Raw genomic sequence first — 113,063 nt, 5'->3', positions numbered from 1 at the left:
ACGTTTTGGTATATTTAACACAGTTTTTGACGTATATAACACGTTAACACGTTTTTGACAAGTTTAACATGATTTTCACGTTTTTGGCACGTTTAACACGTTTTTGACATTTTAACATGGTTTTCACGTTTTTGACACGTTTTTGACACGTTTAACATGTTTTTGATATGTTTCACACGTTTAACACGTTTTCATAAGTTTAACATATTTTCACGTTTTTTCACACATTAAACACGTTTTTCATTGATTTAACATGTTTTCACGTTTTTTTGCATGTTTAACATATTTTTGACATATTTGACAAGTTTTTCACACGTTAACACGTTTTTTCACATTTTTGCCAAGTTTAACACGTTCTTGATCTGTTGAACTCGTTTTGACATGTTGAACACGTTTAACACATTTTTGGCTCATTTAACACATTTTTAGCACATTTAACATGTTTTGATACGTTTAACATGTTTTTCACATTTTTGGCACGTTTTAGGCACGTTTTTGGAATATCTAACACATTTTTGCACATTTAACATATTTTTGACATGTTTAAATTTTTTTGCACGTTAACACATCTTGATAACTTTTAACACGTTTTGGCACGTTTTTGATATATTTAACACGTTTTTTTACATGTTTAACATGTTTTTTACATGTTTAACACGTTTTCATATTTTTGGCACGTTTAACACATTTTTCACATTTTGGCACGTTAAATGTTTGAAAAACATATTAAATGTGTCAAAAATATGTGAAACATGTTAAATGTGTCAAAAACATGTTATACGTGTCAAAACGTGCTAGAAGTATGGAAAACGTGTCAAAACGTGTTAATCGTGCCAAAAACGTAAAAAACGTGTGAAAACGTGTTAAACGTGTCAAAACGTATTAAACGTGTCAAAAACGTAAAAAAAACATGTGAAAATGTGTTAAACATGTTAAAAATGTGTTAAACGTGTCAAAAATGTGAAAAACTTGAAAACATATTAAATGTGTCAAAACGTGTTAAACGTGTCAAAAACATAAAAAAACATATCAAATTGTGTCATAATCGTGAAAAACGTGTTAAAAACATGTTAAACATGCCAAAAACATGAAAAACATGAAAATGTGTTCAACGTGTCAAAAATGTGTTAAACGTGCCAAAAACGTGTTTAACGTGACAAAAACATGTTCAACGTGTCAAAACGTGTTCAACATGTCAAAAATGTAAAAAAAAACGTGTTAAACGTGCCAAAAATATGAAAAACGTGTCAAAATGTGTCATATTCGTGAAAAACGTGTCAAATGTGTTCAACATGTCAAGAACGTGTTAAACGTATCAAAACGTGTTCAACGTGTCAAAAATGTGTTAAACGTGCCATAAACGTGTTCAACGTGTTAAACATGTGAAAAACGTATTAAACGTGTCAAAAATGTGAAAAACGTGTCAAAACGTGAAAAATGTGGAAAACATAAAAAAACGTGTTAAATAGATAAAAATGTGTTAAATGAGTCAAAATACATGTTAGATGAAAAAATAAAAAAAATAATTTGGGTTACTCAACCCATACCTAACCCAACCCATATTAATAAATAATATGGGTTGGGTTAGGGACGAATCTATGTAGGGGCTCCCACCCCCAAAAAAAAGTTTATTTATTTATTTATTTATTTTTACGGTAGAAATTGACATTACCCTTAATTTCTTAAAAAAATTTAATATAACTCATTGTTTTTTTATTCAATTATTAAAAAAATGGTAAAACTTTACTTTTATATACTTGTTTTTTTCCAAAATTTTCTCGTTATTATTTTAAGCACACCTTAAATTTTTTTCAAGCCCACCCCAGTTTGAAATCCTGAGTCCGTCCCTGGTTACGTGTTGAGTAAATTTAATTTGGATTAAATATGAATTGGGTAATACGGGTTGAATTTACCCGTTTTTCACCTATACATAAAATGATAGTCATATAAAATCCCATAGTTTAGTACGTGCGACAATATGGACTGGAGTGACTCAATAAATTAACCTCAGTTTGCATGCATGTTGACATTGTTTTAAAATAAAAGATTATTTTAATTTTTTTTATAATACTTTCACAACCTTTAAAAGTAATTGTGTAAAAACAATTAAATTTTGTCATAAATTAATAATCTAGACGATAATATAATTTTTATTTGAAACTAGAGTTGTCAATTGATTTTAATGTATATCGGGTAAGATTATTTTAAATTATTTTTATAATACTTTGACAGCTTTTTAAAAGTAATTGTGTAAAAACAATTAAATTTTGTCATGAATTAATAATCTAAACGATAATATAATTTTTATTTGAAACTAGAGTTATCAATTGATTTAAAAAAAAATCAATAAAAATGTATATCCCATCTTCTAACTTCTACCTTCAGTCAAATAACTGTTACAGCCTAAGGAAAGACTGACCCTGAAACAGCCGAGAGAATTTATGGAATTCCTAATGTTCATTATTTTGAAAATGAATAAGGATTTATCAAAAAAAAAAAATTATAAATTATAATCCTTTGATTCATGATTTGATCCATTGCAAATATACCTAATTACTTTATGGTATTGTTTTAAGGTGTTTTACCTTTTCAAGTGGTCATCTCATTATTTTTCTTCCAATTCTTTAATGTATATTCAGTCTTCATTGCTTTTATGATCATTATTGTCATTTTTTTTAGAAGGGAAATTCATTTAATTATAATAGAAGATGTAAACATTAATAACTTTTGTCTCACAAATAAAAATGTCACACTCAATAATAAAAAAATTAAAAAATTACAAAAATAATTAGATAATTTAGAATTTTAACAATAGTGAATATTGCGACTAAACATTTAAGTTTTGAAAGAGCATAATGATCTTTTGCAAAAATCAGGTGAAAATTCTATGTAAATAAAAAATATTCACAATTTGTTTTTACTAATTTTAACAATTTTGGCAATAGTTCTTTTTATTTATTTATTTTGTAATATTCTAAATGAAAATTTATTAATTATTTTTATTTTCTTAACTAAGTTTAAGAGTTATCTTTTTTTTAGTAACATTCAGTTAAAAACAAATACAACAATTCACTATTCTTAACCTTCCACTTTAAGAGCATATTTTAAATTTTCTTTTAAAATGTTACGTTTATCTTTTTGTCACAACTACTATTAATACATAAATTTATAGAGATTGTATATTATATTTTTACTTACATTATTCAATGTAATATATATATATATATATATATATATATATATATATATATATATATATATATTGCCATGTTTAAAATTAATATAACCTTTTTATTTTTACTTTTTTAAATTTGAATTCTTAAAATAAATTTATTTATTAGTGACTTTTTATCCTGTATTTATAGGTATATATACTATTTAAAAGTATATATATATATATATATATATATATATATATATATATATATATATATATATATATATATATATATATATATATATATATATATTTAATATTATAGGCATATAAAATATTTATATATTTTACTTTTTTTTAATATGCGTGTCTGACTATATATATCTACTATTTACTCATTTAAATAAACATGTTTTTGACTATTTATATTTTACAATTCAGTCAAATAGTTCTATATCAACTTATCAAGGTTTTACCATTAGTAATCAAGTAAATTAAATTCCTGTTTAACCCTTGTGTAATGTTTCAGGCTAAATTCACCATATTCTAAACATGAACTTCATAATATATATATACTTTATCAACAACTTATATATGATCCTATATACAGAGTCGATCCCGATTTTTAAACTGCCCCTAAAAAACGTGAATTTTGACCGCTAAAAAAATAATAAAAAAGTAAGTTTTGGTAAGGTTGGAACTCATGACCTGAGGATAAACTTAAAATTTCACCCAAAATCACTAAACTAAACCATTTTATGATTACAAAATACTAAACATCTCTTCTTTATTTTATTAAATGGCTACCCTAGCCCTCGGACTTACCCTAGGGCCGGCCCTGCCTGCCGGGCTTACCCCAGGGTCGGCTCTGCCTATTATCAATATTCTAGCTATATTCAGCCATATATGAGGCATATGAGATTTGATTCAATTTAAATGGTCAACTATACTTCAAATATAAAATAGGTTGAAAATTGATAAGATTAGTCAAATTTACTAATATATAATTTAATTTTTTGTTCAATGAAAAATAAAGAAAATATTATTTTTTAAATATAGACACAATCTAGTTATAGATTCATTGAGAATATACTCCAAATATATTATTTTTTTAATTGTTGACCTACACTTGATCAAGTTATATATATATATAATATAATATGGTCTAGTTTTTATTCAAAATAATTTTTTTAATCTCCCTTCTTCAAATGAAGAATCCATGCACATGGAGGCTGATAATTCTTGCCCAATTGTTCTTCATCATCCATGGTGGTTCTTTATCTAATTACACTCGGTAATTCATTAGTAAATTCTATCATTTTTTGAGTGCTTATTATGATAAATGTTTAATGATTGAAACTTGGAGAATTTATTTTAGTAATTAATAACCTATTAATTAAATTGGGTTATTATTCTTATTTATGAAATTAAATATTTGCAGAGGAATTTTGCGGAATGAAACTGAAGCTCTTGCTGTCTCACCCGTGAAGTTACTAGTATATCCTAATGAGGTTGCTATTGATGAACACAAATATTTTCTTTTATTGTTTTAAGCTTAACTTATGATCCTTAATTGAAATAATACATAATTAAATATAATTTTCAGGTGATAATGTCTAACGGTATAGTGAGCGTCACATTTTCAAACCCTCAAGGCGATGTTACAGCCATTAGATATGGTAGAATCGAAAATATACTAGATACTCTTAACAAAGAGGACAATAGAGGGTATTACTAATTATTTTTAATCTTATTATTAATAAATTAATACATTTTTATCCTACATTTTCTAAGTACAGATACATATAATTCTTAATTGTTAGATATTGGGATGTTGTTTGGAATGGTGACGGTGATGAGAAATCTATGTTTTATGATACTGAAGAATCAAATATTGACATTGAAGCAACACATTCAGTACCAATTGATAGGTTATTATTATTATTATTATTATTATTATTTATAGGCAGTTAGTTACATTTGAATTGAACCATTTAATCAAATTAAATTTCAGGGCTGATGGTACACATTTTAAGGTCATTGTGCAAAATGAAAACCAAGTAGAGATTTCATTTAGTAGGACATGGAAATGGAGCGGAGCTCCTTTAAACATCGATAAGAGATTTATTATGCATAGAGGAAGTTCTGGATTCTATGCCTACGGAATATTCGAGCGCAAAAACTATTTCCCTGCGTCAAGGATTGACCAGATTAGGATCGTATTTAAGCTCCGGGAAGACTTGTAAGTTGTGGCCTTAAATTTTATTTTATTTTAAATCAAATTAAGGGAACAATTTTGTTAAGATCGACATATATTTGTAACAAATTTCTAGATTTGATTACATGGCCATTTCGGATGAAATACAAAAGGTAATGCCGAGTAATAAGGACCGAGCAAATGGTGAGACTCTTGACTACCCAGAAGCTGTTCGCTTAGAAAATGGAGAGGTAAGTGGAATGGATAATTTACTTTTAATATGTTTTAATATGTTGTTCTTAGTTGGATTTGTCTAAATATATATTATAACTTAATTATAGGTCGATGACAAGTATCAATACGCTTCCGACAATAAAGATATAAAGGTTCATGGATGGATAAGTAGAAAGAAAATATAGGGTTTTGGATAATCACCCGAGTGACGAGTTTTCGAACTGGGAGGGCCTCTAAGAGAGACCTCACATCCCATTGTGGCCCTACATCGCTCTCTGTGAGTTTAATCGAGTCTTTGATTTCTCGTGTTATCCATCGTAAAATAAGTTTTGGAGCTGAATTTTGAGTCCGAATAGAAATAATTATTAAATTTACAGTACGTGTTCAATTAAATTATATGTTTAGGTTTAAATTAACATCCCAAAAGAAAAAAAGTTTTCCCAAAAACATTTACAAATCGTTATGGTTTCAAACTTAAATTCTTTTCAGAAGTGTTTCCAAAGTTAAATAATATAATTATTGTGTAGTTATAATTTAGTATGTATTTTGCTTTTGTTTAGATGTTTGTAAGCACTCATTCTGCTGGATTGCCTCTAGCCCTGTACTTTGAAAACAAGAACCATGGAAAAAGGGTTTTTGGTCCTGTTTTTATCTATCTTAACTCCAATAAGAAAACATGGCCAATGTGGGAGATGCAAAGTTACAGGTATATTATTATTAATTCATTTTCACATTTTTACCATTTTATTGCCTCACTTTTGAATTTTAAAAATTATTTTTCTTAGCTGTAATAAAGAAACCTAAGTTGGCCATGACAACTTCCACTTTCGTTCGGATTTCCCTCGCTCGAAATCACGAGGAGTTTTAATCGGAAAAATTAAATGTTTCAAGACGGGTAGGATCAATTATAAAATTTAATTTATAGGTTATAAATAGATACATTATAAAAGATGTGCTAAACATTATTATATTCTTGAACATATTATTAGTTTAAAAATTTCTACAAGGGTGCCTAGGCTTATGTGGGGATTGGCTGCACCAGGGAAAGGGCTGGTTCATGGCAATATGAAAGCAAGGTTTTATTATAAACTAATATTCTTATTTAATTTGAATTAATTGTTCATTTTATTTAATTTTTAATTACTTTTCTTGCAGTGGTATCAATTTTGGACAAAAGCAGATAATAAAGGGAATTTTGTTATTAAAGGTGTTAGACCTGGAAATTACAACTTATTTGCTTGGGTCCCTGGATTGATTGGGGATTACAAATATGATTATATTGTTACCATTTCACCAGGTAATATATGTTTGTCAATATTGTTTTTGTGGCTGTTTAGATTTAACATATGTTTGATTATAGGATTTACCACACGGTTGAACCCCTTTGTTCAAGCCTCCAAGAGTCGGAGTGACTTTATGGGAGATTGGTTATCCAGATCGTAGTCTCAGAATTTTACATACCTAATTCTGATCCGTACTATTCTAGACTACATCTTCAAAGTTTCGAAGAAGTGAGGCCTCTATCCTTTTATTTTAATTCCATACTTTTATAAACATTGTTAAAGATAATACTTGGATCTATAGATGATTTGTGAATGATAAAAAAAGATAAATTTATGTAGAAAAACTTCTTTTGTCAAGAATGTTGATCTAGATGAGTTCATCTTTTTAAAACTAATATAATTATACATGTATTTTATTGGGATTTTTTTGTTATTTCCATCTAAACTCATCTCCAACTCCAATTTCAAATGTTAGAAAACATGATTATTTATAAGCAAATTGGCTTGTTTGTTTTATATGCAGATTTAGACAATACGGGCCTGGTACCGATATAGGTCAAATGTATCCTCGTCGAGATCTTGTCTATATTGTCGGATTGAGTAACCACACGAAACATTGTTATTTGCTCAAGTTACAAGGTGCTATATTGTATATCTAGCTTTCATTTCACACCTAAATTATGAGTTACAATTACCACAAAGTAATTTTTTTTGTTCTTTTACAAAGAAATTCACAGAAAAATGTGTTTGAAGGCACCACGTGGCAAATTGTTTTTCGACTAGAACACATCGAGAAGAACGGGATGTACACTCTTCAATTGGCAATAGCTGGGCATCTGGGGCTGAGTTGCAGGTGCGATAGTGAATAGATATGGAAAAGCTACCACTTTTCACAACCGGTTTAATTGGAACAGAAAATATGATTGCAAGACATAGTGATCATGGACTATATAGGCTCTATAGTGTTTCCTTTCGGGGAAGTCAATTATACATGGGAAAAAAATGTTATTTATCTACACAAACTAGAGGAAGAACCCATTCAATGGGCTTAGTACGATTATATTCGTCTCGAAGCCCCTTCCAGGCGATGAAGAACACCATAATTGTAGAGATTATTGAAATTTATAAATTATTTTGTTTAACTTAATTAGCTTCTACTAAATTGTCATATAACTTACTCATAGCTTAACCCTAAATCATAACTTAAGATATATTTACTTCTTATTATATTTACTTCTTATTCTATTTAATTTCATCTTGCTAACATGAAAGTAATGGGCAAGTGGTTCGATATAGTCAATATTGAAAAAAATGTACAGTTTAATCGTTGCAAGTATGATCAGTTTAATCATTTCGATTAAATGACACATTTGTTAAAATAATTGAAGTATATATATATATATATATATATATATATATATATATAGATATAGATATATATATATATATATATATAAATAATAACAACTAGTATCTATTGTAATGTATATGAACACATAACAATATTATGAATAAGGTCCTAACACATTTCATGAACAAAAATATAATACTAATGTCATTAATAAGTTACACTAGGCCTAATTTATGAAAAATGTATAGATAAGGTTATACTTTTATATGAATAATATAATGAATTATAAGATCTACTCAATTAAAAAAAATGTTTCCCTAAAACATAACTTCATTATACTAAGAATTTTTTTTATTAAACATTACATTAAGAATCAATTAGAACAATTTTGAGATTAAATTTTTATTATACTAATACTATATAACAATTTATGTACAGTTCATATTTTACTTTAAAAGTGTGAACTAATAATTATAATAAATTAATTATCAAGTTCTATTTTCGCTCTTAGTATTATTTAAACACTACTTTTTAAATTTTGGGTGTTTATGCGGTTTGAATGACGCTTATTTAACTAACTAAATAGTTTAAAATCAATTTAATAAAATAAAATTATAATAAATTCGATTTGTCCAAAGTTTGATATTAAATTTGGTTTGAAAAGTCACGTCTTTATATGAAAGTCTTAACCAATCCCTTCGAATTCCACAAAATTCCTTCCTCCTCAACTTCTGAAACCCTAAACTCTCACATATTTAAACTAAACAAATCCAAACCAAAACAAACAAAACAGGACAAACCAAACAATGGATGAAGAACGGGCATTTTCCAACAACCAGAGCGCCGACGAACTAATCCAGCTCCGCCGTCAAATCGACTATCTCCTAAAGTCCAAAGCTTCTCTGGAATCAAATAACGCCACCCTTGTGTCCGAATTGATCAGGCTTCACGTTGTTCTTTCTCGTTTGGAATTGCAAAAGTGTTTTTCGGCTGAGATTGATTTAGAAAAGATGAAGAAATTTGAGGAGTTGGAGCTGAAAATTGATCGTTTTTTCGGCTGAGATTGATGAGAAAATTGAAGATTTGAAATGGGTTTATGATCAAGTTGAAGAGAAGAAGAAGGAAAAAATGGATCAAGAGGTTAGAAATGCGGGATTTAGAAAGAACAATGAATTTCAGAACACTATGGATGAGATGAATGTTAAGATAGAAATTGCTGTTTTGCTTTTCCTTTTCTATTTTTGTATACCATCTTTTCTAACTGTTTTGTGTAACAACATAAATATAATTGAATATCTTATTTAAGATTTCTCAAGTTTTTATTCTATTTTGATTGAGTAATAAACTACTTAGTTTAACTAATAAAATATAATCATGTTATGAATATGAGGAGAGCCTATAAACTTATATTTTCAATATTATGAATGTAAGTCTTTTTTTGCACAGAAATTATTAAAAAAAAGATATCATCCCAAATAAAATCAAATATAAATGACATTGGTGAAAAAGGGGTCAAAACCGAGAGAAAAACTCTCGGTTTTGACCTTATAACTTTCGTTATAGACACATTATCGAAGGTTTTGGTAACTCTCGCCATCCCTCGGTATTGATTCTTTCGTTAAAAACAATTGGGCATTTACCGAGAGATATCGTAGAGTTTTCGCTTTAGATACCCTAGAGTAAAACCGAAAGGTAATTGAAAAACTTTCGGTTTTTCCACAAAGGGGAAAACCGAGAGTTTACAAATAACTCTCGGTTTTACACCTTATGGAAGAACCGAAAGTCTTCTATTTACTTTCGGTTTTTCCATTTGAAGAAACGAGAGTTATTAGAAAACTCTCGGTTTTTCCACAAAGACAAAAACCGAAAATTTTCATATAACTCTCGGTTTTTCCATTTGAAGAAAACCGAGAGTTATTAGAAAACTCTCGGTTTTTTCCATTTGAAGAAAAACCGAGAGATATGTAAAACTTTCGGTTTTTCCATTTGAAGAAAACCGAGAGTTATATGAAAAATTTCGGGTTTTTCTCTTTGTGGAAAAACCGAGAGTTTTCTAATAACTCTCGGTTTTCTTCAAATGGAAAAACCGAAAGTAAATAGAAGACTTTCGGTTCTTCCATAAGGTGTAAAACCGAGAGTTATTTGTAAATTCAAATTCGATTACATATTTGGACATTCTTCTAAGATCTTCAGGTCTCTTGATATGTCGTTAAATTCTGCTAAATGGGGCGACCTATATATGTATCCGAAATGAAGTTGTTAAAATGAATAAAAGAGTTTGGATATATGGTTTATAATTTACTTACTCGATGCTTGAAATAGGCGGCAAACGTTTCTCCCACTGGACTCGTTGTTATTGCAATACTGCATATAATCTCTGCAAATATATCGAATATTAAATAACACACTCTTTAATGCTAATAGTAACTGCAACATAGAATCTTACATTTAAAAAGGTTCTGCTTCGGGACAATTTTTCAAAATGTAAGAATGAGCTGTCACTCGATCGATATAATCCAAGTTGTATACTTTTCAGTTAGATAGGTCTTCCAACGATGCAAATATTGAAATGCTCGAGATTTCAGGTTGTGCATTTTCTTGCTCTTCTTCCTCCATATATCTGGCACATAAACTAATACTCTCATTAACAAGATAGCTCTCGCTTATAGAGGCTTCGGGGTGGTTATTATTCCGCAAATATCTTTTCATTGTACCCATGTAATGTTCAAACAGATACATTCATCGATACTGAACAGGTCCTCCAAGCAAAGCCTCAAATGACAAGTGAACCGGGAGATGCATCATGATGTCGAAGATTGACGGCGGAAAAATCATTTCAAATTTGCAAAGTGTCAATGTAATATCCATGTACAATTGTTCGAGGTCCTCTTGAATCAACTCTTTGAAGCACAACAACTGAAAGAAACGAGACAAATTTACTAACGCACCATACACATTATCTGGAAGTAATCCACGAGTTGCTAAAGGAATAAGATATTCCAATAAAATGTGACAATCATGACTCTTTAATCCCGAAATATTTTTCTCTTCCAAATTTACACAACCGCCGATATTTGAGCAAAAAAATCAGGCAACTTGAGATCTTTCAAGAAGTTACAAAGACGTTTTTTATTTTCGGATGTCAAAGTGAAAGACGCTTCTGGATAATGAACAACTCCTTCATCATTTATAAGATGTAACCATGATTTTATGCCTAAGAGTTGTAAGTCTTTACGGGCTTTAGGACCATCCTTAGTCTTATCTTTCACATTCATTATTGTTCCCAACACGCTATCACAAATATTTTTCTCAATATGCATCACATCCAAATTATGTCTCAATAATAGTGATTTCCAATAAGGCAAACGGAAGAAAATGCTAAGTTTGTTCCAATTGTCTCCCCGCGTTTCATGATATATCTTGGTTTTCTTGCTCAGATCCGTACTAAGAATTATGTCTTCTAGGTCTCGTGCTTGCTCGTAACTTTCTTGCCCCGTTAACAATCTAGGGGGCTCTCTATAATCAGTTCGACCATCAAACGACTCTTTATCCCTTATATATTTGTGCTTTGGTGGAAGGAAGCGTCTATGACCCAAGTAATATTGTTTGGAACCATGAACCAATCGAAGAGATACCGTGTCGTTGTTACAACAAGGACAGGCGAATTTACCTTTCGTACTCCAGCCTGATAAATTCGCGTAGGCCGGAAAGTCGTTAATGGTCCACAACAACGTCGCTCGCATGTTAAAGTATTACGAGGTGTGTATCAAACGTTTTCACACCAGTTTGCCACAGTTCATTCAACTCTTCGATCAATGGCTGGAGAAATATGTCAATTGCATCTCCCGGACTCTTTGAACCCGGAATTAACATAGATAAAATGAAATTGCTAGAATCCATGCAAGTCGTGGGTGACACATTATAAGGAATGAGAATAACCGGCCAAACACTGTATGATTTTTTTCCATTAGCAAATGGTTGAAACCCATCTCTTGATAAACTCAGTCTTACGTTTCGAGATTCCGACGCAAAATCTGTATAATTTTCATCAAATGTTTTCCAAGTTAAGGAATCAGCGGGATGTCTCAACGTATCACTATCAACTCTTCCTTCTTTATGCCATCTCATCATTGGAGCCGGTTTTGAGGACATGTATAGTCTTTGTAGTCTTGGTATTAAAGGAAAATATCTCAACACCTTTTTTGGAATGAATTTCCCATTTTGCTTCTCTCGAACAGTCCTACTTGTTTGGTCGACTTTCCATCTTGAAAGACCGCAAACTCTACAAGAATCTACATTTTTGTCGTCCTTCCAAAATATCATACAGTTGTTCTTATATGCGTCTATCTTCTCATACTTAAGTCCGATATTAGTAATGAATTTTTTACTCTCGTAGTATGAGTTTGGCAATTGAGCGTCAATCGGTAATATGTAGTCTTTAAGCAAACGCAGCAACATATCGAACGAAGAATTTGTCCATTGACAAACATTCTTTATGTGAAGTAGTTTCAGTAGTGCTGATGATTTCGTCATTTGAGCACCTTCATACAATGGTCGTTGCAATCATCAAGCAATTTATAAAATCTATGCGCATCTTCGACTGATTCATCGTTGTTCGGGACATCATTAACGTTGGGGAACATATCATTTATAAATTCGTGCATATAACGTTCTTCATTGACCTCTTCATTAACTGTATTATTCATCTCCGGTCTTGCATCGTTGAATTCTGACACGACATCCTCCGACTAATCATCATCATCATCATCATCATCGAAGTCATCGGCATCTTCATCGACATCGTCATTAACCACTTGAGTAGTATGTCTCTTTTCTACATAAAAATACTAATACTCATAATGAACATTTATTCCATAAATGATGAGGTGAGTATTCACTTCGTCTATTTCCATAAACGGCGTGTTCAAGCATTTCACGCAGGGACATTTCACGGTTTGTCGGGATGTATTCCTAACCGCATACTCGAGGAATTTGTCAACACCTTCCTCGTAATCTGGATGATCTCGACGTAAGTCATCCAACTTTTATCGGGTACTTCCATATTTCTAATAAAATGGAAAAGAACCCGCATTATTATTTACATAATTAGACTTCCATTTATCTTACAATAAATCTAACCTAAAATCAAATATAATCCAACACTATTTCAATCATACATAATTCGAACAATTCAATTCATACCTAAAATCCAATATAATCAAAACAATGCAATTATAACCTAAAATATAATTTATTCATACATAAACCAAATCTAACATGAAAATCAAATTTATTCCAACACTATTTCAATCATACACAATTCAAACAATTCAATTCATACCTAAAATCCAATCTAATTCAAACAATTCAATTCCAACCTAAAATCTAATCATTCACACATAAACCAAACTAAACCTAACCTAATCAAATCTAATTCAACATAATCAACATGATTCTTCAATTCATAACTATAATCCAATATTATAATCCTAACAACATAATAATATAATTCTAATATTATTAAAAACATTTAAAACTTACCTTATTAAGCAGTTGTGCCGGCGGCGACGGTGGAGGAGGCGCCCGAAGGTGGAGGAAGCTCGACGATCTTCAATAGACGGTAGATCAAACCTAATAACAACAAATATCATCAAAATTAAACCTCAATAAAACTTAAATCAAACCAAATCAAACCATAATCCTAAATCAAACAATTTCAAACCAAATCTAATCCAAACAATTCAATTCTAACATAATCTCAATAATCATCAATCAAACCTAACCTAAATCAAAATCAATATAAACCAATTTTTAACATTAATCAAACCTAACCTAAATCAAAATCAATATAAACTAATTTATAACCTTAATCAAACCTAACCTAAATCAAACTCAATCAAACCTAATAACCAAACCTAAATCAAAATCTATAATCATCAATCAAACCTAATATAACTTAAAATCAAATTCAATAACAATCAATCAAACTAAATAACAAAAAAAAACCTAAATCAAAATCAATCAAACTAAATAACAAAAATAACACCTAAATCAAAATCAATATAAACCAATTTATAACCTTAATTAAACCTAACATAAATCAAACTCAATCAAACCTAATAACCAAACCTAAATCAAAATCTATGATCATCAATAAAACCTAATATAACTTAAAATCAAATTCAATAACAAACAATCAAACTAAATAACAAAAATAAAAACTAACCAGATAACACAATTCATACCTAAAATCAAACAGCGGCGTCTTCAATCGGGCGGCGCGGGCGGAACGACTGAAGGATCGGGGAGAGAGAGAGGAGCGGAAAGAAATGGGAGAGAAAGAAGGGTTTTTTTTGTTAATTAAACAGGTTAATTCCGAGAGTTTTCATTTAACTCTCGGTTTTTATATTAATGAATTCCGAGAGTTTTCATATAACTCTTGGTTTTTATATTAATGAATTCCGAGAGTTTTCATATAACTCTCGGTTTTTATATTAATGAATTCCGAGAGTTATATGAAAACTCTCGGTTTTGATTATATAAATTCCGAGAGATGTATCTGAATCTCTCGGTTTTGACATATATTACAATTAAATTTAAATACAAAAACCGAGAGGTTTTGGTGTATCTGTCGTTTTTGATGCATAATCCCGAAAGTTATATAATTAACTTTCGGTTTTACAACATGACAGATTGTTAAATTATTTGGTTTCTCACTTTCTAATAACGTTGAACAACATTAATTTAACACATTTGATATCCTTAAAACATTTCCAAATCCATATGATCAAACATTACACAAATACATAGGATAATCCTATATAAACATTCATATACACTTCTCTTTATCATCAAACACATTCTTCAACATTTTAACATTAAACACAATCTAAAATTTTCAAATAAAACACACACTTGATAATATTAGTTAGGAGTCTAGATTATAACAAAAAAAACCAATTAATTTAACAATTGGTGTAATAGTAATTCCGAGAGTTAATAGTAAACTTTCGGTTTTTATGGGTATTTCCGAAAGTTTTACTCTAAACTCTCGGAATTACCATTTCACAAATGTTAAATTAATTGGTTTTTAATCTTCTAATGACTTTGAACATTATTAATTTAACACATTTAATAACCTTAACACATTACATAAGCCATATGATCAAACTTTATACACATTCATGTCATCATCAAACACAAACATATAAATACACTTCTTTATATAATCAAACACAATCATAAACAATTTAACATTAAACACAATCTTAATTTTTAAAAAACAACACACACTTGATTAGATTTTTTAAGAATCTAGATTGGAATGTAGAAAACCAATTAATTTTCCAAATTATGATTTGGTAACACCGAAAGTTAATAACATAACTTTCGGTTTTGATGGTTTTCACCGAAAGTTTTGAATAAACCTCTCGGTCCTGACCTTAAATAGAATATTTTTGGGAAGGATCAAAGCCGAAGGTTTATTTGAAAACCTTTGGTTTTTACCCTTCCCAACACTTAGAAAATTTTCATATTTTTTTAAACATGGGTTAAAACCGAAGGTTTATTTGAAAACCTTTGGTTTTTACCCTTCCCAACACTTATAAATTTTTCAGATTTTTTAAAACATGGGTCAAAACCGAAGGTTTTCAAATAAACTTTCGGTTTTTACCCTTCCCCATACTTAGAAAATTTTCAGATTTTTTAAAACATTGGTCAAAACTGAAGGTTTTCAAATAAACCTTCGGTTTTTACCCTTCCCCATACTTAAAATTTTTTCAGATTTTTTAAAACATGGGTCAAAACCGAAGGTTTTCAAATAAACCTTCGGTTTTTACCCTTCCCCATACTTAGAAAATTTTCGGATTTTTTAAACCAAGGGTCAAAACCGAAGGATTTCAAATAAACCTTCGGTTTTTACCCTTCCCCATACTTAGAAAATTTTCAAATATTTTAAAACATGGGTCAAAACCGAAGGATTTCAAATAAACCTACGGTTTTTACCCTTCCCCATACTTAGAAAATTTTCAGATTTTTTAAAACATGGGTCAAAACCGAAGGTTTTTAAACAAACCTTCGGTTTTTACCCTTCCCCATACTTAGAAAATTTTCAGATTTTTTAAAACATGGGTCAAAACCGAAGGTTTTCAAAAAAACCTTTGGTTTTTACCCTTCCCCATACTTAGAAAATTTTCGGATTTTTTTAACGAAAGGTCAAAACCGAAGGATTTCAAATAAACCTTCGATTTTGGCCATGCTGTTTTTTTTTTAACAAAAAGTGAAAAGCAAACAAAAATAAAATAATTCATGAACAAATATATTAAAACCAAACCAAAGATAATAATAATAATTCATGAATATTAAAAAAAACACATAAAAACCTCATCGTTCGGACGAAAACCTAATAAACACATAATTAATCTAGAAATTATTAGAGGGGGTGGGAGGAGCAGGGGGTGGTTGATTCAGTCGACTCCTCAACAATACAAGCTCTTGTTCGAGATTCTCTAATCTCTGGGCCATTTCAGCCCTGTCCGCTTTAATTTAACTCAACAATCGGCCTCTTTCCGCATCCCTCAATCGGATTTGCTCCATTTCCAGCGTCATCTGTCTCACCTCTTCCTCACGTGCCGCAATTTCTGTTTGTGTTAGCAAATTCTGGTAACACGGAGGCAATTTCTCCGGTGTACGCCGAAGACTATTCCATGAATCACCCATTCTAAATGCATTTCAGATATATGTATATATATATTAATCAAACAAAATAACCGTAACCTAAATCTAATATATATAACTTTAATCAAACAAAATAACAAATCTAACAAAATCATATATATTTAACAAACTAACCTAAATCTAATCTAAACAATAACGTATAGACAAATCTAAATCAATGAAACAAACAAATAATTTAAACTAGCCTAAATCTAGATAATATATATAAACTTAAGAAATCTAAATTTAATAATAAACAACAACAAAAAACAAATGAAACAAACCTGAACGCGAGAAGAGAAAGGAGAGAGTGAAATGAGAGAGTGGAATGAAAAAGAGAAGGGTTAGGGTTTGTATTTATAGAGGTAGATACCGAAGGTTTTCATATTACTTTCGGTTTTGATATCAGTCAAAATCGAAGGTTTATTAAAAACCCTTCGGAAATAACCATTACCAAACTTAGAATTATTTTTAATTGAGTCAAAACCGAAGGTTTTTGAGAAACCTTCGCAAAATAGAATTTCAAAAAAGGTAAAACCGAAGGTTCTTTGAATAACCTTTGCAATTAAAAATCTCAGGGATTGCAAAACCGAAGGTTTTTGTAAAACCCTTCGCAATTAACCCACATTCAACACTTAGAATTATTTTTGGTTTTTTGGGAAGGTAAAAACCGAAAGTTTTACAAAGAACTTTCGATAATAATTAATAAAACAGAAGGTTTTACACCCCTCTCAGAATTTATTTTTAATACCGAAAAATTTACTCCTCTCGGGAATATTTATTAAAATGAAAATTTTTTTGGGAAGTATTTTCACTATTAAAATGATAAAAATTTAAAAAAATTATATTTGGATTTAATTTTAATATTTATTTAGATAAAAAATTAAACTAAAAAATTGTTTCAAGTATTCAAATTTTCTTTATTAGGTTGAAATTAATTTTATATTGAACAACTTGATTAATAAAAGACTATTACTTATAATGTTTTAAATTGAAGTAGAAACCATGACTATCTCCTATACTTAAGTTGAAATTTAAAGTTTTTTTTTCAAACATCTCAATAGGTTATTACTTAATTTATTCGTTCTTCTTTTTATTCTTACGATATATTTGAAATTATTTGTAAATAATATTTTTATATAATAAGTCATTATTATTTATAATTAGACTATTAAAGTAATCAAATAAAATAATAAAATATTAATAAATATTTTTTTTTATAATTTTATTTAATAATATATAATTAAAATCATTCAATTTTACATTAAAAACAATAAAAAAAATCTTCAAATAAGGCCCAAGTTTATCCTCTTTGACTTTTTTTTTTAATAAGAAAAGATAATCATCCTATGTAACTTTTTCTTTTATCTAAATAGATAATCATATATTAACTTTTTTTTTATTCAATAGATATTACTTATTAAATAAAGCTCATACACTTTTATAAAAAAAAGTGGTGGTTGGTATAGTATAAATTAAAAAGTAAAAGTAAAAAATAAAAAGTAAAAATTGATGTGAAAATTGATTTACAAAAAAAAGAGAAAGCAAAATACAACAAAAAAGACAAAAAGTGACTTGGATAGGGGATTTTTTTTTAAAGTTTGAATGTGTTGAAATGTTGTATTTAATATTTTAAAGTACTATTAAAATATAATAATGCAGTTTATCATTTTAATTAAAAATTTGAATGAAGATCTAATTATATTTAATTAAATTATCAAGATAAGGTTAGTTCAAAAGATCCTTAGACAACCTAGAAAAATATTTGTTACCCAGCTATAAATAGAATGTGATCACATTCTCTTTGCATAAAATTCATACGAGAGCATCTCTAGCATTTTTCTTTGCTCTAGTTGTTAGCTTCGATTTGTGGATCTCTTGCTTTTATTTAACTATTTTTCTTAAACAAAATAATTGATAACAATGTTTTCAAACAAAATTTGGTTTTTCTTATTCTCCAGTTTTTGGCTGAGGAAGGATTTACCGAGACAGTCCACAGGTTATAAGTTATTGTACATCTTCTTGTCGTTTATGATTTGTTTACTGAACCTATCTTATGTTATAAATCAGTTTAATTTTTCTTGTCGTTTATAATTTGTTTACGGAATCAGGTTATAATCATTGTACATATTTTTGTCGTTTATGTTTTGTTTACGAAATCCGCCTATAAGTTATCAATCATTATTTTTTTATCGTTTATGTTTTGTTTGGATATATTTTGACCAATTTTGTCAGTCGATATTTTGTTGAATTTCTCGTCAAAATTTATAATATCACTAGATCGTAAGAATGTGAATATGGTTACAATTGATTAATAAACATTAACAAAATCAATTTACCTTTGAACAAAAAAAGAGGTATGTAATCACTTCTCAATTTATCTATCAACATATCTTAGATAAATCATAGATATATGCCTACACAATCTCTCTCATTATTAATAAATCTTTATTTTTTCATAATTAATGAACAACTTCGAGATTCTTAATTACGTCTTCTTCTATAAACAAAATGAATTATACTTGCATATTTATTAACCTCAAAACAATTCTTTTCTTCTACATTAATAAATAATAATCTTGATCTAAATTGAAATTATTGGGTTTTCTTTAGGCTTGAGCAAGAGTCAGGTATTTATTTCAACCTCAAGCATTTTGAGGATAAAGTATTAAATGGTGAGTGGGAAGAGGTGGAGAAGTATTTGTCTAGGTTCACAAAACCGGGCGAAAATATACCATCCACGAAGATATATTTTGAGATTCGAAAGCAAAAGTATTTTGAAGCTCTTGATAGGTATTTCAATTGAATTAATTCTTTTTTTTTTTTCAATATAGATATATTTCTATTAACACTTTAATGAATTTTTGTGATTGGTAATTTATGTGTTTAATTTAACTTGCATTTGTAGGAAAGATAAGCACACTGCTGTTGAAATACTAATGAACGACTTAAAACCATTTGAACAACTAGACGGCGATGTATATAAGCAACTCACACAGCTTATAACCTTATCGAATTTCAGGTATTTGTCCAGATTTTTTATATATTAAATTTGATTCACATGTATAAATTAATTGTCATATCGTGTTTATAGCCTAATAACATTTTCATTTTCAAGGCATAAATTAAATTTTATTTTTGTTATGTATAACCAAATAATTTTATAGAGTAAAAAATTATCTTGGCTGTACTTATTAAGGGATAAGTGGAAAAATATATAGTCGTTCTCACTCAATTAAACGACTTGTAACCCCAATTTTTGCAAGTATAAATATTTGTCCTTATTGTTTGTATAATTAACCTGGCCGCATTGTAAGAGTAGTCAATTGTTTGACGTTTATATATATATATATATATATATATATATATATATATATATATATATATATATATATATATATATATATATATATATATATATATATATATATTCTTTTAGTTAACATCCAATGTAATTCTATTATATTATTACTTTCAAAGATATATAAATATATATTATCCTACAAATTTGTTTCTTGCTCAATTATGGTTCTTGTATACTATTTTTACATAATTTTCAATTTGTATTAGAGCTAACTCTATTGAGGAACACAATTACATGACAACATCTTAAATCAAGAATGAGTCGAGAAACTAATGATTACACGTGTGCAGGGAAAACAAGGCGTTGTCTGCGTATGGAGACACGAGTGCATCTCGCAAGAAGTTGATGATAAAGCTCAAGAAGCTTGTAGAAGCTAACCCGGTTTTCATTGACAAGCTCACTTTTCCTGACATAAGTTCAGAAAGAATTAAAACTTTAATGAGTCAAAGGTATGTACTAGCTATAAACATGATTCTAATATTAGATTAGGTTTTATGTTTCAATTTATCATTCTAATTACATTAATATAAATATATACACAGTTTGAAATGGCAACATGAGCAATGTAGGCATCCGAGCCCAAATCCAGAGTTCATGAGTTTAGCCATTGATCATGTCTGCCCCCCACCAACTTCGACGATTCCCCTTCCATCTCCTCCTCTTGCTCGGGCTCCAGCTCCATTGGTTGCTCCCCCTGCTAGGGATATGCCTAATAACAACTCTTGAAAAATTTTCAGTTTCATAAACACCGTTATTATTCCTATTTAGACCAAGTTAATACATTGAACTTAAGAACTTTGATTTATCAAGCAAAGAATGATTTATGTTTTTTCCATTGATTTCAACATAAAATGGCAATAACATTATTGTTAAAATAAACTTTTGAAGATTTCTATCAAAATTCTCAATTAATAATTAATTTATATTTTATTTTCTCTCTCTTTATATATATATATATATATATATATTATATTTTTGATTAAAAAATAGAAATTTTTTTCATAGTGTCTCACAAATAAATTTTGTAATTTTATAATAAAATAATTATTTTTATATATTTTATTTATTTCAAAAATAAATATTTTAAAAACCAATATTAAATATTTCTCACCTAAAATCTATATATATTAATTTTTCTTCCTACTAATATTATATTTTATTTTCTCTCATATTATATATACCTATAAATTTTTATCTATCGTATATTTAATTTGTGTATTTTATTTTCCATCATATATATATATATAATACATTTTATAATTACTTTTATAGGAAGATTTTGTTATATTATTATTATTATTATTATTATTATTTATATATATATATATGTATTTCTTTCTTTATATATTAACTCTTGTAATTTTATTTTTATTAATCTATAATGATGGGTGCCGCTGATGTTGGTAGACCGGCCCGGTCAAAGGAATATTATCAATATTGATAGTTCTAAAAGACTTTGTTAATTTGTACTGTTTTTTTATTTTAATGGTACATTTTTACTTGTAAACTGGAATACTTTTGTAGAAATAATAATAAATAATGAAAAGATTACATTGCAAAAATTAATCAAATAATTATAATTTTGATAAAAAATAAACGTCACTTTATATTATAATTTAATAAGATATACTTTTTTTGATTTAAAATTAATGATCAAAACATCACATGTTAAAAAATTATTTAATAAATATCTAATTAAATCAATAAATATTATAAGATCAAATAAATAAAATAAAAATACAAATTACATAATTGAATAATTATAATTAAATAGAAAAAAAATAGATTCAAATAAATTAAAACTATATTATTTTATTAAAAAATATAAATATGTCAAAGTTTATAACACATAAATAAATTTTATATTTTGAATACATTTATAATATTAATGGTCCAATCTTCTAATTATCATTTGAAATTAATGTGCAAGAAAAAAAATAATAATAAAATAGACATAAAATTAGGGGCGAGCATAATTTGGGTTTATCCAAACCTAACCCTAACCCAAAATATTAATTTGGGTTAGTTAATTTGGGTTGGATTAGGTTAGGTTGAGTATGAGTTGGGTTGAATATGAGTTGAGTTTAATTTGGGTTGGGTTATGGTTACCCAAATTATATAAATTTAATTTAATTCTCTATTATTAATTTAATATAAACTAATCATATTCCAACTTTAAGTCGAACACGTTTTTGACATATTTAACACGTTTTTCACACGTTTAACACGTTTTCAACATTTTTAACACGTTTTCACACTTATAATACGTTTTTCAAACGTTTAACACGTTTAACACGTTTTTGATATAACTAACACATTTTCACACTAATAACAAATTTTCACACGTTTAACACGTTTTTCACGTTTTTATCACGTTTAACACGTTTTTCACACGTTTTCACGTTTTTGGCCCGTTTAACACGTTTTTGATCATGTTTAACACGTTTTCACACTAATAACATATTTTTGATGTTTTTATCACGTTTAACACATTTTTGACGTGTATAATACGTTTAATACGTTTTCACGTTTTTGGTATATTTAACACGTTTTTGACGTATATAACACGTTAACACGTTTTTGACAAGTTTAACATGATTTTCACGTTTTTGGCACGTTTAACACGTTTTTGACATTTTAACATGGTTTTCACGTTTTTGACACGTTTTTGACACGTTTAACATGTTTTTGATATGTTTCACACGTTTAACACGTTTTCATAAGTTTAACATATTTTCACGTTTTTTCACACATTAAACACGTTTTTCATTGATTTAACATGTTTTCACGTTTTTTTGCATGTTTAACATATTTTTGACATATTTGACAAGTTTTTCACACGTTAACACGTTTTTCACATTTTTGCCAAGTTTAACACGTTCTTGATCTGTTGAACTCGTTTTGACATGTTGAACACGTTTAACACATTTTTGGCTCATTTAACACATTTTTAGCACATTTAACATGTTTTGATACGTTTAACATGTTTTTCACATTTTTGGCACGTTTTAGGCACGTTTTTGGAATATCTAACACATTTTTGCACATTTAACATATTTTTGACATGTTTAAATTTTTTTTGCACGTTAACACATCTTGATAACTTTTAACACGTTTTGGCACGTTTTTGATATATTTAACACGTTTTTTTACATGTTTAACATGTTTTTTACATGTTTAACACGTTTTCATATTTTTGGCACGTTTAACACATTTTTCACATTTTGGCACGTTAAATGTTTGAAAAACATATTAAATGTGTCAAAAATATGTGAAACATGTTAAATGTGTCAAAAACATGTTATACGTGTCAAAACGTGCTAGAAGTATGGAAAACGTGTCAAAACGTGTTAATCGTGCCAAAAACGTAAAAAACGTGTGAAAACGTGTTAAACGTGTCAAAACGTATTAAACGTGTCAAAAACGTAAAAAAACATGTGAAAATGTGTTAAACATGTTAAAAATGTGTTAAACGTGTCAAAAATGTGAAAAACTTGAAAACATATTAAATGTGTCAAAACGTGTTAAACGTGTCAAAAACATAAAAAAACATATCAAATTGTGTCATAATCGTGAAAAACGTGTTAAAAACATGTTAAACATGCCAAAAACATGAAAAACATGAAAATGTGTTCAACGTGTCAAAAATGTGTTAAACGTGCCAAAAACGTGTTTAACGTGACAAAAACATGTTCAACGTGTCAAAACGTGTTCAACATGTCAAAAATGTAAAAAAAAACGTGTTAAACGTGCCAAAAATATGAAAAACGTGTCAAAATGTGTCATATTCGTGAAAAACGTGTCAAATGTGTTCAACATGTCAAGAACGTGTTAAACGTATCAAAACGTGTTCAACGTGTCAAAAATGTGTTAAACGTGCCATAAACGTGTTCAACGTGTTAAACATGTGAAAAACGTATTAAACGTGTCAAAAATGTGAAAAACGTGTCAAAACGTGAAAAATGTGGAAAACATAAAAAAACGTGTTAAATAGATAAAAATGTGTTAAATGAGTCAAAATACATGTTAGATGAAAAAATAAAAAAAATAATTTGGGTTACTCAACCCATACCTAACCCAACCCATATTAATAAATAATATGGGTTGGGTTAGGGACGAATCTATGTAGGGGCTCCCACCCCCCAAAAAAAAGTTTATTTATTTATTTATTTATTTTTACGGTAGAAATTGACATTACCCTTAATTTCTTAAAAAAATTTAATATAACTCATTGTTTTTTTATTCAATTATTAAAAAAATGGTAAAACTTTACTTTTATATACTTGTTTTTTTCCAAAATTTTCTCGTTATTATTTTAAGCACACCTTAAATTTTTTTCAAGCCCACCCCAGTTTGAAATCCTGAGTCCGTCCCTGGTTACGTGTTGAGTAAATTTAATTTGGATTAAATATGAATTGGGTAATACGGGTTGAATTTACCCGTTTTTCACCTATACATAAAATGATAGTCATATAAAATCCCATAGTTTAGTACGTGCGACAATATGGACTGGAGTGACTCAATAAATTAACCTCAGTTTGCATGCATGTTGACATTGTTTTAAAATAAAAGATTATTTTAATTTTTTTTATAATACTTTCACAACCTTTAAAAGTAATTGTGTAAAAACAATTAAATTTTGTCATAAATTAATAATCTAGACGATAATATAATTTTTATTTGAAACTAGAGTTGTCAATTGATTTTAATGTATATCGGGTAAGATTATTTTAAATTATTTTTATAATACTTTGACAGCTTTTTAAAAGTAATTGTGTAAAAACAATTAAATTTTGTCATGAATTAATAATCTAAACGATAATATAATTTTTATTTGAAACTAGAGTTATCAATTGATTTAAAAAAAAATCAATAAAAATGTATATCCCATCTTCTAACTTCTACCTTCAGTCAAATAACTGTTACAGCCTAAGGAAAGACTGACCCTGAAACAGCCGAGAGAATTTATGGAATTCCTAATGTTCATTATTTTGAAAATGAATAAGGATTTATCAAAAAAAAAAAAATTATAAATTATAATCCTTTGATTCATGATTTGATCCATTGCAAATATACCTAATTACTTTATGGTATTGTTTTAAGGTGTTTTACCTTTTCAAGTGGTCATCTCATTATTTTTCTTCCAATTCTTTAATGTATATTCAGTCTTCATTGCTTTTATGATCATTATTGTCATTTTTTTAGAAGGGAAATTCATTTAATTATAATAGAAGATGTAAACATTAATAACTTTTGTCTCACAAATAAAAATGTCACACTCAATAATAAAAAAATTAAAAAATTACAAAAATAATTAGATAATTTAGAATTTTAACAATAGTGAATATTGCGACTAAACATTTAAGTTTTGAAAGAGCATAATGATCTTTTGCAAAAATCAGGTGAAAATTCTATGTAAATAAAAAATATTCACAATTTGTTTTTACTAATTTTAACAATTTTGGCAATAGTTCTTTTTATTTATTTATTTTGTAATATTCTAAATGAAAATTTATTAATTATTTTTATTTTCTTAACTAAGTTTAAGAGTTATCTTTTTTTTAGTAACATTCAGTTAAAAACAAATACAACAATTCACTATTCTTAACCTTCCACTTTAAGAGCATATTTTAAATTTTCTTTTAAAATGTTACGTTTATCTTTTTGTCACAACTACTATTAATACATAAATTTATAGAGATTGTATATTATATTTTTACTTACATTATTCAATGTAATATATATATATATATATATATATATATATATATATATATATATATATATATATTGCCATGTTTAAAATTAATATAACCTTTTTATTTTTACTTTTTTAAATTTGAATTCTTAAAATAAATTTATTTATTAGTGACTTTTTATCCTGTATTTATAGGTATATATACTATTTAAAAGTATATATATATATATATATATATATATATATATATATATATATATATATATATATATATATATATATATATATATATATATTTAATATTATAGGCATATAAAATATTTATATATTTTACTTTTTTTTAATATGCGTGTCTGACTATATATATCTACTATTTACTCATTTAAATAAACATGTTTTTGACTATTTATATTTTACAATTCAGTCAAATAGTTCTATATCAACTTATCAAGGTTTTACCATTAGTAATCAAGTAAATTAAATTCCTGTTTAACCCTTGTGTAATGTTTCAGGCTAAATTCACCATATTCTAAACATGAACTTCATAATATATATATACTTTATCAACAACTTATATATGATCCTATATACAGAGTCGATCCCGATTTTTAAACTGCCCCTAAAAAACGTGAATTTTGACCGCTAAAAAAATAATAAAAAAGTAAGTTTTGGTAAGGTTGGAACTCATGACCTGAGGATAAACTTAAAATTTCACCCAAAATCACTAAACTAAACCATTTTATGATTACAAAATACTAAACATCTCTTCTTTATTTTATTAAATGGCTACCCTAGCCCTCGGACTTACCCTAGGGCCGGCCCTGCCTGCCGGGCTTACCCCAGGGTCGGCTCTGCCTATTATCAATATTCTAGCTATATTCAGCCATATATGAGGCATATGAGATTTGATTCAATTTAAATGGTCAACTATACTTCAAATATAAAATAGGTTGAAAATTGATAAGATTAGTCAAATTTACTAATATATAATTTAATTTTTTGTTCAATGAAAAATAAAGAAAATATTATTTTTTAAATATAGACACAATCTAGTTATAGATTCATTGAGAATATACTCCAAATATATTATTTTTTTAATTGTTGACCTACACTTGATCAAGTTATATATATATATAATATAATATGGTCTAGTTTTTATTCAAAATAATTTTTTTAATCTCCCTTCTTCAAATGAAGAATCCATGCACATGGAGGCTGATAATTCTTGCCCAATTGTTCTTCATCATCCATGGTGGTTCTTTATCTAATTACACTCGGTAATTCATTAGTAAATTCTATCATTTTTTGAGTGCTTATTATGATAAATGTTTAATGATTGAAACTTGGAGAATTTATTTTAGTAATTAATAACCTATTAATTAAATTGGGTTATTATTCTTATTTATGAAATTAAATATTTGCAGAGGAATTTTGCGGAATGAAACTGAAGCTCTTGCTGTCTCACCCGTGAAGTTACTAGTATATCCTAATGAGGTTGCTATTGATGAACACAAATATTTTCTTTTATTGTTTTAAGCTTAACTTATGATCCTTAATTGAAATAATACATAATTAAATATAATTTTCAGGTGATAATGTCTAACGGTATAGTGAGCGTCACATTTTCAAACCCTCAAGGCGATGTTACAGCCATTAGATATGGTAGAATCGAAAATATACTAGATACTCTTAACAAAGAGGACAATAGAGGGTATTACTAATTATTTTTAATCTTATTATTAATAAATTAATACATTTTTATCCTACATTTTCTAAGTACAGATACATATAATTCTTAATTGTTAGATATTGGGATGTTGTTTGGAATGGTGACGGTGATGAGAAATCTATGTTTTATGATACTGAAGAATCAAATATTGACATTGAAGCAACACATTCAGTACCAATTGATAGGTTATTATTATTATTATTATTATTATTATTTATAGGCAGTTAGTTACATTTGAATTGAACCATTTAATCAAATTAAATTTCAGGGCTGATGGTACACATTTTAAGGTCATTGTGCAAAATGAAAACCAAGTAGAGATTTCATTTAGTAGGACATGGAAATGGAGCGGAGCTCCTTTAAACATCGATAAGAGATTTATTATGCATAGAGGAAGTTCTGGATTCTATGCCTACGGAATATTCGAGCGCAAAAACTATTTCCCTGCGTCAAGGATTGACCAGATTAGGATCGTATTTAAGCTCCGGGAAGACTTGTAAGTTGTGGCCTTAAATTTTATTTTATTTTAAATCAAATTAAGGGAACAATTTTGTTAAGATCGACATATATTTGTAACAAATTTCTAGATTTGATTACATGGCCATTTCGGATGAAATACAAAAGGTAATGCCGAGTAATAAGGACCGAGCAAATGGTGAGACTCTTGACTACCCAGAAGCTGTTCGCTTAGAAAATGGAGAGGTAAGTGGAATGGATAATTTACTTTTAATATGTTTTAATATGTTGTTCTTAGTTGGATTTGTCTAAATATATATTATAACTTAATTATAGGTCGATGACAAGTATCAATACGCTTCCGACAATAAAGATAATAAAGTTCATGGATGGATAAGTAGAAAAGAAAATATAGGGTTTTGGATAATCACACCGAGTGACGAGTTTCGAACTGGAGGGCCTCTAAAGAGAGACCTCACATCCCATTGTGGCCCTACATCGCTCTCTGTGAGTTTAATCGAGTCTTTGATTTCTCGTGTTATCCATCTAAAATAATTTTTGGAGCTGAATTTGAGTCCGAATAGAAAATAATTATTAAATTTACAAGTACGTGTTCAATTAAATTATATTTTAGGTTTAAATTAACATCCCAAAAGAAAAAAAGTTTTCCCAAAAACATTTACAAATCTGTTATGGTTCAAACTTAAATTCATTTTCAGAAAGTGTTTCCAAAGTTAAATAATATAATTATTGTGTAGTTATAATTTTATGTATTTTGCTTTTGTTAGATGTTTGTAAGCACTCATTATGCTGGATTGCCTCTAGCCATGTACTTTGAAAACAAAGAACCATGGAAAAAGGTTTTTGGTCCTGTTTTTATCTATCTTAACTCCAATAAGAAAACATGGCCAATGTGGGAGGATGCAAAGTTACAGGTATATATATTATTAATTCATTTTCACATTTTTACCATTTTATTGCCTCAACTTTTGAATTTTAAAAATTATTTTTCTTAGCTGTATAAAGAAACACTAAGTTGGCCATACAACTTTCCACTTTCGTCGGATTTCCCTCGCTCGAATCAACGAGGAGTTTTAATCGGAAAATTAAATGTTCAAGACGGGTAGGTCAATTATAAAATTTAATTTATAGTTTATAAATAGATACATTATAAAGATGTGCTAACATTATTATATTTCTTGAACATATTATTAGTTTAAAATTTCTACAAGGTGCCTATGCTTATGTGGGATTGGCTGCACCAGGGAAGGCTGGTTCATGGCAATATGAAAGCAAGGTTTTATTATAAACTAATATTCTTATTTAATTTGAATTATTTGTTCATTTTATTTAATTTTTAATTACTTTTCTTGCAGTGGTATCAATTTTGGACAAAAGCAGATAATAAAGGGAATTTTGTTATTAAAGGTGTTAGACCTGGAAATTACAACTTATTTGCTTGGGTCCCTGGATTGATTGGGGATTACAAATATGATTATATTGTTACCATTTCACCAGGTAATATATGTTTGTCAATAATTGTTTTTGTGGCTGTTTAGATTTAACTATGTTTGATTATAGGATTTACAACACGGTTGAACCACCTTTTGTTCAAGCCTCCAAGAGTCGGAGTGACTTTATGGGAGATTGGTTATCCAGATCGTAGTTCTCAAGAATTTTACATACCTAATTCTGATCCGTACTATTCTAACTACATCTTCAAAAGTTTCGAGAAGTGAGGCCTCTATCCTTTTATTTTAATTCCATACTTTTATAAACATTCGTTTAAAGATAATACTTGGATCTATAGATGATTTTGAATGATAAAAAAAGATAAATTTATGTAGAAAAACTTTCTTTTGTCAAGAATGTTGATCTAGATGAGTTCATCTTTTTAAACATAATATAATTATACATGTATTTATGGGATTTTTTGTTATTTTCCATCTAAACTCATCTCCAACTCCAATTTCAAATGTTAGAAAACATGATTATTTATAAGAAAATTGGCTTGTTTGTTTTATATGCAGATTTAGACAATACGGGCTATGGTACCGATATAGTCAAATGTATCCTCGTCGAGATCTTGTCTATATTGTCGGATTGAGTAACCACACGAAACATTGGTTATTTGCTCAAGTTACAAGGTGCTATATTGTATATCTAGCTTTCATTTCACAACTAAATTTATGAGTTACAATTAACCACAAAGTAATTTTTTTGTTCTTTTACAAAGAAATTCACAGAAAAATGTGTTTGAAGGCACCACGTGGCAAATTGTTTTTCGACTAGAACACATCGAGAAGAACGGGATGTACACTCTTCAATTGGCAATAGCTGGGGCATCTGGGGCTGAGTTGCAGGTGCGAGTGAATAGATATGAAAAGCTACCACTTTTCACAACCGGTTTAATTGGAACAGAAAATATGATTGCAAGACATAGTGATCATGGACTATATAGGCTCTATAGTGTTTCCTTTCGGGGAAGTCAATTATACATGGGAAAAAATGTTATTTATCTAACACAAACTAGAGGAAGAACTCCATTCAATGGGCTTATGTACGATTATATTCGTCTCGAAGCCCCTTCCAGGCGATGAAGAACACCATAATTGTAGAGATTATTGAAATTTATAAATTATTTTGTTTAACTTAATTAGCTTCTACTAAATTGTCATATAACTTACTCATAGCTTAACCCTAAATCATAACTTAAGATATATTTACTTCTTATTATATTTACTTCTTATTCTATTTAATTTCATCTTGCTAACATGAAAGTAATGGGCAAGTGGTTCGATATAGTCAATATTGAAAAAAATGTACAGTTTAATCGTTGAAGTATGATCAGTTTAATCAGTTCGATTAAATGACACATTTGTTAAAATAAATTGAAGTATATATATATATATATATATATATATATATATATATATATATATATATATATATATATATATATATAAATAATAACAACTAGTATCTATTGTAATGTATATGAACACATAACAATATTATGAATAAGGTCCTAACACATTTCATGAACAAAAATATAATACTAATGTCATTAATAAGTTACACTAGCCTAATTTATGAAAAATGTATAGATAAGGTTATACTTTTATATGAATAATATAATGAATTATAAGATCTACTCAATTAAAAAAAAATGTTCCCTAAAACATAACTTCATTATACTAAGAATTTTTTATTATTAAACATTACATTAAGAATCAATTATAACAATTTTGAGATTAAATTTTTATTATACTAATACTATATAACAATTTATGTACAGTTCATTATTTTACTTTAAAAGTGTGAACTAATAATTATAATAAATTAATTATCAAGTTCTATTTTCGCTCTTAGTATTATTTAAACACTACTTTTTAAATTTTGGGTGTTTATGCGGTTTGAATGACGCTTATTTAACTAACTAAATAGTTTAAAATCAATTTAATAAAATAAAATTATAATAAATTCGATTTGTCCAAAGTTTGATATTAAATTTGGTTTGAAAAGTCACGTCTTTATATGAAAGTCTTAACCAATCCCTTCGAATTCCACAAAATTCCTTCCTCCTCAACTTCTGAAACCCTAAACTCTCACATATTTAAACTAAACAAATCCAAACCAAAACAAACAAAACAGGACAAACCAAACAATGGATGAAGAACGGGCATTTTCCAACAACCAGAGCGCCGACGAACTAATCCAGCTCCGCCGTCAAATCGACTATCTCCTAAAGTCCAAAGCTTCTCTGGAATCAAATAACGCCACCCTTGTGTCCGAATTGATCAGGCTTCACGTTGTTCTTTCTCGTTTGGAATTGCAAAAGTGTTTTTCGGCTGAGATTGATTTAGAAAAGATGAAGAAATTTGAGGAGTTGGAGCTGAAAATTGATCGTTTTTCGGCTGAGATTGATGAGAAAATTGAAGATTTGAAATGGGTTTATGATCAAGTTGAAGAGAAGAAGAAGGAAAAAATGGATCAAGAGGTTAGAAATGCGGGATTTAGAAAGAACAATGAATTTCAGAACACTATGGATGAGATGAATGTTAAGATAGAAATTGCTGTTTTGCTTTTCCTTTTCTATTTTTTGTATACCATCTTTTCTAACTGTTTTGTGTAACAACATAAATATAATTGAATATCTTTATTTAAGATTTCTCAAGTTTTTATTCTATTTTGATTGAGTAATAAACTACTTAGTTTAACTAATAAAATATAATCATGTTATGAATATGAGGAGAGCCTATAAACTTATATTTTCAATATTATGAATGTAAGTCTTTTTTTGCACAGAAATTATTAAAAAAAAAGATATCATCCCAAATAAAATCAAATATAAATGACATTGGTGAAAAAGGGGTCAAAACCGAGAGAAAAACTCTCGGTTTTGACCTTATAACTTTCGTTATAGACACATTATCGAAGGTTTTGGTAACTCTCGCCATCCCTCGGTATTGATTCTTTCGTTAAAAACAATTGGGCATTTACCGAGAGATATCGTAGAGTTTTCGCTTTAGATACCCTAGAGTAAAACCGAAAGGTAATTGAAAAACTTTCGGTTTTTCCACAAAGGGGAAAACCGAGAGTTTACAAATAACTCTCGGTTTTACACCTTATGGAAGAACCGAAAGTCTTCTATTTACTTTCGGTTTTTCCATTTGAAGAAACCGAGAGTTATTAGAAAACTCTCGGTTTTTCCACAAAGACAAAAACCGAAAATTTTCATATAACTCTCGGTTTTTCCATTTGAAGAAAACCGAGAGTTATTAGAAAACTCTCGGTTTTTCCATTTGAAGAAAAACCGAGAGATATGTAAAACTTTCGGTTTTTCCATTTGAAGAAAACCGAGAGTTATATGAAAAATTTCGGGTTTTTCTCTTTGTGGAAAAACCGAGAGTTTTCTAATAACTCTCGGTTTTCTTCAAATGGAAAAACCGAAAGTAAATAGAAGACTTTCGGTTCTTCCATAAGGTGTAAAACCGAGAGTTATTTGTAAATTCAAATTCGATTACATATTTGGACATTCTTCTAAGATCTTCAGGTCTCTTGATATGTCGTTAAATTCTGCTAAATGGGCGACCTATATATGTATCCGAAATGAAGTTGTTAAAATGAATAAAAAGAGTTAGGATATATGGTTTATAATTTACTTACTCGATGCTTGAAATAGGCGGCAAACGTTTCTCCACTGGACTCGTTGTTATTGCAATACTGCATATAATCTCTGCAAATATATCGAATATTAAATAACACACTCTTTAATGCTAATTAGTAACTGCAACATAGAATCTTACATTTAAAAAGGTTTTGCTTCGGGACAATTTTTCAAAATGTAAGAATGAGCTGTCACTCGATCGATATAATCCAAGTTGTATACTTTTCAGTTAGATAGGTCTTCCAACGATGCAAATATTGAAATGCTCGAGATTTCAGGTTGTGCATTTTCTTGCTCTTCTTCCTCCATATATCTGGCACATAAACTAATACTCTCATTAACAAGATAGCTCTCGCTTATAGAGGCTTCGGGGTGGTTATTATTCCGCAAATATCTTTTCATTGTACCCATGTAATGTTCAAACAGATACATTCATCGATACTGAACAGGTCCTCCAAGCAAAGCCTCAAATGACAAGTGAACCGGGAGATGCATCATGATGTCGAAGATTGACGGCGGAAAAATCATTTCAAATTTGCAAAGTGTCAATGTAATATCCATGTACAATTGTTCGAGGTCCTCTTGAATCAACTCTTTGAAGCACAACAACTGAAAGAAACGAGACAAATTTACTAACGCACCATACACATTATCTGTAAGTAATCCACGAGTTGCTAAAGGAATAAGATATTCCAATAAAATGTGACAATCATGACTCTTTAATCCCGAAATATTTTTCTCTTCCAAATTTACACAACCGCCGATATTTGAGCAAAAAAATCAGGCAACTTGAGATCTTTCAAGAAGTTACAAAGACGTTTTTTATTTTCGGATGTCAAAGTGAAAGACGCTTCTGGATAATGAACAACTCCTTCATCATTTATAAGATGTAACCATGATTTTATGCCTAAGAGTTGTAAGTCTTTACGGGCTTTAGGACCATCCTTAGTCTTATCTTTCACATTCATTATTGTTCCCAACACGCTATCACAAATATTTTTCTCAATATGCATCACATCCAAATTATGTCTCAATAATAGTGATTTCCAATAAGGCAAACGGAAGAAAATGCTAAGTTTGTTCCAATTGTCTCCCCGCGTTTCATGATATATCTTGGTTTTCTTGCTCAGATCCGTACTAAGAATTATGTCTTCTAGGTCTCGTGCTTGCTCGTAACTTTCTTGCCCCGTTAACAATCTAGGGGGCTCTCTATAATCAGTTCGACCATCAAACGACTCTTTATCCCTTATATATTTGTGCTTTGGTGGAAGGAAGCGTCTATGACCCAAGTAATATTGTTTGGAACCATGAACCAATCGAAGAGATACCGTGTCGTTGTTACAACAAGGACAGGCGAATTTACCTTTCGTACTCCAGCCTGATAAATTCGCGTAGGCCGGAAAGTCGTTAATGGTCCACAACAACGTCGCTCGCATGTTAAAGTATTACGAGGTGTGTATCAAACGTTTTCACACCAGTTTGCCACAGTTCATTCAACTCTTCGATCAATGGCTGGAGAAATATGTCAATTGCATCTCCCGGACTCTTTGAACCCGGAATTAACATAGATAAAATGAAATTGCTAGAATCCATGCAAGTCGTGGGTGACACATTATAAGGAATGAGAATAACCGGCCAAACACTGTATGATTTTTTCCATTAGCAAATGGTTGAAACCCATCGCTTGATAAACTCAGTCTTACGTTTCGAGATTCCGACGCAAAATCTGTATAATTTTCATCAAATGTTTTCCAAGTTAAGGAATCAGCGGGATGTCTCAACGTATCACTATCAACTCTTCCTTCTTTATGCCATCTCATCATTGGAGCCGGTTTTGAGGACATGTATAGTCTTTGTAGTCTTGGTATTAAAGGAAAATATCTCAACACCTTTTTTGGAATGAATTTCCCATTTTGCTTCTCTCGAACAGTCCTACTTGTTTGGTCGACTTTCCATCTTGAAAGACCGCAAACTCTACAAGAATCTACATTTTTGTCGTCCTTCCAAAATATCATACAGTTGTTCTTACATGCGTCTATCTTCTCATACTTAAGTCCGATATTAGTAATGATTTTTTTACTCTCGTAGTATGAGTTTGGCAATTGAGCGTCAATCGGTAATATGTAGTCTTTAAGCAAACGCAGCAACATATCGAACGAAGAATTTGTCCATTGACAGACATTCTTTATGTGAAGTAGTTTCAGTAGTGCTGATGATTTCGTCATTTGAGCACCTTCATACAATGGTCGTTTGCAATCATCAAGCAATTTATAAAATCTATGCGCATCTTCGACTGATTCATCGTTGTTCGGGACATCATTAACGTTGGGGAACATATCATTTATAAATTCGTGCATATAACGTTCTTCATTGACCTCTTCATTAACTGTATTATTCATCTCCGGTCTTGCATCGTTGAATTCTGACACGACATCCTCCGACTGATCATCATCATCATCATCATCATCATCATCATCATCGAAGTCATCGGCATCTTCATCGACATTGTCATTAACCACTTGAGTAGTACGTCTCTTTTCTACATAAAAATACTAATACTCATAATGAACATTTATTCCATAAATGATGAGGTGAGTATTCACTTCGTCTATTTCCATAAACGGCGTGTTCAAGCATTTCACGCAGGGACATTTCACGGTTTGTCGGGATGTATTCCTAACCGCATACTCGAGGAATTTGTCAACACCTTCCTCGTAATCTGGATGATCTCGACGTAAGTCATCCAAGTTTTATCGGGTACTTCCATATTTCTAATAAAATGGAAAAGAACCCGCATTATTATTTACATAATTAGACTTCCATTTATCTTACAATAAATCTAACCTAAAATCAAATATAATCCAACACTATTTCAATCATATATAATTCGAACAATTCAATTCATACCTAAAATCCAATATAATCAAAACAATGCAATTATAACCTAAAATATAATTTATTCATACATAAACCAAATCTAACATGAAAATCAAATTTAATCCAACACTATTTCAATCATACACAATTCAAACAATTCAATTCATACCTAAAATCCAATCTAATTCAAACAATTCAATTCCAACCTAAAATCTAATCATTCACACATAAACCAAACTAAACCTAACCTAATCAAATCTAATTCAACATAATCAACATGATTCTTCAATTCATAACTATAATCCAATATTATAATCCTAACAACATAATAATATAATTCTAATATTATTAAAAACATTTAAAACTTACCTTATTAAGCAGTTGTGCCGGCGGCGACGGTGGAGGAGGCGCCCGAAGGTGGAGGAAGCTCGACGATCTTCAATAGACGGTAGATCAAACCTAATAACAAATAAATATCATCAAAATTAAACCTCAATAAAACTTAAATCAAACCAAATCAAACCATAATCCTAAATCAAACAATTTCAAACCAAATCTAATCCAAACAATTCAATTCTAACATAATCTCAATAATCATCAATCAAACCTAACCTAAATCAAAATCAATATAAACCAATTTTTAACATTAATCAAACCTAACCTAAATCAAAATCAATATAAACTAATTTATAACCTTAATCAAACCTAACCTAAATCAAACTCAATCAAACCTAATAACCAAACCTAAATCAAAATCTATAATCATCAATCAAACCTAATATAACTTAAAATCAAATTCAATAACAATCAATCAAACTAAATAACAAAAAAAACCTAAATCAAAATCAATCAAACTAAATAACAAAAATAACACCTAAATCAAAATCAATATAAACCAATTTATAACCTTAATTAAACCTAACATAAATCAAACTCAATCAAACCTAATAACCAAACCTAAATCAAAATCTATGATCATCAATAAAACCTAATATAACTTAAAATCAAATTCAATAACAAACAATCAAACTAAATAACAAAATAAAAACTAACCAGATAACACAATTCATACCTAAAATCAAACAGCGGCGTCTTCAATCGGGCGGCGCGGGCGGAACGACTGAAGGATCGGGGAGAGAGAGAGGAGCGGAAAGAAATGGGAGAGAAAGAAGGGTTTTTTTTGTTAATTAAACAGGTTAATTCCGAGAGTTTTCATTTAACTCTCGGTTTTTATATTAATGAATTCCGAGAGTTTTCATATAACTCTTGGTTTTTATATTAATGAATTCCGAGAGTTTTCATATAACTCTCGGTTTTTATATTAATGAATTCCGAGAGTTATATGAAAACTCTCGGTTTTGATTATATAAATTCCGAGAGATGTATCTGAATCTCTCGGTTTTGACATATATTACAATTAAATTTAAATACAAAAACCGAGAGGTTTTGGTGTATCTGTCGTTTTTGATGCATAATCCCGAAAGTTATATAATTAACTTTCGGTTTTACAACATGACAGATTGTTAAATTATTTGGTTTCTCACTTTCTAATAACGTTGAACAACATTAATTTAACACATTTGATATCCTTAAAACATTTCCAAATCCATATGATCAAACATTACACAAATACATAGGATAATCCTATATAAACATTCATATACACTTCTCTTTATCATCAAACACATTCTTCAACATTTTAACATTAAACACAATCTAAAATTTTCAAATAAAACACACACTTGATAATATTAGTTAGGAGTCTAGATTATAACAAAAAAAACCAATTAATTTAACAATTGGTATAATAGTAATTCCGAGAGTTAATAGTAAACTTTCGGTTTTTATGGGTATTTCCGAAAGTTTTACTCTAAACTCTCGGAATTACCATTTCACAAATGTTAAATTAATTGGTTTTTAATCTTCTAATGACTTTGAACATTATTAATTTAACACATTTAATAACCTTAACACATTACATAAGCCATATGATCAAACTTTATACACATTCATGTCATCATCAAACACAAACATATAAATACACTTCTTTATATAATCAAACACAATCATAAACAATTTAACATTAAACACAATCTTAATTTTTAAAAAACAACACACACTTGATTAGATTTTTTAAGAATCTAGATTGGAATGTAGAAAACCAATTAATTTTCCAAATTATGATTTGGTAACACCGAAAGTTAATAACATAACTTTCGGTTTTGATGGTTTTCACCGAAAGTTTTGAATAAACCTCTCGGTCCTGACCTTAAATAGAATATTTTTGGGAAGGATCAAAGCCGAAGGTTTATTTGAAAACCTTTGGTTTTTACCCTTCCCAACACTTAGAAAATTTTCATATTTTTTTAAACATGGGTTAAAACCGAAGGTTTATTTGAAAACCTTTGGTTTTTACCCTTCCCAACACTTATAAATTTTTCAGATTTTTTAAAACATGGGTCAAAACCGAAGGTTTTCAAATAAATTTTCGGTTTTTACCCTTCCCCATACTTAGAAAATTTTCAGATTTTTTAAAACATTGGTCAAAACTGAAGGTTTTCAAATAAACCTTCGGTTTTTACCCTTCCCCATACTTAAAATTTTTTCAGATTTTTTAAAACATGGGTCAAAACCGAAGGTTTTCAAATAAACCTTCGGTTTTTACCCTTCCCCATACTTAGAAAATTTTCGGATTTTTTAAACCAAGGGTCAAAACCGAAGGATTTCAAATAAACATTCGGTTTTTACCCTTCCCCATACTTAGAAAATTTTCAAATTTTTTAAAACATGGGTCAAAACCGAAGGATTTCAAATAAACCTACGGTTTTTACCCTTCCCCATACTTAGAAAATTTTCAGATTTTTTAAAACATGGGTCAAAACCGAAGGTTTTTAAATAAACCTTCGGTTTTTACCCTTCCCCATACTTAGAAAATTTTCAGATTTTTTAAAACATGGGTCAAAACCGAAGGTTTTCAAAAAAACCTTTGGTTTTTACCCTTCCCCATACTTAGAAAATTTTCGGATTTTTTTAACGAAAGGTCAAAACCGAAGGATTTCAAATAAACCTTCGATTTTGGCCATGCTGTTTTTTTTTTAACAAAAAGTGAAAAGCAAACAAAAATAAAATAATTCATGAACAAATATATTAAAACCAAACCAAAGATAATAATAATAATTCATGAATATTAAAAAAAACACATAAAAACCTCATCGTTCGGACGAAAACCTAATAAACACATAATTAATCTAGAAATTATTAGAGGGGGTGGGAGGAGCAGGGGGTGGTTGATTCAGTCGACTCCTCAACAATACAAGCTCCTGTTCGAGATTCTCTAATCTCTGGGCCATTTCAGCCCTGTCCGCTTTAATTTAACTCAACAATCGGCCTCTTTCCGCATCCCTCAATCGGATTTGCTCCATTTCCAGCGTCATCTGTCTCACCTCTTCCTCACATGCCGCAATTTCTGTTTGTGTTAGCAAATTCTGGTAACACGGAGGCAATTTCTCCGGTGTACGCCGAAGACTATTCCATGAATCACCCATTCTAAATGCATTTCAGATATATGTATATATATATTAATCAAACAAAATAACCGTAACCTAAATCTAATATATATAACTTTAATCAAACAAAATAACAAATCTAACAAAATCATATATATTTAACAAACTAACCTAAATCTAATCTAAACAATAACGTATAGACAAATCTAAATCAATGAAACAAACAAATAATTTAAACTAGCCTAAATCTAGATAATATATATAAACTTAAGAAATCTAAATTTAATAATAAACAACAACAAAAAACAAATGAAACAAACCTGAACGCGAGAAGAGAAAGGAGAGAGTGAAATGAGAGAGTGGAATGAAAAAGAGAAGGGTTAGGGTTTGTATTTATAGAGGTAGATACCGAAGGTTTTCATATTACTTTCGGTTTTGATATCAGTCAAAATCGAAGGTTTATTAAAAACCCTTCGGAAATAACCATTACCAAACTTAGAATTATTTTTAATTGAGTCAAAACCGAAGGTTTTTGAGAAACCTTCGCAAAATAGAATTTCAAAAAAGGTAAAACCGAAGGTTCTTTGAATAACCTTTGCAATTAAAAATCTCAGGGATTGCAAAACCGAAGGTTTTTGTAAAACCCTTCGCAATTAACCCACATTCAACACTTAGAATTATTTTTGGTTTTTTGGGAAGGTAAAAACCGAAAGTTTTACAAAGAACTTTCGATAATAATTAATAAAACAGAAGGTTTTACACCCCTCTCAGAATTTATTTTTAATACCGAAAAATTTACTCCTCTCGGGAATATTTATTAAAATGAAAAATTTTTTGGGAAGTATTTTCACTATTAAAATGATAAAAATTTAAAAAAATTATATTTGGATTTAATTTTAATATTTATTTAGATAAAAAATTAAACTAAAAAATTGTTTCAAGTATTCAAATTTTCTTTATTAGGTTGAAATTAATTTTATATTGAACAACTTGATTAATAAAAGACTATTACTTATAATGTTTTAAATTGAAGTAGAAACCATGACTATCTCCTATACTTAAGTTGAAATTTAAAGTTTTTTTTTCAAACATCTCAATAGGTTATTACTTAATTTATTCGTTCTTCTTTTTATTCTTACGATATATTTGAAATTATTTGTAAATAATATTTTTATATAATAAGTCATTATTATTTATAATTAGACTATTAAAGTAATCAAATAAAATAATAAAATATTAATAAATATTTTTTTTTTATAATTTTATTTAATAATATATAATTAAAATCATTCAATTTTACATTAAAAACAATAAAAAAAATCTTCAAATAAGGCCCAAGTTTATCCTCTTTGACTTTTTTTTTAATAAGAAAAGATAATCATCCTATGTAACTTTTTCTTTTATCTAAATAGATAATCATATATTAACTTTTTTTTTATTCAATAGATATTACTTATTAAATAAAGCTCATACACTTTTATAAAAAAAAGTGGTGGTTGGTATAGTATAAATTAAAAAGTAAAAGTAAAAAATAAAAAGTAAAAATTGATGTGAAAATTGATTTAAAAAAAAAAAGAGAAAGCAAAATACAACAAAAAAGACAAAAAGTGACTTGGATAGGGGATTTTTTTTTAAAGTTTGAATGTGTTGAAATGTTGTATTTAATATTTTAAAGTACTATTAAAATATAATAATGCAGTTTATCATTTTAATTAAAAATTTGAATGAAGATCTAATTATATTTAATTAAATTATCAAGATAAGGTTAGTTCAAAAGATCCTTAGACAACCTAGAAAAATATTTGTTACCCAGCTATAAATAGAATGTGATCACATTCTCTTTGCATAAAATTCATACGAGAGCATCTCTAGCATTTTTCTTTGCTCTAGTTGTTAGCTTCGATTTGTGGATCTCTTGCTTTTATTTAACTATTTTTCTTAAACAAAATGATTGATAACAATGTTTTCAAACAAAATTTGGTTTTTCTTATTCTCCAGTTTTTGGCTGAGGAAGGATTTACCGAGACAGTCCACAGGTTATAAGTTATTGTACATCTTCTTGTCGTTTATGATTTGTTTACTGAACCTATCTCATGTTATAAATCAGTTTAATTTTTCTTGTCGTTTATAATTTGTTTACGGAATCAGGTTATAATCATTGTACATATTTTTGTCGTTTATGTTTTGTTTACGAAATCCGCCTATAAGTTATCAATCATTATTTTTTTATCGTTTATGTTTTGTTTGGATATATTTTGACCAATTTTGTCAGTCGATATTTTGTTTAATTTCTCGTCAAAATTTATAATATCACTAGATCGTAAGAATGTGAATATGGTTACAATTGATTAATAAACATTAACAAAATCAATTTACCTTTGAACAAAAAAAGAGGTATGTAATCACTTCTCAATTTATCTATCAACATATCTTAGATAAATCATAGATATATGCCTACACAATCTCTCTCATTATTAATAAATCTTTATTTTTTCATAATTAATGAACAACTTCGAGATTCTTAATTACGTCTTCTTCTATAAACAAAATGAATTATACTTGCATATTTATTAACCTCAAAACAATTCTTTTCTTCTACATTAATAAATAATAATCTTGATCTAAATTGAAATTATTGGGTTTTCTTTAGGCTTGAGCAAGAATCAGGTATTTATTTCAACCTCAAGCATTTTGAGGATAAAGTATTAAATGGTGAGTGGGAAGAGGTGGAGAAGTATTTGTCTAGGTTCACAAAACCGGGCGAAAATATACCATCCACGAAGATATATTTTGAGATTCGAAAGCAAAAGTATTTTGAAGCTCTTGATAGGTATTTCAATTGAATTAATTCTTTTTTTTTTTCAATATAGATATATTTCTATTAACACTTTAATGAATTTTTGTGATTGGTAATTTATGTGTTTAATTTAACTTGCATTTGTAGGAAAGATAAGCACACTGCTGTTGAAATACTAATGAACGACTTAAAACCATTTGAACAACTAGACGGCGATGTATATAAGCAACTCACACAGCTTATAACCTTATCGAATTTCAGGTATTTGTCCATATTTTTTATATATTAAATTTGATTCACATGTATAAATTAATTGTCATATCGTGTTTATAGCCTAATAACATTTTCATTTTCAAGGCATAAATTAAATTTTATTTTTGTTATGTATAACCAAATAATTTTATAGAGTAAAAAATTATCTTGGCTGTACTTATTAAGGGATAAGTGGAAAAATATATAGTCGTTCTCACTCAATTAAACGACTTGTAACCCCAATTTTTGCAAGTATAAATATTTGTCCTTATTGTTTGTATAATTAACCTGGCCGCATTGTAAGAGTAGTCAATTGTTTGACGTTTATATATATATATATATATATATATATATATATATATATATATATATATATATATATATATATATATATATATATATATATATATATATTCTTTTAGTTAACATCCAATGTAATTCTATTATATTATTACTTTCAAAGATATATAAATATATATTATCCTACAAATTTGTTTCTTGCTCAATTATGGTTCTTGTATACTATTTTTACATAATTTTCAATTTGTATTAGAGCTAACTCTATTGAGGAACACAATTACATGACAACATCTTAAATCAAGAATGAGTCGAGAAACTAATGATTACACGTGTGCAGGGAAAACAAGGCGTTGTCTGCGTATGGAGACACGAGTGCATCTCGCAAGAAGTTGATGATAAAGCTCAAGAAGCTTGTAGAAGCTAACCCGGTTTTCATTGACAAGCTCACTTTTCCTGACATAAGTTCAGAAAGAATTAAAACTTTAATGAGTCAAAGGTATGTACTAGCTATAAACATGATTCTAATATTAGATTAGGTTTTATGTTTCAATTTATCATTCTAATTACATTAATATAAATATATACACAGTTTGAAATGGCAACATGAGCAATGTAGGCATCCGAGCCCAAATCCAGAGTTCATGAGTTTAGCCATTGATCATGTCTGCCCCCCACCAACTTCGACGATTCCCCTTCCATCTCCTCCTCTTGCTCGGGCTCCAGCTCCATTGGTTGCTCCCCCTGCTAGGGATATGCCTAATAACAACTCTTGAAAAATTTTCAGTTTCATAAACACCGTTATTATTCCTATTTAGACCAAGTTAATACATTGAACTTAAGAACTTTGATTTATCAAGCAAAGAATGATTTATGTTTTTTCCATTGATTTCAACATAAAATGGCAATAACATTATTGTTAAAATAAACTTTTGAAGATTTCTATCAAAATTCTCAATTAATAATTAATTTATATTTTATTTTCTCTCTCTTTATATATATATATATATATATATTATATTTTTGATTAAAAAATAGAAATTTTTTTCATAGTGTCTCACAAATAAATTTTGTAATTTTATAATAAAATAATTATTTTTATATATTTTTATTTATTTCAAAAATAAATATTTTAAAAACCAATATTAAATATTTCTCACCTAAAATCTATATATATTAATTTTTCTTCCTACTAATATTATATTTTATTTTCTCTCATATTATATATACCTATAAATTTTTATCTATCGTATATTTAATTTGTGTATTTTATTTCCCATCATATATATATATATATAATACATTTTATAATTACTTTTATAGGAAGATTTTGTCATATTATTATTATTATTATTATTATTATTTATATATATATATATGTATTTCTTTCTTTATATATTAACTCTTGTAATTTTATTTTTATTAATCTATAATGATGGGTGCCGCTGATGTTGGTAGACCGGCCCGGTCAAAGGAATATTATCAATATTGATAGTTCTAAAAGACTTTGTTAATTTGTACTGTTTTTTTATTTTAATGGTACATTTTTACTTGTAAACTGGAATACTTTTGTAGAAATAATAATAAATAATGAAAAGATTACATTGCAAAAATTAATCAAATAATTATAATTTTGATAAAAAATAAACGTCACTTTATATTATAATTTAATAAGATATACTTTTTTTGATTTAAAATTAATGATCAAAACATCACATGTTAAAAAATTATTTAATAAATATCTAATTAAATCAATAAATATTATAAGATCAAATAAATAAAATAAAAATACAAATTACATAATTGAATAATTATAATTAAATAGAAAAAAAATAGATTCAAATAAATTAAAACTATATTATTTTATTAAAAAATATAAATATGTCAAAGTTTATAACACATAAATAAATTTTATATTTTGAATACATTTATAATATTAATGGTCCAATCTTCTAATTATCATTTGAAATTAATGTGCAAGAAAAAAAATAATAATAAAATAGACATAAAATTAGGGGCGAGCATAATTTGGGTTTATCCAAACCTAACCCTAACCCAAAATATTAATTTGGGTTAGTTAATTTGGGTTGGATTAGGTTAGGTTGAGTATGAGTTGGGTTGAATATGAGTTGAGTTTAATTTGGGTTGGGTTATGGTTACCCAAATTATATAAATTTAATTTAATTCTCTATTATTAATTTAATATAAACTAATCATATTCCAACTTTAAGTCGAACACGTTTTTGACATATTTAACACGTTTTTCACACGTTTAACACGTTTTCAACATTTTTAACACGTTTTCACACTTATAATACGTTTTTCAAACGTTTAACACGTTTAACACGTTTTTGATATAACTAACACATTTTCACACTAATAACAAATTTTCACACGTTTAACACGTTTTTCACGTTTTTATCACGTTTAACACGTTTTTCACACGTTTTCACGTTTTTGGCCCGTTTAACACGTTTTTGATCATGTTTAACACGTTTTCACACTAATAACATATTTTTGATGTTTTTATCACGTTTAACACATTTTTGACGTGTATAATACGTTTAATACGTTTTCACGTTTTTGATATATTTAACACGTTTTTGACGTATATAACACGTTAACACGTTTTTGACAAGTTTAACATGGTTTTCACGTTTTTGGCACGTTTAACACGTTTTTGACATTTTAACATGGTTTTCACGTTTTTGACACGTTTTTGACACGTTTAACATGTTTTTGATATGTTTCACACGTTTAACACGTTTTCATAAGTTTAACATATTTTCACGTTTTTCACACATTAAACACGTTTTTCATTGATTTAACATGTTTTCACGTTTTTTTTGCATGTTTAACATATTTTTGACATATTTGACAAGTTTTTCACACGTTAACACGTTTTTCACATTTTTGCCAAGTTTAACACGTTCTTGATCTGTTGAACTCGTTTTGACATGTTGAACACGTTTAACACATTTTTGGCTCATTTAACACATTTTTAGCACATTTAACATGTTTTAATACGTTTAACATGTTTTTCACATTTTTGGCACGTTTTAGGCACGTTTTTGGAATATCTAACACATTTTTGCACATTTAACATATTTTTGACATGTTTAAAATTTTTTTGCACGTTAACACATCTTGATAACTTTTAACACGTTTTGGCACGTTTTTGATATATTTAACACGTTTTTTTACATGTTTAACATGTTTTTTACATGTTTAACACGTTTTCATATTTTTGGCACGTTTAACACATTTTTCACATTTTGGCACGTTAAATGTTTGAAAAACATATTAAATGTGTCAAAAATATGTGAAACATGTTAAATGTGTCAAAAACATGTTATACGTGTCAAAACGTGCTAGAAGTATGGAAAACGTGTCAAAACGTGTTAATCGTGCCAAAAACGTAAAAAACGTGTGAAAACGTGTTAAACGTGTCAAAAAGTATTAAACGTGTCAAAAACGTAAAAAAAACATGTGAAAATGTGTTAAACATGTTAAAAATGTGTTAAACGTGTCAAAAATGTGAAAAACTTGAAAACATATTAAATGTGTCAAAACGTGTTAAACGTGTCAAAAACATAAAAAAACATATCAAATTGTGTCATAATCGTGAAAAACGTGTTAAAAACATGTTAAACATGCCAAAAACATGAAAAACATGAAAATGTGTTCAACGTGTCAAAAATGTGTTAAACGTGCCAAAAACGTGTTTAACGTGTCAAAAACATGTTCAACGTGTCAAAACGTGTTCAACATGTCAAAAATGTAAAAAAAACGTGTTAAACGTGCCAAAAATATGAAAAACGTGTCAAAATGTGTCATATTCGTGAAAAACGTGTCAAATGTGTTCAACATGTCAAGAACGTGTTAAACGTATCAAAACGTGTTCAGCGTGTCAAAAATGTGTTAAACGTGCCATAAACGTGTTCAACGTGTTAAACATGTGAAAAACGTATTAAACGTGTCAAAAATGTGAAAAACGTGTCAAAACGTGAAAAATGTGGAAAACATAAAAAAACGTGTTAAATAGATAAAAATGTGTTAAATGAGTCAAAATACATGTTAGATGAAAAAATAAAAAAAATAATTTGGGTTACTCAACCCATACCTAACCCAACCCATATTAATAAATAATATGGGTTGGGTTAGGGACGAATCTATGTAGGGGCTCCCACCCCCAAAAAAAAAGTTTATTTATTTATTTATTTATTTTTACGGTAGAAATTGACATTACCCTTAATTTCTTAAAAAATTTTAATATAACTCATTGTTTTTTTATTCAATTATTAAAAAAATGGTAAAACTTTACTTTTATATACTTGTTTTTTTCCAAAATTTTCTCGTTATTATTTTAAGCACACCTTAAATTTTTTTCAAGCCCACCCCAGTTTGAAATCCTGAGTCCGTCCCTGGTTACGTGTTGGGTAAATTTAATTTGGATTAAATATGAGTTGGGTAATACGGGTTGAATTTACCCGTTTTTCACCTATACATAAAATGATAGTCATATAAAATCCCATAGTTTAGTACGTGCGACAATATGGACTGGAGTGACTCAATAAATTAACCTCAGTTTGCATGCATGTTGACATTGTTTTAAAATAAAAGATTATTTTAATTTTTTTTATAATACTTTCACAACCTTTAAAAGTAATTGTGTAAAAACAATTAAATTTTGTCATAAATTAATAATCTAAACGATAATATAATTTTTATTTGAAACTAGAGTTGTCAATTGATTTTAATGTATATCGGGTAAGATTATTTTAAATTATTTTTATAATACTTTGACAGCTTTTTAAAAGTAATTGTGTAAAAACAATTAAATTTTGTCATGAATTAATAATCTAAACGATAATATAATTTTTATTTGAAACTAGAGTTATCAATTGATTTTAAAAAAAATCAATAAAAATGTATATCCCATCTTCTAACTTCTACCATCAGTCAAATAACTGTTACAGCCTAAGGAAAGACTGACCCTGAAACAGCCGAGAGAATTTATGGAATTCCTAATGTTCATTATTTTGAAAATGAATAAGGATTTATAAAAAAAAAAAATTATAAATTATAATCCTTTGATTCATGATTTGATCCATTGCAAATATACCTAATTACTTTATGGTATTGTTTTAAGGTGTTTTACCTTTTCAAGTGGTCATCTCATTATTTTTCTTCCAATTCTTTAATGTATATTCAGTCTTCATTGCTTTTATGATCATTATTGTCATTTTTTTTAGAAGGGAAATTCATTTAATTATAGAAGATGTAAACATTAATAACTTTTGTCTCACAAATAAAAATGTCACACTCAATAATAAAAAAATTAAAAAATTACAAAAATAATTAGATAATTTAGAATTTTAACAATAGTGAATATTGCGACTAAACATTTAAGTTTTGAAAGAGCATAATGATCTTTTGCAAAAATCAGGTGAAAATTCTATGTAAATAAAAAATATTCACAATTTGTTTTTACTAATTTTAACAATTTTGGCAATAGTTCTTTTTATTTATTTATTTTGTAATATTCTAAATGAAAATTTATTAATTATTTTTATTTTCTTAACTAAGTTTAAGAGTTATCTTTTTTTTAGTAACATTCAGTTAAAAACAAATACAACAATTCACTATTCTTAACCTTCCACTTTAAGAGCATATTTTAAATTTTCTTTTAAAATGTTACGTTTATCTTTTTGTCACAACTACTATTAATACATAAATTTATAGAGATTGTATATTATATTTTTACTTACATTATTCAATGTAATATATATATATATATATATATATATATATATATATATATATATATATATATATATATATATATATATTGCCATGTTTAAAATTAATATAACCTTTTTATTTTTACTTTTTTAAATTTGAATTCTTAAAATAAATTTATTTATTAGTGACTTTTTATCCTGTATTTATAGGTATATATACTATTTAAAAGTATATATATATATATATATATATATATATATATTTAATATTATAGGCATATAAAATATTTATATATTTTACTTTTTTTTAATATATATATCTACTATTTACTCATTTAAATAAACATGTTTTTGACTATTTATATTTTACAATTCAGTCAAATAGTTCTATATCAACTTATCAAGGTTTTACCATTAGTAATCAAGTAAATTAAATTCCTGTTTAACCCTTGTGTAATGTTTCAGGCTAAATTCACCATATTCTAAACATGAACTTCATAATATATATATACTTTATCAACAACTTATATATGATCCTATATACAGAGTCGATCCCGATTTTTAAACTGCCCCTAAAAAACGTGAATTTTGACCGCTAAAAAAATAATAAAAAAGTAAGTTTTGGTAAGGTTGGAACTCATGACCTGAGGATAAACTTAAAATTTCACCCAAAATCACTAAACTAAACCATTTTATGATTACAAAATACTAAACATCTCTTCTTTATTTTATTAAATGGCTACCCTAGCCCTCGGACTTACCCTAGGGCCGGCCCTGCCTGCCGGGCTTACCCCAGGGTCGGCTCTGCCTATTATCAATATTCTAGCTATATTCAGCCATATATGAGGCATATGAGATTTGATTCAATTTAAATGGTCAACTATACTTCAAATATAAAATAGGTTGAAAATTGATAAGATTAGTCAAATTTACTAATATATAATTTAATTTTTTGTTCAATGAAAAATAAAGAAAATATTATTTTTTAAATATAGACACAATCTAGTTATAGATTCATTGAGAATATACTCCAAATATATTATTTTTTTAATTGTTGACCTACACTTGATCAAGTTATATATATATATAATATAATATGGTCTAGTTTTTATTCAAAATAATTTTTTTAATCTCCCTTCTTCAAATGAAGAATCCATGCACATGGAGGCTGATAATTCTTGCCCAATTGTTCTTCATCATCCATGGTGGTTCTTTATCTAATTACACTCGGTAATTCATTAGTAAATTCTATCATTTTTTGAGTGCTTATTATGATAAATGTTTAATGATTGAAACTTGGAGAATTTATTTTAGTAATTAATAACCTATTAATTAAATTGGGTTATTATTCTTATTTATGAAATTAAATATTTGCAGAGGAATTTTGCGGAATGAAACTGAAGCTCTTGCTGTCTCACCCGTGAAGTTACTAGTATATCCTAATGAGGTTGCTATTGATGAACACAAATATTTTCTTTTATTGTTTTAAGCTTAACTTATGATCCTTAATTGAAATAATACATAATTAAATATAATTTTCAGGTGATAATGTCTAACGGTATAGTGAGCGTCACATTTTCAAACCCTCAAGGCGATGTTACAGCCATTAGATATGGTAGAATCGAAAATATACTAGATACTCTTAACAAAGAGGACAATAGAGGGTATTACTAATTATTTTTAATCTTATTATTAATAAATTAATACATTTTTATCCTACATTTTCTAAGTACAGATACATATAATTCTTAATTGTTAGATATTGGGATGTTGTTTGGAATGGTGACGGTGATGAGAAATCTATGTTTTATGATACTGAAGAATCAAATATTGACATTGAAGCAACACATTCAGTACCAATTGATAGGTTATTATTATTATTAATATTATTAATATTTATAGGCAGTTAATTACATTTGAATTGAACCATTTAATCAAATTAAATTTCAGGGCTGATGGTACACATTTTAAGGTCATTGTGCAAAATGAAAACCAAGTAGGGATTTCCTTTAGTAGGACATGGAAATTGAGCGGAGCTCCTTTAAACATCGATAAGAGATTTATTATGCATAGCGGAAGTTCTGGATTCTATGCCTACGGAATATTCGAGCGCAAAAACTATTTCCCCGCGTCAAGGATTGACCAGATTAGGATCGTATTTAAGCTTAGGGAAGACTTGTAAGTTGTGGCCTTAAATTTTATTTTATTTGAAATCAAATTGAGGGAACAATTTTGTTAAAATCGACATATATTTGTAAAAAATTTCTAGGTTTGATTACATGGCCATTTCGGATGAAATACAAAAGGTAATGCCGAGTAATAAGGACCGAGCAAATCACTGGTGAAAAAGGGGTCAAAACCGAGAGTTAAAACTCTCGGTTTTGACCCTATAACTTTCGGTGAAGACACCTTACCGAAGGTTTTAGTAACCCTCGCCATCCCTCGGTATTGACACTGTCGGGACTTTGAAAAGGAGAAAAACCGAAAGTTATATGAAAACTTTCGGGTTTTTCTCTTTGTGGAAAAACCGATGGTTTTACAAGAACTTTCGGTTTTTTCTCTTTTGGAAAAACCGAGGGTTTTACAAAGACCTCTCGGTTTTCCTCATTTGTGGAAAAACTGAGGGTTTTATAAAGACCTTTCGGTTTACCTCTTTTTACAAATAACTTTCGGTTTTTCTCTGTGGAAAAACCGAGGGTTTTGCAAAGAACTTTCGGTTTTACCCGAAGAGGAAAACCGAGAGTTATTTACAAAACTTTCGGTTTTCCTCTTCGGTTAAAACCGAAAGTTTTGTAAATAACTCTCGGTTTTCCTCTTCTTGTAAAACCGAGAGTTTTGTCATATAACTCTCGGTTTTCTCCTTTTCAAGAAAACCGAAAGTTATATTAAAACTCTCGGTTTTTACCCGAAGAGGAAAACCGAAAGTTTTGTAAATAACTCTCGGTTTTCCTCTTTAGGATAAAAACCGAGGGTTTGTCATATAACTCTCGGTTTTCTCTTTGGCTTAAAACCGAGAGGTTTCTAATATCTCTCGTTTTTTCCAAAAAGAGAAAAACCGAGAGATTTCTCTAATACTTTCGGTTTTTTCCTCTAAATTTTTAAAAATGTGCGGATTATTTTGCTCGCAACCAAACCTAACCAAAACCTGTTCAGCCAAACCAATATATTAATGATAAAAGAAATGCAGCATACATTAAACGATCACATTAATTGATCGTGAACATTACAAAATTCGAAACCAAACTAATATTCCGAACAATCTGTTATAAATTCAACCTATAATGAAAACATGTTTTGAATCGAAACAACCTTAGCTTGTGGGGGGAGGTGGTGGTTGTTGCCTCATATATAATTCGATTCTCTCCATTCTCGCGTTCATCTCTGACTTCTCCCTCTCCATTTTCTCGGTAATCTCTGACTTCTCCCTCTCCATTTTTTCGGTAAGCTCTAACTTCTCCCTCTCCATTCTTTCCACAATTTCTTGCTTTTCCGATTGCAATTCTTCCATTTTCTGCCTTCTTTCTTCATCTCTCTTCTCCAGTTCTTCCAGCTTGAGCTTCATTATTTGATTCTCTTCTAACAATCGCTCACTGTTTCGCTGTGAACTGTTTCCACTACGACGATCCTCACGAAAGTGTGTGGGCCGGACGCCTGATCCCATTCCGAACACTACCCCGTGTTTTTGTTGTCCGAACACCCTCTCCGTCAATTCAAAATCCGATATTCCCGGTTCGTTACTAACAACCTCTTCCATCTCAACCTGCACAATTCAAATAAAATATCATTTCTATAATAAAAAACTAGACTTATTCAATTCACTTACAATTTTCTCTTGCACGTGTTCGTCCGGGACGGGTGTTGGGTTTTCTTGTGTCGGTTTTGGTGTACGGGTCCTCTTGAATACTTCAATTACAGACGGTGGCCGTCCCATTTCAATCGCCTGTTGAAATAAATGATTTATATAATTAATAACAATCTACATATTAAGTTATTACAAATAATGTACTTACCAACTCGTCTTCAATTTGTGCAAACGGTCTACTTCCCGTTCGATGCGGGAATTTTAGATTCTTCCGATTCTTCATATTTGTAGTACTGTGTCTCTGTATTTGAAATAACAAATTAAGTTAGATTAATTAATATCAACTTTTATTTGAATTATGAAACCGTACCTTAAACGTTTCTGTGAAGAAATGGTTGCGACACACAAACTCCCAATCATCTCGATCGTAGTCCGGTGGAGGATTAGCCAGTACCGCCGCCTCGTCTCCTTTGTGGACGCGGATATAATTCTTGTTCAAATCCGACCGCCATCTATCCCATATCTGATTGGCGTGTCCCAACCCGGTCTTTCGAAAATACTCAATGTCGCCATTAGTCGCTTCGAACGGATCCTGAAAAAAATAACATCCAAATGTTACAAATAATTATTTAATGACGTAATGTATATTAATCAAGTTATAAGTATTACCTTGATAGCAGTCCACAGTGAATCCAATTGGTCTGCACTTAAAGCCTTCCACTTGAGAAGACGGTGTGAGACGGCTGCGGGGTCCCGGATAATCGACCCCACATGTCTAGACCACCTTGTCCTTCCCACGTCTGTACCGCCTGGCCTCCCATCCTTCTCTCTAAACGTTAGAGGGATCCTCGTCCCCGCTAGCCTCTTAGACAGCGCAATATTCTTGTTCTTCCCCCGTCTTTTACGGGCAGAAGATTCTTCAAAATTATCAAAATCTTAATTAAATATGTCAATCAATTGAAACACTAACTAATTTGTAAACGAAATATCTGTCGATGATGGGTCGGGAGTGGTCCCGTGCTCCTCCTCGTCATCCTGCTCCTCGATAGGCTCCTCAAGACCCTCGTCTTCAGCCTCATCGGTAGGCAGGTTATCAGCGAATGTGCTCTCTATATACTCTGCGAAGTCATCAATATCGTCTTCAGTCTCGTATGTTCGGGGAGGCGCAGTAGCTATCGGGACCACAGGAATCGGTGGTTGGTCTCTCGAAGACGATCCTCGTTGCTTTAACAACTCGGATTGGGCAAGTAGGTTTTGGTAACTCTTATCCAATTTCTTGGGTGTCTTCCTCATACTCTTCCAAGTTTTTTTAGGACCTTCTGACATTCTTAATTCACATCATTAATAAAATTGAGTGAATAATTGAAATAAAGTAGTAATAAAAATGAATATAAAGTTAAAAACATTATTAAATCTACCTAATTAATTAATCTGAACTATATGTTTGTAAACCGCGGTTTTATTTTTGTCACAATCTTCCAACCGGGTCGGGCTGACATATCAGGGGCGTAGAATACTTGTTTTGCTTGACTCGCCAATATATACGGGTCTTGACTTTGGGTTTTCAAAATTCGGTTTACATTTACACTTACGAAGCCATATTTGTCCACTTTCACTCCTAGTTCCCCCGAGTGTGTATCAAACCACTTACATTTGAATAAAACAACTCGTTTGTGAGAATAATATTGTAATTCGATTATATCCGTCAAAACTCCGTAGTATGACATAGTTTCAGATCCGTTGTACCCCTCAACAACCACCCCACTATTTTGAGTTGTCAAACCTTCGTCGTGTTTTTCTGTACAGAATTTGAATCCGTTTACTTTACACCAAACATACATAGACGAGTACATACTTGGACCTTCTCCTAAGATCTTGAGGTCTCTTGATATGTCGTTCATTTCTGTTAAATGGGCGACCTATATATGTATCCGAAATGAAGTTGTTAATATGAATAAAAAGAGTTAGGATATATGGTTTGTAATTTACTCACTCGATGTTTGAAATATGCGGCAAACGTTTCTCCACTTGACTCGTTGTTATAATCTCTGCAAATAGATCGAATGCTAATTAGTAACACTCTTTAATGCTAATTAGTAACAGCAACTTTGAAACTTACATGTAAAAAGGTTCTGCTTCGGGACAATTTTTCAAAATGTAAGAATGGGCTGTCACTCGATCTATATAATCCAAGTTGTATACTTTTCCGTTGGATAGGTCTTCCAATGATGCGAATATTGAAATCCCCGAGATTTCAGGTTGTGCATTTTCTTGATCTTGTTCCTCCATATACCTGGCACATAAGCTAATACTTTCGTTAACAAGATAGTTCTCGCTTATAGAGGCTTCGGGGTGGTTATTATTCCACAAATATCTTTTCATTGTACCCATGTAATGTTCAAAGGGATACATCCATCGATACTGAACAGGTCCTCCAAGCAAAGCCTCAAATGACAAGTGAACCGGGAGATGCATCATGATGTCGAAGATTGACGGCGGAAAAATCATTTCAAATTTGCAAAGTGTCAATGTAATATCCATGTACAATTGTTCCAGGTCCTCTTGAATCAACTCTTTGAAGCACAACAACCGAAAGAAACGAGACAAATTTACTAACGCATCATACACATACTCTGGAAGCAATCCACGAGTTGCTAAAGGAATAAATATTCCAACAAGATGTGACAATCGTGACTCTTTAATCCCGAAAGTTTTTTCTCTTCCAAATTTACACAACCCCCGATATTTGAGCAAAACCCATCAGGCAACTTGAGATCTTTCCAGAAGTTACAAAGACGTATTTTATTTTCGGATGTCAAAGTGAAAGGCGCTTCTGGATAATGAACAACTCCTTCATCATTTATAGGATGTAACCATGATTTTATGCCTAAGAGTTCTAAGTCTTTACGAGCTTTAGGACCATCCTTAGTCTTCTCTTTCACATTCATTATTGTTCCCAACACGCTATCACAGATATTTTTCTCAATATGCATCACATCCAAATTATGTCTCAATAATAGCGATTTCCAATAAGGTAGACGGAAGAAAATGCTAAGTTTGTTCCAATTGTCTCCCCGCGTTTCATGATATATCTTGGTTCTCTTGCTCATATCCGCACTAAGAATAATGTCTTCTAGGTCTCGTGCTTGCTCATAACTTTCTTGCCCCGTTAACAATCTAGGGGGATTCCTATAATCAGTTCGACCATCAAACGACTCTTTATCCCTTCTGTATTTGTGCTTCGGTGGAAGGAAACGTCTGTGACCCAAGTAACATTGTTTGGAACCATGAACCAATCGAAGGGATACCGTGTCGTTGTTACAACAAGGACAAGCAAATTTACCTTTCGTACTCCAGCCTGATAAATTCGCGTATGCGGGAAAGTCGTTAATGGTCCACAACAACGCCGCTCGCATGTTAAAGTATTGCGAGGTGTGTGCATCAAACGTTTTCACACCTGTTTGCCACAGTTCATGCAACTCTTCGATCAATGGCTGGAGAAATATGTCAATTGCATCTCCCGGACTCTTTGGACCCGGAATTAACATAGATAAGATGAAATTGCTAGAATCCATACAAGTCGTGGGTGACACATTATAAGGAACGAGAATAACCGGCCAAACACTGTATGATTTTTTCCCATTTGCAAATGGCTGAAACCCATCGCTTGATAAACCCAGTCTTACGTTTCGAGATTCTGAAGCAAAATCTGTATAATTTTCATCAAACGTCTTCCATGTTAAGGAATCAGCGGGATGTCTCAACGTATCACTATCAACTCTTCCTTCTTTATGCCATCTCATCATTGGAGCCGTTTTTGAGGACATGTATAGTCTTTGCAGTCTTGGTATTAAAGGGAAATATCTCAACACCTTTTTTGGAATGAATTTCCCGTTTTGCTTCTCCCGAACTGTCCCACTTGTTTGGTCGACTTTCCATCTTGAAAGACCGCAAACTCTGCAAGAATCTTCATTTATGTCGTCCTTCCAAAATAGCATACAGTTGTTCTTACATGCGTCTATCTTGTCATATTTTAGCCCGATATCAGTAATGAATTTTTTACTTTCGTAGTACGAGTTTGGCAATTCAGCGTCAATCGGTAATATGTAGTCTTTAAGCAGACGCAGCAACATATCGAACGAAGAATTCGTCCATTGACATACATTTTTTATGTGAAGTAGTTTCAGTAGTGCCGATGATTTCGTTATTCGAGCACCGTCATACAATGGTCGTTTGGAATCATCAAGCAATTTATAAAATCTATGCGCATCTTCGACTGGTTCATCGTTATTCGGGCCGTCATTAACGTTTGGGAACATATCGTTTATAAATTCGTGCATATATCGTTCTTCGTTGACCTGTTCATTAACTGTATTATTCATCTCCGGTCTCGGATCGTTGAATTCCGGCACAGCATCCTCCGACTGATCATCGTCGTCATCATCATCGTAGTCATCGGCATCTTCATCGACATCTTCATTAACCACTTGAGTAGTGCGTCTCTTTTCTCCATGAAAATACCAATACTCATAATGAATATTTATTCCATAAACGATGAGGTGAGTCTTCACTTCGTCTATTTCCATAAACGGCGTGTTCAAGCATTTCACGCAGGGACATTTCACGGTTTGTCGGGATGTATTCCTAACAGCATACTCGAGGAATTTGTCAACACCTTCCTCGTAATCTGGATGATCTCGACGTAAGGTCATCCAGCTTTTATCGGGTACTTCCATATTTCTAATAAAATGGAAAACAACCCGCATTATTATTAACTTAAATTTGTTTAAATTAATTAGGCTTACATAATGCTAACATAATTTATATCTAATCTATCATTATCCAACCAATAATCAATTTCATCTAACATTATCGAAGCCCAATTCAACCTAAACAAACAATATTTCATTCATATACATTTCAACAATATCTAACATTATCCAAGCCAAATTTCACCTAAAGAAACATTAATATGTCATTCATATACATTTCAAACATAATCTAACATTATCCAAGCCAAATTCCACCTAAACAAACAATTTTTCAGAATAAACATTTCAAATCTAATCTAACCTAATTTAACCAATCTAGCACGGCATTCTTCAATCTTGCCTAATTCAAATAACCAATTCATACCTAAAATTCAATATAGTGCAAACAATGCAATTCTAACTTAAAATCTAATTTATTCATACATAAACCAAATCTAACATAATAAAATCTAATTCAAACAATTCAATTCATACCTAAAATCCAATATAATCCTAACAACATGAAAATCCTTAAAAACTGACCTTTTTCAGCAGTTGTGGCGGCGACGGTGGAGGAGGCAGCTGAAGGTGGAATAACCTCGGCGATCTTCAAGAGACGTACGGTCCTAATCCAAAATCAGACAAAATCAAACCATAATGTCAAACTTAAATTTGACATAAATCCACCAAAGTTCAAACTAAATCATAGACCAAACAAAATATAATCTAACAAACCTATATAAAAACCAAATCTAACCAAAATATTGAACATATAACCTAAATCTAACATTAATCAAACAATTTCAAACCAAATCTAATAACCAAAATCCCAATCTAATCCAAACAATTCAATTCTAACATAATCTCAATAAATATCAATGAAACCAAATATCCAAACCTAAAAACAAACTCAATATAAACCAATTTTGTACATTAATCAAACCTAATAACCAAACCTAAATCAAAATCAATAAACATCAATCAAACCTACTAACCAAACCTAAATCAAAATCAATAAACATCAATCAAAGCAATTAACCAAACCTAAATCAAATCCAATGTAAACCAATTTTTCACATTAATCAAACCAAAATCAAACCTCAAAATAACCAAAATCAAGCCAATCTAAACTAATAAATAACAATCTAAACAAAATCTAACATAATTCAACCTAAATCTAACAATTACAAACCAAATATAACATATATAACATGAATCTAACATATACATAACCAAATGCTCTCACAGACATTTTGTCAAACACTTGGCAGGCTTCAGATATAACTAACCCTAAATCTAACAAATCCTAAAAACTAACCCTACATCTAACAAATACTAAAAACTAACACTAAATTAAGAAACTTACCTTCAATCAGGTGGACGGCGGAGGCACGGCTGAGAGCGGCGGAGGTGCGGCGGCAGTTCTTCAACCGGAGAGAGTCAGATCTTCAACCGGAGGGAGTCTTCGAGGCTTCAACAGGGGCGGGGTCTTGGCGGCGTAGTCTTCTACGGGCGACGTCGTCTTCTTCTACCGGACGGAGTCTTGGCGGCGCTGGAGAAGAGGATTGGCTGGAGAGGGCGCGCGGCTGGAGAGGAAGAAAGCGGAGAAGAAACGGGAAAAAGAGAAAGAGAGGGTTTTTTTTAATTAAATACTTGGTTACCGAGAGTTATAGCAAAACTCTCGGTTTTTGAATATAATAAAAACCGAGAGTTATATGAAAACTCTCGGTTTTTATTATATTCAAAAACCGAGAGTTTTGCTATAACTCTCGGTTTTTGATGTTCAAATTCCGAGAGTTTTAATATAACTCTCGGTTTGTAATGTTTAAGTACATTTTTACAATTAAATTTAAATACACAAAAACGAGAGGCTTTGGTAAATCTTTCGTTTTTTATGCATATTTCCGAAAGTTATATATTTAACTTTCGGTTTTACAACATGAGAACTTGTTAAATTATTTGGATTCTCACTTTCTAATAACGTTGAACAACATTAATTTAACACATTTGATATCCTTAAAACATTTCTCAATCCATATGATCAAACATTACACAAATACATAGGATTAAACATAAAACATTCATATACACTTCTATATATAATCAAACACATTCATAAACATTTTAACATTAAAGACAATTTAAATTTTTAAAATAAAAACACACACTTGATTATATTACTTAGGAGTCTAGATTGGAAGGTAGAAAACCAAAGAATTTAACAATTTGTCAAGTGCTAATTCCGAAAGTTATATAATTAACTTTCGGAAATATACATCAAAACCGAAGGGTTTATTTAAAACCCTCGTTCTTGAAAAATGTAAAATCCGAAAGTTTATAGAAAACTTTCGGTTTTGATGGTTATTTCCGAAAGTTAATTATATAACTTTCGGAATTAGCACTTGACAAATTGTTAAATTCTTTGGTTTTTCACATTCTAATGACCTATAACAATATTAATTTACCACATTTGATGTCTTTAAAAAATTGCACAATCCATATGATCAAACATTACCTACATTCATAAGATAATCAAACATACATGAACATTCATATAGACTTCTCTATAATAATCAAACACAATCATAAATATTTGAACATGAAACACAATATTAATTTTTAAAATAGAACACGAAAATGATTATATTAGTTAGAAGTTAAGATTAGTGGGTTAAAAACAAAATAATTGAACAAACTAGGTAGTGTTAAAACCGAAAGTTATAAAATTAACTTTCGTTTTTGATGTGTATTTGCGAAGGTTTTAAATATATCTCTCGGTCTTCACCTTGATCAGAAGTTTTTGGGGAATTGTTAAAACCGAGGGTTTATTTGAAAACCTTCGGTTTTTACACTTCCCCATACTTAGAAAAAAATCTGAATTTTTAATGTAAGGTCAAAACCGAAGGTTTATTTGAAAACCTTCGGTTTTTACCCTTCCCCATACTTAGAAAAAAATCTGAATTTTTAATGTAAGGTCAAAACCGAAGGTTTATTTGAAAACCTTCGGTTTTTACCCTTCCCCATACTTAGAAAAAAATCTGAATTTTTTTATGTAAGGTCAAAACCGAAGGTTTATTTGAAAACCTTCGGTTTTTAGCCTTCCCCGTACTTAGAAAAAAATCTGAAATTTTTAATGTAAGGTCAAAACCGAAGGTTTATTTGAAAACCTTCGGTTTTTACCCTTCCCCATACTTAGAAAAAAATCTGAAATTTTTAATGTAAGGTCAAAACCGAAGGTTTATTTGAAAACCTTCGGTTTTTACCCTTCCCCATACTTAGAAAAAAATCTGAAATTTTTAATGTAAGGTCAAAACCGAAGGTTTATTTCAAAACCTTCGGTTTTTACCCTTCCCCATACTTAGAAAAAAATCTGAAATTTTTAATGTAAGGTCAAAACCGAAGGTTTATTTGAAAACCTTCGGTTTTTACCCTTCCCCATACTTAGAAAAAAATCTGAAATTTTTAATGTAAGGTCAAAACCGAGGGTTTTATATTTGAAAACCTTCGGTTTTTACCCTTCCCCATACTTAGAAAAAAATCTGAAATTTTAATGTAAGGTCAAAACCGAAGGTTTTATATTTGAAAACCTTCGGTTTTTACCCTTCCCCATACTTAGAAAAAAATCTGAATTTTTTTATGTAAGGTCAAAACCGAAGGTTTATTTGAAAACCTTCGGTTTTTAGCCTTCCCCATACTTAGAAAAAAATCTGAAATTTTTAATGTAAGGTCAAAACCGAAGGTTTATTTGAAAACCTTCGGTTTTTAGCCTTCCCCATACTTAGAAAAAAATCTGAAATTTTTAATGTAAGGTCAAAACCGAGGGTTTATTTGAAAACCTAAGGTTTTTACCTCAATATTTTAAAAAAAATTGGTCAAAACCGAAGGTTTTAAAATAAACCCCTCGGTTTTGGCGATGCGGTTTTTTTTAAAAAAAAAGGTGAAAAGTCAACAAAACATAATTATTTAATAAAACATATTAAACCAAACAAAACAAACATAATAACAATAATTCATAAATATTAAAACATAACTGTCATAAATCCATAATAAATCTACAAATTAATTATTAGATGGGGTGGAAGGAGGGGGTGGTTGATTCAGTCGACTCCTCAACAAGACAAGTTCCTGTTCGAGATTCTCTAATCTCTGAGACATTTCGGCCCGGTCCGCTTTGATTTCACTCAGCAAACGACCTCTTTCGGCATCCCTTAGTCGGATTTGTTCCATTTCCAGCGTCATCTTTCTGACCTCTTCCTCACGTGCCGCAATTTCTGATTGTGTTATCAGATTCTGGTAACACGGATGCAGTTTCTCCGGTGTACGCCGAAGTCTCTTCCATGTCGAATCATCACCCATATCCTAAATGCATTTCAGATATATGTATATATATATATATTCATCAAACAAAATAACGTAAACTAACATAAATCTAGATCTATAATATATATATATACAAACTTAAGAAAAATCTAAATCTTACAATAAACAAAACAAAAAAAACAAATCAAACAAATTACCTGAAGAGAGGAGAAGAACCCGTGGCTGGCTTGGAAGAGGCAGGCGGCGGCGGAGGCGGAAGAGAGAGAAAGGAGAGAAGCGGAATGAAAAAGAGAAGGGTTAGGGTTTGTATTTATAGAGGTCGAGGCCGAAGGTTTTCATAAAACTTTCGGTTTTGTTATTAGTCAAAACCGAGGGTTTATTATAAAACCTTCGGAAAAACCATTTCCAAAAATTTGATTTTTTTTAATGAGCAAAACCGAAGGTTCTTTGTACAACTTTCGGAAATGAAATTTTCAAAAAAGGCAAAACCGAAGGGTCTTTGAATAACCTTCGCAATTAAAAAACCAAGGGATTTCAAAACCGAAGGTTTTTCCTAAAACCTTCGCAAATAACCCACACCCAACACTTAGAATTTTTTTGGGTTTTTTGGGAAGGTAAAAACCGAAAGTTCTTTGTAGAACTTTCGGTAATAATTAATAAACCCGAAGGTTTTACACCCCACTCGGAATCTATTTTTAATCCCGAAGGATTTGTTCCTCTCGGGAGTATTTAGGAGAGGTTTACAAAACCTTCGGGAAAAACCGTCGGTAAAGCTCCTTTTTTTACTAGTGAAATGGTGAGACTCTTAACTACCCAGAAGCTGTTCGATTGGAAAATGGAGAGGTAAGTGGAATGAATAATTTACTTTTAATATGTTTTAATATGTTGTTCTTAGTTGGATTTGTCTAAATATATATTATAACTTAATTATAGGTCGATGACAAGTATCAATACGCTTCCGACAATAAAGATAATAAAGTTCATGGATGGATAAGTAGAAAAGAAAATATAGGGCTTTGGATAATCACACCGAGTGACGAGTTTCAAACTGGAGGACCTCTGAAGCGAGACCTCACATCCCATTGTGGCCCTACATCGCTCTCTGTGAGTTTAATCGAGTCTTTGATTTCTCGTGTTATCTATCTAAAATACTTTTTGGAGCTAAATTTGAGTCTGAATAGAATATAATTATTAAATGTACAAGTACATGTTCAATCAAATTATATTTTAGGCTTAAATTAACATCGAAAAAGAATAAAAAAGTTTTCCCATAACATTTACAAATCTTTTTTGGTTCAAACTTAAAATTTTCAGAAAGTGTTTCCAAAGTTAAATAATATAATTATTGTCTAGTTATAATTTGATGTATTTTGCTTTTGTTAGATGTTTGTAAGCACTCATTATGCTGGATTGCCTCTAGCCATGTACTTTGAAAACAAAGAACCATGGAAAAAGGTTTTTGGTCCTGTTTTTATCTATCTTAACTCCAATAAGAAAACCTGGCCAATGTGGGAGGATGCAAAGTTACAGGTATATATATTATTAATTCATTTTCATATTTTTACCATTTTATTGCCTTAACTTTTGAATTTTTAATTTTTTTTTCTTAGCTGTATAAAGAAACACTAAGTTGGCCATACAACTTTCCACTTTCGTCGGATTTCCCTCACTCGAATCAACGAGGAGTTTTAATCGGAAAATTAAATGTTTAAGACGGGTAGGTCAACTATAAAATTTAATTTATAGTTTATAAATAGATACATTATAAAGATGTGCTAACATTATTATATTTTTTTTGAACATATTATTAGTTTAAAATTTCTACAAGGTGCCTATGCTTATGTGGGATTGGCTGCACCAGGGAAGGCTGGTTCATGGCAATATGAAAGCAAGGTTTTTTTATAAACTAATATTCTTATTTAATTTGAATTATTTGTTCATTTTATTTGATTTTTATTTACTTTTCTTGCAGTGGTATCAATTTTGGACGAAAGCAGATAATAAAGGGAATTTTGTTATTAAAGGTGTTAGACCTGGAAATTACAACTTATTTGCTTGGGTCCCTGGATTGATTGGGGATTACAAATATGATTATATTGTTACCATTTCACCAGGTAATATATGTTTGTCAATAATTGATTTTCAGAATAACTATTTATTTGCTTTTGTGGCGGTTTTGATTTAACTATGTTTGATTATAGAATTTACAACACGGTTGAACCACCTTTTGTTCAAGCCTCCAAGAGTCGGAGTGACTTTATGGGAGATTGGTTATCCAGATCGTAGTTCTCAAGAATTTTACATACCTAATTCTGATCCGTACTATTCTAACTACATCTTCAAAAGTTTCGAGAAGTGAGGCATCTATCCTTTTATTTTAATTCCATACTTTTACAAACCTTCGTTTAAAGATAATACTTAGATCTATAGACGATTTTGAATGATAAAAAGAAGATAAATTTATGTAGAAAAACTTTCTTTTGTCAAGAATGTTGATCTAAATGAGTTCATCTTTTTAAACATAATATAATTATACATGTATTTATGGGATTTTTTGTTATTTTCCATCTAAACTCATCTTCAACTCCAATTTCAAATGTTAGAAAACATGATTATTTATAAGAAAATCGGCTTGTTTGTTTTATATGCAGATTTAGACAATACGGGCTATGGTACCGATATAGTCAGATATATCCTCGTCGAGATCTTGTCTATATTGTCGGATCGAGTGACCACACCAAACATTGGTTATTTGCTCAAGTTACAATGTGCTATATTGTATATCTAGCTTTTATTTCACAACTAAATTTATGAGTTACAATTAACCACGAAGTAATTTTTGGTTCTTTTACAAAGAAATTCGTAGAAAAATGTGTTTGAAGGAACCACGTGGCAAATTGTGTTTCGACTAGAACACATTGAGAAGGACGGGATGTACACTCTTCAATTGGCAATAGCTGGGGCATCTGTGGCTGAGTTGCAGGTGCGAGTGAATAGATATGAAAAGCTGCCACTTTTCACAACCGGTTTAATTGGAACAGAAAATGTGATTGCAAGACATAATGATCATGGACTATATAGGCTCTATAGTATTTCCTTTTGGGGAAGTCAATTATACACGGGAAAAAATGTCATTTATCTAACACAAACTAGAGGAAGAACTCCATTCAATGGGCTCATGTATGATTATATTCGTCTCGAAGCCCCTTCCAGGCGATGAAGAACGCCATAATTGTAGAGATTATTGAAATTTATAAATTATTTTGTTTAACTTAATTAGCTTCATCTAAATTGTCATATAATTTACTCATAGCTTAACCCTAAATCATAACTTAAGATATATTTACTTCTTTTTATATTTACTTCTTATTATATTTTCATCTTGCTAACATGAAACTAATGAAAGTAATGTGCAAGTGGTCGATATTGAAAAAAAGTTACAATTTAATCGTTGAAGTTTGATCAGTTTAATCAGTTCGATTAAACGACGCATACATATATATATATATATATATAAATCAATAACAAGTAGTATCTATTGTAATATTGTAATGTATATGAACACATAACAATATTATGAATAAGGTCCTAACACATTTTATGAACAAAAATATAATACTAATGTCATTAATAAGTTACACTAGCCTAATTTACGAAAAATGTATAGATAAGGTTATACTTTTATATGAATAATATAATGAATTATAAGATCTACTCAATTAAAAAAAAAATGTTCCCTAAAACACAGCTTCATTATACTAAGAATTTTGTTTTTATTAAACATTACATTAAGAATCAATTATAACAATTTTGAGATTAAATTTTTATTATACTAATACTATATTAACAAATCTTTATATTTATGTTTATGTACCGTCTCATTATTTTACTTTAAAAGTGTGAACTAATAATTATAATAAATTAATTATCAAGTTCTATTTTCGCTCTTGTATTATTTAAACACTACTTTTTAAATTTTGGGTGTTTAAGCGGTTTAACTAACTAAATAGTTTAAAATCAATTTAATAAAATAAAATTATAATAAATTCGATTTGTCCAAAGTTTGATATTAAATTTGGTTTGAAAAGTCACGTCTTTGTATGAAAGTCTTAACTAATCCCTTCGAATTCCACAAAATTCCTTCCTTCTCAACTTCTCAAACCCTAAACATAAATCCAAACCAAAGTAAACAAAACAGGACAAACGAAACAATGGATGAAGAACAGGTATTTTCCAACAACCAGAGCGCCGCCGAACTAATCCAACTCCGCCGTCAAATCGACTATCTCCTAAAGTCCAAAGCTTCTCTGGAATCAAATAACGCCACCCTCGTGTCCGAATTGATCAGGCTTCACGTTGTTCTTTCTCGTTTGGAATTGCAAAAGGGTTTTTCGGCTGAGATTGATTTGGAATAATGAAGAAATTTGAGGAGTTGGAGCTGAAAATTGATCGTTTTTCGGCTGAGATTGATGAGAAGATTGAAGATTTGAAGTGGGTTTGTGATCAAATTGAAGAGAGGAAGAAGGAACGAATGGATCAAGAGGTTAGAAATGAGGAATTTAGGAAGAACAATGAATTTCAGAACAGTATGGATGAGATGAATGTTAAGATAGAAATTGCTGTTTCGCTTTTCCTTTTCTATTTTTTGTATACCATCTTTTCTAACTGTTTTGTGTAACAACATAAATATAATTGAATATCTTTATTTAAAATTTCTCAAGTTTTTATTCTATTTTGATTGAGTAATAAACTACGTACTTAGTTTAACTAATAAGATATAATCATGTTATGAATATGAGGAGAACCTATAAACTTATATTTTCAATATTATGAATGTAAGTCTTTTTTGCACAGAAATTATTTAAAAAAAAAGATATCATCCCAAATAAAATCAAATATAAATGACATTGGTGAAAAATGGGTCAAAACCGAGAGTAAAACATAATCCCGAAAGTTATATAATTAACTTTCGGTTTTACAACATGACAGATTGTTAAATTATTTGGTTTCTCACTTTCTAATAACGTTGAACAACATTAATTTAACACATTTGATATCCTTAAAACATTTCTCAATCCATATGATCAAACATTACACAAATAAATAGGATAATCCTATATAAACGTTCATATACACTTCTCTTTATCATCAAACACATTCTTCAACATTTTAACATTAAACACAATCTAAAATTTTCAAATAAAACACATACTTGATAATATTAGTTAGGAGTCTAGATTATAACAAAAAAAACCAATTAATTTAACAATTGGTGTAATAGTAATTCCGAGAGTTAATAGTAAACTTTCGGTTTTTATGGGTATTTCCGAAAGTTTTACTCTAAACTCTCGGAATTACCATTTCACAAATTGTTAAATTAATTGGTTTTTAATCTTCTAATGACTTTGAACATTATTAATTTAACACATTTAATAACCTTAACACATTACATAAGCCATATGATCAAACTTTATACACATTCATGTCATCATCAAACACAAACATATAAATACACTTCTTTATATAATCAAACACAATCATAAACAATTTAACATTAAACACAATCTTAATTTTTAAAAAACAACACACACTTGATTAGATTTTTTAAGAATCTAGATTGGAATGTAGAAAACCAATTAATTTTCCAAATTATGATTTGGTAACACCGAAAGTTAATAACATAACTTTCGGTTTTGATGGTTTTCACCGAAAGTTTTGAATAAACCTCTCGGTCCTGACCTTAAATAGAATATTTTTGGGAAGGGTCAAAGCCGAAGGTTTATTTGAAAACCTTCGGTTTTTACCCTTCCCAACACTTAGAAAATTTTCATATTTTTTTAAACATGGGTAAAAACCGAAGGTTTATTTGAAAACCATTGGTTTTTACCCTTTCCAACACTTAGAAATTTTTCAAATTTTTTAAAACATGGGTCAAAACCGAAGGTTTTCAAATAAACCTTCGGTTTTTACCCTTCCCCATACTTAGAAAATTTTCAGATTTTTTAAAACATTGGTCAAAACCGAAGGTTTTCAAATAAACATTCGGTTTTTACCCTTCCCCATACTTAAAAAATTTTCAGATTTTTTAAAACATGGGTCAAAACCGAAGGTTTTCAAATAAACCTTCGGTTTTTACCCTTCCCCATACTTAGAAAATTTTCGGATTTTTTTAACCAAGGGTCAAAACCGAAGGATTTCAAATAAACCTTCGGTTTTACCCTTCCCCATACTTAGAAAATTTTCAAATTTTTTAAAACATGGGTCAAAACCGAAGGATTTCAAATAAACCTTCGGTTTTTAACCTTCCCCATACTTAGAAAATTTTCAGATTTTTTAAAACATGGGTCAAAACCGAAGGTTTTCAAATAAACCTTCGGTTTTTACCCTTCCCCATACTTAGAAAATTTTCAGATTTTTTAAAACATGGTCAAAATCGAAGGTTTTCAAATAAACCTTTGGTTTTTACCCTTCCCCATACTTAGAAAATTTTCGGATTTTTTTAACCAATGGTCAAAACCGAAGGATTTCAAATAAACCTTCGGTTTTGGCCATGCTGTTTTTTTAACAAAAAGTGAAAAGCAAACAAAATAAAATAATTCATGAACAAATATATTAAAACCAAACCAAAGATAATAATAATAATTCATGAATATTAAAAAAACACATAAAAACCTCATCGTTCGGACGAAAACCTAATAAACACATAATTAATCTAGAAATTATTAGAGGGGGTGGGAGGAGCAGGGGGTGGTTGATTCAGTCGACTCCTCAACAATACAAGCTCCTGTTCGAGACTCTCTAATCTCTGGGTCATTTCAGCCCTGTCTGCTTTAATTTCACTCAGCAATCGGCCTCTTTCCGCATCCCTCAATCGGATTTGCTCCATTTCCAGCGTCATTTGTCTCACCTCTTCCTCACGTGCCGCAATTTCTGTTTGTGCTAGCAAATTCTGGTAACACGGAGGCAATTTCTCCGGTGTACGCCGAAGACTATTCCATGAATCACCCATTCTAAATACATTTCAGATATATGTATATATACATTAATCAAACAAAATAACCGTAACCTAAATCTAATATATATAACTTTAATCAAACAAAATAACAAATCTAACAAAATCATATATATTTAACAAACTAACCTAAATCTAATCTAAACAATAACGTATAGACAAATCTAAATCAATGAAACAAACAAATAATTTAAACTAGCCTAAATCTAAATAATATATATAAACTTAAGAAATCTAAATTTAATAATAAACAAAAAAAAAACAAATGAAACAAACCTGAACGCGAGAAGAGAAAGGAGAGAGTGAAAGGAGAGAGTGGAATGAAAAAGAGAAGGGTTAGGGTTTGTATTTATAGAGGTAGATACCGAAGGTTTTCATATTACTTTCGGTTTTGATATCAGTCAAAACCGAAGGTTTATTAAAAACCCTTCGAAAATAACCATAACAAACTTAGAATTATTTTTAATTGAGTCAAAACTGAAGGTTTTCCAGAAAACCTTCGCAAAATAGAATTTCAAAAAAGGTAAAACCAAAGGTTCTTTGAATAACCTTTGCAATTAAAAATCTCCGGGATTGCAAAACCGAAGGTTTTTGTAAAACCCTTCGCAATTAACCCACATCCAACACTTAGAATTATTTTTGGTTTTTTGGGAAGGTAAAAACCGAAAGTTCTACAAAGAACTTTCGATAATAGTTAATAAAATAGAAGGTTTTACACCCCTCTCGGAATCTATTTTTAATACCGAAAGATTTACTCATCTCGAGAATATTTATGAGAGTTTTATAAAACCTTCGGGAAAAACCTTCGGTAACCTTTATAAAATAGAATTATATTCACTTTCTCAAACTAACCTTGTTCATTCTTTCCCAAACTAACCTAATTTACTATTTAAACCAGTTTTATTTATTTATTTAATTTTTTACATTTAAAATTTATTATATATAAAGTTTATAATTTGATATATATTTTAAATTATTATTTATATAAACTAAATTATTTATATTTTGATATATATTTTAAATTATTATTTTTTATTAATTAGATTATTTATATTTTGATATATAATTTAAATATAATTATTTTTTATAAATTTGATTATTTGTATTTTATATATATTTACATTTCAATTATTATTTATATAGTGTAATAAATATTAAATAATTCTAATAAATAATTGTTGGACTAATAAATTTAAAATATTTTAACCATAACAATATAATAATTAAATATTCGTGTTTTTAAATTTATCAATTATTTATTAAAAATAATAAAAAGATTACCATATTTTTAGGGTTAAAATATTAATTAAAAATGTTATTATATTTAATAAATAATTGATAAATTTAAAAACGTTTTTATAAATATATAATTATTATATTATTATAGTTAAAATATTTTAATTATTAGTATTTATCAATTATTTATTAGAATGTTACAATGAATATTTATTATATATATAAATAATAATTAAAATGTAAATATATATATATTAAAATATAAATAATCAAATTTATAAAAAAAATAATTAAATTTAAATTATATATCAAAATATAAATAATTAATTTATAAAAATAATAATTTAAAATATATATCAAAATAAAATAATTTAGTTTTATATATAATGAATTTTAAATGTAAAAAGAATAAATAAATAAAAATTGAGTTTGAATAGTACATTATGTTAGTTTGGGAATGAACGAACAAACTATTTTAGTTTGGGAAAGTGAAAGCCAAACAAGGTTACTTGAAACCATCTCATTTAAAATGATACTTATTCTCTAAATAAAAACAATATTTGGAAATTATTTTGGTTACTGATTTGGTTCCTTTCCATTTTTTTTTTATTTCTGCTGGTACTATTTATAAAATATTCTTTAAAATCTTAGTTTTTTAATAATAAAATAAATCAATTGTATGATAAAAATAAATTTTTACATTATATATAATTTAATATATTAAAAATTTATATTATTATAAAAAAATTATGAATAACAAAATTGATAATGTTATATATATATTTATTTATTTTTATTAATTCTTGAAATGAAAAACACATACACCACCTTCAGTCAACTATTGATCAAACATGAAGAAAAGTATTGAAAATAAAAAAATTGACATAAAAAACAATTATGATGAATAATAATTACTATCATTAATTACATCGTATTATTTTTTTTATAATTGGTTTTGTACAATTGGATCGGAAAATAGAAGAATTGGAACGAATTTTTGATAATAAAAAGAGGAGATTAATGAATTGAAATTGAGGAGTATATATATATGATTTGATAGATTATTTCTAGAAGAATTTGAAGAACAAATGATACATTTTCATGCTTATTAAAAATTAGTTAGAGATTTTATTATAACCAATTGTTGTCTTGGAATACATGAGTGACATTATTTCACTATGTTGAGGGTTTTTTACTTGAAAAAAATTTCGGCTAAAATGAGTTTGGAGATTTTTTTTGAAAAACGGTTATGAAAGAACTCAAAATTAAAAGAGAGGCATAAAGATAAAATTTAACCGCAAATTTTCTCATATAATCGCGCAAAGTTCATCAAACTGACGATCAAAGATTCAAACAGAGTCCGATTGAGCTGATATTTTATCGAGAGGTTGGTAACTTGCTCCTTTACATTTTCAACGGTCAGATCAAGGTTTAGACGTCTCGAAGTTTGATTTTCCGGGCTTAATGTTTTTGCCTAGTTTGAGTTTTATTTGACTTGTTTGGGACCAAAAGACTTGTATCTTTTTGGTTATGACCTTTTATCTTATTAAAAGAGATAATCAAGATTAAGACGGTGATGAGATTATGTGCTTTACACTTGACAAAAACATAATCAAGTGTGGAAAATTGTTATCAAAATGATGTTTCTCGATGACAACACTGTTGACATGTTGATAAGACAATCATTCAGGCAAAATTGCAAGATTGCATTGAGTTGGCGGATGATTAAGGATGGATATAATTCTAGTTAACACACAATATGAATGAAAGACCAAAAGATGAAAACTAGTAAAAAATACTTATAAGTTTAGGTGGAGACATCTTGAGAGCAATTCTGAAACGAACCAAGAAGAAATCATTGCATTATCTTCTAATGTGAGAAGATAAAGAAAACCTTGAGTGAGATTCCTAGTCATGAAAAAGGGGCTAGATGGGAGACTCAGTTAATTCGAAAGTGATGATTTTACACTAGTAAAAAAAGGACCTTTACCGACGGTTTTTCCCGAAGGTTTTGTAAACCTCTCCTAAATACTCCCGAGAGGAACAAATCCTTCGGGATTAAAAATAGATTCCGAGAGGGGTGTAAAACCTTCGGGTTTATTAATTATTACCGAAAGTTCTACAAAGAACTTTCGGTTTTTACCCTCCCAAAAAACTCAAAAAAATTCTAAGTGTTGGATGTGGGTTAATTGCGAAGGTTTTTGTAAAAACCTTCGGTTTAGAAATCCCTGGTTTTTTAATTGCGAAGGTTATTCAAAGAACCTTCGGTTTTGCCTTTTTTGAAAATTTCATTTCCGAAAGTTTTACAAAGAACCTTCGGTTTTGCTCATTAAAAAAAAATTATAAATTTGGTTATGGTTTTTTCCGAAGGGTCTTTAATAAACCCTCGGTTTTGAATAATATCAAAACCGAAAGTTTTATTGAAACCTTCGGCATAAACCTCTATAAATACAAAACCTAACCCTTCTCTTTTTCATTCCACTCATTTCTCCTTTCTCTCTCTTCCGCCGCCGCCGCCTGCCTCCTCCAAGCCGCGGGTTCTTCTCCTCTCTTCAGGTAATTTGTTTGATTTTTTTTTTGTTTTGTTTATTGTAAGATTTAGATTTCTTAAGTTTATATATATATATATATTATAGATCTAGATTTATGTTAGTTTACGTTATTTTGTTTGATTAATATATATATACATATATATATATCTGAAATGCATTTAGGATATGGGTGATTCGACATGGAAGAGACTTCGGCAAACACCGGAGAAACTGCATCTGTGTTACCAGAATCTGATAACACAATCAGAAATTGCGGCACGTGAGGAAGAGGTCAGAAAGATGACGCTGGAAATGGAACAAATCCGATTAAGGGATGCCGAAAGAGGTCGTTTGCTCAGTGAAATCAAAGCGGACCGGGCCGAAATGTCTCAGAGATTAGAGAATCTCTAACAGGAACTTGTCTTGTTGAGGAGTCGACTGAATCAACCACCCCCTCCTTCCACCCCATCTAATAATTAATTTGTAGATTTATTATGGATTTATTATGGGTTTATGACAATTAATATTTAATTTTATGCGTTATGTTTTAATATTTATGAATTATTGTTATTATGTTTGTTTGGTTTGGTTTAATATGTTTTAAATAATTATGTTTTGTTGACTTTTCACCTTTTTTTTAAAAAAAAAAACCGCATCGCCAAAACCGAGGGTTTATTTGAAAACCTTCGGTTTTGACCAATTTTTTTTTAAAATATTGAGGTAAAAACCGAAGGTTTTCAAATAAACCTTCGGTTTTGACCATACATTAAAAAAATCAGATTTTTTTCTAAGTATGGGGAAGGGTAAAAACCGAAGGTTTTCAAATAAACCTTCGGTTTTGACCATACATTAAAAAAATCAGATATTTTTCTAAGTATGGGGAAGGGTAAAAACCGAAGGTTTTCAAATAAACCTTCGGTTTTGTCCTTACATTAAAAAAATCGGAAGTGTAAAAACCGAAGGTTTTCAAATAAACCTTCGGTTTTGACCATACATTAAAAAAATCAGATTTTTTTCTAAGTATGGGGAAGGGTAAAAACCGAAGGTTTTCAAATAAACCTTCGGTTTTAACAATTCCCAAAAAACTTCTGATCAAGGTCAAGACCGAGAGATATATTTAAAACCTTCGCAAATACACATCAAAACCGAAAGTTAATTTTATAACTTTCGGTTTTAACACTACCTAGTTTGTTCAATTATTTTGTTTTTAACCCACTAATCTTAACTTCTAACTAATATAATCATTTTCGTGTTCTATTTTAAAAATTAATATTGTGTTTCATGTTCAAATATTTATGATTGTGTTTGATTATTATAGAGAAGTCTATATGAATGTTCATGTTTGATTATCTTATGAATGTAGGTAATGTTTGATCATATGGATTGTGCAATATTTTAAAGACATCAAATGTGGTAAACTAATATTGTTATAGGTCATTAGAAGGTGAAAAACCAAAGAATTTAACAATTTATCAAGTGCTAATTCCGAAAGTTATATAATTAACTTTCGGAAATAACCATCAAAACCGAAAGTTTTCTATAAACTTTCGGATTTTACATTTCTCAAGAACGAGGGTTTTATATAAATCCTTCGATTTTGATGGATATTTCCGAAAGTTAATTATATAACTTTCGGAATTAGCACTTGACAAATTGTTAAATTCTTTGGTTTTCTACCTTCCAATCTAGACTCCTAAGTAATATAATCGAGTGTGTGTTTTTATTTGAAAAATTTAAATTGTCTTTAATGTTAAAATGTTTATGAATGTGTTTGATTATATATAGAAGTGTATATGAATGTTTATGTTTGATTATCCTATGTATTTGTGTAATGTTTGATCATATGGATTGGGAAATGTTTTAAGGATATCAAATGTGTTAAATTAATGTTGTTCAACGTTATTAGAAAGTGAGAATCCAAATAATTTAACAAGTTCTCATGTTGTAAAACCGAAAGTTAAATATATAACTTTCGGAAATATGCATAAAAAACGAAAGATTTACCAAAGCCTCTCGTTTTTGTGTATTTAAATTTAATTGTAAAAATGTATTTAAACATTAAAAACCGAGAGTTATATTAAAACTCTCGGAATTTGAACATTAAAAACCGAGAGTTATATGAAAACTCTCGGTTTTTGATTATAATAAAAACCGAGAGTTTTGATATAACTCTCAGTTTTTATTATAATCAAAAACCGAGAGTTTTGCTATAACTCTCGGTAACCATTTATTTAATTAAAAAAAAAACCTCTCTTTCTCTTTTCCCCGTTTCTTCTCCGCTTTCTCCCTCTCCAGCCGCTCCTCTTCTCCAGCGCCGCCAACAGATCCGATCGACGCCGCTCCCTCCGGTTGAAGAAGACGACGCCGCCCGTAGAAGACAACGCCGCCAAGACGCCGCCCCTGTTGAAGCCGCGAAGACGTCTCTCCACCTCTCCGGTTGAAGATCTGCCGCGGCTCCTGTTGAAGTTCTGCCGCCGCGCCTCCGCCGCTTTCAGCCGCGCCTCAGCCGTGCCTCAGCCGACGATTGAAGGTCAGTTATTGGATTTGAGGTTTATTTATATATATATTAGTGTTATATATGTTAGATTTTAGGGTTAGTTTTTAGGATTTGTTAGATTTAGGAATTATTAATGTTATTATTGAATCTAATTGAATCTGTTTGAATGATAGATTTACTGAAGTATTAGATTGATGTTATATATGTTAGATTTGGTTTGGAATTGTTGGATTAAAGTTGATTTATGTTAGAATCTGTTTAATTTAGGATTATGGTTTGATTTTTGTTTGATTTAGTTTAGATTGGTTTGATTTTGGTTTGATTGAGGTTTGATTTTGGTTTGATTTATGTTTGATTTTGGTTTGGTTAATTGGTTTCGTTAAAAATTGGTTTATATTGAGTTTGATTTAGGTTTGGTTAATGGGTTTGATTGATGGTTATTGATTTTGATTTAGGTTTGGTTATTAGGTTTGATTAATGTCAAAAATTGGTTTATATTGAGTTTGGTTTAGGTGTGGTTATTTGGTTTGATTCATAGTTATTGAGATTATGTTAGAATTGAATTGTTTGGATTAGATTTGATTTTGGTTATTAGATTTGGTTTGAAATTGTTTGATTAATGTTAGATTTAGGTTATATGTTCAATATTTTGGTTAGATTTGGTTTTTATATTGATTTGTTAGATTAGGTTTGTTAGATTATATTTTGTTTGGATTTATGTCAAATTTAAGTTAGATAATATGGTTTGATTTTGTCTGATTTTGGATTAGGACCGTCCGTCTCTTGAAGATCGCCGAGGTTATTCCACCTTCAGCTGCCTCCTCCACCGTCGCCGCCACAACTGCTGAAAAAGGTCAGTTTTTAAGGATTTTTATGTTGTTAGGATTATATTTGATTTTAGGTATGAATTGAATTATTTGAATTATATATGATTGAAATAGTGTTTGACTAGGTTTGATTAGTTTAAAAAATGGGTTAGATTAATGATGATTGGTTATTTGAATTAGGCAAGATTGAAGACTGCCGTGCTAGATTGGTTAAATTAGGTTAGATTAGATTTGAAATGTTTAGGATGAAATATTGTTTGTTCAGGTGGAATTTGGCTTGGATAATGTTAGATTAGGTTTGAAATGTATATGAGCAAGAGAACAAAGATATATCATGAAACGCGGGGAGACAATTGGAACAAACTCGGCATTTTCTTCCGTCTACCTTATTGGAAATCGCTATTATTGAGACATAATTTGGATGTGATGCATATTGAGAAAAATATCTGTGATAGCGTGTTGGGAACAATAATGAATGTGAAAGAGAAGACTAAGGATGGTCCTAAAGCGCGTAAAGACTTAGAACTCTTAGGCATAAAATCATGGTTACATCCTATAAGTGGTAAGTGGTTTGATACACACTCGGGGGAACTAGGAGTGAAAGTGGATAAATATGGCTTCGTAAGTGTAAATGTAAACCGAATTTTGAAAACCCAAAGTCAAGACCCGTATATATTGGCGAGTCAAACAAAACAAGTATTCTACGCCCCTGATATGTCAGCCCGACCCGGTTGGAAGATTGTGACAAAAATAAAACTGCGGTTTACAAACATATAGTTGAGATTAATTAATTAGGTAGATTTAATTATGTTTTTAACTTTATATTCATTTTTATTACTACTTTATTTCAATTATTCACTCATTTTTATTAATGGTGTGAATTAAGAATGTCTGAAGGTCATAAAACAACTTGGAAGAGTATGAGGAAGACACCCAAGAAATTGGATAAGAGTTACCAAAACCTACTTGCCCAATCCGAGTCGTTAAAGCGACGAGGATCGTCTTCTAGAGACCAACCACCGATTCCTGTGGTCCCGATAGCTACTGCGCCTCCCCGAACATACGAGACTGAAGACGATGATGACCTCGCAGAGTTTATAGAGAGCACATTCGCTGATAACCTGCCTAGCGATGAGGCTGAAGACGAGGGTCTTGAGGAGCCTATCGAGGAGCAGGATGACGAGGAGGAGCACGGGACCACTCCCGACCCATCATCGACAGGTATTTCGTTTACAAATTAGTTAGTGTTTCAATTGATTGACATATTTAATTAAGATTTTGATAATTTTGAAGAATCTTCTGCCCGCAAGAGACGGGGGAAGAACAAGAATATAGCGCTGTCTAAGAGGCTAGCGGGGACGAGGATCCCTCTAACGTTTAGAGAGAAGGATGGGAGGCCAGGCGGTACAGACGTGGGAAGGACACGGTGGTCTAGACATGTGGGGTCGATTATCCGGGACCCCGCAGCCGTGTCACACCGTCTTCTCAAGTGGAAGGCTTTAAGTGCAGACCAATTGGATTCACTGTGGACTGCTATCAAGGTTAATAATTATTACTTGATTATACATTACGTCATTAAATAATTATTTTTCACATTTGGATGTTATTTTTTTCAGGATCCGTTCGAAGCGACTAATGGTGACATTGAGTCTTTTCGAACGACGGGGTTGGGACACGCCAATCAGATATGGGATAGATGGTGGTCGGATTTGAACAAAAATTATATCCGCGTCCACAAAGGAGACGAGGCGGCGGTACTGGCTAATCCTCCACCGGACTACGATCGAGATGATTGAGAGTTTGTGTGTCGCAACCATTTCTTCACATAAACGTTTAAGGTACGGTTTCATAATTCAAATAAGAGTTGATATTAATTAATCTAACTTCATTTGTTATTTCAAATACAGAGACACAGTACTACAAATATGAAGAATCGGAAGAATCTGAAATTCCCGCATCGAACGGGAAGTAGACCGTTTGCACAAATTGAAGACGAGTTGGTAAGTACATTATTTGTAATAACTTAATATAAAGATTGTTATTAATTATATAAATCATTTATTTCAACAGGCGATTGAAATGGGACGGCCACCGTCTGTAATTGAAGTATTCAAGAGGACCCGTACACCAAAACCGACACAAGAAAACCCAACACCCGTCCCGGACGAACACGTGCAAGAGAAAATTGTAAGTGAATTGAATATGCCTAGTTTTTTTATTATAGAAATGATGTTTTATTTGAATTGTGCAGGCTGAGATGGAGGAGGTTGTTAGTAACGAACCGGGAATATCTGATTTTGAATTGACGGAGAGGGTGTTCGGACAACAAAAACACGGGGTCGTCTTCGGAATGGGATCAGGCGTCCGGCCCACACACTTTCGTGAGGATCGTCGTAGTGGAAACAGTTCACAGCGAAACAATGAGCGATTGTTAGAAGAGAATCAAATGATGAAGCTCAAGCTGGAGGAACTGGAGAAGAGGGATGAAGAAAGAAGGCGCAAAATGGATGAAATGAAAGCGAAAAATGAAGAAATTGTGGAAAGAATGGAGAGGGAGAAGTCAGAGATGAACGCAAGAATGGAGAGAATAGAATTGTATATGAGGCAAGGACCACCTCCTCCCCCCACAAGCTAAGGTTGTTTCGATTCAAAACATTTTTTCATTAGTGGTTGAATTTAGAACAGATTGTTCGGAATATTAGTTTGGTGTCGAATTTTGTAATGTTCATGATCAATTAATGTGATCGTTTAATGTATGTTGCATTTCTTTTATCATTGATATATTGGTTTGGTGGCTGAACAGGTTTTGGTTGCGAACAAAATAATCCGCACATTTTTAAAAATTTACATGAAAAAACCGAAAGTAAAAATGAAATCTCTCGGGTTTTCTCTTTGTGGAAAAACCGAGAGATATTAGAAAACTCTCGGTTTTTAGCCGAAGAGAAAACCGAGAGTTATTATAAAACTCTCGGTTTTCATATAAGGGAAAACCGAAAGTTTTGTAATATCTCTCGGTTTTTCCACAAAGAGAAAACCCGAAAGTTGTTTGCAAAACCCTCGGTTTTTCCACACAGAGAAAAACAGAAAGTTATTTGTAAAACCCTCGGTTTTTCCACAAAGAGAAAAACCGAAAGTTCTTTGTAAAACCCTCGTTTTTTCCACACAGAGAAAAACCGAAAGTTATATGAAAACTCTCGGTTTTTCTACAATGAGAAAAACCAAAAGTTGTTTGCAAAACCCTCAGTTTTTCCATACAGAGAAAAACCGAAAGTTATTTGTACAACCCTCGGGTTTTTCAAAAAGAGAAAAACCGAAAGTTCTTTGTAAAACCCTCGGTTTTTCCAAAAGAGAAAAATCCGAAAGTTTTCATATAACTCTCGGTTTTTCTCTTTGTGGAAATCCCGAGAGAGTCATTACCGAGGGATAGCGAAAGTTACTAAAACCTTCGGTAAGGTCTCTTTACCGAGAGTTATATGGTCAAAACCGAGAGTTTTAACTCTCGGTTTTGACCACTTTTTCACCAGTGTTATTACTTCTTTTATTCTATCTTAATTGTCTATGCATTGTGGATCATAGTTTAGATGAATGAGATGATTGATTTGTCAATCTTATTGAAGAGATGATTGAGACATTGAATGAGATTCTTAGTCATGAAAAAGGGGCTAGATGGGAGGTTCGATCAATTCAAATGGAAGGATATTCAATTTCTTTCAGAGAAACTATAGATGATCATTTGAAGCATTGGTGAAGACAATTGAATAGATATAATGAATCTTCAAATTATATATTATTAACTTGCTAGTCGTTTTTGGATTAAAAAAACTAGTAAATTGCTAGTTAATTTATTCAAGAAGAAATACGAGGTTCAAGTTGGTTGAGTGTGCAACGTTCAAAGCATGATGTGTGACAAATGCCTTTTCAGATCTTGAGCTTGAGAAAAGAGATGTCGTGATAACCTAATTTATTTTTTATGAAGTAGACGATAAAAGTCCGTATTGGGTCTTCTCGCTTTTGATCAATATCTTATTTTGAGGAAGTAGTCGATGAAAGTTCGTTTTGGGTGTCAACAATTTTCGATAGATATATGATTTTTGAAAAAGTAGACGGCAAAAGTTTATCTTGGGTCTAATTGGTATTTTGGTTTCAGTCAATTGTTGGACTTTAAAAATAAGACACTCAGTTTGTGGCAAACAGAGGTAAATATTTTTTGACATAATAAAGAATTGTTAATTTTAGTTTCCACATATGTCAACGAATATGAATAAATATTGGGAAGAGTAGTTGAATGTCTCTCGTCCTTGAAATAACGTGGTTTTACTTGGTGTTATAAACTCTATTATTTTATCTTCAAAGACTTTTGTGCGGAAGTGGAGGTATAATGATTTATCTCGTAAATGGCTCAATCAATAAAGATTGATGTGTGGCTCATAACCTTATGATGACGCAATATACGTGATGGTGGAGATTGTTATACTTTAAAGGGCTCTTGATTGAGAGTGAAGTTACTAAATGTTATCTCATGAATGACTCGAGTAAAGGTGAAGATTGAAGTGTTGAACCCACTTATTATTATTTGTTTAATCCGGAATTAATTATTTTTAGAGTTCGACCGATACGACTATCTCCTAAAATAATAATTTATTTAAAATCTGTGTAATAGCTCTTAAATAAATTCATAGAATATAAAAGATTCGAAATTAAAAATATATTATGAATTTGGGTAAAAATGAGTGTCTACATGTAACATAGATTTTTTTCCTTTATATATAAAATTCACTTTTATTTTTTTATTTTTTTAATTCAAGTATTTTCACTATCATTAAAATGAGAAAATAAATTAAATAAATTATATTTGGATTTAATTTTAATATTTATTTAGATAAAAAAATTAAACTAAAAAATTATTGCAAGAATTCGAATTTTCTTTGTTAGGTTAAAATTAATTTTATATTGGACAACTTGATTAATAAAAGACTCTTATTTATAATGTTTTAAATTGAAGTAGAAACCATGACTATCTCCTAAAGTTAATTATTTTTTTTTTCAAATATCTCAATAGGTTATTACTTAATTTATTCATTCTTCTTTTTATTCTTACGATATATTTGAAATTATTTGTAAATAAATTTTTATATAATAAGTCATTATTATTTATAATTAGACTATTAAAGTAATCAAATAAAATATTAATAAATATTTTTTTATAATTTTATTTAATAATATATAATTAAAATCATTAATTTTTCATTAAAAACAATAAAACAAAATCTTCAAATAAGGCCCAAGTTTATCCTCTTTGACTTTTTTTTATAAGAAAAGATAATCATCCTATGTAACTTTTTCTTTTAAGTAAATAGATAATCATATATTAACTTTTTTTTTATTCAAATAGATATTACTTATTAAATAAAGCTCATACACTTTTATAAAAAAAAAAAGTGGTGGTTGGTATAGTATAAATTAAAAAGTAAAAGTAAAAAATAAAAAGTAAAAATTGATGTGAAAATTGATTTAAAAAAAAAAAAAGAGAAAGCAAAGTACAACAAAAAAGACAAAAAAGTGACTTGGATAGGGGAATTTTTTTAAAGTTTGAATGTGTTGAAATGTTGTATTTAATATTTTAAAGTATTATTAAAATATAATAATGCAGTTTATCATTTTAATTAAAAATTTGAATGAAGATCTAATTATATTTAATTAAATTATCAAGATAAGGTTAGTTCAAAAGATCCTTAGACAACCTAAAAAATATTTGTTACCCAGCTATAAATAGAATGTGATCACATTCTCTTTGCATAAAATTCATACGAGAGCATCTCTAGCATTTTTCTTTGCTTTAGTTGTTAAAGATTTGTGGATCTCTTGCTTTTCTTTAACTATTTTTCTCGTAAACAAAATGATTGATAACAATGTTTTCAAACAAAATTTGGTTTTTCTTATTCTCCAGTTTTTGGCTGAGGAAAGATTTACCGAGACAGTCCATAGGTTATAAGTTATTGTACATCTTCTTGTTGTGTCGTTTATGATTTGTTTACTGAACCTATCTCATGTTATAAATCAGTTTAATTTTTCTTGTTGTTTATAATTTGCTTACGGAATCATGTTATAATCATTGTACATATTTTTGTCGTTTATGTTTTGTTTACGAAATCCGCCTATAAGTTATCAATTATTATTTTTTTGTCGTTTATGTTTTGTTTGGATATATATTGACCAATTTTGTCAGTCGATATTTTGTTGAATTTCTCGTCAAAATTTATAATATCACTAGATCGTAAGAATGTTAATATGGTTACAATTGATTAATAAACATTAAGAAAATGAATTTACCTTTGAAAAAAAAAGGGTATGTAATCACTTCTCAATTTATCTATCAACATATCTTAGATAAATCATAGATATATATGCCTACACAATCTCTCATTATTAATAAATCTTTATTTTTTCATAATTAATTAACAACTTCGAGATTCTTAAGTACGGCTTCTTTTATAAACAAAATGAATTATACTTGCATATTTATTAACCTCAAAACAATTCTTTTCTTCTACATTAATAAATAATAATCTTGATCTAAATTGAAATTATTGGGTTTTCTTTAGGCTTGAGCAAGAGTCAGGTATTTATTTCAACCTCAAACATTTTGAGGATAAAGTATTAAATGGTGAGTGGGAAGAGGTGGAGAAGTATTTGTCTAGGTTCACAAAACCGGGCGAAAATATACCCTCCACGAAGATATATTTTGAGATTCGAAAACAAAAGTATTTTGAAGCTCTGGATAGGTATTTCAATTGAATTAATTCTTTTTTTTTTTTTTGTCAATATAGATATATTTCTATTAACATTTTAATGGATTTTTGTGATGGGTAATTTATGTGTTTAATTTAACTTACATTTGTAGGAAAGATAAGCACACTGCTGTTGAAATACTAATGAACGACTTAAAACCATTTGAACAACTGGACGGCGATGTATATAAGGAACTCACACAGCTTATAACCTTATCGAATTTCAGGTATTTGTCCAGATTTTTTATATATTAAATTTGATTCACATGTATAAAATAATTGTCATATCGTGTTTATAGCCTAATAACATTTTCATTTTCAAGGCATAAATTAAATTTTATTTTTGTTATGTATAACCAAATAATTTTATAGAGTAAAAATTATCTTGGCTGTACTTATTAAGGGATAAGTGAAAAAATGTATTGTCGTTCTCACTCAATTAAACGACTTGTAACCCCAATTTTTGCAAGTATAAATATTTGTCTTTATCGTTTGTATAATTAACCTGGCCGCATGGTAAGAGTAGTCAATTGTTTGACGTTTTTTAAAGATATATATATATATATATATATTGTCTTTTAGTTAACATCCAATGTAATTCTATTATATTATTACTTTCAAAGATATATAAATATATATTATCCTACGAATTTGTTTCTTGTTCAATTATGGTTCTTGTATACTATTTTTACATAATTTTCAATTTGTATTAGAGCTAACTCTATTGAGGAACACAATTACACGACAACATCTTAAATCATGAATGAATCGAGAAACTAATGATTACAAGTGTGCAGGGAAAACAAGGCGTTGTCTGCATATGGAGACACGAGTGCATCTCGTAAGAAGTTGATGATAAAGCTCAAGAAGCTTGTAGAAGCTAACCCGGTTTTCATCGACAAGCTCACTTTTCCCGACTTAAGTTCAGAAAGAATTAAAACTTTAATGAGTCAAAGGTATGTACTAGCTATAAACATGATTCTAATATTAGATTAGGTTTTATGTTTCAATTTATCATTCTAATTACATTGATATAAATATATACACAGTTTGAAATGGCAACATGAGCAATGTAGGCATCCGAGCCCATATCCAGAGTTCATGAGTTTAGCCATTGATCATGTCTGCCCCCCTCCAACTCCGACGATTCCCCTTCCATCTCCTCCTCTTGCTCGGGCTCCAGCTCCATTGGTTGCTCTCCCTGCTAGTGATACGCCGAATAACAACTCTTGAGAAATTTTCAGTTTCATAAACACCATTATTATTCCTATTTAGACCAAGTTAATACATTGAACTTAAGAACTTTGATTTATCAGGCAAAGAATGATTTCTGTTTTTTCCATTGATTTCAACATAAAATTGTTAAAATAAACCTTCGGAAGATTTGAAGTAGTGACCGTTTCTATCAAAAGTCTCAATTAATAATTAATTTATATTTTATTTTCTCTCTCCTAATATATATATTAAAAATAATTTTTTTTTCCATAGTGTCTCACAAATAAATTTTGTAATTTTATAATAAAATAAATAATTATATATATTTTTATTTATTTCAAAAATCAATATTTTAAAAACCAATATTAAATATTTCCCTTACCTAAAATCTATGTATATTAATTTTCCTTCTTATTAATATTATATTTTATTTTCTCTCGTATTATATATTCCTATAAATTTTTATCTATCATATTTAAATTGTGTATTTTATCTTCCATCATATATATAATATATTTTATAATTACTTTTATATGAAGATTTTATCGTATTTATATATATATATATATATATATATATATTTATATATTAACTCTTGTAATTTTAGTTTTATTAATCTATGATGGGTGCCGCTGATGTTGGTAGACCGGCCGGTCGAAGGAACATTATCAATATTGATAGTTCTAAAAGACTTTGTTAATTTGTACTGTTTGTTTTTTAATTGTACATTTTTACTAGGAACTGGAATACTTTCGTAGAAATAATAATAAATAATAAAAAGATTACATTGCGAAAATTAATTAAATAATTATAATTTTGATAAAAAAAAAAGTCACTTTATATTATAATTTAATAAAGATATACTTTTTTGATTTAAAATTAATGATCAAAAGATCACATGTCAAAAAATTATTTAATAAATATCCAATTAAATCAATAAATATTATAAGATCAAATAAATAAAATAAAAATAAAAATTACATAATTGAATAATTATAATTAAATAGAAAAAAAATAGATTCAAATAAATTAAAACTATATTATTTTATTAGAAAATATAAATATATCAAAGTTTATAACACATAAATAAATTTTATATTTTGAACACATTTATAATATTAATTGTCCAATCTTCTAATTGAACATTTGAAACTAACTTGCAAGAAAAATAATAATAATAAAATAACCATAAAATGATAGTCATATGAAATCCCATAGTTTAGCACGTGCCGCAGTGTGGGACTGTAAGCAGTGACTCAATAAATTAACATCGGTTTACATGTTGGCATCGTTTTAAATTAAAAAAAAAATTTATAATACTTTGACAGCTTTTGAAAATAATGGTGTAAAAACAATTAAATTTTGTCATAAATTAATAATCTAAACAATAATATAATTTTTATTTGAAACCGTTGTCAATTGATTTTAAGAAAATCAATAAAAATGTATATCCCGTCTTCTAACTTCTGCCTTCAGTCAAATAACTGTTACAGCCTGCCTTAGGGAAGACTGACCCTGAAAGAGCCGAGAAAATTTATGGAATTCCTAATGTTCATTATTTTGAAAATGAATAAAGATTTATCAAAAAGAATTATAAATTATAATCCTTTGATTCATGATTTGATCCATTGCAAATATACCTTTTACTTTATTGTTTTAAGGTGTTTTACCATTTCAAGTGGCCATCTCATTATTTTTCTTCCAATTCTTTAATGTATATTAAGTCTTCATTGCTTTTATGATCATTATTGTCATTTTTTTTAGAAGGGAAATTCATTTAACTAGCATTTAGCCCGTGCATTTGCACGAGTATAATATAAAAACCGTGAAAAAAAATTACGGATAACATTTTTTATTTTATTTTTAACCGTTTTAAGTTTATGGGTGAGTCAACCCACAATCCAACACAAGTATTCATTTACTCAACATCATTATATATTAGTTAGTTAAAAAGTTGAACTTATATTAATATTAAAACGTCCCGCGTTTATCAAATTTGGTGTTGAGTTTAAAATATAAAGTCTTTGTAGCCTAGTTGGTTAAAGAGTTGTATTTGTTTTGTTAGGTTGCAAGTTCGAAACATACCTCTAACATTTTTAATTTTATTTTTAACAGTTTTAAATTTAAAAACGGGTCAACCCACAATCCGACCCAAGTATCCAAATTAACCACAGCTCTCGACCCGGCAATCCGGAAAATATAAAAATTAAGCATCATTATATATATATAGATTAGTTAGTTAAAAAGTTGAACTTATATTAATATTAAAACGTCCCGCGTTTATCAAATTTGGTGTTGAATTTAAAATATAAAGTCTTTGTAGCTTAGTTGGTTAAAGAGTTGTACTTGTTTTGTTAGGTTGCAAGTTCGAAACATACCTCTAGCATTTTTAATTTTATTTTTAACCGTTTTAAATTTAAAAACGGGTCAACCCACAATCCGACCCAAGTATCCAAATTAACCACAGCTCTCGACCCGGCAATCCGGACACTTTAAAAATTAAGCATCATTATATATATATATATATTAGTTAGTTAAAAAGTTGAACTTATATTAATATTAAAACGTCCCGCGTTTATCAAATTTGGTGTTGAATTTAAAATATAAAGTCTTTGTAGCCTAGTTGGTTAAAGAGTTGTATTTGTTTTGTTAGGTTGCAAGTTCGAAACATACCTTTAGCATTTTTAATTTTATTTTTAACCGTTTTAAATTTAAAAACGGGTCAACCCACAATCCGACCCAAGTATCCAAATTAACCACAGCTCTCGACCCGGCAATCCAGACACTTTAAAAATTAAGCATCATTATATATATATATATAGATTAGTTAGTTAAAAAGTTGAACTTATATTAATATTAAAACGTCCCGCGTTTATCAAATTTGGTGTTGTGTTTAAAATATAAAGTCTTTGTAGCCTAGTTGGTTAAAGAGTTGTACTTGTTTTGTTAGGTTGCAAGTTCGAAACATACCTCTAGCATTTTTAATTTTATTTTTAACCGTTTTAAATTTAAAAACGGATCAACCCACAATCCGACCCAAGTATCCAAATTAACCACAGTTCTCGACCCGGCAATCCGGACACTTTAAAAATTAAGCATCATTATATATATATAGATTATAGAGGATGTAAACATTAATAACTTTTGTCTCACAAATAAACATGTCACAATCAATAATAACAAAATTAAAAAATTACAAAAATAATTAGATAATTTAGAATTTTAACAATAGTGAATATTGCTACTAAACATTTAAGTTTTGCAAGAGCATAATGATCTTTTGCAAAATCAGGTGTAAATTCTATGTAAATAATAAATATTCACAGTTTGTTTTTACTAATTTTAATAATTTTGGCAATAGTTCTTTTTATTTATTTATTTTGTAATATTCTAAATGAAAATTTATTAATTATTCTTATTTTCTTAAACTAGGTTTAAGAGTTAGCTTTTTTTAGTAAACAAATACAACAATTCACTGTTCTTAACCTCCCACTTTAATAGCATATTTTAAATTTTCTTTTAAGATGTTACTTTTATCTTTTTGTCACAACTACTATTAATACATAAATTTATAGAGATTGTATATTATACTTTTTACTTACATTATTCATTGTAATATATATATATATATATATATATATATATATATATATATATATATATATATATATATATATATTGCCATGTTTAAAATTAATATAACCTTCTTATTTTTACTTTTTTTTTAAAGTTAGGACACTATTTCAATTACGACCCTACTCCAATTTGAAGTCTTAAAATAAATTTATTTATTAGTGACTTTTTATCCCGTATTTGTAGGTATATATACTATTTAAAAGTATATATATAAATTTAATATTATAGGCATATAAAATATTTATATATTTTACTCTTTTTTAATATGAGTGTCTGACTATATATATCTACTATTTATTCATTTAAATAAACATGTTTTTTTGACTATTTATGTTTTACAATTCAGTCAAATAGTTCTATATCAAGGTTTTACCTTTAGTAATCAAGTAAATTAAATTCCTGTTTAACCCTTGTGTAATGTTTTAGACTAAATTCACTATACATATATATATATATATACGGTCCCGACTTTAAAAAACTATCATTTGTGAACAAGGCTATAACCCCAAAAAAACTAAATCAGAAAAGAGAAAGAAAAGCTCTGGAGATTTTATTCGCGATCGACATAGGCGGCACGATCGGCACGGACGACACAATCGGCACAGACGGCACGATTGGTACAACGCCACGATAGGCACAAAGGCACGGACGACACGATATTGTCCCGCACCGTAAGAAATCAAATCGACATCGGAATTACCATTAAACAAAGGAAGCGCTATCGACACAAGCGGCATGACACGATCGGCACAGGAGACACAGGCGGCACGGGACAATCGACACGGGCATCCCAATATTGTCTAGGGTTTCTTGTACATTTGTAAGCGCTGTTAGATTTTGCCCTCAATTGCGGTTTACTTTTGATCATCTTTTCGGGTTTCTGTAATTAATTTGTTCTATTACTGTCTCTGTCATTATGGGAAGAGGAAGAACAAAAATAATAATCAAAAGAAGTTAGGGATTTTGTGCTGAAAGGAATTAAGGAAGCAACAGTCAAAAAATTTGAAAGAATTTCTGAAGAAGTTATCAAAGAACAGCAGGATACCAACACAATTAAGCAATCTGCTCCAACTACTGCTGGGAAAATTCCTATTGAAAATAATGCAGGAAAACAAGGGAATAATGAATGAGCTTAGAAGATACGCTATAATGAAAGAACTAAACTGTTTGGGCTCAAGAATCAGATAACAAAGCTCCTTATGTATTCCAAAAGTGGAGAAAGCACTGCAGATTACAATTCAACTCAACACCCACTATCTTTAAGACTGGAATCTGTTAAAAAAGGAAGATTATGAAGAAATTGTTCAATGATCAGTTGCTACAATAAATGAACTAATGAAGACTCTCAAATCTAAGTCATATACTATCAGGAGCAACTCGACATGGAAAACTAATGAAGTTTGGAAGAACAAAAATGCAAAAAAGTCAGAAGATCATTCTTATAAAAGAAAAATCTACTTGGGCAATACACAGACAAAAGTGGAGGTAATGAATTCTCCATTTGAATTTAAATTTCCTACTGAAGTAGAGAAAAACTATATAAAGGAATGAGAAAATATAGTTGTGAGAAACTACATAAGGAAAAATAGAGTATCAATCCCAATTACTAAAGATGGACTATTGAAGCAATGGGAAGGAAAATGGCTGGAGAAGATTTCAGCAAATGTCCACGATTTATATTTCTTTAAATTTAAGAAGGGATCTAATCTAGAAGAAATTCTAGAAAATGGGCATACATATATAGTATGAAGTTAGAAAAATGGTCTGAAAACTTGAACCTATTGAGTAAGCCAAAAGAAACTGCACAAATATGGTTCAAGCTCTGAAATATATCTACACATATCTACAATTCTGAAGTCCTTAGTCATTTTGCAGGTTTATTGAGTAGATTATTATATATGGATCTAGGGAAGGAGCAAGTAAGAACTGCAACCAGACTACTCCGGAGGGACTTATGTCCTTATTACTAATAATCATATAAGTACTTACTTTATTAATTTATATCTAATAGCCCGGAGACCCACCAAATTTAATAAATATATTTATATAAATATATATATTCTAGATAAATATATTTAACTAAATATGTCTATAGATATATTTAGCTAAATATGTCCAAAATCTAACTAATATATTCTATAATATATTTATTATATTTAAACAATCTAAATCTAATTTATTAATTTTAAATAATTAATTTTAAATAAATAGATAAGAATTTATACTAATATATTATATAATATATTTATTCATAATTAATTTTTTTTATTAATTCCTAAATAAATAACCCACTGAATAATATATAATCTATCACTTCCAAATTAAAAAACATATAACTTATTCCTTCCTAATTAAATTTAGTTATCTACGTTAAACTATATATAATTTATTCAGTTTAACTAAAAAAATATATCCCTAACAATAATAGTTACTTTAAAAATTTGGATTTTTTTCTCACTAGTTATTAAATCTCTATAATTCTTAAAGATTTCCCTTATGCGTATTATGTGTATTATTTTGCTCATCGACGTTGAAAAGGAGATCTTTATATACGCATTTTCTTTCGAATATGACGACTATTATCAATATTATTACATTTTCTTCAAAACGTAATACCGAGTTACATTCAGTTCAAACTAATGAAATTGCTCGTTCTATTGTTGATGGTGAACGTGAGATTGGACAATGAACTAATATCATGCTTTGTTTCGTTGTGTGCTTAACGAATTATATTTTTTAATATATCATGGACTATTAAAAAAAAATTTTATATATATTAGTTTTTGTGAAAATATTTTTAGCCCGGGTAGACATAAAATCCTGGCTCCGCCCCTACATGGATCCAATTACTAAAGGAGGAGAGCACTTAAAATTTTCTAGAATTAGCATTGAGGTGCATCCTAGAAGCACACTACCGAAAAGTATGACAGTAGTAGACAGAAAAGGAAAACCTACTGTCATGGAAATCACTTATGAGTGGAGGCCAGACAGATACTCTTTCTGCAATACTTTCCAACATGCAAGCCCAAAATGTGATTTGGCTAAGGAAGAAGATCAGAAAATTCATAACGGTCAGAAAGTAAAGATGCAGGAAAACGATAAAAATGTGCATATTTTTAAAGAGCAAAATGTGGTTAAAGAACAGAAAACAGAAGATAAAGAAAATTATGTACAAGAAGTAAGCAATACGAAGAAGGAGGTAGATCCTCAACCTAATCATGTTGAAGAGATAATTGATGATTCTCAATCAAATCAAGTTGAAGTGGTTGCTGATGAAAACAGAGAGGAAGAAGAGAATGTCAATGTTGATATAGAGGAATCTAAAGTTGTTGAGGATTCTAAAGATGTGCATTGTTCTCTTTGGGTTTTTTAAAAAACCCATTCAAAATCAATTTTCCAATCAATCACTTCTCAACAATCACATCACTCATTTCATTAACCAAAATACTAAAATACCCTTTATTTTAAATTATTATTTTTTATTTTATTCATATATATCAATACCCTTTAAGTCTTTTTTACCAAAAATAATCACCACCTCTTCAAAATCATCACCAATCATTACTTTGTTCCCTCTCTATATTTTTTAAAAAACTCCAATCCGAACAAGGCCATAAAGCTGAAGGAATTAAAGACAATGATCTTGAAATTCAAGTTGAGAACAACAAGGTGAAGAGCTCAGAAATTCTGAAAAATAATTCTTTCTATCAAATAAGAAAGTTCATATAAAGAAAGAAATCAATATGAGAATATGCAATATTCATCAACCTCTTTAGTTCATCCCTCGTTCATTGCAAGAGGAAGGGGAAGGGGAAGGGGAAGAGGAAGACAATATGTTGAAACATCATGTTGGTATGGAAATAAAAATCGTGATTGGGATAATTAGGATTTGATACAGTTTGTAATCTTTGTTTGTAATATTTATTTCTTGTATGTTTAATTGCTACTAATCAGGTTTTTTAGGGTCATTTGATTGTCATCTTATAATCCTAGCTAAGACTTGTCTAGCTTTGATTCTTGACCCTCCCACTTTTGGGATTTTAATGAAATAGTTTTAACCGTTTTCCCCCCAAAAAATGTGAATTTTGACCGCTAAAAAATGATAAAAAATTAAGTTTTGGTAAACTTGGAACTCATTAAACTTAAATTTTCACCCAAAACCATTAAGCTAAACCATTTTATGATTATAAAATACTAAACATTTCTTTTTTATTTTATTTAATGGGCTGCCCTATAGAGTGGGTTGTCCTAGCCTGGGCTTACCCTAGAGTCGGCTCTGCCTATATATACCTAAGATAAATTAAATGTACCTACATATTAGATTAAATATATATATATATATATATATATATATATATATTATATTCAATAATTCATATAATTTGATATAACCCTATACATAATTATTAAAATTTACGATTATATTATAATAATTCATATTTTGATATATTTTAAATTAATATTAAAACAATTAATTGCATAAATACAATACAAAAAGATACTTATTATATATAATATTTCAAACATTTTTTTATTAAATAAAATATAAAAATAAGTTGCTATTTATGTAAGCTTTTTTTGTATATCGTAATTCTAAATTATTTTAAATTCACCATATATCAGGTCATAATAGACTAACTTATTATCAATATTCTAGCTATATTCAGCCATATATGAGGCATATGAGATTTGATTCAATTTAAATGGTCAACTATACTTCAAATATAAAATAGGTTGAAAATTGATAAGATTAGTCAAATTTACTAATATATAATTTAATTTTTTGTTCAATGAAAAATAAAGAAAATATTATTTTTTAAATATAGACACAATCTAGTTATAGATTCATTGAGAATATACTCCAAATATATTATTTTTTTAATTGTTGACCTACACTTGATCAAGTTATATATATATATATAATATAATATGGTCAAGTTTTTATTCAAAATAAATTTTTTAATCTCCCTTCTTCAAATGGAGAATCCATGCACATGGAGGCTGATAATTCTTGCCCAATTGTTCTTCATCATCCATGGAGGTTCTTTACCTAATTACACTCGGTAATTCATTAGTAAATTCTATCATTTTTTGAGTGCTTATTATGATAAATGTATAATGATTGAAACTTGGAGAATTTATTTTAGTAATTAATAACCTATTAATTAAATTGGGTTATTATTCTTATTTATGAAATTAAATATTTGCAGAGGAATTTTGCGGAATGACACTGAAGCTCTTGCTGTCTCACCCGTGAAGTTACTAGTATATCCTAATGAGGTTGCTATTGATGAACACAAATATTTTCTTTTATTGTTTTAAGCTTAACTTATGATCCTTAATTGAAATAATACATAATTAAATATAATTTTCAGGTGATAATGTCTAACGGTATAGTGAGCGTCACATTTTCAAACCCTCAAGGCGATGTTACAGCCATTAGATATGGTAGAATCGAAAATATACTAGATACTCTTAACAAAGGGGACAATAGAGGGTATTACTAATTAATTTTAATCTTATTATTAATAAATTAATACAATTTTATCCTACATTTTCTAAGTACAGATACATATAATTCTTAATTGTTAGATATTGGGATGTTGTTTGGAATGGTGACGGTGATGAGAAATCTATGTTTTATGATACTGAAGAATCAAATATTGACATTGAAGCAACACATTCAGTACCAATTGATAGGTTATTATTATTATTATTAATATTATTAATATTTATAGGCAGTTAATTACATTTGAATTGAACCATTTAATCAAATTAAATTTCAGGGCTGATGGTACACATTTTAAGGTCATTGTGCAAAATGAAAACCAAGTAGAGATTTCCTTTAGTAGGACATGGAAATTGAGCGGAGCTCCTTTAAACATCGATAAGAGATTTATTATGCATAGCGGAAGTTCTGGATTCTATGCCTACGGAATATTCGAGCGCAAAAACTATTTCCCCGCGTCAAGGATTGACCAGATTAGGATCGTATTTAAGCTTAGGGAAGACTTGTAAGTTGTGGCCTTAAATTTTATTTTATTTGAAATCAAATTGAGGGAACAATTTTGTTAAAATCGACATATATTTGTAACAAATTTCTAGGTTTGATTACATGGCCATTTCGGATGAAATACAAAAGGTAATGCCGAGTAATAAGGACAGAGCAAATGGTGAGACTCTTAACTACCCAGAAGCTGTTCGCTTGGAAAATGGAGAGGTAAGTGGAATGAATAATTTACTTTTAATATGTTTTAATATGTTGTTCTTAGTTGGATTTGTCTAAATATATATTATAACTTAATTATAGGTCGATGACAAGTATCAATACGCTTCCGACAATAAAGATAATAAAGTTCATGGATGGATAAGTAGAAAAGAAAATATAGGGTTTTGGATAATCACACCGAGTGACGAGTTTCGAACTGGAGGACCTCTAAAGCGAGACCTCACATCCCATTGTGGCCCTACATCTCTCTCTGTGAGTTTAATCGAGTCTTTGATTTCTCGTGTTATCTATCTAAAATACTTTTTGGAGCTAAATTTGAGTCTGAATAGAATATAATTATTAAATGTACAAGTACATGTTCAATCAAATTATATTTTAGGCTTAAATTAACATCGAAAAAGAAAAAAAAAAGGTTTTCCCATAACATTTACAAATCTTTTTTTGGTTCAAACTTAAAATTTTCAGAAAGTGTTTCCAAAGTTAAATAATATAATTATTGTCTAGTTATAATTTGATGTATTTTGCTTTTGTTAGATGTTTGTAAGCACTCATTATGCTGGATTGCCTCTAGCCATGTACTTTGAAAACAAAGAACCATGGAAAAAGGTTTTTGGTCCTGTTTTTATCTATCTTAACTCCAATAAGAAAACATGGCCAATGTGGGAGGATGCAAAGTTACAGGTATATATATTATTAATTCATTTTCATATTTTTACCATTTTATTGCCTTAACTTTTGAATTTTTAATTTTTTTTTCTTAGCTGTATAAAGAAACACTAAGTTGGCCATACAACTTTCCACTTTCGTCGGATTTCCCTCACTCGAATCAACGAGGAGTTTTAATTGGAAAATTAAATGTTCAAGACGGGTAGGTCAACTATAAAATTTAATTTATAGTTTATAAATAGATACATTATAAAGATGTGCTAACATTATTATATTTTTTTTTGAACATATTATTAGTTTAAAATTTCTACAAGGTGCCTATGCTTATGTGGGATTGGCTGCACCAGGGAAGGCTGGTTCATGGCAATATGAAAGCAAGGTTTTTTTATAAACTAATATTCTTATTTAATTTGAATTATTTGTTCATTTTATTTGATTTTTATTTACTTTTCTTGCAGTGGTATCAATTTTGGACAAAAGCAGATAATAAAGGGAATTTTGTTATTAAAGGTGTTAGACCTGGAAATTACAACTTATTTGCTTGGGTCCCTGGATTGATTGGGGATTACAAATATGATTATATTGTTACCATTTCACCAGGTAATATATGTTTGTCAATAATTTGATTTCAGAATAACTATTTATTTGCTTTTGTGGCGGTTTTGATTTAACTATGTTTGATTATAGGATTTACAACACGGTTGAACCACCTTTTGTTCAAGCCTCCAAGAGTCGGAGTGACTTTATGGGAGATTGGTTATCCAGATCGTAGTTCTCAAGAATTTTACATACCTAATTCTGATCCGTACTATTCTAACTACATCTTCAAAAGTTTCGAGAAGTGAGGCATCTATCCTTTTATTTTAATTCCATACTTTTACAAACCTTCGTTTAAAGATAATACTTGGATCTATAGACGATTCTGAATGATAAAAAGAAGATAAATTTATGTAGAAAAACTTTCTTTTGTCAAGAATGTTGATCTAGATGAGTTCATCTTTTTAAACATAATATAATTATACATGTATTTATGGGATTTTTTTGTTATTTTCCATCTAAACTCATCTTCAACTCCAATTTCAAATGTTAGAAAACATGATTATTTATAAGAAAATCGGCTTGTTTGTTTTATATGCAGATTTAGACAATACGGGCTATGGTACCGATATAGTCAGATATATCCTCGTCGAGATCTTGTCTATATTGTCGGATCGAGTGACCACACGAAACATTGGTTATTTGCTCAAGTTACAAGGTGCTATATTGTATATCTAGCTTTTATTTCACAACTAAATTTATGAGTTATAATTAACCACGAAGTAATTTTTTGTTCTTTTACAAAGAAATTCGCAGAAAAATGTGTTTGAAGGAACCACGTGGCAAATTGTGTTTCGACTAGAACACATTGAGAAGGACGGGATGTACACTCTTCAATTGGCAATAGCTGGAGCATCTGTGGCTGAGTTGCAGGTGCGAGTGAATAGATATGAAAAGCTACCACTTTTCACAACCGGTTTAATTGGAACAGAAAATGTGATTGCAAGACATAGTGATCATGGACTATATAGGCTCTATAGTGTTTCCTTTTGGGGAAGTCAATTATACACGGGAAAAAATGTCATTTATCTAACACAAACTAGAGGAAGAACTCCATTCAATGGGCTCATGTATGATTATATTCGTCTCGAAGCCCCTTCCAGGCGATGAAGAACGCCATAATTGTAGAGATTATTGAAATTTATAAATTATTTTGTTTAACTTAATTAGCTTCATCTAAATTGTCATATAATTTACTCATAGATTAACCCTAAATCATAACTTAAGATATATTTACTTCTTTTTATATTTACTTCTTATTCTATTTTCATCTTGCTAACATGAAACTAATGAAAGTAATGTGCAAGTGGTCGATATTGAAAAAAAGTTACAATTTAATCGTTGAAGTTTAATCAGTTCGATTAAACGACGCATACATATATATATATATATATATATATATATATATATATATATACATATATATATATATATATATATACATATATATATATATATATATATATATATATACATATATATATATATACATGTATATATATAAATCAATAACAAGTAGTATCTATTGTAATATTGTAATGTATATGAACACATAACAATATTATGAATAAGGTCCTAACACATTTTATGAACAAAAATATAATACTAATGTCATTAATAAGTTACACTAGCCTAATTTATGAAAAATGTATAGATAAGGTTATACTTTTATATGAATAATATAATGAATTATAAGATCTACTCAATTAAAAAAAAAATGTTCCCTAAAACATAACTTCATTATACTAAGAATTTTTTTTTATTAAACATTACATTAAGAATCAATTATAACAATTTTGAGATTAAATTTTTATTATACTAATACTATATAACAATTTATGTACCGTTCATTATTTTACTTTAAAAGTGTGAACTAATAATTATAATAAATTAATTATCAAGTTCTATTTTCGCTCTTAGTATTATTTAAACTCTACTTTTTAAATTTTGGGTGTTTATGCGGTTTGAATGACGCTTATTTAACTAACTAAATAGTTTAAAATCAATTTAATAAAATAAAATTATAATAAATTCGATTTGTCCAAAGTTTGATATTAAATTTGGTTTGAAAAGTCACGTCTTTATATGAAAGTCTTAACCAATCCCTTCGAATTCCACAAAATTCCTTCCTCCTCAACTTCTGAAACCCTAAACCCTCACATATTTAAACTAAACAAATCCAAACCAAAATAAACAAAACAGGACAAACCAAACAATGGATGAAGGACGGGCATTTTCCAACAACCAGAGCGCCGACGAACTAATCCAGCTCCGCCGTCAAATCGACTATCTCCTAAAGTCCAAAGCTTCTCTGGAATCAAATAACGCCACCCTTGTGTCCGAATTGATCAGGCTTCACGTTGTTCTTTCTCGTTTGGAATTGCAAAAGTGTTTTTCGGCTGAGATTGATTTAGAAAAGATGAAGAAATTTGAGGAGTTGGAGCTGAAAATTGATCGTTTTTCGGCTGAGATTGATGAGAAAATTGAAGATTTGAAATGGGTTTATGATCAAGTTGAAGAGAAGAAGAAGGAAAAAATGGATCAAGAGGTTAGAAATGCGGGATTTAGAAAGAACAATGAATTTCAGAACACTATGGATGAGATGAATGTTAAGATAGAAATTGCTGTTTTGCTTTTCCTTTTCTATTTTTTGTATACCATCTTTTCTAACTGTTTTGTGTAACAACATAAATATAATTGAATATCTTTATAAGTTTTTATTCTATTTTGATTGAGTAATAAACTACTTAGTTTAACTAATAAGATATAATCATGTTATGAATATGAGTATGAATATGAGGAGAACCTATAAACTTATATTTTCAATATTATGAATGTAAGTCTTTTCTGCACAGAAATTATTTAAAAAAAAATAAGATATCATCCTAAATAAAATCAAATATAAATGAGTAATTTAAGAATCAACTGCATAATTTGTAACAAATATGGATTTAAGTTAGAATGTTATTTCACTTCTTTTTATAAACTAAATTGAATAAAAATATAATTAACATAGTCACTTTCATCACTCATATATGTTTTTTTTAATATTTTATGTTTAGTTATTATTTTTCAGTTTTTGTAATTGATTTTTTTTTTCTATTTTAATTCATTTTAAATGTTTTTCATTTTAGTTTAATCCATATAAAAATCAGTTTATTTTTTTTCTTTTAAAATATTGTTTTTTTTAATAATATCTACTTGATTTCTTTCTTAAGAATTGCTATTAATTCTTAAATTTTAAACTAACATATATCTAAATTAAAAATATCAATGAATTATATATATTATTTTTAATAAATAAAAATAGTTAAATTATTATTCTAAAAAATAATATTTTCATAAATAAAGACTAAAGTGTAAATAGATTGAAGCTAAAATAATAATAAAAATTAGTAAAAATAAATTAATCTTTTCCTACAAAAATATTAAAATTGTTAACAAGTTAAACATAAATAATAATAAAACTACAGTTAAGAAAAAGAAAACTAAAATTAAAAATATAAGATGAATTAAATTTAATAATTAAATTTAAAATAAATATATAATATAATCAGAAGAATAGTTAAAATGTAAGAGTTAGTGATATTAAGATATAAAATGTTATCAAATTTATTTATACTAAAAACTTTTTAAATTTTAAGTTGAAGTGATAGGCATTTGAGATGGTACTTGCTCTCTAAACTAAAAACAATATTTGGAAATTATTTTGGTTACTAATTTCGTTCCTTTCGATTTATTTTTTAAATTTCTGCTGGTACTATTTATGAAATATTCTTTAAAATCTTAGTTTTTTAATAATAAAATAAATCGTTTTTTATAATAAAAATAATTTTTTACATTATATATAATTTAAAATATTAAAAATTCATATTATTATAAAAAAAATTATGAAATAACAATATTGATAATGTTATATATATATTTATTTATTTTATTAATTCTTGAATTGAAAAACACGAACAACACCTTGGTCAGCTAATGATCATGAAGAACAACACCTCGGTCAGCTATTGATCATGAAGAAAAGTGTTCGAAATAAGAAAATTGACATAAAAAACAATTATGATGAATAATAATTACTATACTTAATTACATCGTATTATTATTATTATTTTTACAATTTGGATTGAAAATAGAAGAATTAAAACGGATTTTTGATAATAAAAAAGAGGAGATTAATGAATTGAAATTGAGGAGTATATATATATATATATATATATATATATATATATATATATATATATATATATATATATATATATATATATATATATATATATATATATATATATATATATATATATATATATATATATATATATATATATATATATATATATATATATATATATATATATATATATATATAAAAGTGATCAACACACCTTACTAATCATGAATCTAATGAACATGGTCTCAAGAAATAAAAACATTAAGAATATAAAGAAAGAGGAATATGATATTCCTAAAGATTTAGACCTCTTAAATAAGTGGACAATTCCAAAAGTTGAACCTAGATTGATATATCAACTAGGAACATTTGAAAAAATGGGTTTAAAACAAGTAGTAAAAACTACTGAAGAGTCAGTTTCACTAGATAATAGTGATATGATAATAAAATTACTATCAGATATGGACATAGCATATTATAAACGAACCTATAAATTTCTACATATAGGACTAGTGCATGTTGCATTTAAACCTTTAACCCTAGAGGGTTTACCAGAGAGCTTTATGGCTGCCCTAAGAGATGGAAGAAACTTAAATTTGAAACAATCCCTAATGGGAATAATACAATCCAGTTTAGCTCAGGGACCAGTTTATTTTAACGTTTTCCCAAACTTACAATTATCCTTATCTGATGTAAATATAACTGACTCCCTAACATTAAATGTTAAAACACATGGATATAATTATGCTCCCGGATCGGAAGTAATGTGTGTTTGTTATAGAATATACTATAAACCCTTATTCACTTTAAATCCACTATGTAGAAGAATGGACAAACCCAATAATGAAACAATTTTGATACAAACAAATTGTGATAAATCAAACATAACTAGTAGAAGACCAATTAAATGGGAAGAAATATCGTTCCCAGATAACTGGAAAATAGAACAAGTTGTACCGGTAAAACTACAGGTCCAGAATCATAATAATATATTAGATATTTGTCAAAATGAGGAAGGAAGTGTCGAAGTAAGATTTGACACAAACCTAAAGTTATGTCCAATACAAAGACATAGTTCTATCAAATCATATATCTCACCATTAGATTACAAGGTCGAATACCCATCTAGGGCATCCACCTCTCAAATAAGAGAAACAACGTTTTCAGAATATTCAACTCTAATTACAGAAAAATTATTTATCAACAGACAAAACATTGTTAGGGAAAATAATACACAAACCCTAAACGAACCAGAACCGACAATGTCGGAAATGAACTTTTCTATTTAGATGATTAGTACACCCAAAATAGATTTTAATACTGGTTCTTCAGCCAGAAAAATAATTTCTAATGAATTCAAAAATCCGGGTTATACCCAATTTAGAAAATGGTTTTTTGAATGTTTTCACATTTCAGAAATAAAACAATTCGAAAAAGAATTTTATGAGTTTTGTACTACTAAAAATGCTTTAATTCCTTTTACCTCTTGGTTCATAAGCACCTATGTAAAAAAATATATTTCAATAATTGAAAGAACTTTTAAATTAGAATGAGGGAAAACCTATTTAGGGACATATCCACCTCAACAACCTTTCCATATTGAAAAGGGAGAAAAAATAATAAATTTTTGCGCCATACAAAAATTTAATTGAAAACGATACACTCCCAATAACATGCAAGCATATCAATAATATGTTTGAACAACAAAATTACACAAGTCTGTTCCTAAATATTCTAGGAGAACAATTACAATCCATGGAAAATAAAATTGAAAAATTAATAAAATTGATAAATGATCAAACCAGGTACGTTAAAAATAACCCCAAAAGAAAAAGAAGCTTTACCAACTTTCCAACCACCTCCAATCATATCTGATTTCAAACTAAGGCCAATGCAAGAATTTGAGAAAATTCTTGAGGAAAAATTTAGGAAGTTAAGTATTAAGACCTTAGACAAGGAAAACATAGATCAGATTAATAAAATAGATAAATGGGCTGATAAGCCTATACAGAGTAAATTTACTATAATAGACCAACACCAATGGATGTTTTACATGAAGAATGCACAGATACAATTGATATTAGTTATTCAGGAAACAAAATTTATGAATGAAATATTGATGGATATTCAAACAAACAAATTTATAATACAGTACATAGGATGTTAATGTATTCAACAGTTTGTAAAAATAGTAAAAATAGTGATAAAACAATAGCAACAATGATTGTTGCTGGATTCACTAGACAATTATTTTTCCCAAGAAAATAGAGATTCTATTCTTAACACTGTAAAACAAGAAAACAATAGCCTAACTGAACATGCAATTTATACATTAGCAATTAACATCATTGAACACTTCACGGGAAGGTTCAGTGATAATAGTGATACAATTAGAACATTATTTCAAAATCTAAGGTGTAAGACACTTTCAGATTTTAGATGGTATAAAGATACCTTTTTAAGTAGAGTAATGGAACTACCAGAATGCAATAATGTACATTGGAAATCCAAATTTATTGACGGCCTCCCTAGCCTATTTGCTGAAAGAGTTAGAAGGAACCTCAAAAAGAGTCATTCAATGATACCATATGAAACCTATACATATGGTGTATTAATAGATACTTGCATACAAGAAGGACTAGCCTTATGTAATGAAATAAGGTTAAACCAACAAATTAAAAGACAAAGTCAAAGTGAAAGACAACAATTAGGTCAATTCTGCCAATAATTTGGTATAGATAGTCCTACATCTAGAAGAGAGAAAATGGTGAAATATAATAAGTTTCACAAATATAGAAAACCACCCCAAAAATACTCAGACATAAAACATGAGAGGAGGAAAGAAAAGGTTAAAAACAAGCCAAAAAATTTCAAAAATAGTAAGAAATGCCACAACTGTGGAAAATTTGAACACACATCAAAATACTGTTGGGCAAAGAAAAAAATTAATAATCTTGAAATCTAGAAGACACAAAAAGATTAATAATCCAAACTTTACAGAACTCAGAATCTGAAGAATCTGATTCAGATTCAATACTTAGTGATTCTGAAATAGATGACCTAGATAATGAAAATATTTCTGAATTAAGCTCGGAAGACTCTGAATGTGAGCCTTGCCGATCAAGATTGAGTTGTCCTAAAAAAGAAACAAATAACCTAGATCAAAATATTGATAAATCAGAATTATATAGAATCATATCTCAATTTTCAGATATGAAAGTTAATGTTTTAACATCAAATCATGCTTTTGAATTATTAAAAGCCATCAAAGACCCAGAATTAAGAATGTAGATCATAGATCAGTTTAATTCTGAAGAAGGAACTTCATCCTCTAAAGATGAAGAGCCAAAAGAAAAGAGGTTCAATTATAATAATCATAATAAATCTTACACTATGAGTGAAGTAATGAATCAACTTAGACACAAGATTTAAAACAAAGAAGAGAATACAACCCTCACAAATCTTTACAAAGAAATTAATAATTTAAAGGAAGAAATTAAGATATTAAAAAAGAAGAATATTATACAAGAGTCTAGAATAACTAAGCTTGAGGATAAACCTAGCGAAAATAATCAATATAATGACAACAAAGCAGAAATTGAAGAAAATATCTTCTCAGAAATTTTTTTATCCACAATAGAAATGGTTAAATCCCAAAAATGACACATAAAAATATTTCTCCTAATAGATAATCATTATACAAGGTCATTTACCGCCCTTGTTGATAGCGGAGTAGATTTAAATGTTATTCAGGAAGGACTAATCCCTACTAGGTATTTTCATAAAACAAGCCATACCTTGTGGCATGCGGGGGGATAAACTTTAAATCCAATATAAGCTTCCAAAAGCCTATATATGTACTAATAATAAATGCATTCCTCAAAGTTTTATACTTGCTAAAGATATATCAAATCAGGTCATACTAGAAACCCCATTTTTAAACACAATCTATCCTATTAAGATGATTAATAATAAAGGTATTACAGGAACCTTCCAGAAACATGATATTTTTCTAGAATTTATTGTGGAACCATTTACTAAAATGTTACATAGTATATATGATAATATCAAAGCAAAACAAAATCAAATATACTTTCTAAAGCAAGAAATAAGTCTTATAACAATAGATGAACAACTAGAAAATCCTAAATTACAAGAAAAAATAGCTCTGCTAAAAGACCAACTTTCAATAGATATTTGTAATGAACATCCTAATGCATTCTGGGATAGAAAGAAACATATAGTTCCACTACCATATGAGGAATCTTTTAATGAAAAGAATATTCCTACAAAGGCAAGACCTTGCCAAATGAATTCAGAATATCTGGAATTATGCAAAAAGGAGATAGATGCGCTATTACTGAAGGGGTTAATAAGTCCATCACAATCACCCTGGTCATGTACGGCTTTCTATGTAAATAAACATTCTCAAATCGAAAGAGGCGTGCCAAGGTTAGTAATAAACTATAAACCCCTCAACAAAGTATTAAAATGGATTAGGCACCCAATTCCTAATAAAAAGGATCTGTTAGATAGACTATATGATAGTTTAATATTTTCAAAGTTTGACTTAAAATCAGGATATTAGCAAATTCATATTGAAAAATCTGACAGGTATAAAACAGCATTCAATGTCCCTATAGGACATTATAAATGGAATGTGATGCCGTTTGGATTAAAAAATGCTCCATCCGAATTCCAAAAAATTATGAATAATATATTTAATCCTTATAGCACATTTATAATTGTTTACATTGATGACATATTAGTCTATTCAAAAACAATTGAAACCCATTTTAAACATTTAAATATGTTCAAAACAATAATAACTCAAAATGTACTAGTAATTTCTAAACCAAAAATGGATCTTTTCAAAACAAGAATAAGGTTTTTAGGACATATCATTGAAAAGGGAAATATTACTCCTATTAATAGAAACATAGAATTTGCAGAAAAATTCCCTAATATGATCACTGATAAAACACAGTTACAAAGATTTTTAGGCAGCCTAAATTATGTGGCTCCATACTATAAAAATCTAACAGAAGATACATCAATCTTATACGAAAGACTGAAGAAAAATCCAAAATCATGGTCAAACCATCATACAAAGGCTATTAAAAGAATTAAAAATAAAGTAAGGGTACTTCCTTGTTTAATGATAAGTAACACAAATTGGGAAAATGTAATTGAGACTGACGCTTCTGACATAGGATTTGGAGGAATATTAACTCAATTAGATCCAGAAACAAAACAAGTCTATCTTGTCAGGTTACATTCAGGAAAATGGAACAATTCTCAAAAGAAGTATGCGACAGTCGCCAAAGAAATTCTTGCGATAGTCAAATGTGTTTTAAAATTCTAAGATGGTTTATATAATCAAAAATTCATTATACGAACAGATTGCAATGCAACTAAATTCATGTTCCAGAAAGATTTTAAACATGATGTATCAAGACAAATGTTCGCCAGATGGAAAGCTCATTTAGCCCCATTTGATTTTGAAATAACATACAAAAAAGGGATAGATAATAATCTTCCTGATTTCTTGACTTGTGAATTTTTAAATTTACAGGAATGAGCGGAAGGGTTATGAATCTTTCTCTAATAGTGGAAGAGGATCCTCCTCTATCAGAGGAAGAGGTCGGAGCAGAGCACCAGAGATCATATCTCAGTATGGTAAACAAAAGCTGATAGCAATGGATCTATCCCAAAGTACGGACAGTCAAAAAGACAATCCAACGTATGCCAGAATACTGGGAGATGAAGAATCAGAATCTAATAATATTGGATTTATGAGAAATGAATATAAAGAAATTATATTTCTCCTAGAAGAAAAGGACCTCAAATGGAAGAATGAGCCATGGACAATAATGCAAAGGTATTTGGATAATACATCCACACCATCAAGGACTTATAAGACCCGAATATTTTACGAACAAATACTTATTCAAAGTGGGTCATGTGAAATATCACATTTCTCTGGCGCAAACAAAGAAATTTATAATTTCAGCAAAATAATAATAAAAAAGACAATTTCGTTGGAAGATTGGGGAATATCCCCAATGAAGGAAAGAGAATTGTCGTTTAATAAGACAACAACAAACAAATTTAATTATTGGGATTATTGTGATGCCTTCACCAAGGCATTAAATTATGAGAATAATAAATATAAACATTCCTGGTTCATCAAGGTATGTGCAAATGTCTATAGAGGAGACATTTTCCACTAGTTCATAGACTGGTTTTACTGTTTTGGCCCTAGTCCAAAGGTTTTACCAAAAGAGATCAAGGTCCTATTTGATAAATGGAGCGAGGTATCTCCCCAGCTTCTGAAAAAACAAGAAGCTAATTTATATATTGAAGGAATAGCTTCATGTTTCTTTTTTACCGAATTTTCCATTCCATGGATTTGGAAATGAATTCCTGAATTTGGTTATACCAAAACAGGCATTCCCTGTCTGTTTAGGTCATCTCATTATAAATTTTGGGATAAAATGATGAGAATAGATCAGGAAACAAATGAGCGATTCGGGAAGGAGACAATGGACCTCCTACACCAACAAATAAGTATGTATGAAGAAAAAAGACAAGTAGCTGAAGCACCGTCCCCGTTTGATTATATCTCCAAAAAATTTCGAATGAGGTCAGAGAACTTATCAAAGAGCCAAATGATATCTGCATATATTGAAGAAAGGAAGAAAGACTTTATGTCTAAATTTGAAGATGATAATAAATCAAACAAATCAGATTCAACTATGGCATTTGATTATCTCCAAGACGCTCAAAGTGATGTCGGTATTGAAGACATTTTCGAAGCAATCAAAGACACCTTGGTTGAAAAAATTTCAAGAAAAGACGTTGGATCATCATCATCCAGCCAGTTCAAGATTTAAAGAGGAAACAAGATACGTAAAATGCGGAAAAAAGAAGAAGAAAACAAGATCTGTAATTTATGGAAAAAACTAATCCCGGGAATCCCGGGAGTCACTGTTCAAGTTTTTAACTTTTGTTAAATGTTTTACTATAAATAGTTGTTCATGTTGGGTTGGAAGGGGAGGCGAAAACGACCACTGAACTCTGCATTGTACTCTCTCTCTCTCTTGTACTCTCTATCACCATCACCCTGTTGTGATATATTGGAAGTTGCATCAATAAAAGTTTGGAAGATAGTGTGTTTAACCTTCAATTCCGGGTACGTTTCAAATCTTACTACGTATTAAATTATTTGCTTTAAATGTCAAGCCTAATAGGCTAATCTAATTAGGTGTTGATCATGACAGCTAACTACCCTACCTAAAAAAAGAGTAATTAATAAAAAATTAAAGCTTATCTTAGAATTTTGAATGGACATCTGGCATGGATTTGAAGTGTCGATCCCTTTTATAAAATGGTACTTTAATTTTGTGTTCCTGTTTAGTCCTATTTAGCCACTGTTTAGGCACGTTGGACATTATGGAACATTAAATTAAAGTTAAGTATTATAATTGGTTGATAGACATTTCTTTATACGGGTTTAGACGTCTCGAAGTTTGATTTTCCGGGCTTAATATTTTTGCCTAGTTTGAGTTTTATTTGAATTTTTGGGACCAAAAGGCTTGTATCTCTTTGGTTATGACATTTTTTTATCTTATTGAAAGAGATAATCAAGATTAAGACGGTGATGAGATTATGTGCTTTACACTTGACAAAAACATGATCGAGTATGGAAAGTTTTTATCAAAATGGTGTTTCTCGATGACAACACTGTCGACATATTGATAAGACAATCATTCAGGTAAAATTGCAAGATTGCATTGAGTTGGCGGATGATTAATGATGGATAAAATTCTAGTTAACACACAATATGAATGAAAGATCAAAAGATGAAGACTAATAAAACATACTTATAAGTTGAGGTGGAGACATCTTGAGAGCAATTCTCAAACGAACCAAGAAGAAGTTATTGCATTATATATTATTAACTTGCTAGTCATTTTTGGATTAAAAAAACTAGTAGATTTCTAGTTAATTTGTTCAAGAAAAAGTATGAGGTTCAAGTTGGTTGAGTGTGCAACGTTCAAAGCATGATGTGTGACAAATGCTTTGTCAGATCTTGAGCTTGAGAAAAGAGATGTCGTGATAACCTAATTTATTTTTTTATGAAGTAGACGATAAAAGTCCGTCTTTGGTCTTCTCGCTTTTGATCAATATCCTATTTTGAGGAAGTAGTCGATGAAAATTTGTTTTGGGTGTCCACAATTTTCGATAGATATATGATTTTTGAAAACGTAGACGACAAAAGTTTATCTTGGGTCTAATTGGTATTTTGGTTTCAGTCAATTGTTGGACTTTAAAAATAAGACACTTAGTTTGTGGCAAACAAATGTAAATATTATTTGACATAATAAAGAATTATTATTTCTAGTTTCCATATATGTCAAAGAATATGAATAAATATTGGGAAGAGTTGTTGAATGTCTTTCGTCATTGAAATAACGTGGTTACCCAATTTTACTTGGTGTTATAAACTCTATGATTTTATCTTCGAAGGCTTTTGAGCAGAAGTGGAGGTATAATAATTAATCTCGTTAATGGCTCGATCAACAAAGATTGATGTGTGGCTCATAACCTTATGATGACGCAATATACGTGATGGTGGAGATTGTTATTCTTTAAAGGGCTATTGAGTGAGAGTGGAGTTACTAAAAGTTATCTCATGAATGACTCGAGCAAAGGTGAAGATTGAAGTGATGAACCCACTTATTTATATTTGTTTAATCCAAAATTATATTTTCAGAGTTCGACCGATACGAGTGTCAAATCCGTGTAATAGCTCTTAAATAAATTCATAGAATATAAAAGGTTCGAAATTAAAATTATATTATGAATTTAGGGTAAAAATCGGTGTCTACTTTTAATTTAGATTTTTTTCCTTTATATATAAAATTCACTTTTATTTTATTTTTATTTTTTTAATTCAAGTATTTTCACTATAATTAAAATGAGAAAAAATTAAATAAATTATATTTGGATTTAATTTTAATATTTATTTAGATAAAAAATTAAACTAAAAAATTGTTTCAAGTATTCAAAATTTCTTTATTAGGTTAAAATTAATTTTATATTGGACAACTGGATTAATAAAAGACTCTTACTTATAATATTATAAATAGAAGTAGAAACCATGACTATCTTCTATACTTAAGTTGAAGTTTAAATTTTTTTTTTCAAACATCTTAATAGGTTATTACTTAATTTATTCCTTCTTTTTATTCTTACGATATATTTGAAATTATTTGTAAATAATTTTGTTATATAATAAGTCATTATTATTTATAATTAGACTATTAAAGTAATCAAATAAAATAATAAAATATTAACAAATATTATTTTTATAATTTTATTTAATAATATATAATTAAAATCATTCAATTTTACATTAAAAACAATAAAAAAAAATCCTCAAATAAGGCCCAAGTTTATCCTCTTTGACTTTTTTTTTATAAAAAAAGATAATCATCCTATGTAACTTTTTCTTTTATCTAAATAGATAATCATATATTAACTTTTTTTTTATTCAAATAGATATTACTTATTAAATAAAGCTCATACACTTTTATAAAAAAAAGTGATGGTTGGTATAGTATAAATTAAAAAGCAAAAGTAAAAAATAAAAAGTAAAAATTGATGTGAAAATTGATTTACAAAAAAAAAGAGAAAGCAAAATACAACAAAAAAGACAAAAAGTGACTTGGATAGGGGAATTTTTTTAAAGTTTGAATGTGTTGAAATGTTGTATTTAATATTTTAAAGTATTATTAAAATATAATAATGCAGTTTATCATTTTAATTAAAATTTTTAATGAAGATCTAATTATATTTAATTAAATTATCAAGATAAGGTTAGTTCAAAAGATCCTTAGACAACCTAGAAAAATATTTGTTACCCAGCTATAAATAGAATGTGATCACATTCTCTTTGCATAAAATTCATTCGAGAGCATCTCTAGCATTTTTCTTTGCTCTAGTTGTTAGCTTCGATTTGTGGATCTCTTGTTTTTCTTTAACTATTTTTCGTAAACAAAATGATTGATAACAATGTTTTCAAACAAAATTTGGTGTTTCTTATTCTCCAGTTTTTGGCTGAGGAAGGATTTACTGAGACGGTCCACAGGTTATAAGTTATTATACATTTTCTTGTCCTTTATGATTTGTTTACTGAACCTATCTCATGTTATAAATTAGTTTAATTTTTCTTGTGGTTCATAATTTGTTTACAGAATCAGGTTATAATCATTGAACATATTTTTGATGTTTATGTTTTGTTTACGAAATCTGCCTATAAGTTACCAATCATTATTTTTTTCTATTTTGACCAATTTTGTCCGTCGATATTTTGTTGATTTTCTCGTCAAAATTTATAATATCACTATATCGTAAGAATGTGAATATGGTTATAATTGATTAATAAATATTAACAAAATGAATTTACCTTTCAACAGAAAAAAGGGGTATGTAATCACTTCTCAATCTACCTATCAACATATCTTAGATAAATCATAGATATATGCCTACACAATCTCTCATTATTGATAAATCTTTATTTTTTCATAATTAATGATCAACAACTTCGAGATTCTTAATTACGTCTTCTTCTATAAACAAAATGAATTATACTTGCATATTTATTAACCTCAAAATGAAAATTCTTTTCTTCTACATTAATAAATAATAATTTTGATCTAAATTGAAATTATTGGGCTTTCTTTAGACTTGAGCAAGAGTTAGGTATTTACTTCAACTTAAAGCATTTTGAGGATAAAGTATTAAATGGTGAGTGGGCAGAGGTGGAGAAGTATTTGTCTAGGTTCACAAAACCGGGCGAAAATATACCCTCCACGAAGATATATTTTGAGATTCGAAAACAAAAGTATTTTGAAGCTCTTGATAGGTATTTCAATTAAATTAATACTTTTTTTTTGTCAATATAGATATATTTCTATTAACACTTTAATGGATTTTTGTGATGGGTTATATTTGTAGGAAAGATAAGCACACTACTGTTGAAATACTAATTAACGACTTAAAACCATTTGAACAACTAGACGGCGATGTATATAAGCAACTCACACAGCTTATAAACTTATGGAATTTCAGGTATTTGTAATGATTTTTTATATATTAAATTTGATTTACATGTATAAATTAATTGTCATTTCTTGTTTATAGCCTAATAAAATTTTTATTTTCAAGGAATAAATTAAATTTTATTTTTGTTATGTATAACCAAATAATTTTATAGAGTAAAAAATTATCTTGGCTGTACTTATTAAGGGATAAGTGAAAACATGTATTTTCGTTCTCACTCAATTAAACGACTTGTAACCACAATTTTTGCAAGTATAAATATTTGTCTTTATCGTTTGTATAATAAACCTGGCCGCATTGTAAGAGCAGGTAATTGTTTGACTTTTTTTAAAGATATATATATATATTGTTTTTTAGTTAACATCCAATGTAATTCTATTATATTATTACTTTCAAAGATATATAAATATATATTATCCTACAAATTTGTTTCTTGCTCAATTATGGTTCTTGTATACTATTTTTACATAATTTCAATTTGTATTAGAGCTAACTCTATTGAGGAACACAATTAAATGACAACATCTTAAATCATGAATGAGTCGAGAAACTAATGATTACACATGTGCAGGGAAAACAAGGCGTTGTCTGCGTATGGAGACACGAGTGCATCTCGTAAGAAGTTGATGAGAAAGCTCAAGAAGCTTGTAGAAGCTAACCCGGTTTTCATCGACAAACTCACTTTTCCAGACTTAAGTTCAGAAAGAATTAAAACTTTAATGAGTCAAAGGTATGTACTAGCTATAAACATGATTCTAATGTTAGATTAGGTTTTATGTTTCAATTTATCATTCTAATTACATTAATACAAATATATACACAGTTTGAAATGGCAACATGAGCAATGTAGGCATCCGAGCCCAAATCCAGAGTTCATGAGTTTAGCCATTGATCATGTCTGCCCCCCTTCAACTCCGACGATTCCCCTTCCATCTCATCCTCTTGCTCGGGCTCCAGCTCCATTGGTTGCTCTCCCTGCTAGGGATATGCCTAATAACAGCTCTTGAAAAATTTTCAGTTTCATAAACACCATTATTATTCCTATTTAGACCAAGTTAATACATTGAACTTAAGAACTTTGATTTATCAAGCAAATAATGATTTCTGTTCAAGCAAATAATGATTTCTGTTTTTTCCATTGATTTCAACATAAAATGACAATAAGATTATTGTTAAAATAAACCTTTGGAAGATTTGAAGTAGGGACAGTTTCTATCAAAAGTCTCAATTAATAATTAATTTATATTTTATTTTCTCTCTCCTAATATATATATATATAAAAATAATTTTTTTCCATAGTGTCTCACAAATAAATTTTATAATTTTATAATAAAATAAAAAATTATATATATTTTTATTTATTTCAAAAATAAATATTTTAAAAACCAATATTAAATATTTCTCTTACCTAAAATCCATATATATATATATATATATATATATATATATATATATATATATATATATATATATATTAATTTTCCTTCCTACTAATATTATATTTTATTTTCTCTCATATTATATATACCTATAAATTTTTATCTATCATATTTAATTTGTGTATTTTATCTCCAATCATATATATATATATATATAATTACTTTTATATGAAGATTTTGTCATATTATTATATATATATATATATATTTCTTTATATATTAACTCTTGTAATTTTAGGTAAACCGATTAATCTATGATGGGTGTCGCTGATGTTGGTAAACCGGACCGGGCAGGTTTCGAACCGTATAAGATACAATTCAAAGTACAAGCCCGTTTAATAAAATGATTTAAATTTCGAGTTTAAATAGTCTTTATGTCGTTAAATTGAATGTTTGTATGCTCAAACTATTAGTACAAATATGAATTTTTTTTAAACCAATTGCAGCATCATTTATTAATTTATTAATTTATTATTTAGTTATTTAATTTACTCATTTTTACAAAGGAGCCTCTTCGCAATGAAACATACTTTAAGCATATTTTTATTGACAAATATTTGTTGTCCAAAGATTGGGTTAGATATTCATTTGATTGGGATTCATTATTTGGTTGGAAATTAATACATTTTTAAATTGCTTGATAATATCACATATAACTCAATTATATTCGGTTTTGTAAAATTGAAACCGACATTTGATACAAAAAATAGCATTTCATGTAGATATAGTATCATGACAAGGGGTGAGTCGTTAAAATATACTTTAATGTTTTATTTATACTTTATATCTTACCAAAGATTTCAATATATAATAAATTCATACATTTTTTTTACCTTGATTTCGGTATACCTTAAATTTGATATACAAAAATTCATACATTTACCTTGCTTTGATTTCGGTATAACATAATTTCGTTACGGTATCGATATTATACCTTTAATATCTAAAAAAACATATTCACTTATGAAATTTAATTTAATATAGTTACTACATAAATGATACACAAAACTAAAAAAAGATATTTAGCATAAACTTAAATATTCGTTTTAAAATTCAACTTATAAAAACTAGCAAAAATTAAAATTTAAAGTTAGTTAAAAATATTAGAGCTAAAAAAAATAAATATTGGTATTGTCTTCAAGTTAGATTAAAGTGGATACGAGAGAGTGAAATTCATAACGATTTTTAATCATATATAAATAATAAAAGTTTGACATAAATTAATACTAAAAACGATATGCTTGAAACAAAATTTCCATCAATATACATATAGCAACATATTAAAACTCTTGGCCAAATTCTTCATCTAAACCAACCATAGATATTATAAAGAAAACAATTTCACAGATTTTTTAGCAACAATAAATATATAAAATGAAAAATATA

At 29.0% G+C, this 113,063-nt stretch overlaps 3 protein-coding genes and 1 pseudogene across 3 annotated transcripts; all 4 read left to right on the top strand.

Moving 5' to 3' along the window:
- The window catches only part of LOC124943758, a 15,244-nt pseudogene extending 7,504 nt beyond the window's left edge, over nt 1–7,740 (top strand).
- A 19,450-nt stretch (nt 7,741–27,190) lies between these two features.
- LOC124943757 (probable rhamnogalacturonate lyase B) lies at nt 27,191–30,784 on the top strand. Its single transcript, XM_047484229.1, has 14 exons — nt 27,191–27,276; nt 27,424–27,493; nt 27,589–27,710; nt 27,806–27,850; nt 27,997–28,224; nt 28,316–28,430; nt 28,521–28,691; nt 28,973–29,119; nt 29,201–29,310; nt 29,394–29,481; nt 29,561–29,702; nt 29,766–29,919; nt 30,215–30,331; nt 30,421–30,784. The coding sequence occupies exons 1-14, from the start codon at nt 27,191–27,193 to the stop codon at nt 30,782–30,784; spliced, it is 1,959 nt and encodes a 652-aa protein (XP_047340185.1).
- Nucleotides 30,785–49,971: 19,187 nt separating this feature from the next.
- Nucleotides 49,972–64,920, top strand: LOC124943756. The gene is made up of 11 exons (XM_047484228.1): nt 49,972–50,057; nt 50,205–50,274; nt 50,370–50,491; nt 50,587–50,694; nt 50,778–51,005; nt 51,097–51,133; nt 63,084–63,230; nt 63,673–63,814; nt 63,902–64,019; nt 64,352–64,478; nt 64,567–64,920. The coding sequence occupies exons 1-11, from the start codon at nt 49,972–49,974 to the stop codon at nt 64,918–64,920; spliced, it is 1,539 nt and encodes a 512-aa protein (XP_047340184.1).
- A 27,516-nt stretch (nt 64,921–92,436) lies between these two features.
- LOC124943755 (probable rhamnogalacturonate lyase B) lies at nt 92,437–96,044 on the top strand. The gene is made up of 14 exons (XM_047484227.1): nt 92,437–92,483; nt 92,653–92,722; nt 92,818–92,939; nt 93,035–93,079; nt 93,229–93,456; nt 93,548–93,662; nt 93,753–93,923; nt 94,206–94,352; nt 94,433–94,542; nt 94,629–94,716; nt 94,796–94,937; nt 95,025–95,178; nt 95,476–95,592; nt 95,681–96,044. The coding sequence occupies exons 1-14, from the start codon at nt 92,437–92,439 to the stop codon at nt 96,042–96,044; spliced, it is 1,920 nt and encodes a 639-aa protein (XP_047340183.1).
- The last annotated feature ends 17,019 nt before the right edge of the window (nt 96,045–113,063 follow it).

Source organism: Impatiens glandulifera, chromosome 6, assembly GCF_907164915.1.
Source record: "Impatiens glandulifera chromosome 6, dImpGla2.1, whole genome shotgun sequence".
NCBI lineage: Eukaryota > Viridiplantae > Streptophyta > Magnoliopsida > Ericales > Balsaminaceae > Impatiens > Impatiens glandulifera.
Note: the sequence above shows the minus strand (reverse complement) of the source record. Positions and strands in the feature narration are given on the sequence as shown.

Bases quoted from the DNA above. Each gene is read 5' to 3' on its own strand.
- LOC124943757 (XM_047484229.1), top strand. From the start codon at position 27,191: ATGAAGAATCCATGCACATGGAGGCTGATAATTCTTGCCCAATTGTTC. The intron at 27,494-27,588 runs GTTGCTATTGAT...TATAATTTTCAG, and splicing joins TACTAGTATATCCTAATGAG to GTGATAATGTCTAACGGTAT. The intron at 28,225-28,315 runs GTAAGTTGTGGC...ACAAATTTCTAG, and splicing joins TTTAAGCTCCGGGAAGACTT to ATTTGATTACATGGCCATTT.
- LOC124943756 (XM_047484228.1), top strand. From the start codon at position 49,972: ATGAAGAATCCATGCACATGGAGGCTGATAATTCTTGCCCAATTGTTC. The intron at 50,492-50,586 runs GTATTACTAATT...CTTAATTGTTAG, and splicing joins AACAAAGAGGACAATAGAGG to ATATTGGGATGTTGTTTGGA. The intron at 64,479-64,566 runs GTATATCTAGCT...AGAAATTCGTAG, and splicing joins AAGTTACAATGTGCTATATT to AAAAATGTGTTTGAAGGAAC.
- LOC124943755 (XM_047484227.1), top strand. From the start codon at position 92,437: ATGGAGGCTGATAATTCTTGCCCAATTGTTCTTCATCATCCATGGAG. The intron at 93,924-94,205 runs GTGAGTTTAATC...TGCTTTTGTTAG, and splicing joins GTGGCCCTACATCTCTCTCT to ATGTTTGTAAGCACTCATTA. The intron at 94,938-95,024 runs GTAATATATGTT...GTTTGATTATAG, and splicing joins TATTGTTACCATTTCACCAG to GATTTACAACACGGTTGAAC.